Source organism: Populus alba, chromosome 5 (assembly GCF_005239225.2).
Source record: "Populus alba chromosome 5, ASM523922v2, whole genome shotgun sequence".
Taxonomy (NCBI): Eukaryota; Viridiplantae; Streptophyta; class Magnoliopsida; order Malpighiales; family Salicaceae; genus Populus; species Populus alba.
Genome location: NC_133288.1, coordinates 5,374,787 through 5,496,682, shown reverse-complemented (window position 1 = coordinate 5,496,682; position 121,896 = coordinate 5,374,787). Strand labels below are relative to the sequence as shown.

Genomic DNA, 121,896 nt, shown 5'->3' with positions numbered 1-121,896 from the left:
ATGACCTTACAAGATACATTAGATGATGGTAATTAATGATTAATTATTTAATGATAAATATTATTTAAAATAAAGTTTTGTTTAACACATAATATTTATTTCTTAATTGTGTTTGAAATGTAGATGTCATAAATGTTAATGATATTGAAGATGATTGTGACGATGAAGTTTCAAAGGAGCATGCTGATGATTTATTAGGTGTTGACGATATTGGCTCCATTCCATCGACATTTGATCCAGATTTTTCTTCCATGGAGACAAAATAACTTAATGTGTTAATTCAACATAAGTGAATGTGTTGTTGTTTTAAATTTTGATGTTTTGTTTTAAATATTTTAGAATTTATGTTGTTGGAATTTATGTGGTTGGATATTTTGTTTTAAATATTTTATAATTTATATTTGGTTTGTATTTTGGATATTGAATTAAATTTATGTTGTTAGTTTATAATTTAAATTTGGTTTAAGTAAGTGTTGTATTGTAATTAGTTATGTGTTTTTTTTTTTTATATAGGTTTTTTTGGGTTGACCCGGGTCAACCCACCTGACCCGTGACCCAGAAGGTCGACCGGGTCGGGTTTCAAAATTATGCTCATGGTTCTCGAACCATTTCAAGAGCTTAATTTGCCACAGATGGACTCGCACGTGTTATGTAGTGCTTGGTTATTGTTAAAAAAGAAAAAAAAAAATGGGGTGAGAGAGGCTCGAACTCTCGACCTCAGGATAACTCAGAAGCTATGAGACCTACGCGCTAGCCAACTGCGCCACCACCCCTTTGTTGATGCCTACGAACTAAATTATTTTAAAAGCAAAGAGTTAAAAACGAAGATCCCAATTTGTGTCAAAAGCTCAGGCTCAATTTTCAGGGCTGTTTATGTACACAGTGTGCAGGGTCGTTTCGGTATGTTGTTGGCAATGTCACAGTACATCAGAACACTTGCTCCCATGGATTTCTAAATCATAATTGCTCTAATAAAAAACTAATAAAACTAGATATATAGGAAAATGTTAATTAGAAAAACCTCTCATAAGTTTACAGGTTTCCTTGTACACGGAAAGATGACTCCATAATTATTTCGTTCCTATCAAAAATAAGGGAGCTAATGAAACAAACCGATATATATATATATATTGTTTCAGCTCTTTTATTAAAAAAAATTTCAAATTATTTTTTAAAAAACACCCGAGCTTGAAATTGTAGAAGATTTTAGGAGTATAAATACCAGACATTGAACCTTCCTATTTTAATCAATCATGTACTCCCCCCCGCCCGTTTGACAAGGGGAATATCTCTAATCAAATCAGCAAACAAAGTCGGATAAATAGTCTGAACCTTCTCAAAATCCCAGGAATGATCAGTAGAAATAACGTCAGGATCAATCTGATGCACTTATCTACTTAAGAGGATAATCACAAACCCCCTGGTTATATCGTAAGAAGATAGATCTACCATGCATCATAAACAAGAGCCCAACTCAGTTCTGTATGTGAATTATGGCAGCATGACAGTGGTGACAGACCAACAGTTCAGGGAATTTGCATAATGGAAAAATTCTGTGGACAAAAGGGAAGCCATGCTTGTCAGTGCCGGAAAATTGAGACAGAATACCACATTAGTCCTGACAGTCCCAAGCAGTCTTCAATTCATATAAAATGGAAACATACATGGTGAAGCATACAAGAAGTGAGATGACAGAAACAAACAGAAAAATATCACACCCATACAATACCATTTATTCTCTTGCACTCTTCTAGACATGGAAAAGAGCCTCCTTGATGAATTTGTCGAAGTCATTGTAAGATGATCCTCCAATGTTGGTAGCTGCTTCTGCTATATCTTTCCACTCCAGAGCCTTTTGCCTCATTCGCTTCCCACTGTCCCCTTCTATCATTTCCTTAACAAGACTTTCAATCTCGTTTCTCTTAACATCATGGTTGACCTCCACTCCAATCCCCCATTTGGTGCCTGCATACCGGCAGTTCGGCTGTTGATCGGCAAAAAAAGGCCAGCAGATTACTGGAACGCCGCAGGATATAGTTTCCATCATTGAATTCCACCCGCAATGTGTTAGGAAAACCCCAACTGATGGATGTGCAAGAACTTGATCCTGTGGACACCAGCTTGCTAATAATCCTCTACCATCAATTTGCTCAAGAAACTCTTCCGGCAAGATTGCAGAATCACCCATCACTACATCAGGCCTGATTATCCATAAAAACGGTAGCTTACTGTTTGCCAGGCCCCAAGCAAATTCTCTCAAGTGTGTGTCTGTCATTACGGTCACACTTCCATAATTAATGTACACAACAGAATTAAGTCCTCTTTTATCAAGCCAATCAAGACAGTTTGAGTCTTCTTTCCATAAACTTGAACCAAGTGATCTGGATTCGCTTTCATCTGGGATATGCTTTAATAGCAAGGGAAGAGGACCTATTGTATAAATGTTAGGGAACTTGGTAGCAATTATAGACTGCAACACCTCATTTTCGAATTCGTTGAATGTGTTGAAGATAATTGCAGGAGAGTTCAAACAGTTCTCTGCTTCTGATCCCAAAACATCAAACATTATTTCATCGTTTGTGGTTCTGGTAAAGGTTGGCATGTCTTTTAGCCGGATGTTACTCAAACCAGGGATCCAATCAATAGGTGTATCGCCATCTCGAAGTAAATTTTCTTCTGAAACAACCGAAGGATAAAGTTTTATGTCTTTGATAAACATTCTCTCAAACAATAGAGAAATATCCATGAGAGCATGCTGCGTGCCCTCTTTGATAGTACAAAACAGATAAACGAATTAGAAAAGCCAGGAAATACACACCTTTGTATGGAACGAAGCCTCTTCTGGTGAGTTCACTGAAATGCAAATATCCCATGAAGCTACAAGCTGAGGCTGTCCAAAACTGAACCTGGGGAATGCTAAGCTCTTCTGCAGCTTTTATGCCAAAGCTCATGACTCCATCTGAGATTACGCAAGTAACAGGAGGCACTTCAGATGATGAATTCAACTTTGTAAGGAGCTCTTTAAATGGGGCCAAACAATTTTTCCTTGTTGAATCACACAAGGACGGAACGTCTTGTGTTGCATCAAAATCAGACGGTGGCAAAGGCAAACCATCCGGTATGGTCTCAAACCCGAAATCAGGCAGGCCTTCAACAGAGTCCGGTCCTCTGGACCGGATTAATCGCCTGTGGTTGAACTCAGTGTTAACGAAGGTTATGTGAAAGCCTCTCGAGTGCAAAAGCTTGGCTAGGTGCATCATAGGGGTAACATGGCCCTGTGATGGATAGGGAACACATACTGCATGTGGTTTTCTGGCTCCGGTCGAACTCATGTTTTCTCTGAGGCACTGAAATGAAATGCTTTCCTGGTTTTTCTTTGCCTAAGAACAAAAGAGATGTACTAGTCAACGAGCATATTTTGATGATGAAATTATCAGACTGGGTCCCCTATATTTTCTAGTTGATGCATCACAACGTGATTGGCTTACGGCACTGAATTCCAATTAGATGGGAATATAACATTAATCTTCATGTCACAAGCTCCAAGGGGCTTCTGGAGTGGGTATGCTGAAGCTTTTCCGAATATTATTTTTATTCTTAAAAAATGGGAAGATTCACTCACGAGCGCTTTAGCAGCCACATGCATAGAAATCACTAGAGGACAATGTAGAACTCGATGATGTAATGACGTAGAAAATCATTATAAGACATCAAACGTTCAATGAATTCCTAGTAGCAGACGTGCGTGCTGTGGAATTGATTCCTATCTTCTTGTCCCCGTTTTTGTATGCTTGTGTGAGGTGGGGTACTGGAGCTTTTCTATTGGCCAGCTGATAGCAACTGAAGCGTATGACCAGCCAAAAACGAGGACAATGATTGGATGAGGTAGATGCGATAGAGCACATTTAACTTAACTAGAGTTAGGTGGCTGGCAGGTTAAATCATCACTTGATTGCTCCGCAAAATCAAGGTAAGATCAATCAAGTTAATTTGAAAGATTTTTTTTTTAAAAGAAAAACATTTATTATAACATCATTTTAGAAGTGGCTCGAGACTCGTAAATTGACCCATCTGTATACGTCATTTCTCAGTATTAAATGGAACTGAAAGATGGAAGCTATAGCTCTCTTCATGCAGGCGGGGGTGCTCGAAAAGCACAATTGATTTCTCCAATTTTCAAGTGCGTTTGTGCTAATTCTAAAACACCGTTTACCCAATTTCTTAAAATCAAAGGATTTTACAGCCTTGCTTTGAGAAAGGAAATGAGACGCATAAGGTTGCAAGAGCAGTTTTTGTTCCTCCAGTGCACAGCCAGGTAATTAAGGTTACAAAGTTCTCCAAAAAGCACCAAAATGTATCTAAACAAGAAGGAAAGCTGAAACATCAGTCTTGAAGAACAAATTAAGTGTATGATTGGATCATCGTAACATAAATTTGAAACTGGGTGTTCGTGGCATCATCTTTTCTAGCTAATGTTGAGCTTTCTTTTATCATTGTTCAGATTGGCAGTTCAATTTTTTTAGGTCATAGATTGTACTACTGATCATGTGCATATGTTATTCAAGGACTGCGCCACCAGGACCTTGTATGTGATTGCTTGTATTTTCAGGCTTATATCCCTAAAAGCTGTCTTTGTTTCTCGACTATTTCCAGCCAATTTCATCATTTAAAAAAAAAAAATAATTCTTGCCACCCTGCAATTAACTGGCAGTACATAGAAACATTAACTGCTTTAAACGTAAAAACATATTACCCATGAAAAGCCAAAATCCTTATTAAAAGCCTGGCTGCTGATCTCAAGTACTTGTCCCACTTATCGCTGCGACAAGTTAGCACCGGTCAACATGCACAGATGGCAAGCTCAGTGCATGGTGCAGTGTTTCTTGCCTTATCACAACCTCCCACTACACTATTTTCTAAGAAATTTTGTGCAGCAACCTTACCTTATGTGCTTGTATTTTGAGCTGTGAGGTTTGAACAACCTCATGATAAGCCTTTTGAAATAGAAAAGAATTCACTCTTTTCTTCTTTTTTCCATTAGTTTTGTTACTGTAACTCGTTTAGCATTTGATAGAGGGATTACTGTCTGCCTAATCCCCTTGCGCCCTTGTTTTCTTGGATGAAATGAAGGCATGCAAGCTTTCTGGGCAAGTTATATTTGTTTTCATAACCTCCAGGCAAATCTGGAGGCATTTCCACTCATTTGTATTTTGGGATGCCTCCCCTGATATGGTAATATAAATATAGAGTTGCAATCCACATCGCTTGTGGCTAGCCCGATCGATCTTAATAGTTTCTATTTCTTTGTAAAATTTTAATATCTAGATATTAGAAAATTCAAAAAAAATTTGGGGACTCTTTTGGATTTATTTATGAGCCCCTTAGATGTTTTTTTTTATGACTTTACTTAAATTGTAAACTTATAATGTGAAATATGAATTTAATATACAGTACATATTTTTTTTTCTATCTAAAAAATTAATAAAAATATGTGTTTTGCTTTTTAATTTAAAGTTTATAAGTTTATTCACTAATATCATAGTAAAAAAATATTCATATGTACTAATATCAAAATTAAAAATGTTAACAAAGATTGAGATTTAATTTGAATCTCTAATATTTATTTACATCAAAGTCAATAATACCATATTTTTTTTGTTAAGTAATATTTATAAACGTTATAATTGGAAGCATTTATATTTGAATATTTACTGACACCAGTATGAAGAATGTTATATAAAAACCATCAAAAATAGAATAAATAAATCTTTAATAATTTAAAACAAAGTTAATAATAAATCTTGTTTCAGTTTAAAAAATAATAATATTTTTTTTCTCATATAAACAGTTTTGTATCATAAAATTTTTATTTACTAGTTATGATTTATAACGCACATAATACTAGATTCTCATTTTTTTAATTAGTTTTCTTATTTTTGAAAGAACAAAATATTATATATTTATTCTTTTTTACTAGAAATCATTAAACATCATCGCCATGCTGGGTGCCATAGAAACGAATGAAACTTTTGTGGGATTTTAAAGAAAGGCCCAAAAATCATGAAAAATCAAAACAAACAGAAACAAAAGAAAGGAAGAGAGAGAGAGAGGGGTATAGAAGAAAGATTTGGTTGGACTCAAACCTCAACGTTGAGTAGGTGTTCGAGTTGCTGCATCCACCTTACTGGTGGTGGTCTGGTAGGGCTTGAACTCAAACACTGAGTTAGGAGACCGGAGATCTTTTCCTCTTGTGAGATGAAATTGTATGTATCTCTGCATTGCAGATTCACAGGCTCTAAAATGATGTTCCTATAAATTTTGCAGAAATTCTTCCATAACGGTGCGTATCAATCTCATGGTTCGCGAACCATTTCAAGAGCTTAATTTGCCACAGATGGACTCGCACGTGTTATGTAGTGCTTGGTTATTGTTAAAAATGAAAAGAAAAATAGTGGGGTGAGAGAGGCTCGAACTCTCGACCTCAGAATAACTCAGAAGCTATGAGACCTACGCGCTAGCCAACTGCGCCACCACCCCTTTGACGATTCCTCCCTACTAAACAGTTTTAAACTTTAAAAACTCAAAACGAAGATCCAAACTTGTGTCAAAAGCTCAGGCTCAATTTTCAGGGCCGTTTTTCTACACAATGTGCAGACTACATAGTCGTTTTTATATGTTGTTGGCAATGTCACAATACATCAGAACACTTGATCCCATGGATTTCTAAATCATAATTGGTCTAATAAATAACTAATAAAACTAGATCTAAAAAAAAAATGTTAATTAGAAAAACATCTCATTTATTAGAAAAAAAATGTTTACGATTTCCTTGTAGATAGAAATATTAGAAAATAATATAAATTATATCTTGAAATCTTATCTAATAGTTTAAGTTATTGAATTGAAATAATAATTTGACATGATATCAGAGTCTTGATGATCAAGAGATCACGGTTTCGAATCTCATCTTACCCATTTATTTAATAAAAACCAAGCATAAAAAAATATAAACTTGTGCAAATTTTAAGCTTAAATGACTTTCATTTAAGGGAGTGTATTAAAAAATAACATAAATAACATCTTGAAACCTTATCTAATAGTTTAAACTATTGCGTTGAAATGATAACCCGACAAGAAATACAACTCCATAATTATTTCGTTCCTGTCAAAAATAAAAATAAGGGAGCTAATGAAACAAAACTATATATATATTTTTAAAAACATACCTGTGCTACGAGAAATTGTAGAAGATTTTAGGATCTACCACGACGAGAAATTGTAAGACATTGAACCTTCCTATTTTAATCAATCATGAACTGCCGCCCATTTAACAAGGGGAATATCTCTAATCAAACCAGCAAATAAAGTCGGATAAATAGTCTGAACCTTCTCAAAATCCCAGGAATGATCAGTAGAAATAATGTCAGGATCAGTCCGATCCTCTAATCTACTGAAGAGGATAATCACAAATTAACCCCCTAGTTATATCGTAAGAAAATAGATCTACCATGCATGATAAACAAGAGCCCAACTCAGTTCTGTATGTGAATTATGGCTGCATGACAGTGGTGACAGACCAACAGTTCAAGGAAGTGACATGGGGGCTGGCAAATTGCAATCATCCATTTTTATATGTAATTACCTATATATGCGATGAGCAACCGATGAATCGCCAGTATTCTTACACTGTTTGCGGGGTTGGTATGGAGATTGACAATTATGCAAAGCGTGAGGAAATCGAAGCCCTCGATCGTTAAGCAAATGATGGAAGGGGAAGCAAATGAAAAACAAGGCTTTGCAGTGGAAGAAGGAAGCTGAAGCTGCTGCTGCCATTGCAGGCTCATCCGACAATAAATTCATTGAGACTGTTTTATGGTTGTCTTATTTTTTGAAAAAACAAATTATGTACTCCATTCTTCAAGAATAACCTTTCAAGTTCTTTAATTCCCTAACAGCATCATGTCGGACCACAAAGCCAATGAGACTGAATACCACATTAGTCCTGACAGTGCCAAGCAGTCTTCAATACATATAAAATGGAAACATGTGGTGGCCAGTGGTAAGAGCTTGGGACCAAGAGGTTTGCTTCCTCTGTGGTCTCAGGTTCGAACCCTGGGTTGCTCATATGATGGCCACTGGAGGCCTACATGGTCGTTAACTTCAGGGCCCGTGGAATTAGTCGTGGTGCGCGCAAGTTGGTCCGGACACTCACGTTAAACTATAAAAAAAATGGAAACATACATGGTGAAGCATACAAGAAGTGAGATGACAGAAACAAACAGAAAAATATCACACCCATACAATACCATTTATTCTCTTGCACTCTTCTAGACATGGAAAAGAGCCTCCTTGATGAATTTGTCGAAGTCATTGTAAGATGATCCTCCAATGTTGGTAGCTGCTTCTGCTATATCTTTCCACTCCAGAGCCTTTTGCCTCATTCGCTTCCCACTGTCCCCTTCTATCATTTCCTTAACAAGACTTTCAATCTCGTTTCTCTTAACATCATGGTTGACCTCCACTCCAATCCCCCATTTGGTGCCTGCATACCGGCAGTTCGGCTGTTGATCGGCAAAAAAAGGCCAGCAGATTACTGGAACGCCGCAGGATATAGTTTCCATCATTGAATTCCACCCGCAATGTGTTAGGAAAACCCCAACTGATGGATGTGCAAGAACTTGATCCTGTGGACACCAGCTTGCTAATAATCCTCTACCATCAATTTGCTCAAGAAACTCTTCCGGCAAGATTGCAGAATCACCCATCACTACATCAGGCCTGATTATCCATAAAAACGGTAGCTTACTGTTTGCCAGGCCCCAAGCAAATTCTCTCAAGTGTGTGTCTGTCATTACGGTCACACTTCCATAATTAATGTACACAACAGAATTAAGTCCTCTTTTATCAAGCCAATCAAGACAGTTTGAGTCTTCTTTCCATAAACTTGAACCAAGTGATCTGGATTCGCTTTCATCTGGGATATGCTTTAATAGCAAGGGAAGAGGACCTATTGTATAAATGTTAGGGAACTTGGTAGCAATTATAGACTGCAACACCTCATTTTCGAATTCGTTGAATGTGTTGAAGATAATTGCAGGAGAGTTCAAACAGTTCTCTGCTTCTGATCCCAAAACATCAAACATTATTTCATCGTTTGTGGTTCTGGTAAAGGTTGGCATGTCTTTTAGCCGGATGTTACTCAAACCAGGGATCCAATCAATAGGCGTATCTCCATCTCGAAGTAAATTTTCTTCTGAAACAACGGAAGGATAAAAGTTTTATGTCCTTGATAAACATTTTCTCAAACAATAGAGAAATATCCATGAGAGCATGCTGCGTGCCCTCTTTGATAGTACAAAACAGATAAACGAATTAGAAAAGCCAGGAATTACACACCTTTGTATGGAACGAAGCCTCTTCTGGTGAGTTCACTGAAATGCAAATATCCCATGAAGCTACAAGCTGAGGCTGTCCAAAACTGAACCTGGGGAATGCTAAACTCTTCTGCAGCTTTTATGCCAAAGCTCATGATTCCATCTGAGATGACGCAAGTAACAGGAGGCACTTCAGATGATGAATTCAACTTTGTAAGGAGCTCTTTAAATGGGGCCAAACAATTTTTCCTTGTTGAATCACACAAGGACGGAACGTCTTGTGTTGCATCAAAATCAGACGGTGGCAAAGGCAAACCATCCGGTATGGTCTCAAACCGGAAATCAGGCAGGCCTTCAACAGAGTCTGGTCCTCTGGACCGGATTAATCGCCTGTGGTTGAACTCCGTGTTAACGAAGGTTATGTGAAAGCCTCTTGAGTGCAAAAGCTTGGCTAGGTGCATCATAGGGGTAACATGGCCCTGTGATGGATAGGGAACACATACTGCATGTGGTTTTCTGGCTCCGGTCGAACTCATATTTTCTCTGAGGCACTGAAATGAAATGCTTTCCTGGTTTTTCTTAGCCTAAGAACAAAAGAGATGTACTAGTCCACGAGCATCTTTTGATGATGAAATTATCAGACTGGGTCCCCTATATTTTCTAGTTGATGCATCACAACGTGATTGGCCTGCGGCACTGAATCCCAATTAGATGGGACGATAACATTAATCTTCATGTCACAAGCTCAAGGGGCTTCTGGAGTGGGTTATGCTGAAGCTTTTCCGAATATTATTTTTATTCTTAAAAAATGGGAAGATTCACGAGTGCTTTAGCAACCACATGCCTAGAAATCACTCGAGGATGATTAATAATGTCGAACTCGATGTTGTGATGACGTAGAAAGTAATTATAAGACATCAAACGTTCAATGAATTCCTAGTAGCAGAAGTGCGTGCTGTGGAATTGATTCCTATCTTCTTGTCCCCGTTTTTGTATGCTTGTGTGAGGTGGGGTACTGGAGCTTTTCTAATGGCCAGCTGATAGCAACTGAAGCATATGACCAGCCAAAAACGACAATTATTGGATGAGGTAGATGCGTTAGAGCACATTTAACGGAAAGTTAAATGAATAGCTGCAATGATTTTTTTTATATATAAAAATAAATAAATTCCGTTCTTATATATTTATTAAAATAATCGAAACATTAAAATATATTATTTACTTTTATCAATTAATTTTTTTTAATATACACATGGGTTGTTGAAATGATTTTTTTTTCCCCGTGGAGTGTACAAAAAAAAAATAAATCATATTTATACTGTTCAAAAGCCTTAGAGCATCTCCAATGGAGAAGCTAAATGGATAGCTAAAAATAAAAAACTAATATTTTGACTTTTCTTTGCTTATTTTGCACACTCCAAGAGGAAAGCCAAACAAAATCCTAAAATGTCTTTTCTCTCCCACAAATGTTATTCCTACATATCTCTTAAAAGAGCCAAAATTAATCAAGTGGGGCCAACAAAAGAATAAACCAATTAAATCTAGCCATGTGGAAAAAAAATAACATCAAAATCATTAAAAAAAATAAAACACTTCTTTATTTTACTCTAATAGAATTGGCTTTTCAAATATATTTTTTTCCATTGAAATATACATGGTAAAAAAAAATTATATTTATACTATTCAAAATGCTATTTTATCAATTTATCCTTTTAAAATAATATTTTTCATTGAAGACTCTTATAAACAATTTGCCATTTCTAAAGCCATTGGAGAAGCTTTCTATAAAAAGTGGCATGTCCAGAACATACAACTCTTGCTTTGTATTAAAATAGCTCGACTGAAATCAGGCTTTATTTTCAACCATTTCGGACATTGTCTAAACTAAACTTAGATGGTTGAAAAAAAATCTAACCGACACCAAATCATATATAATCACCATACATGTGCTGTTAAAAAAAAAACATTAAAATGTATAAAATGACACAGCAAAATAAATTTTTAGCCACCAGAGCTAGCCACATGTGCCACTCGAAGTCGGCGGAGTGGGTGATGCCAACGTTTTATAAAACTCTTGGACTCCCAAATTTGAAGTATTCTATTTTCACGTAATTCACAGGGTTCAGCAAGCAATCGATATTTCACTATCAAGGGTGTAGTACTATTTGTAGTAGTGTAGTAGTGGTTCTTATATATTGTATATTAACAATCACAACTTCTTGTTTTTTTATTTTATTATTCTGTAACGAAAGACAACATCATACTTAGAACTAAATAGTTATGGCTAAAAACTATCTGAAAATGATGAATTCGCCTCGGCAATGGTACTTTAAAAATTTTCATTTCAAAATAATAGAATCGTTGCACTGTTCTTAAAACAAATAATGACCTTTAAGTGGAATTTTGTTTTTAAAGGTAACAAAGTAAATCCACCGAACACAAAGTTTATGAAAAGATAAAGATGTCACTCAACAATTATAAGACTATAAATAAATAATGTGAAAATACAAATTTATCCCAATAGGCTAGTTTAAATGATTTTTTTTAAGGGTAAAAATATAATTACACTGTTACAATCTAATCCACAGTAAATCATTACATCTGGTAATCAAATTTCCTTGCATTTTTACAATTGCTGTGAATGAATAAATAAATAGTGTACTATTCGTTGATGTTATGTTGTATTCCTACCTTACATCTGTTTTATATATATATATATATATATATATATATATATATATATATATATATATATATATATATATTTTTTTTTTTTTTTTTTTTTTTTTTGGTAACCCGGGGTGTCCGGGCCAGCTTACGCGCACCACGACTATTCCCCGGGCCCACTGAACATCCTGCAAGCCCAGTAGGCAGGTAAGGCACCACGGGGGTGACAGGCTGGTACTCTTGAGGATCGAACCCAGGACCTTCGCAAAGACAAGCTTTGCTGTTGACCAATGGGCTAGACCCTCAAGTGTACATCTGTTATATATTTGGAATAAACCAAAGGGGGTGATTTGTGACATGCAGCCAGAGCTTTGTATAACCTGCATGAGTTCTGCATATTCCAAACAAGCAAAATGCTAAATTTTCTAGTGATGTTAAAAAAAAAAAAAAAACCCCATCTTTTTAAAAATAATTATAAAGTGTCAGGTGATCATGTATTTTTTTATTATTAATATGATATTCAAATCAATTTATATATATATCGACTCATTATATATATCCTTGAAGTTAATAATTATATAAATTTATAATAATGTTAAGATATATAAAATTTAAATAGATATTTTTTTTTTAAAAAAAAAGCCTAGAACCGGAGCATAAGATACTTGTTTTTCTGCGCAACTAGGTAGTCGCTCTTTTTTTGTGCGACGGAATAGTCATCTTTTTTATGACCGGACTAATTTTCTTCGTCTTTTTATGATTTCTTTTCCTCTTCGCCTTTTTTTTCAACGTTTATATATTTATTTTATCTTCTTGTTACTTGTACTATCAATTTTAATATAACAAGTATAATTTGCATAAATTTTTTATAGATACGTATTAATTTCTATTATCAATAGCTATATTTTTATTACGTGACATTAAATAAATGAACTCCATCACACACCAGCTTCTTCTCCAATTTGTGCTGGCATCATACCTCTTTTTTTCATGAAGAAAAGTTCAAGCACGATAGGCCTAGAACACAGGGAACGAAAACCACACATATATTTATTGATTTGAGCATGGGAATTTCAACAGGGACCGGTTTACAGGAGCCACCTAGACCACCTCACCGTAGGCCTAGAACACAGCCAATAAAAACTCATTAGTTGTGGTGCACGTAAACTAGTCCGAATACCCACGTAAATCAAAAAAGAAAAAACCCATTTTTGTGTAAAGTTTTTTCACCTTGACTTCGTCACCTAGCTGGCAAAACAACATTTTGAAGCAACAACTCCATTTCTTTTGATCTGCACAGACGATGAGAAGAGCCATAGGATTGAAGAAAAGGGCAAATTGAAAATCCCATGAACTATATTTGTGGCCTACAAATTAACATTAAAAAAAATACATGCTGACTTTTGAAGCAACAACTCCATTTCTTCTTTTTTTTATTTTCCATGTCATCTTTTTTCTCTCTAAGCGTTAGATGTTTTGTTTTTCAAGTCATTGGATATTCATAAAAATACATGCTGACTTTTGAATGTATTAATTATATGAGAAAGGAATGTGCTACATGTACACCTATAAATTTTAATAAGTTGGCATGCGACTCCTATAGATGATGCATGTATTAAATACATTACCTATATGTTAATTATACATGTACACATGTACGAGTGACAATTATTTTCTCCAACTAACAAACTATAAGTATATTATACACAAGTTTCAAGTTGTATTTCTTATTTATGATTCATGAATAGAATAATTATATATATAAAAAACTTTTTCATAAAGTTCTGAGCGTATGACAAACCTAAACAAATTCAATAAAAAGAGGTTTAACTCAAAATTAAATACTGTTAGATCTGCAACGGGAGCAGGGCCTGATATTTGTTCTCCCTGTGCTATAACCATGCTTCCCGGTCCCCGGTCCCCGGTCCCCGGTCCCCTCTCTCCCTCTCTCTTCTCTTTCAACCGAACCGACATTTCCATACCTCAAAAGAGCCCTACCTAATATCATTTATTCTGGGTGTCTTCATCACCTGTGTTAAGAGTGTTAACCGCTTAACTTTCTAGGAGGTGTACAGTGACTAACATGATTATTAATTTTCAAGGCTGGTAAGATTTGTGAAGATGAAATGTTTGCTTTTGTGTTTAAAAATATTTTTTAAAAAATTTAAATTTTATTTTTTTTTTATTAATTTTAAATTAATATATTTTTAGTGTTTTTGAATCATTTTAATGTATTAATGTCAAAAATAATTTTTTAAAAATAAAAAATATCATTAACATGTATTTTAACATAAAAAAATTATTTAAAAAAGCAATCCCAACTACAACAACACTATCAAGCAAGCTACTCCCCTCCTATCTCTTGCTTGCAGAGAGTAAACTCCAATTTCCTTGAATTAATATGTGATTTTCTTTATGAATCATGCAGACACCGTTTGGCATTGCGTTCCAAACGATGTTTCATCAAATTTCAAATTTATTATTATTAATTTTTTTTTGCTAAAATTGAGTGTGGTTTGTACTTTTTAGATCGTTTTGATGTGCTGATGTCAAAAATAATTTTTAAAAAATGAAAAAAAAATCATTGGCATGTATTTCAACACAAAAAGTTATTTAAAAAGCAACTACTATCACACTGCCACGCTCGCAGTCGGTAACTAGTGGCTAGAATTAACCCAGAAAAAGAAAAGGTAGCAGGCAATAGAGGCAGTGAGCAGCGAACAGTTTAGCGAGAAAATGCTCAAGAAAAAAAAAAAAAAAAAAAAACTGCGGAACTGTTCATTCCCCCCCTCGAAAGTGAACCAGTCAAGTCAAAACGAGACCCTATAACTCGTCCTCAGAATCCAACCTCTTAAAAGTTAAAACATAAATCGATTTTTGAGTTCGGACTTCTGATGGACCTCAGTAACCGATATCGGAAGCTTGCAAACCAGAAGAAAACATACGAAAAGCTTAACATGTATGTAAAATTTAATTTTTTTTTTTTTTTTTTATGTTTTTGGATTTCAGTTATATTAATATAGAGAATAATTTTTAAATAATAAAAAAATATATTATTTTAATATTTAAAAAAACTTTGAAAAACCAACATTACTGTGCCGAAGTTTCAATGTAAGTCTACAGTCAATGCTGACACCTTCACATGTCTAGAGAATCTGAGGAACCTACTTTTAATCACCATTTCAAAACAGATTAGGAAGAATAATTACGATGATCATGATCACCATTTTGATTAAACTCTTATTAATTACTGAGAATACATATTAAGTTAAGGGATTGTAGAAATGGTCAGCACAGCGACATTTCCAACCAAGTGGCCTATAATCTGGGAACCTATTACCTGCAGGATACGAGTCGAAGAACTCATCAACACTCCTAGTTCTTTTAGCTGAACCCACTTGAACTGGCTGGTTTTGACTCGGTAGAGCTGGTACTTGAACTGCTATGCATGGGTGGCAACCATTGCATTTGCTGCGGCAACTTGGTGGGGTCGAACCTAGCCTTGCCTTCCCCTCAAAAGCTATACCCTACTCAAAAGATCATAACTTGTAGCATCAAAACAAACCAGGAGGAGGTAGGGAGGTGAGTTGAGTTGAGTTGAGGCTTACGCACCTTATGAGGAGAAGTTGGAGGTTGTAAGTGTTGATCAAAACAAGAGACCGGATAGAGCAGAAAATATATAGAAATTGCAGTAGTTAGCAGTGATCTAGAGGCAGGTAACAGGTGACAAGAACCCATTGTATATGTTCATCAAGCAAAGCCTTTCATGTATCGTGACCAAGAAGAAGCCATAGCAAACTAGCTACATATATCCCCAGCGAAGAAGTTGAATGAAAGGTCAAAGTAGTTTGAAGCCCAGATTTGCTTCTTGTAAGTCTCCCTATCACAGTAAGGAGCTCAAGAAGCAAACAAAGGAGGGGAAAGAATCTGGTTAATTTTTGTTCATGGACCTGTATGTAGAGAGAAGAGAAGCAAGAGGGCGTCAATTATAAAAGGAAAAGTTGAGTGGTGGGTGATGACCGAGAGAAAGGGAGAGTACGGACTGAACTTCAGTGTATTATTTTTTAAAAATTTATTTTTAATATTCATATATGAAAACAATAAAAATAGCAAAAGATTAATTTAAAACTTAAAAAATAAAAATATGATTGGATTGCAGATGCCAAAACAAGACCTACTAGGCGGTACCGATGAGGGTGTGGCAAACAGTGAAAGGAAAGATAGCTATCACATGCAGCACAGTGCAATTTAATGGATTATGGCATTATGCTTCTCCAACAGTACTACAGCCCCTTGACTGAAAAATTATAACGCAAATTCAAATATCTCTTCCTAACAGTTTTAAAATTTAAAAATTCTAATTTTTATTTACACAATAAATTACTTCACAAACCTCATGCCCAAACCTCAAACAAAAAGTTAAAGTTTTATTTTTAAATTATTTTGATATTTTAATATTAAAAATAATTTTTTTTTATTTTAATATATTTTTAAGTAAAAAAACACTTTAAATCATCATCACTAATATAATATCATACAGCCCTAAAATACGTTTTTAAATGCAAAGTTTATATTACTAGTAACAGCGTAATAAATAGATTACAGTGTTTTGAAAACCTTTATATTTAAAAAAAATAAAAAAATTGAGTAGCGATATTCTCAACAGTGCAACTTTTAGCCGAGATATTCTCTTAAATATTTTGTTTATTTATGATAGTTTATCAAATATTTTTTTAATACATGCTATTTAAAAAAATAAATCTGGAGAATCCACTTCAGAAGTGATGGGCCCTTTGCTAAAATTCTCTTGCCCAATAAATGAAAACGATAAAATAAAAAAAAATAAAAAAGAGTGAATCATATCAGCTGCATCACGAAGAACGCAGAAAAAGAATTCGTGCAGGTACACTTTAATTAATTAGACGGGTATTCTGTGTGTGCTTTCACTTTTTTCCATGTTTTTCCTGATTTGTTGCTCTGATTTCACAGATCATAGCAATAAGTGTCAAGCTGCTAGTGGTGAGTGAGTTTTAAAATAATTAATTAATATTATGTTACATGATTATTTTTTTTGAAAGTATTTTTTATATAAATTAAAAATTATAAAAGAATACTAAAAAAACCTTAATTTAATATCTTTTTTAAACATATATATATATATTTTAAAAGAACACTAACTAATATATGGTTAGAAGATATATTGATATGAAAATAGTTGTTGAAATGTTGAGTTCTAAAAAATTTCAATGTTTTCTGAATAAAATTAAGAAAAACGAGCTCCTACATGTTGTTTATCCCCGATGCGCATTGAAAAACTATATTAAATTAATATGTTTCTTAGGTTTTCAATTCGTTTTTTTAGAATGTCCCTGCTCAGCACCTGAACCAAGTCCCTTCTCATATAGATCGTAAGTGCACCCAAACCAAGTCCCTACTCCAAGCTCGGTAAGAGCAAGTTTTGTATAGTTATAGCATGTAGTTATTTTTAAAAAATACTTTTTATTTAAAAATATATTAAATTAGTTTAAATTAATAAAAAACACTCGAACAGACTTCATCAACCTTAGCCTTTCCGGTTTAAAATCAAACTTTCAAACTTGTTGATCTTTATAAAAAAATAAAAATAGTTGAAAGAATATTATTTTGATCCTTTTTGAAAAAATAATTAAAGAGTCAGGTTTTATATTTTTTTATAATATTTAATAAAAATTATATTGACCCATAAAAATATAGAAAGCTAGGATTGAGCATGGAACAACTACAAGCATAGTTATTAAATTCCTAGAAGTTGATCTGGCCTTTTGACCACATCCTGGATCACATGAGTTGATGTGAATCCATTAGAAAATTAAAAACAATATATTTAAAATTTTAATATCCTACATTAAAAAACAATCCATTTATATTATAAATAATAAAATTTAAAAATTTATTTCAACTTTTTTTTATTCCCCATTAAAAATATATCTTTTTATTTTAAGTTAAAGTATTTAGTAAAAAAAAAGTTATTATTTCACAAATATTTTTTATAAATATAGAATATATATTAATGAACTTCCAATTTCACATTAAAATAATATTTTCTTTTGAACTTTAATATGAACTGGTAATAAAAAAAATGTAAGAGGCCAAAAAATAAAAGATCTCACACGGGTTGCGCCAAGTCATTACAGGCTTGGGTTTTGTCTAGTTTAAACCCGGTCAAGGTCCTGGATTAACTGCTAGCCGGGCCGGGTTTGATAACATGATTAAAAGTAAGAACTCATGGCAGCTAAAGCTAGGCCCGGTTGCCTCATCTGCTGCCAGCAATAGCTCCACGGCCATACAGCCACTGGGCAACTTCCCGCACGCCAAACAAACAACTGTAAATTCTTTTTCTTGGCTATCTGAGGGTTTGAATCAAAATACAAAAACTCAACCATAAGTTTTTTGATGTGCGTGTGCGTGTGTATAAAGTTCGGTACACACAATTAGTGAAGACTTGAGAAATTGCATTGTCTTAATGAAGGCATACGCAAGCACTAAATTCAAATGAAGCATGTCATGTGAAAAGTGAAAACATCTTGGGACCAAAGGCTTCTAACGCTATTGAGTATTGCGGTGTAGGTTAGGCAGCGAGAGCATGTTACGTGTTTTGCATTTAAACCCACAAAGTCAACCAAGAGGTACCACTGATTCAGAATTTAACCAGTTTGATCGATATAATTCTTCATCTACAATCGCAGGCGGTATGTTCCATGTTCCAAGAGGATACCCAGACATCTTCCCACCTAATTGAATGGAGAACAAATCACATCAGCAGAAAAAGAGTCATAACTTCATAGGAGTTTTCACTTCAAAGCACACAAAGTACCTTCTTTGGTAGCTTCTTCACATCTCCTCTGGTAATTTGTGGACAGTTGCGGGTGCAGAGTTTTCAATAAACTGCCATACTTCTCTTCCGCTTCAGCAATGTATTTAGCCTGTAAAGGATCAATAAAAAACATTTTTCCCTTAAAAATTACCAGGTAATAGAGTATTTATAGATTGATATTTTAATCAAATTCAATAGATGAATGAATTGACATCAAGGGCTTTCCAAAGATTAAAGTAATATAAATCGTCTGTTTCACCAGTCCATGCCTCTAATATCATCATTATTGCCATAAAAAAAAAAATTGGTACTTTGGTATCAACTGGCATGATCATATCAAGTTCGTGTGCTGATAGAACACCAAGAACATTATGTCGCTGAAGTAATAAGGGCAACCGCTTAAATTTTTAAAATCTATCCAGTTACCCCAGCTGAAACTCATACAGACAACATTCACACTCCCACTACCCCTCACCAATACAAAACTCTCAAGCTCCCGCTCCAAAAGAGTACAAGCTTTCTCAATCAAAGAGAAAATTTATGCAGTCAATACCTTTCTATTAAATTTAACAAATAAAATGCTCAGATCACTCACCAGCATGGCTGGGGCCATTGACGGTCCATATATTCTGACAAACATGCGCAAGATATTGAAATTATTCTCTAGCACATCATCCTACATAAAAAACACATGCTTTTAAAATTAGAGTTGGGCAAATCAAAAGGAACAGCAATAAAATTCCTACCATGGATATGAACTTACCTCATAGTCAAACCTACAGCATTGCCATATGAACTCTTCATTTTGGGTAACTGATCATGCTTGGCACATAAATTATAGCAACAACCAAAAAAACCATTATCTCTGTAATAACATAATAAACAAAAGATAGCACAAAAGCAAGAAACAGTGATCACTCTGTACCACTCATGCAAGCCCATGAGAGGGATGGCAAATGCATATTTACACTTAGCCATGCACAAGCATCCAAAAGCTAAGATGCGACATTTCTATAGCATAAAATATGATTTTGTGTCAATTCTACACCATACAATTTTGCTAAAATTGTCATTTTCAAATAGTGAATGAGTTGGCATACTTTATAGCCCTAAAAATAAAAAAGCACCACTTAAATTTAAATACAGAATAAGGATAAATTGATAAAGAAAGAAAGAAAGAAGGAAAGAAAATAAGCACTTACAGATCGTCAGACACTTCCACTAGAAATTCTGAGATGGATAAGAATTCCATATGCACATCATTTACCTTCAGCAAAACTTCAAGAAAATACATTTAGCCTAATTACATACATCTAACCAAACAACAGGCTACATATTACTCAGTAACTAGCAGGATTGAGAGGTGGAAAAGAAAGGACTGGCCAAATTAATCAGAGTTTGACAGAATTCTCTAAATGAAAATGTGACAGAAATTTGTTATATGATCTTGAAAATGCCTGAAGAAAAAAGGTTAAATTCTTTTAAGATGTATTTTAAAAAGAAGAAGAATAAGATGAGTGAAATCACCAACAGATATGTACCTTTTCCCCTCTTAACTGGTACAGGAGAAGATTCAGAACTCGATAGTCAAAGGATTTCAAATGAATTGCCCTCATTACATCTTCAACTAAAATCTGAAAAGCAAGGTTATGATCAGACATAAACATACAAACCTTTAGTCAGCCTATGATTCACTGATAATAAATTAAACCCCTCAAACTCTCTGGAAGAATCTTAGTAAGCTATTTCAAGTGAACTAGTGACCCTTTTGTACTAGTTTCCTCCTATTTAATTCAAAAGGCATGGAACATGAGAGTGTGTCAAAAGAACCTAGATTGTGAGCAGTGCGATCCAGTGATATACAATATCTGATATAAAAAAATAAATCAGCCATGCTCAAATTTAACACGGATCCTACTTATGAATCCACAATTGGCCCTGGAGTCATTCATCAAACGTTAATATTACTGATGTTTATGCACTGATCAACTTGATTTCTTCTCTATCTATGAGGTGCTAAAACATAATTTGATGTTTAAAAAAGAAAAATTCTGCAGCACAGTATTTAAACATCTAAATGCTCATAGATCCATCCTATGACATTGTTTTCAAGGTGGACCAGCTGAGGTCAGACTGATAATTCATGTTTCTCTGACTACTTACAGTGCTACAGTGAGGATATTTTAGGAAATGACACCCGTAGATGAAAAACAAGCCAGCAAGAATATAATTAATTTAAGAAAAAATGAACCAGATGAATGTGTGTACCTCAGTTTGGTTCACGAGTGCAGAGCATAGCTTTCTTTCCAAATCCCAATACTCTTCTCCAAACCTGAGTTCTTCATTGATCCTTAACCGAATACGCAAAAATAAACAATACAGCTTATATTCAGATTTCGAGCTTCACCTCATTACCCCAACGCCAAAGACAATGATAATAAAAATAAAATGAAACAATACCTCTCTGTCAAAAGGCCATGATGTTGAAGCTGACCCACAAGGGGTCCAAATGGATCGGTTTTTAACATATCAATAAACTTACCAATCCAGCTTTCACTCACTTCCTGAATGTCAAATTGAAAGGCATTGAAACAAATGAAAGTCAACAATAAAACAGTCACAACATTTTCATCATATCTCTACCAAAGCTCACAGTTCTTACCATGTGAGGTTTTCTTTCTACAGCTCCAACTATATTGGTTTGCATATTGACTATCTTTTCATTTAAACTATCCATCTACATAAAAAAAAACACAGTTATCAAGGAAAAAAATTCGAGGAAAAAAACCCCTAGCCGCACAATACAAAAAAAATCCACTGCTGCAATTCCAATTCCTAACCTGATAAATGTAACTTTCAGTAAATGAAAGCAGAGGTAAATATTTGAATATCGATTGCGGCTCATTTATGTCCATTTCATGAAACATAAAGTACGATCTGCACTATTAATTCCCAAAAATAAAATAAATAAACAAAACCGCCAGTCAATGCATAAGTTTACAAATAACTAATAATAACAATAATTTAAAAAAAAAAAACAAATATCTCTGCTTACAAAATCCTCAAGAGTAGAATTTGCGCGTTGCATGGCATCCAAGCCAACCAATGCCATATCTTCCAAAACACTATTACTATTAGCAATAAGCTTGCTTTCGGTTTGCAGCACCGCTTCTTCCCGATTAAACAAGAGCGACGCTTCTTCGAGAAAAGAACCCGAAATCTTGCACACAAACAAAAACGATTAAAAAAAATCAGTATCATATAAAATGTTTACGTTGATGTGGCAATTGAAATCGAGTAAGAGAGTAATCACTTTTGGAAGGTGTTGGTTGATGAGAGTGAGTTTGTTTTTGAAATCTAGATCGCCGCACGGTTGTATCAGGAGGAGGAAGAGATTGGCGAGGAAGCGATTAGAGTGGTGGTTATTAGAAGAAGGAGAAGAAAGTAAGGCATGCGATTCCATCAGTGTTATCATTCTCTGAGCTTCTTCTAGTTTCTTCAGCTCTTCCATGCTTCACTCACTCCCTCGCTCCAGAGATATTTTCCAATTTGGGGAAAATGGAAAGGGACTGCGAATGTTCAAGTGGAAATTCAGCTTACCGGGATATATAGAAAAAACTGCACGACACCGTTTAAAGTCACATTACGGATCACGCTGCGGTTTTCAGTTTTCACTATTTCAAAGAAAAAAATTGAACTGTCCTTGAATAAATAAATTAATATGCCTGTCAATAACATGAGTTTTGCAAGACAGTGAATTTCTTTCATTAATTTCATATATATATATATATTTGGCATGTTCAAAGTTTAATTTTTTTCTCTATTTTTTTAAGGTTTTTAATGTTTGTGTAATCTAAGTTTTTTTTATGGATCTCAAATTTCTTTAAACTTTTAAAATTAAATTTTAATATTTTTAGGTTATTACAGTTTCTTTTATGGTTTGAGAGGTTGTCTAGAAAACGAAAAAAAAAAAAGCAGAAAATTTAAAATGTATAACGATTCTTAAAATGACATATTGAAGTAGAAAAAAAAGGAAGTAGGTAAATTAATTACTTATTTAACAATGTTTGTTTTTATGGTGCTGTTTTTAAAGTAATTTTTAAATTATTTTTCAAATAAAAAACAATAAACTAATATTTTTTTATTTTTTAAAATAATTTTAATGTGTTTACTTGAAAGAATATCTAAAAAAATCATCATGTTTTCAATTTAAAAAAACATTTTAAAAAAAAAATACTAAAACATGCAGTTACTTACCACATGAAACTTTCATGTTCTCTCTTTCGCGCTCTCTTCTCATTCCCATGAATTTGCAACTTTGCTCTTGAGTTCTAACCCTAATGTCGGAGGAACAGGAAACCAGAATTCAAACTATGTATATACATAGCGGCAAGAATATATGAACAATTTGCGCAATCATATAAGACACCTAATTCATAAAAAGATGTCAAGAATAAATAAAATCTTAATTATACTTTATAAATGAACTTTTTTAACAATAGACAATAAATACAGAATACAAATTGTTTAAAAACCCATTTGTCAGATATAAATAAAAAAATATATTTTAAAAATATTATTTATAATTTTACAAAAAAATATATTTATTTAAATTCTGTTTAGGAATGTCATGTTTTTTTAAATTTTTTTTATTTAAAATTAATTTTTTTATATTATAAGATCATTTTAATACACTAATATTAAAAAAATATAAAATATAAAAAAAATTATTTAAATATATTTTTAAATAAAAAATATCCAAACAGACTTTAAGGCCAACTGTATTTATATATTTTAAATTTTAAATTAAATAACTTTCCAAATTAAATATAATAATACTCATATCCAGTGCAAAAATCGATTTTGTCCCTTCAAATTTACCCAAACCTGAACGTATCCCCAAGATTTTCTACCTGTGCAGATCGGTTCGGGGCCTTCGGGCTGATGTGATATGAAGGAGGACAAAATAGTCACCTTGCTAAAAATGCTGCATTAGCCAGTAGCGCGCCAGTCGTTGAACTCATCGCCAGGCCGTTACAATCCTCTCTCTTCAACCAGAACAAAACCCCAATAATAACCAGAACCAGAAATACAAAAGACGGCACAATAATGTCTCTCGCCACCTATCACCACCACCTCTTCACTAACTCGCCGCCTCGCATCACCCTTCTCTTCAGCAGCAGCAGCAGCAGCAGCAGCCTCTCACTCAGAAACCTCAGTCTTTCACGCCACGTCACTACATCCTTACATTCCAGTAATTTCCACTTCAAACCCCAAACTCCCAGAAATTCTTTCAGTTTCACCCTCAAAGCATACCAATCAGACCCCACTATCCATACCCAAGTTTCCAATCAATTCAATCTCGATCAATTTCTCTCGATTGCCGAACTACTCTGCATCTTTTCATCGTCAATTATTACAATCAGTTACGCATTGAACTGTACCTTTTCGAAAACGGGAGCGTTGGGGGTCATAGGCATCAACACGGGATTTGCGTGGGGAATGGTGGTTATGGTGAGTGGAGTTGTAATTGGTGCGTGGATAAGGAGGCGGCAGTGGTGGCGGATTTGTAGGGAGACAGGTAGGGAAGGGAGTTTGAATTTGGTGGGGAGGATTGAGAAATTGGAACAAGATGTGAGGAGTTCTGCGACCATTATTAGGGTTTTGTCTAGGCAGCTTGAGAAGTTGGGGATTCGGTTTCGGGTTACTAGGAAAGCTTTGAAAGAGCCCATTGTTGAGGTACCCATTGTTGAGCTGAACATCTTACTTTTTGGTTGGTTGTTAGGATTGCCTGTTTTCTTAACCAAGTATCTTTGTTTTGATATTGAACTTCGCTGTGATATGTTTTTATTTCTTGCTATCTGCCGCCCATTTTGGCACTCCGAGGATTGAATTTTTTTAACTTTCTAGTTAAATTAAAGTTTTACTAACTTAATCACCAGTCATTGTTTATGCTGCTTTATAAGATCTTTCGTTTCCTGCTTTGTACCTCTAACAATTGTCTGCGATGTAACTGAAGTTAAGGAGAAAATTTGTAGAGTGCCGGGAGACTTCATGATAAAACTAGGAGAAGCGCTATTATAACTAGACAATTTGACTCGTGGGTTCTGGCTTAACTTGAGCGTTCTTAGGCTGGATGAGCTTGGAGCAATGCTTTGATAACAAGCTTCAAGCAAACCTGATAAAGATGCTAACTGCTGCTTCAAGATTTTGGAATTTTGTAGGGTTATTTTGGATTTTAAGACTAGCAGCTAAAACTGCAACATGATAGATTTATGCACTTTCAGTGGCAAAGGAATCACAGAAGTTGTTTACAGATAATAGAGGGAGTTTGAATTTTCTGGTTGTGAGTCCTCATGCATAGATTTTGTGCATGGGTTTCCTGATGATTGTCTGGAATGGTTGGTGGCTTTTGCTGCTTGCAATGCTCTGTTGTTTGAAAGAGTTTTGCAAAAGTCTTATTGATTCCAGTACTTAGAATTCTGGTACATGTGCTGAGTGCTGATATCAAAAGAATGGATGATAATAAATGACCGTAGTTTACAGTGGCAGCTCTCAATGGGCAGCATCATTTATGGGGCTTTTGCTATATGCTGAATTAAACTGTCCCCATTGCAGAAGAAATTATTGCCTCTTCTATTATTTGGCATCCTTAGAATCTTGAAACCTATTTTGATTTGGCATTTGGTTCTGTAAAAAAATGCTATATAGTTTGCAGCTTCAATTAAGAAGGTACTGTTTTATAGTTATGCAGCAGGTTTAATACCTCTGACCCTGAATAGATTGCTTAGTAATTAATATCTGCTGATAATTGGAGAAGTTTTTCATAAGTAGCTTCTGTTAATTACTCTGCTATTAACTTCTTTCAATCTGCATTGAAGACTGCAGCTTTGGCTCAAAAGAATTCTGAGGCCACTCGAGCATTAGCATTGCAAGAAAATATTCTGGAAAAGGAGCTTGGTGAAATGCAGAAGATATTGTTGGCAATGCAGGTAAGTTCAGCCACGTAGATTGATTATGCCAAAGAGTTTATATAAATATGAGTGAAACCAGCAATCACGTAGCGTTTCAAACGAATAGGGACACCAGCAGAAAAATAAAAAAAGTTCATAAAGTTGTATCTATAAACAATTATACCATGTTGCTTGTTGTGATCTGTTTCTGTTTCAAAGTTTCTTTTAAATAGGCACATCCCTGTAATTATATATTATGTAATCAAGTGACTGGTATGAATTGCAAAATTGGTTCTGTGGTTTTCTATGAAATGTGTCTGAAACCAATTCAGGTGTCATTTGAACATAATCAAAGAAATAGGCTGTGCACAGCTGCCAAAAAAGTAAATAAAAAGATAATATGATGTTTTCTAACACTACTGGCTTGAATTGAATAAAGAACTTCTCATGCTACGTGTTGAAGAATAACTATTTGTGCTGATAAAAACTGACATAGTGATTCTATGCTGGGAGAACATAATATATCTCTTGTGATTAGTTCCATGGCTTCTGGTGAATGGAGTGATACGGTTTTCAAATGCTACAAATTCGACTTTAATTTGTTGTCATCTTTGCAGGATCAGCAACAAAAGCAACTCGAGCTAATTCTTGCTATTGGAAAGAGTGGGAGGTCATTGGATAACAGGCGGGAATTTGTTCAAGAACAAGAATTGATTAAAACATCTGATTTAACTGAGGGGGTGAACCAATTGGAAACCCATGAAACTCAACCTTCAGTTACAAGCAAGGGAAGCAACAATAACAGACCATAAAAAAATATTAGTAAATACTCACCACCAGAGTTTTCTGTTTTTCTCACTGCACAAGGTTCTGTACTGTCCTCCAAATGTCACGATAACTAGACTGTTGGCCACCTAGGACAAGATCCCCAGTTTCTTGATCTGGATCTGCTACCTCGGCAGTGTGAAGGAAAATGAACAAAGGACTAATAAATCTTTATACAAGTTAGACGCAAATTGTTCTTTCTTGGTGCTCATACCTGTGTAATTTCTGAGTTGTATTTTGTATTCAATTTTCTTATTTGGTAATAAGAATTTCATTAGTATTCTTATCTTTTGAAGTTTGAACTCATGCCACAAGATGTAGTCTCGTTTTTTCAAGAATCAGGCAGCAGCAATGCTATTTTCTTATTCTTTGATTTTCCCCATAGAGCAGTCAGCAGAGTACTCACATAAAAACAAAAAGATGGCGATGTTGGAATATCAAATTACCATTATGCTATTTAGGACCTTGAAGTATATTGGTAGGGTGTGAGAGCTGCAATTGTACCTCTGTTGAAACTTACAGTCCTCGCTCTCTTTGGTTTAATCCTTGCTCACGCAAAAGTTCAATTTGGCCCCGATGCTACTTTCAAGCTTCTTAGCAAGCTTTTTTTTTCCTTGCTTAATTTTCACTCAGCTTGGTCCCTCCATTACTCTCAAGAACATTGTTCAGTGGTGGTTCATTCCTGTAAATGTAATCATTAGTGCTACAATTGGTTGCATATTGGATGCTTGGCGGTGATTTTATGCCGGCCACCAAGGGAGTTGTTTCGGTTCACAATCACCACGACTGCATTTGGCAACACTGGCAATATTCCACTTGCAGTGGTTGCATCAGTGTGTCACAGTTCCGACGCTCCTCTTGGTCCTGATTGTTGCGGGAATGGTATTGCTTATGTATGCTTTTCTCAATGGGTTTATGCTATTCTTGTTTGCCCTCTTGTTTACCACATGATGGAGCCTCCATAGGAGCAGTATGAGATTGTTGATGAAGAGTTTATATACATTTTGACTTGATATATAAAGTGTTATAAATTATATAAATAATTAAAAAAACAAAGATAAAGTGTTAGTGTGTTCAAATTAATGGGGACACCAGATCCACATCACAAAGTACACAAGTATATATAGATGAAAACGATGTACAATAACCTAGCTTATAACTCTTTGGTTGGGAAACTGGGTCTATTTGGATCTCTTTTATTATTTATTTTATTTATTTAAAATTATTTATGTCAAATAGTTTGATTTGATGAGTTGAGCTAAATAATAAACGTTTTAAGATTTTATTATTTATATGTTTTTTTATCATTTTATAAGATAATTTTTTATAATTAATTAAAAATATTACAAAGTTGCATATTTTCAATCCCTATTCTTTATTTCTTTACTTTAATTCTTATCTTCTTTCTTTAAAAACTTTTTATTATTATTATTTTTTATTGTCATTATTCCGCATCACAAATATTGGAAAGTTAGTGATTTTCCAGCAATTTATTTATAGCAGCAGTGTTGTATCTTTCAAAAGAAAAACTCCTCAAAACAGCTTTGCAGGTTTTGTTTTGCACACTTGTTCTCCTTATTGATGAGTGTGATACACACCCAGGAGAGCATCTCCTTGTAAGGGTTGTTACCTAGTCAAATCAATCTAATGAAGATTTACAGAACCCAACAATCACAGAGATGGTCCTTCATTATTTTTGGAGCCAATCAAAGAGGTTTCACGTGCCGCATATCAACTCGTGATCAATAATTTCTTCAAAAAATGTTGAAACCTCCTACTTGTTTTGATTAATTAGCTCTCAGAATCAATTACTATTAATTTAATAACGATGACGACGACGAGGGATTCTCCAGGCCATGCAGGTGGCAAGATTTGGCTGGGGAAGAGGGCCAGAAAGTGACATGATTGGAGGAACAGAGACAAGACTCTCCATGTTATGTGGGATAATTAATCCATGCTACAGCCTCGCACATGCATGACGCCCCACCTGCCCTCCAAAGGGGCGGTGATTTGCAGTGGAAAGAAAATAGATATGAGATGTTGAGCATTTGGCACCATACAACACAGAGCTACCATTTCACACACACGATTCGTTATCTGTCTTCTTCGTCTTCTTCCCCCCTCTTTCTCCATGAACTGAGCATCCACACATTCTGGGATCCTGTGGGTCCATTCTTGCAATAATTAGAGCATTCGTCTCCTCTTTTTTCACATGTGCTTAACCCAAAGCTATTAATTATGAGAGACTGAGGGCATGCAGTGGTATGGTGCAAGATTCATGTCTCCAAATAATTTGATTGAATACGACAAATCGTCTTAATATAATAATCTGCTGACTTGCACAACATCTCTATTCTCACAGAGCAAAAGGCCAGATTCAAATTCCAACTCCAGCTAGCTTTTTTGTGAAGTTGCCCAGGAAACCAAAAAAAGAAGAAGGGGGTTTGGTTTGTCTTTAAATAGGCAACTGTAGAACACATTATAAAATGAGAGAGAACTTGTGGAGCTACAGTTTAATGTATTTTATAGAAGTTGATTGTTACCTAAACATATTTCTTCTGTTTTCCGTTTTAGATATGATTAATTGAAGATATGCGATGACACCTTATAAACACCACCACTACTACAACAACAATAATAATATTAATTATAATAGTAGTAGTAGTGATGGTAATAAAAATAAAAATAAAATAATAATAATAATTAAACTTTTGTTATCTTGTGTTAACTTAACCCTAATTAGCATTGTTACATGGTTGTGGAGACTAATTTTTATGTCATTTTTAACCCTATTTTAATAAATGAACATTATTTTTTATACAAAAAAATAATCCAATCTCGTAGAGAAGCGAGGGGGCCAAGACTAGTTTACTTTGAAAATAATAGTTGCAATAATTATGATAATAGCAGTAATTAATAATTGTGATGGTAATACTACTAATAGTAATGGTAATAGAGATAGTGATAATAATAATAATAATAACAAAAAATAAAATTAGTGAGATAATAATGGTGATATAATAGTAGTGATAATAATAGTTTATTAAGATAATAATGATGACGATGATGATGATGATAATGATAATTTATTATGATAGTTATGGTGGTTATTATATAAGTAATTGTGGAAGATGATAGTGATAACAATAATAATTGTGATATTAATAATAATCAAAATAATAATAATGATATTATAGATAATGGTAATGATAACAATAACAATAATAATAGTATCGATACTACTAATAATAATAATGATGATGATGATAGTAGTAGTGATAACAATGATAATAATTATTATAATAATATTTTATAGTAGTGATAATAATGGATAATAATAATAATAATAAGGACCAACAACAACAACAACAATAATAATTTCAGCCTTCCTTTTATTTTACCTTTTTATAGAATTAGCATGATTTGTAGGTTTGTTAGAATAATTCATGTTGCCCCCAATTTACATTTGGTAGGTTGTCTTTTTTTCTTTTTCTTTTTTTAAACCAACTTGACTTATTTTTTTTGTTCATCCTTTTCTCACACAATAAAAAATATAGTTTTGGAGAAAAGTCATGTTATTAAACTTTATCAAGTTCATGGATATGTTCACAAGTTTGTTTGGTTGACCTTGTTCATAGGTTTAACAAGTTTAACCCTTTTTTAAAATTTTTTTTTTCAACATTTTAATATTGATTTGGTGTTTGATTTAATGATAATCTATTTTAGTTGTCATATAATTAAATAAAAAATAATTTCAAAAAACAATTATCATCTCGTTAGAGTTCCATAACCCGGTTCACTGGTTTGGCGTAATAGCTTAGGTTACCTAGTTCACAGGTTTGATGAGTTTACCCATTGGACAAATATATTTTTTTCCTTTTAATTTTTTTTTCTTAATTTTATCCTTTAATATTGGACTGACTGGGAAAAATAAATTGCATGATTTTTTTTTTTGCGCTTTCTATAAGGTTATTATTATTTTAAATAAATTTCTATTTTTAGATTGGTGCTCAATTTTATGAGAATATATTGTTATCATATAATTAAAAAAATTAGTTTATAAAACTTTTTATTAAACTCAATATAGTCCATGACACAGGTCACTTGGAGACTATAATTGATTCAATCTGTCATTGTCTCAATTTTTTATTTTAAAAATTGACATATTAAAGTTTTTTTTAAACCTATGCTATATTTTTACTGATTATCAAGATTGAATCTGAACCCATAAAATTAATTGATTTAATTTAGGTTAGTTTCCGCTTGGTTTAATTGAAAACTCAAGTTAGACAAATAACTAAATTATATGAGGTTTTAAAATTATTAATTTAATTAGGTTTAATAATACTATAAAAAAACTCTTGCACACTTAATATTTATTTTTATATTTAAAAAAAATTAATACGACCCGGATGGCAAATAAACTAGTACTCCTAGAATCCTTCAAAAGGAATATCCCATTGGAGAGAATATACCCGAGGAAGACAAGATGCTTTGGGTGCTTTACCTTTTATTCAGAGTTTAGTTTTTTTAGAAAATAGTACAATCAACAAAAACATTATTGTACAAATTAGCATGGGGAAATTTTATGAATATAGTATAATTTTGTTGGAGCAACCGTCTCTTTGATCCCATCAACGTGACATTGTAATCCTTCTAATATTTTTAACAGATTGCGTTGCTGGGATGACCAGAACTCTTTAATATTTTTTTATTATCATAAATATTTGGAATAATTTATATGTATTTTAATTAATTTTATAAATTTTAAATTAATAATTATGTAAATATCTAGTAATCATTATATTAACAATTAAATTACAAATAAAGTAAACTTTATAATTTATAATTTATTTTTTTGTTTTTACAGGTTATGTTACTCAGAGTAGTGTAGCCCACAAAATTATGCTCCATCTTAAAAACCTTTTTCAGTTGTATTTATTTGCAGAATATACTTGTTGAGTATGCTAAATGGGAACATCTCAGAACGTTTTACATGACTTTTTTAGTGACAAGAACATCTCCAGAGTTTAAACCAACTTTTGTAAGCAGAAATGTTCAAACTAATCATAGATTATATGGGAAACAAATTTGTTTATCAAGGCCGGCAAACCTCTAAAAATCAACCACTGTAAGATCACTTCCTAATCTGCTAAACCCATGATCTCTTCCAAGCTTACAAACCCTAACCCTACCTGTTAAATTGGATGAACTTCGGAGAAGAAAGAAGAAAAAACACAGAGGTTGTTACTTCGAATCACCAGATTCGTCCTGCAAGACCTCGATATAAATTAATCCAATTAGGGTTTGGAACTGGAGGGTTGTTGGTGATGGGTTCAGTGATCCTGCAGATCGTCTCAACTCTCACCTAATAATTTGATCTGGTCAATTAGCAGTGCTTGGTAAGCAAAGTATAAAATGGTAGGTGATGACCAATGAAGTAGACGGAGGCCGTCCACTGGGGTAGGTAGGGCTGTATTATATGCGATGTTCCTCCTCTGACCAACATAATAAAAAAATAAAATAGAAATATTCGTGCACCTAAAATCCACAGACATTAGACTTCCGTTTTTGGCCCTCATGTAAGAACATCATCGAGCCACGTTAAGTGCTTTGATACCTAAACCCGTCAAGCCAGTGTCGGTTTGGCTCTACAATATTTTTGTTTTTTTAGGGTGATTTTCAAAATATTTTTCAAGTCTTTTTTTTTATATATTTTAATTTTATGATATTAAAAAAAATTATTTAATACATTTTTAATTCAAAAACATATTACCAGATACACACTAGATTTAATCAGGGTTATGTTAATTTAATAACAATTTTGTTAATCTTACTACTTGAGTTTCTCAAAATTACTAATATACCTTTTTCATTAATATTTATTATTATTATTATTATTTTTTTATTAATGTGAATGTTTGTTCTAACTTACATGTACTTCGATTAATTTCACGGGCCATAAAGTTAATGACCGTGCAAGTCTCCAGTGACCCTGAGAAGACTCGAATTCATGATTATTGGAGAATCAAACTTAAAACCTAACTAATTAAATTACCCCTCAAGATAATATTTATTATATTCTAATTTCAATGTATCATATCCTCTTTAATAAAGATATAAAAAGGTTAAAATAATTATTTTTTAGAATAAAACTCTTGTAAAAATTTATTAATTATCAGTCATTCAATTATTTATATCAAAACTAATAATTTTTGTGACATAATATTTTTTAATAAAAAAAATTTTTATTTTTATTTATTTTAAATTAATATTTTTTATATTTTGATGTATTGTTATTAAAATTAATTTTAAAAATAAAAATATATTATTTTAATATATTTTTAAATTAAAAAACTTTAAAAAAAAACCTATAACAATACCAATGAGAATCAAACTCACTTACCTAAAACTCTTATATTGCACTTTTATTAACCAAAACACCCTTTCCCACACGTGGGTAAACACGTCCTTCCATGTCATTTTCCCAAAACACCCTTCCCTCCTCTTCTTCCCACCTTTGGAGCTACTACTTTTTGACTGTTTTTGAAGTCTACCAAACCTCTTTATGTCCGACTCACAAAACCCCTATAAAACTCCGTTTACACCCCCCTCTTCCCTTCCAAATCTCCCCCCTCTCTCTCTCTCTCTCTCTCTCTTTAAGTAAACCGTTTCAAGAAATATTTAGAGAGAAAGAAAGAGCGTTCAACCTGAAGCAAAAGCATGGCTCTTTCAACTCTCTCTTCCAAATCTCTCTACAGCAATGCCAACAATCTCTTTCAACAAAACCAACAACAACAATCATCCACTTTCTCTCTTGTCCCTGGAAGCAAAACTCTCAAGTCAAAATCCAACCTTTCAATCTCTGCCGTCCATGCCGCCGAGCCCACCAAGAATTCAGTTTCCGTGAAGGAATCCGCGGCCCCAGTTGCTGCCCCTGGGACTGGAAAATGGTCCTTGGAGAGCTGGAAAACCAAGAAAGCATTGCAGCTTCCCGATTACCCTGATGCTAATGAGCTCGAGTCAGTTTTGAAGACTATTGAGACGTTTCCGCCAATAGTTTTTGCTGGAGAAGCAAGGAGTTTAGAGGAGAAGCTTGCTGAGGCTGCAATGGGGAATGCTTTTTTATTGCAAGGTGGTGATTGTGCTGAGAGTTTCAAGGAGTTTAGTGCTAACAATATAAGGGATACTTTTAGGATTCTGCTTCAGATGGGTGTTGTACTTATGTTTGGAGGTCAAGTTCCTGTCATTAAGGTTAGATCTATATCTAAATTTTTTAACTTTAATTTTCTAGTGATGATTTAAATGTGCTTATCCTTAAGTAGGTCTATTGGTTGATAATAACTCCAATCATGTGTTTATTTTAGCTGATATGATTTCAAAAATAAATTTGAATGAATATAAGTTGATGGTTTAATGATATTATTTGGGGACATTTTAGATGGAATGCTTTATTTTGGATGGTATGCTTTGCTTTTATGATTTTGCATCAAGGGTATTGATTGTTTTGAAGGAGGATTTAGTTTAGAGGACTTAAGGTCAATTACAGAATCTGAATTGTGATAAATATTGAAGTCGGATGTTTTGTTACTTTTTAGTATTGCTATTAACTTAATTTATAAGCTACTGGATTGGGAAGATTAAGAATTTTGGGGTTGGTTATTTGTAGGTGGGAAGAATGGCAGGTCAATTTGCAAAGCCAAGATCAGATCCATTTGAGGAGAAGGATGGAGTGAAGCTGCCAAGTTACAAAGGGGACAATATTAATGGAGATGCTTTTAATGAGAAATCAAGAATTCCAGACCCGCAGAGATTGATAAGAGCTTATTGCCAGTCTGCTGCAACTCTCAATCTTCTCAGGGCATTTGCCACCGGAGGGTATGCTGCAATGCAGAGAGTTACACAGTGGAATCTTGACTTTGCACAACACAGCGAACAGGGAGATAGGTATGCAAAACTGAACTTTCCTTGGACACATTTGTTTGTAATTTCTTAAATTTATGAGTTTCATGAAAGAAGGAAGTGAATCCCATTGGAGGACTTCCGTTTCTTTTCAATGTATATTTCAATAAATTTATGGATTCACTTGTAGAAGTGGTCCTCTGAAGATTAAAGTTGAAGTTCATGAGCCATTTCACATATTTAACATGGCTGTCACCTGGATTGTTCTGCAGGTACCAAGAACTTGCTAACCGGGTTGATGAGGCCTTGGGATTCATGGCTGCAGCAGGACTCACTGTGGATCATCCAATCATGACAACTACTGAATTTTGGACATCCCACGAGTGCTTGCATCTTCCCTACGAGCAATCTCTCACAAGGCTTGATTCAACTTCTGGCCTCTATTATGATTGCTCTGCTCACATGCTTTGGTGTGGAGAGCGCACTCGCCAGCTGGATGGTGCCCACGTGGAGTTCCTTAGAGGAATTTCCAACCCTATTGGCATCAAGGTACTTTGAAAGCGAATTTCATGATGAAACTGTCTCTAACTTTATGATCTGTAGTTGCTGTTATTGTCTAACTTTTATGTCCGTGAAAGTACTTGATAATCATTATTTTTGTTCAGTTAATGACAATATGCTGACTGTTTTATGTTTTCATTTTGTAATGTTTTGGCAAAACATTTTTTCTGAGAACATGCAATCTCTTTGTGATGCTAGTGCTGATGAAATATTGTTATGCATGATTTTTTGCATATTGGAAATGAGAGGCTGAAAGTGCAAGTTGTGATGCAGGTGAGCAACAAAATGGATCCAAATGAGCTAGTTAAACTCATTGAAATCTTTAATTCTAATAACAAGCCAGGAAGGATTACAATCATTGTTAGAATGGGTGCTGAGAATATGAGAGTGAAGCTTCCCCACTTGATCAGAGCTGTTCGTAGGGCAGGACAAATCGTGACATGGGTCTGTGATCCAATGCATGGAAACACCATTAAGGCTCCTTGTGGACTGAAAACACGCCCCTTTGATGCTATTTTGGTACGACTTATCACACATTCTTACTATTATATCATCAAGTATTCAGTCACTCGTAGCATTTGATCACAATTTGTATTGCATGTTAAGTGGAGCATGTTCTTCATCATGAGATAGTATGTGTGAAAAGAATTCACAAATTAAAATTACATAATGCAGTGTAATATTGTTTTCATGAGACATCATCTGAATTCTTCCTTCGCATGCCAAATAGATTGATATTCACAGCACTTAAAATATCATATCAATAGGTGCCCCCTTAGGATCCTGGTTATTGTAGCATTTGTTGCCCGCCCTCTTGCCTTACAATGTGCCCCAGATATACTCTGGATTCTTAACGTTTATAATCATTTTCTTTTGCTCTGCCATCCCCCTTCTCCAACCCTTGCAATAATATTATTGTTGTTTGTAGGCTGAGGTGCGAGCATTCTTTGATGTCCATGAGCAAGAAGGAAGCCATCCTGGAGGAATTCACCTAGAGATGACTGGGCAGAATGTGACTGAGTGCATTGGAGGGTCTCGGACAGTAACATTTGACGATTTGAGCTCCCGCTATCACACACATTGTGACCCAAGGCTCAATGCTTCTCAATCGCTTGAGCTTGCATTTATCATTGCCGAGCGACTTAGAAAAAGAAGGATAGGAACTCAACGTCTGTTTTCCTTGGGCCAGTAGGCAGCTTCGAAATCCTGTGCTAATAAGTATCGTCAGTAGACTGAATTTATTTTGTGATCAATAAGTTTCCCATGGATCATCCATCAAACTTTGCTTCGTAGCCACTGCTTATTGCTGTTGCATTGGCATAGTGGTTTTGAACAATGAAAACAACTCGAAAAGTCACTTTTGCAAAGGAATTCCTTTATCATTTTCTCAAGCTGATCTTATCTGTGAAGGGGTTTTGTGTGTGCAGTGTTTTTGAGTGGAAGCTGCATATTGCAAAAGCAAGGTGTACCGGATAACTTGGTTAATTTGTTTTAACATTTATATTAAAGTCTTATTTATGTATTCATGGACCTTTAATCAAGTAAATATATATATTCTCTTTCCTTGAGATAGGTGGGTGCCTGTGTCTTTTCAAAATATCCCCTGCCTCGTTTTGGTTTTATTCATGGTTGTCTGACCTGGACCTAGCTTTCGGGGATTAACTTTGGAAAATAGCTTGGGTTACCGACTTGTGAGTTATCACTCAATTTAGGTTAATTATTTTTATTAAAATGATTATATTTTGTTTTTTTTCTAAAAAAAATTAAGATTGATCGTATTGAGTTTAATTTTAACCATTATAGTTTTATATGGAAATTACTTAAAAAAAAAAAAAGATTTTATAAATCAGAATTGATGGGCTGGTAATAACCTTCTTCAATCTCACAAAATCTCTTCAGCTCCATTGTCCCACTTAAAAGCCCCTTTCTCAAGTAGCTTTACTAATGGTCTTGCTAAGATTCCATGCTATCTAATGAATGTTCTATAATATTCTATCATCCCTAAAAATCCCTTTAATGACTTCAAATTAACAGGTCTAGGCTGACCATGAATTTAGTTTCACTGGGATATACCTTAACCTCATCTTTTATAACTATGTATATACTTAACTTCCCAACATAAAACTTACACTTAGCTAGGGTTTCTAGTACTACAGTTAAATGGACCAAAGTGTCTCTCCTCATTCTTAAGTGTATACTAGTATATCATAAAATAGAAAACTAGTATTAACTTTACAAGATAGGGTCGAAATACCTCATTTATTAGTAAATTTTTAACTGCAGACTTGTTGGCTTGGGCATAACAATTGATTTAAATTCATGTCATAACGACATGGTAGTCACACATGATAATATGAAAAAAGAAATCTGAAAATCTTGGATGATCATCCACCAGATATGAACTCCTTCGTCCGATGGAAATCCATCTTAGTAGTAAGGCATGTATCGCATTGACCTTCTGAATCTAGGCACCTTCCTGCCACCATTTAGAAGGTGAAATTAAGAAAAAGTATGGAAGAAAAGGCTATCAGAGCAACAAACACAGGAATGAGAGTACGAAGAAACACACCCATATCCATAAGGAGAGTAGAAATAAGGGGGCACATATGGCCTCCTGAACCGGTAACCCATGTAGGGATTGATACGTCTAGGTCGATACTGTTTCAGTCCAGGAACGTTGGTCCTTTTGGGTGAAACCTGAAACACAGATTAATTATCAACCAACAAAAACCACAAAATAGAACCAACATGATATCAACAGCAGCAATCACAAATTTAATCTACCATACATGGTGTGTAGTTAGAATTCATGTCCAGCTCCATATCAATAAACCAAGCTTTTACTTCTTTTTTGATAGAAGAATAATGGCTTACCTTCAATTGACGGCCATGTAGTTCAGATTCATTGAGAGCTAGAGCCTCTTGAACAGCTTCTACTTCAAGGAATTCCACATAAGCAAAACCCTTTGGCTGACCAAACTTATCTGTCAGAATCGTAACCCTGTTTACTGTACCACAGGACTGAAAATGCTGCTGCACTTCTTCAGGTGTGCATGCATAATCAACCTGCAATCGCAAATTTCACCGTTATGTTCCATTGTCAAATAAAGCTCAACTAGAAACAATAACTGTGGCTAATTTTTTTTCCAGAAGATGTTATTTCAATTCTAACAGCTAGATACAACCATGCATTTTAGAGTGTTCTTTATGCAAAACATATAATCAATCAAGCGATCACAAAGCAGGGCAAATTGATGCCAAAAAAGAAAAGAAAAGAAAAACATCAAATGGACTCTTCCTTTTCCTTTTATTTTTTCTATAGCATTCATTAACTACAATTTACCAATCCTATCAATGGCACATCAAGTTCGCCACATGCCATTATATTTTTTACTTGACAAGATCATTTTAAGTCAAAAAATCAATTTCCATAGTGCATACTAGTATAACAACAATAGTCCAGCTTTGCTGAAAAAGCTTGCCAATGTCCAGCAGTTGAGCCACTGGTTCAGTATTAAAAACCCTTCTCATCACTGCATCCATAGAGTCATACTAAATCATATTTCACCATCCCAACATCAACCTTCTAATGACACAACAAAACCATCCTACTAACCATCCTGTTTTTCCAATGAAGAGCTTGAAACAGTTTTTCCAGATGCCAGCTTCTAATTTGACTTCTTCCTAGCACCATCAACAATATTGATCTTTTATTTTATTTTTTTCAAACACTAACCAAACATTCTTGTGTTTACTGTGAATATATAATCTCAGCTCTATTAGATCAAGCGTTAATCCAAAATTATTTTACACTCATCCTTCTTCCATGTATGATCCTCTGGTGGATTTTTACACAGGTAGTTTCTTTCCTCACGTTTTTCACATGACCTTCAAGTGTTACATTGCTATTGTTCCTTGTCCACCTAGAAGCATGACAGTAAACAAAGGATCAAAATTGAAGTGCTATGAAATTTCAAAAGAGTTGAAAACCCTGAATGTTTGTTAGGACCGAAATAGCCTGAGCAGCTTACATAAGTAAGACTCTGATGCACCAGGTTGTGCACAGATGATTATATAAAGAGATAGGCCAAGTATATCCATGAACCAAGCCCATTAAAAATGATCATCATTCCAAGATGACAAGAAATATGTGTTTTTGTGCGTGTAGAGCAAATGATGGTTTCAAGTAAACGAAGATAGTTAAAATATATGAAATTTTGAAACTCAATCATCAAAGCAGATTAACAGAGACTCATAAAACAACATTAAGAAATAACTTCAGTCATAATGGAAAAAATAGAAAACAACCATAAGATATATTAAAGAATGTATAGAAAAAACATGTCTGGTATTTTTGGTGCTTAAACTCCTGATAGTGCACCTAAATGACTGGTTAATATATTTAAATCTCTTTAATTTTGTTAAATCTGAAAGAAGGGTGGTGTAAGACGAAAAATATCAACTAGAACACGGGATTTTACACTTTGTCCAATCTAGATTGTCCAGAGTGATCAAGCAACTGATCAGTGTATTTCAAACTAAGATTGTGAAGTTTCTTTCCCCAAAGCAAATAAAAATAAAGATGCACAAGCAGTCAGTAATGTACTGAGTTGGGCTTCATTCAAAAGAAACATCAGGTCTAAGATGCATCTTAAATAAACCATCAAATGACCAAATCAAAATGAGCTAATAGCATTCTTGACAAAAAGAGAAAATTGAGCAATGAGCAAACAGTCTTCAAAGAACTCATAGCAAGTTAACCTGGGAAGGAAAGAGCGCATATTTGTCAAATATTTCCAACACTTTAGATAAACTAACAGGAAAAAAAGTTAGTAATTCTGACCACAAAAAGCCGCAATATACACCCTTGTCCCATCTGCCACATGATCACACATTTCAGAAGAACCAAAGCCCATCATCAGCAGGGTTGAGGTTCTGCAACTTAGATTGCACATCCCAACTTGCCCATGCTCCTCGAAAGCAACAACTTTCTCCTCAAATATCATGGTTGAAGCATCACTATTCACATCCTACACGCATCTGTTCCAGCAATCTCCAATGAGCCTTTTGCCAAATTCCTTCACTCCATTTCTTTCTTTCAAATAGATTTCATTCATACACCACCTTTATTTTTTCTTTTTCTTTTTTTGCATTTTTCTTTCATGTTTCACTTTTTCCTCCATCTTTCTTTCTTCATTTCTCTTCTTTCTTTCTTCTTTCTCATCTTTTTTTTTCCTTCTTCTTCTTCTTCTTGTTTTTTTTTTTTTTTTTTTTTTCTGTTTGTTCTTTTTGGCTAGCATTCCCCCCTCAAATATTTCTTTTATTCCTTTTCTTCTTCTTTTTTCAAGTAAATTTGAACATAATTTCCTCAATTATTTGAACATAATTTCCTCAATTTACAGATCATTCTGTTTTTTCTCTGTTTTCTTTCAAATTCAAAACTGATAATTTAATCTCTTGTAAGACTATCCTATTTGCCATAAAAATGACTTTGGCCCACCCTCAAAATATATTGTTGCTATCCAGCAAATACATACAGGGAACTTGGAGAGTAAGAAGACCCCTGCGATCATAGTGAGACATAAAGTCAAACCTTGACTCTGAATTACAGTTATCCAAAAGTGAACCGAAAACCATGAAACTAACATTAACACATTTTTTTAACTACTAAAATTAATGTCACTTGGCAGAGCCTGAAGCCCAAAACCACTAGTAGTTGCAAAAGGGCTATCTAATTAGAAGTGTATTCATCTACATAGTTTATTTATCTCTTATGGAAATAGATTAAACCCTTAATGAGATGTTTTGGACAACTATTGGAAATTGCGCCATGTCATTAACATATCCATATAATATCTTCTTTCTTTCTTATATGTACACGCATACACATATAAACAGTATGCATAGAATGGTTCAAGCATTCTACTAAAGGCAGAAGGTCAAGGGTACAAGACATTATATTTCTCACATTGCCAACAAACACAGAACGAGAATCTGCTTCCTCCCTGTTTGCTTGATTAGCAGCTGCAGTAGCTGGATCTGTGGGAAAATGAAGCCATGCAAATACATACTATGAGCTCAAGTTTCAAGAAAAGAAAAACAGAGAGAAATTAAGAGACCAGCTGGGGATATGAAGAAAAATAAAATATGAATAGCAGGACATCTCACAGAAACTGGGTGCGGAAATTTTTTTTATCACTTTATAAACAGAACTCCCCATCCCAGAATATAGTTGGGATGCGTATTTCTAGAAACAATTTCTGTAAAGCACAACTAAATAGCACCCCAAATCTCAGATTAGCACAATGTTGTCTGCCAAAATTTCCAAACCACTTAGAAAAGTAAGCTTCACAAAAACTACAGAAGTACAAAGTCCTACTCGCTAATTTCATCATCCAAAAATCCCGAATTTCCGGCTACTCTTCTTTCTCTTAAAAATGTAAAATCACATTGTAGCAAAAACTGCCTTTTAATCTTATCAGAATATTCTCTTACAAGTTTTACTTAAACATCACAATTTAAACAAACAAATAACCTTAAAATATCCCCAGTAACCCCATTCCAAGACAACAAATTCCTAGATAACCAGATGTTTAAATTACACCCCAAAATATTTAAGAACAGCAGCAGACCAAATCCAGAACACCTGAAAATTTATTTAAGAAATAGATATGAATCACAGCGTATGTGCTAATATATCTATATTCCTCCTGACACAAAAAAATTAAAGAAATAAAAATCAGTAACAGAATTAGTTTTTTTATTAAAGAAAGAGGAAAAGTAAAATAAACCTTGAACAGCGCCCATTTCCTTCTCAACTTTAGCTTGCATCTCACGAAGAGCAGCCGCTTCCTCTTCCATCTCCTTCAATCTCTTCTTCATCTCATCCAACTCCTTCACCAATACAATATCATCCAAAAAACTAAAAATCAGTCACCGATTTCTCAATATTTAAATAACCGAAAGTCGAATTTAAATTTCTAGGGCTTCGGTTAACTATATAATTAAAAACTGAAATTGAATGGAAAAAAAGTTGAAGGACCTTGACGGCATCGTCATCGGCGGCGGACATTTCTACGTCGGCGTTGTGCGGATCCATATCCCCTTCCACATCAGGAATCTCTCCACCGTAAACCTCATGTTCTTCTTCCTCCATCTCTTCTTGTTTTTTTTCCTTCTTTTGTTTCCAGAAACTGGTGGCGGCTCTCTTTTCGGAGCTGGATATTCGGGTTTTTCTACTAGAAACATGAGACGTGGAAAATAGATGTTGTTTACACACTGTCGTTTGCTGATACTGACTTTAAGAAGATGACAGATCGTTTATCTTTAATTATAACGTTTTTAATTAATCCCATCATAATTCTTATTTGTTTTTATTATCCTCATTTCTTCTTTAACCCGATATTAACAATTATTTTTTTAAATATTTTTTATTTAAAAATATATTAAAATAATATTTTTTATTTTTTTTTTTTTTAAATTTATTTTTAATTTCAACACATCAAAATAATCTAAAAACATAAAAATATTAATTTAAAATAATAAAAAATATTTTTAAAACATAAAAATAAACTTTACTGTAAGTTTTTTCTATCATTTTATCTTCAATATGAAATGGTTGGAAGAAATGATACTATAAAGATACTATAATCCTCTGGAATTAAAAAAAATAAAATAAAAAAAATGGTGCAAGAAGTGATCAACAACTAACAGGTTACAGGTTTTTTCAAAGCACAACAAACTAAGCTTCTTGCAGCCGCTAATTAAAAGTAATATTTAACAATCAATATTTGCATAAACTATTATCTGCAATTCCCAGCTACACAGTTTAACTTGGTAAGAAGATAAAATTAAAGAAGATACTATAAAGTAGCAGGACATATCAAGCACGAGCTTCATCGGAAAGTGAGGAAGAGGGATTCTCTAGACATGTTTTGAATGTCTTGGAGCACCAGCAAAAGCAGCTCTGATGATTGGTTTAACCTTTTCAACAAGTTTTATGATTCCCAAAAACATGAGACGGTAAAGAATCACCATTCCTAAGAGGATGGCGATATCAATCCACTTAGAATAACCCATCTCTACTTGCCATGTGTTTTTCAGAATTTCTTCGCCGGTAATGGTAGGCGGCCCTCCGGCCAGATTATTAGGGAATGTCAATCCTTGGAATTCATTCTTGTAGAACCCTTGGTTTGCATACTTGTGGAATGCAATGTAGTACATCGGATATCTCCAGAAAGGCTTGGGAAGATCATCTGGCAACCGAAAAAATCCTCCGTTTAACATCATAACACCCTGAATTCCTGCACCTGTTATAATACCCATCAAGAAATCTGGCACAATACTTGCAACGATCATCATTAAGCTTTCGACCAGCATCATGCACGCGAAGAGTATCAGTGCGAAGCAGACAAAGTGTTCCAAGCTCTTTTGAAGGCCAACTAGGTAATAGGCCATTGCTCCAGGGATTAAAGATATCATGAGCAGGTAAGGAATGGAAGACAATGTGTTTCCAACAACAAATGCACCAACACCATAGTGCCCATTTAATCTTTCTCGTCCGAAAATCTGATGTGGATAAAGTAAAATCAGTCTCATTACTGTTCATAACTGTCGCGTGTTATCTCTTGCAAAGCATTAGAAATATTTTAGCAAGGAAAAACCTACCTTCATGTCCTCTACGAAAGAGGGGAATCCACCAATCGCCATGAAAGTCAAGAATGCAGCAACAAACATGAGCATTGAGCCTCTAGCCTGAGAATTCACAAGTAATAATGTCAAGGCAGTTTTCAGTAGCACCAATGCTGCGGAAAGTTTTTACTCTCGGATTCAATAATTTACCTGTATTGACCCAAAAGTTAAGCCAATATCATAGAAGATTGTCCCTACACATAGGCACAATGCTATGTAGATTGCAAGGCGAAGCCAGTAATAGCCTAGATCGCGGTACATGTTGACGAAAGATCTCCTTGTAAGAACATGGCACTGAGTGATGAAGCTTGCCTGGCTTCCTTTCTTCTCTAGAATTCCTCCTTTCTTCAAAGATAATAAGCTGATAAGGTTAAACTCTCTAATATCTACTTCGTAACTTAAATAGCGTTTCAACTATTTAAGACAATTCTGTTTACCTGCTCGCAAATGGAAGCTACTCGCTGGCGAACTTGCAGGAAAATCTCTGATGATTTGTAGGACTTGACAAGAACATTGATGGCTTCCTCTGTGCTGCCACCATTCCCTTGTTCAATGTCCTGGTCAAATAAGTAATAAGTCTTCAAAGGACAGGCAATCAACTCTCAAGAGAAAGGGTTTGTCCTGAGAAAATATTTACCATATCAAAATCCGCGTTTATGGTTCTAAGGTAGTGATCTGACGGGTTTCTCAAAGGAGCGCATGGAAAGCCATTTGAAGAAAAGAACTGCAGCAAAAAGAAAATAATATTTGGATAACTCATCAACTTCTCAATATAAATGAATCATGTCAACAAAATTTAAACTAGTTTTTAAAATTCAAATAGAGGAACTCAAAAACTGACAAGACAAAAGTGATGACAGTACCTGTTCTGCCATTGAAACAGGACCAAAATAGACGGTTCTTCCAGAAGAAAGAAGGCAGAGGTTGTGGAAGAGATCAAAAACCTCACCACTTGGCTGATGAATTGATGCAACAACTGTCCTTCCTTCTTGGCGAGCAAGCTTAACGATATGGTTCATGACATGGTAAGATGCTGCACTGTCCAGTCCACTAGTAGGCTCATCAAGGAAGAGCAGCCTGGGCTGGGTCAAGATTTCAATGCAAATACTAACTCTCCTCTTCTGTCCTCCGCTAATGCCCTTCATGCTCCACCCTCCTATTCTGGTGTCGGCAGAGCCTTGTAAACCCATCTCTCTTATTGTTATCTCAGCTCTTTCCTTCTTCTCCGATGTTGACATGGAGTCTGGAAGTTGGAGCTGTGCTGAGTAGTAGACGGCTTCCCTCACAGTTAATGTTGTCATCAGAGTATCATCTTGAGTAACGTAGGCCTAGGAGGATGATACGGTTGTTGATTATCAGTGCGCTAAGACCAAATTTAAAGAGGCAAAACAGAGAAGTTGGTTCTAAGGAAAGTGCAACCTTACACCTCCTAAGAAGAGAGAACATTAGAAGGACATGTTGTTGATTGACTCAATAGCACTCTACCTTTCCTTGTTTTTTCATTATAGAGAAACTAAGGTGAAATAAGCCTCCATGATGCACAGAAATCAGGTCATCCTTTCCTTGGATGATTGTTCAGGATTTAGTCAAGTACAAACAAGTTTAATTTCATTTGAGGCTTCTGGACCATATTTGGTAGGAAGTATATATATATAACGATGGAAAACATTTCAGCTAAGATTAAATTAACAAATGCATGAGATGTTTTTCGTTGTCGAGTATTTCTCACCGAAGTTCCAAATGCAAGTGTCTCCTTTCGACCATTGATTAGGATCTCTCCGGTTTGCTGTGTGTTTGAACTTAATCTTCCTGCAATTTTTCTTCATCAGTAGCTTTCAAGCATAATTAAAAAGACATTTTCTTCTCACTTATAATCTACTGTCATGTAGCTTACAAGCTGCATAATAGAGGTCAATGAAGTAAAAAAAACACAACTAGTCACACTGAAAAGGGTAATATTAATGAAACAAACACCTTCCCAATTTTAGAGTTCAAAACTTCTTTCTTCATACTGAATCAACAAATAAACAGCTTTGGTTCTGCTAAGTGGTAGGCCTGAATTGCAGAACAAGTCCTGACTAGAAGTTTGATGGTAGATGGAAAAATACCTGCCAGAGCATCTAGAAGAGTTGTCTTGCCGCTTCCCGAAGGACCCATTATAGCCAAAACCTCCCCTGGCTGAGCATAACCGGTGAGACCGTGCAGGATTGGTCGGCCCCCGTTCTTCCCATCAGGCACTGTAACCCACAGATCAACCCATGTCATGAGAAGGCCATTTCTGTTTCCCTTTGATGTCAAGCCTTCACCATCATAGTTCTTGCCTCCCTTCGGTAACGTCCCGAGCGGCTCCATCTCTGTCACCATAGATGATGCTTCATAGGTGCCTGAATAAGGAGGTGGATCAGGAACTGCTGTGGAGCCAGGGCTAAACGGGAACGTGTTGTCTCCCGTTGTAGGCTTGCCATCTTCCTCAGAAATTATGCTTTGCAACTCCAAGTTATCTACACCTGCTTCTCTTCTCGATGGTACAAAGTTAGCTTTTGTTTCAGGCTCTTTTAGAAGTGATCTAGTGGGGCTTGGACTTGGAATCCATCTAAGCACATTAACTTCATAATCCATTTGCTCAATTAGCAAAACCTGTTGAGCTCGTCAGAAAGGAGTTTGTATTTGATCAATTACAACGGTGCCGGTGATTAATGAATAAACAGCTTCTTTAATTTATAGGCTTGGATTTTGTCAAAATACTCTATTCAAATCAACCAGAGCGTGCCGAAGTAAACGTGTGATTCTTGAAGTGTTTTTTTTTTTTTAGCTTGAAAGTGATTTTTTTGAAATTTTTTAATTTTTGATATAAACATATTGAAATCTCAAACGCATAAACAAAGGTCCATAGGAAAAGGATAAAAAAGCAATCTCTTTCGAGTTTTCGCTATTCCGTTTTGACTGCTGTATACACTTGTTCAATGAACGCCGACGGGCTTCGAAGGTAGGCAATTTGCATGTTCATGAAAGCCGGCACTTTAATTTGGAAATTCAAACCTGATTAGCTATCGGTTACAATTTTTTTATTCATGGCATAACATGTATTTTCATGTACTGTTTTTTTTTTTATTATTATTATTAATGTGGGTATTTGAATTAGCTTACATGTATCTTAACTAATTTTATAATTTTGAAGTTAATGATAATATAAATTTTTAATAATTTTAAAATTTATAAAATTTCAATTGATAATTTTTAAAAAATAAATTTAGAATTTGATTATTTAATTCACACCCTTCAAGATTATACTGCCTTTTCTATTGCCTACATACGTGTGTCCTGGAGGATGAATTTGGACAAAGTATATAAAAAGAAACAATTATTCATTGCAGAATACAATTTTATAATAATATATCATATAAAAAATAATCAGAAAATACCATGTTGATAAAACAATACAAAATTCTTGGTATCTGGGAGAACGCGTTGATGATGTGTTCGATGCGTGGAAGATACGGCGGGCGCTGCGTTTTCTGGTAATATACATGGGGATCTGAGAGCATCTTCAATAGAATTGCTAAATGAATAGTTAAAAATAAAAAAATAATATTTTTATTTTTTAAAAAAATAATATTTTTATTTTTATTTTTTATACTTTGAAGGAAAGTCAAATAAAATATATATATTTTTTCACAAATATTATTCCTATATATTTCTCAAAAAAAACTAAAATTAACAAAATGAAACCAACAAAAAAATAAACCAATTAAATCTAGCCATGTGAAAAAAAATAACATTAAAATTATTAAAAAAAATTAAAACATTTATTTATTTCACTATAATAAAATTAATTTTTCAAATTTTTTTTATTAAAATACACAAAACGATATTTATATTATTTAAAATATTATTTTTATCGATTTATCGCTTTAAAAAAGTATTTTTCATTGAAATGCTCCAACATGAATTTATTCACTGAAAAGTACAAGAATCTGTTTTAGGAGATGTTGTTTGTTTATGCCGAATTATTTATTAATTTAATATTTAGAAAATGGGGCCCAGTTTCTGAGTTGGATTTGATTGCATGTTTTTAAAACGATGTAATGGAAGATTACAAAGTGCGCTTGTGTGTACATGACTTTCAGTCATTCAACGACAGCTAAACTTTATAGCTTTATGTGGTAAGATGATTTTTTTTAAGAATAGGATGGTTTTATTTTTAAAGTGTTTTTTTTAATATATATTAAAATAATTTTTTACTTTTAAAAAAACTATTATTATTTATATAAATACATCAAAAAAATTAATTTTAAATAAAAATGAAATATTTAAAATACAATTACAAGCAACCCTCGTATAGCGATCGGGCATGAGATGACGACATGGAGAAAGGAATAAAAGCGTCATTTTGGTGACATCAGTTTTCAACAAAATTCCTTGAAAAGAATAAAGACAGATCGACAGATACATCAATCACCATTAATGTACCCATTAATACGATGTCGCGTTCCCTTCCCAAATATATCTAGATGTGATAGATATGTATATATTTATCGATGCTTTGCAATCTAATTTCTGGCCTTCGATTCATAAAGGATTATACAATCCAAGGCAAAAGTCAATTGATATAAACATATCTTTATTGATGCGTTGCAAATCCATGGCAAAAATTAATGACCCCTTCAAGGCTTCAATGGTTGATGGCTGCTTTTCTCAATTAATGGGGCCCGTCATCTTGCCAGCAACTTGCTAGTGAGGAATTAAAAAAAGAAAAAAAATAGAAAGGCAAGGTTGCTTGCTGCGTTGATATTGATACAGACACATAAGTTATGTACAGGAATTATAATTTCACTGTAGAGTTTTGGGAAGATGATTTTAGTCGGCAAAATTATGGGAAAAATACTGTTTGTATTTTAAGCCTGTGACGGAGACATGATAACTTGTGCATGGTTAATTAAAAAATTTTTTTATTAACATGAGTGTTCGGGTTACTTTGCGTATATCTTGACTAATCTTATGAATTGTAAAGTTAACAATGATATAAACCTTTAATGACTCTAATAGTATTTAAACTCGTGATTATTAGAAAACAAATTTAAAATCTAACAAATTGAGTTATCACTCAGGATTAATTAAAATTATATAATTTTTAAGTTTTGGTGTGAAATATATCATATGGAAATAGAGAAGTTTTATACATTTAAACTATAATCCCTAACTGCCTAACATTTGCAACATAACAAAAAGAAAATAATTGTACAGTCTAGGGATAAGCCTCTCTTCTTCCAGCTATACAGCTTTTGCATCGACGTCATCTCCAAGCTTTTAAAACTTACAAGTAAACTAGGGTTATTGTTTCTATTATTATATAATAATAAAAAATAATAATTTTCAGACCACAATAAATCTATAATAAGGTAATTCATTTACGATGAATACGTCTCAATCAATACAAAAAAGAATTTATGACTACACAAAGCGTGCGTTAAGAGGAGTTCTAGATCTGGTCACCCACAAAACTCGGCATCTGCACATTTATAACATGTTCACGAAATAAAGTTGACATTGGCATTATTTAGCATATGACTTTTTATTTTTATTTTTCCAGATAAATGAATTAAAAAACAGAGAGAATCCTGTCGTGATTTGAAGTGAAACTCTCCATTAAACGATAGAAGGAAATACGTGCGTAAAAATACATAGAGAAGATCTGTTTTGAAAGCCTAAGATCTTGTAATTTATCCTCAACTTGCAATGAAATCATTTTGGAGTCATTTTATATCTGTTTTTTCTTCATCAAGAGCATATAATGTTATATTTATTTCATCAATATTCTCAGACAAATACATCTCAGTGTCCCGTGACAGCCTATCCCTAGGATTATTCTCTCTTTTTCATGTGAACTCCAAGTTGCCCAGCTAATTAAGATAAATAACATGGGTGCTTTATATAAAATATAAGTATTTTTTGTCTGGACCTACAAGTTAGGCTTCCCATGCCCATATGCATTATTTTTATAGGCAGAAGAGAAAAAGGATAATATAACAAGGCGAGAGTTTCCTTGTATAATACGTAAATATTAAAATAATAGATAATTAAGGAATTTAATTTCTATGAAACATATGAACTCAACAATCAGTTTTAATGGCATACGACATGTGGTTGGTTTAGTATAAAATATATGAGACTCACTCGTCCAGAGCATATGAGTAATTTGGGTAATGGCTGAAGCCCCTCATTTAATAATAATAATAATAAAAAAAAAGAATAAATAAGGTATGTTTATTAATTATACTTTATGAAATGAAAATTGTTTTCACTTAACAAAAACTCAAAATACAAAATGAAAATTGCTCAAGATCATATGTAAAAAATAATAATAATAAAATATTTCTTAAATATTTTAAAAAAATATCTTTTATAGTTTTGTTCACCGTCCCTATTCACCTTAAACCGGCTATAAATTCAATTGAGTACATGAAGATCTTTAAAAATAGAAAGCTTCTAAAATAAAGAAAACAAAAGTCCCACTTTTTAAAGGAATTATTTCCAAAGGAAAAAGTTACCAAAATAGAAGACAAAATTCTAAAAGCCTAAACTTTCATTTAAGTTTACATTTTGATATGGTGCTTATAGAATTGAAGAGTTTGGTGATTGATTGTTGAATGAAAGGTTTGTGGAGTTTATCACCAGGATGGAAAAGAAGTTAGAGCTATGAAGTGTATGCATAAATTCTATTTTTCTTGCATTATGACTAATAGAAGTCCAAGAATATAATCTATATGGATTTTTGAATTCTACTAAATATGTGGCTTATGCGACGTTGAAGGTTGGATAATTTATTTATCCAATGCTAAAAAAGAAATGTTGAAGTGATGATATTTCAAAACAGTCCAGATTAAATTAACTAAAACATGACCTAGATATGGACCGAAAGAATTTAAAAAAAACAAAAAACACTGTAAAGTTCAGGTTTAATAATTTAATGTAAAAAAATAAAAAAACTTTAAAAAATACAACGACAAATAAGAAAAGTCGAGTGAACTTGAGGTAACTTGATAAATCAACAACGTATGATATGAGATCAGGATAAACAAATTTTCAAAAAAATAACCTAGTAAAGAAACCAAAATTTAGTAAAAAAAAAACTTAAAAAAAACCCTGAGTCAATTTGAGTTAACTTTAGTACCAATATGCTCTTAGAATAAACAAACAATAAAAAAAAGTAAAACAATAAAAAATCTCAAGGGCAAATAATTTAATGCAAAATAATGAAATTGAAAAAAAAAAACAATCACAAAAATCAAGGAGAAAAATTAATGTGTTGATCCGAGTTACCTGATTCACGGGTTTAACAGGTTTACTCATGAAACTTGATATGTTTGTTTTTTAATTTTTAATTTTTTAATTTTTCTAATTATTTTTTTAATTTTATTTATTTTTTAATATTGAATTGATTAAAAATTTTAATTCATGAATTTTTTTTTTGGTAGCAGGCGGCCTAAGCAAAATACAAATCCAAAGTCTTAAATGAAATTATGTCTTCCATACATAATGAATTCCTCCAAGCACACAAAATATAAGAAAGCCCATCACAAGAAGATTCTCCATCGGAATGCAAAATAATCTTCATCAGAATGCACAGTTGAGGGGTGATTAAACACATATGGAGATTGGAGAGCAAAAAAATGCAGAAGCATAACAGCATCGTCTCTCTTACTTTAAGAAGGAAAGCTCAGAGCACCATTCTCAGACCACTGAGCTGTCAAAAGGCAATAAACCGATGGCGTTTCAAGCTACGGAAGAGATACCAATACACTCTCACTGGAACCCCATCTTTAATTTATCGTCGTCTTTTCTCAGAAACTGCGAAGGTATAAACATATGTTTTTTAAAAAATTAATTTTTTTTATTAATTTTTTTTTATATATATTTTTAAATTGTTTTAATATACTTATGTTAAAAATAAAAAAAATATCATTTTAATATATTTCTAAATAAAAAACATTTTAAAAATTAATCACAACCACACTTAAAATATTTATTTTATATTTATCAAATAAAAAAAATATTAAATGTCTTCGTATCAAAAACATTTATGTGGTGTATTAAAGATGTATTTTAAAATACACACTTTGATTAATCAACCTCTCAAACCTTTTATATATAAATTATTTAAGAAATGATTTTTTTCATTGAAAACACATAAAAATACTATACAAAATATAAGTATAAATACAGTAATGTAAAATATTATATAGCTCTTTTTAGTAAATAGAAGCAATAAATAATTTAGTAAGGATCCATACAAATTGACATCTAACATCCTTAAAATGAAATAAATAAGGTTTTAAAATATTTAAGGTTGTTTTTATTTTTCATGTAAAACAACTTAATTTTTTAATCTAAAAAATCACCCACTTCTCATGCTTTTTTAAATAGAAATAATATACCTTTAAATTACTTTTATAAAAATTAACTTCCATTCTGAAAAATAAAACAACTAATTTTAAAAATTCTAACTAAATACTTTTTTTAATAAATTATTTTGTTTTAAAAGTGAGGAAAACACGAGCCAAACAGGTGAAACCCATCAAAATCATACCAAACCTCTTACAAATAGATGGATCAGATTTCTTGATTGCACCAATATAAATTTGCTATGCTTTACACCAGATTATCAACTCTGATCATCTTTTTAGCTTGTTTGCCTTCAGTACAGCAACAGTAGCAAGCAAAGCATACACTCCTCCTAAGATCTAGTAGCTATAGAGCACAGCACGCATGACCCTCTCCTTTAGAAGAAGCAAAGGAAACCCATTTGGAGAGAGTTGAGGGGATGAGAAAATGGCTAGTGGGGGTGGATATGGAGATGCGAGCCAAAAGATAGACTATGTATTTAAGGTGGTGTTGATAGGGGACTCAGCAGTTGGGAAATCACAAATACTTGCTCGATTTGCTAGAAACGAGTTTAGTCTTGACTCTAAAGCTACTATTGGTGTTGAGTTTCAAACTCGGACTTTAGTTATTGATCATAAGAGTGTCAAGGCCCAGATCTGGGATACTGCTGGTCAAGAACGGTAACTATTCTTTCTTTCAGATATTCTCCCTGTTTTGTTTTGTTTTTTGCTTCAACGAGGAATGCTAAGAATAGTTTCGTCATTCCTATGTTTTTGCTTTTGGTTGGTCTAAAACTGTGGATGTGATATGGTTTTTTCGTCATTGATAATATGCTTGTATGCTTAGTTGTTTTTTTCTTGCTTTTCTTTGTTTTTCCGTCATTGATTGGATTGCAGCCTGTTTGTAGTTTTTGATTAGTGAATGTCAGACTTCAGGATGCGAATTGATCGGGTTTAAAGTTTGTGGTGTAAGTTTGGATATGTATATGAATAGATATAATGTGATCATGCTGGATATGAGGCTGTTCATGGGGATACATGTTAAGGTAGATCTTGATTCTCGACTCTGTCAAGCTGTAATGGGTGATGTGTCTTCAGGTCAGCACTCGCTATTTCTGGCCCTTAAAATTAACATTTTTCCTTGCATATAAAGTGCCGATTGAAAAGTTTTGCTACATTATTAGCTTTTCTATATCTTCTTTGGCCACCTCTATTGCCTTTTTTGGTGGTTTTGTTGGGTGACTGGTGAGGATTTAAATTCTAATGTTTACAGTGCTGATGTTGTGGCTGGAGAAAAGGTGGCCTTTTGTTTGATTCTTGATGAAAGAATAATTATTTATTTTTCTTAAAGCCGCTTTCGGCCTAGGAAGTGGATCCGGCTTATGTCACTATTCTTTTGTTCATCCTCAAAGAATAACATATCTATTGTGGGGTTTTGTCTTCCACTATATAGACTGTTCCAAACCTCAGTATTTTTCGTATTATTTGATATAAAGTTGTTAGAGCATCGAGAATTTAGGAGTTCCAAAGAACTTTGTGCAATTCCGAGGAATTTCATTACATTGTAAGGTTATGTTTAAATCTTCTTTTAGTGCTTAAAACTTTATTGTTGAACAAGAAAGATCGTTTATCTTATATTGTCTTTGGAGCTATGACATAGCTTGGAACAATTCTTGAAATATATTCTGTATATATCAAGGTGCGCAGAGATGGACATCATATTTAATGACTAGATACTATCGTTAAGAATCTTTGGGATCCAGGCTGGCAATAATTGTTTTTTGCTATGAGAAAAAGGGAACAACACAGGCGCCTTGTGAGATCTTACTCTATGTGCTTTAACACAAAATTCCATGTTGTTGTGTTCTTAATCTGGGAAGAAAAGGATACTGTATTTCATTGCATGGAATAGATATTACAATTTTATAATTCATGAATATTGATTTCTTGTCTGCTCACGTGGTTCAATGAACAGGTACAGAGCAGTCACAAGTGCATACTACAGGGGTGCTGTTGGGGCAATGCTGGTGTATGACATAACCAAACGCCAGACATTTGATCACATACCACGCTGGCTGGAAGAACTGCGTAGCCATGCCGACAAGAACATAGTTATCATTCTGATTGGGAACAAAAGTGATCTTGAGGACCAGCGGGCCGTACCCACTGAGGATGTCAATGAATTTGCTCAGAAGGAAGGATTATTCTTCCTGGAGACCTCAGCATTGCAAGCAACTAATGTTGAGAGCGCCTTTATGACTGTGTTGACAGAGATCTTCAACATTGTAAACAAGAAGAACCTGATTGCTGGTGAAAATCAAAGCAACGGTAACCCGGCATCCTTGTCCGGCAAGAAGATCATCATTCCAGGCCCTGCACAAGAAATTCCACCTAAGAGCAAGTGTTGTAGATAAAGTCAATTGTGATTTGATCAGTCCTGGCTTTGAAACTGCATGCTTCTCTTTAATGTGCTCCCAACAGCAATTTTGTTTTGAAAGGCGTGAAGTAGTTATTTGTAAATCTTAGCGTCTTATAGTTTAGTTTGCATTAGCAGCTGACTAGTTTCTTATTTTGAGGTGAATCTGAGTCGCATGTTATCCTCTCAATCGCATTCTCTAAAAAAAGGTCTTTATTGTCTCGGGCTGTTTTGAATACCTTGTGTACCCCTGCTTTGAATTTGTGTTATGCGGAAATGGCTTTGAAACTGCATGCTTCTCTTTAATTTCGCTTTAATTTGCCCCCGATAGCAATTTCTTTTTGAAAGGTGTGATGTATTTCTTTGTAAATTTAACCTTCTTATAGTTTAGTTTGCATGAGCAGCTGTTTGGTTTCTTCTTTTGAGGTGAAGCTGAGTCGCATATTCTCCTCTCAATCTCATTCTCGAAAAGAAAAGGTTCGTATTTTCATTGAATGTTTTGAATACCTTTTATACCCGTGCTTTGAATTTCTGTAGTGCAGTAATGGAGGGTGGAAGTGAAAAGGTTTATGGCAGTTCTCTGGTACTTGAGAGGCTTTTGAGCAGTGGTTCCCTATTCTGAACAAAAAGTTGCAACCACTGGTAGTGGATGTGTCTATTCTCAGCCCTCGGACTAGAGATGATAACGTTTTAGTATGCAGCCAAGTGGGTAAGTTTTACATCTTCCCCTCATCTTCCCCTCATCAGCTTTTTATCCCTTTTGTTTTGCTTTTCAGCTCTTCTTCTATGGTTTAGTCATACTTGGCAGTCAATTGCAGTGACCATCACGCTCAGATTGGATCTACCTTTCCAGCAGCCAATGGCTATCGTTGAAGCATCCGCTTTGGTAGGATCTGACATGGCTTTGCTGTCTGCAATCAAAACAATGCGTAAATAGTGAATACACATTTATCCACTAATAACCCAAACATGGTAGGTACTGAAAGCACATGGGGTAGAGGTACCTTCTCTTGAAGTTTGTCGCTCCTTTAAAAAAAAAAAAAAAGGAAAAGGTGTAAGCAATTAAGAAATGAACAATTCTCTGTTAAATCAACCTAGGCAACCACCTTTTTTGGGTGAAAAGAAACATATAGAAGAACTGCTCTCTATCAATGTAGGTCAGGGCACAGGGTTGTGATCTTTTAAGAAAGAAACTTTGGAGCCGGTCAATCAACATGAGACAGCACTAACAGGCCAGAGGAAGAGAGGGAATGGTGGAAATGCCAAGGCTGAGGCTGAGGCTTAGGCTGCGACCTTTGAAAGGAAAAGCAATGTAAAGAAAACAATACTGCCAAAATAGCATGAAGATGTACTTCCAAACATCTTCAGGCCGATAGATGCTATCTTAAGTTGCTGGCCAACACGAAACTTTAACTCAAGGACATCCTTAACCGACTTGGAGACAGATAATTCTCTTCACATGTTTCTTGTCACTATTTCATGAGATTAAGTGGCCATCAAAAGGAAATGAATCATCAATCCCATAGAACATCTTTATGCGATTGATAACAGCTTGATCTTTAAAGAGAATAACAGGGTCCCCCCCTTTTCATTTGCCTTGAATTTGCAACTTTCTCTTCCATACAGCCTTCCCTGAATCAGGTTCCCCTTTAACCAGAGTTTAGGCTTCCTCTGAATCATTTTGGTCAGATATATTAGAAAGATCAGGTTCCATCGCAGCTTCATCTGGCTCATTAACAACTAAATCTGCCTCTGAGGCTAATTCATAATTTTTTTCTACAGCAGCATCTATGGAGTCTGGCTCCATCCCACTATTTTCTGCAGTAACCTGATTCGATAATTTTTCCTGCAGTTTAGTGTTCTTGAACAAACTCTTTTTCTAAGTGGGTTTCTCCTGAATGGCGGCTGCAGGAAAATCTTGAATTTGATATAATACAATGAATGCCTAACATGCAAAGCAAAAGAAAAAAGTGACAGAAATCCTTCAAAATAGGTTGGAGTCATCATTTATTTCAAATACTGATTAAGCATTTTGCAAGTGGGAGATGAGAAGAAAGTGATATGAGCAAGGGAGCACCATCTTCAGAACACAGGAAACTGTGGGGATTTGGAGTAACCATTACTGGCTACAAGGTCCAACTAGCCTCCCATCATTCTCAACATTAACTGCTCAGATTCTTTATAATAATACGATGCATCAATGACTCTAAAATTCACCTGGTAAAGGAGAGAGTTTCTGGAGGACAGCAATGAAAAAGGCCCCGCTGTTCTGATCATGAGGCACTATCCTCACACAGCGTTCCAGGGGGAGATCAGAAACTTAATGCACACTGTTATGTGAGCCAGCAATACATATAAATGGTGGTGATTTTTGGCAGGACATTGTCAATAAGGGTCACCATACGCTTTCTGGGCCACAAGCTGATTGTTCCAAGGCAGGGAAGATGCAGCCATGGGATAAGAGAATTACTAGTTGTATCATGTAGGTTAATTTCAGTAACTCTCTGTTGTTCTTACGTGAGAACATTGCAACATGAAATAGAGGCATTTTTCTAGGTTGTGTCAGCCTTAATGTGTGGGTTAAAGTACTTAGTTTGAGATTTTATTTCTGGAAAAATGCACAAGCTCTTGAGCAGGAGAGCATCACAATTGCTGCAATTTTTTCAATTCCCTACAAAAAAGTGGGTATTAGGTAAATCTTCTAGACAATCTCGAGTTGAAGAATCTTATTCCTATTTTTCTAGAGTTCAAATTAGTTTGCAGCAGTCCTTACAAGGCAACAGAGAGTTCCTAGACTTTCTATTAGCATCTCATTAAACTTTGGGAAACGGGCTTGTGTTTTTTGGCTACTGCAGGGCATGTTGCCCTCTCCTTATCTCTTGTTTTTACACTTATTCTTCCATCTTTCTCTAAGGATATATACTGCAGCATCCAATCCACAGTGAAGAAAGGCACCAAATTTTGTCATCTCCTGTTATCATCAATCCCAAGTTTTACCCCATTATTACATTAGATACCAGCGTTATTCCCTTGTTGTTTTCTCTTCAACCCACAAAATGCTAGGAAACCTAATTCTGCAGCTACCATAAACTTCCAAGAAACCAAATTCTTCAAATCTAACCTTCATGTTGCCCTGAAATCTCACCCAATTCAAATGCTATTTACACTACAAGCCCCATGACAACTCTTTTCAAAGTCAAAGCCTTGAAATCCCTGATTGTCTCCAAATGCTAGGAATCCTAATTCTGCAGCTACCATAAACTTCCAACCAAATTCTTCAAATCTAACCTTTGTGTTGCCCTGAAATCTCAGACTATGGAGGTATTTCATTAAGGTACCTCGCAACGCTATCTGAATTTGCAGACTATGGAGCCCATTGCCCTTTCCTGGATTCCTGTATTAGAGGGGAAAACAAATATAATCCACTCTGCAAGCTAATGAAACATAAACATGAGAAACTATCCCCGCCATTTCCTCCACATATCTGGAGCCTTGCAGAGGGTACCCCCTCCACTATAGGGAACATCACACAACACTCGATCAAAGAGAAGCTGACTAATCTATGGTTCGAATTTCATTTCAGAAGCTTTAGGGCCATTTTTGTCTGAGCGACACCCAGGGAAGTGCTGGGCTTCATTATTTGTCACTATCAAGTTGGCAGTGCACATTCTTTTTGTCTGGTGGATGAGAAGATTACATCTCTGGACATCCAGATCATTAGCTATAACCTAGACAAGTAAATTAATATTAGTAATAAAGAATCAATTTCTCATTCTAACATTAAAACGAAGTGAATCAAATAGGAGTTTCCAAGAACTGATACAATTCAGATTCAGGGTAAAGAGATGATCAAGCAAAATGAAACAAGTAATACAATTGAGCAGAACGTGAAGAAAAAAAAAACAGATAAAAACAAACCATTCCATCAGGTAGGAAAATCATTATATAAACCCGAAAGTAGACTTGCCCACCATGCTGACAGCCTCCTGTCTGGTGATGTTTCCAATTTCATTTTCTAGCTTTAAGAACTCATGGAATCAGAAACAATTATATCAGAATCACCATTTGTTAAACAAAGAGAAAGAAACCAAAATCAACAGCTCACACATATTCACACATAATGTAAGCCCTAATTATGAAAACCAACAAATCATATGCAAGTAGGTAGTAGAAAACCTCTTCCATTTGCAATCTCCCTCTCTAATTTTTCTTTTCCATGGAAAACCAAAAAAAAAAATCATTAGTCAAAAATGGGAAAGCCATTTCTCCAAACAGTTACCATATAAAATTAGGCATGAAAATTTCAAAGAACATGAAGCATTTTTTCCCATAGGAGATTTTATATATTGAAAATGGTTGGAATATCATAATTCTAAATGAAAAAAATGGAAAACAACTAGATTGACTTTCAGAAATACATAAAAAAATGTTTGAGGTGTTTTCCAAGATCCAGAGAAATCTGTTAGCAATAATTCCATTTCTCTATAGGAAAATATAAATTAACTGAATATTATTGGTAGGAAATCGTTTATGGCACAGTATACTTCAGCAGTAGTAAGTATAATGAATTCATTGCTCAGGTCAATTGTAAGCAACTGAAGATAGAAGAAGATAAATTAGATGTAAAACCTTCTTTATAACAGTTGTCCAGATAAGAAAGGGAAGAGAAGAATTAAGCAAATGTCAGCATTATCAGATAATTGTATTAGTTCAATAGAAAAGATAACAAGTTCACAACAACACTTGAACAGCCAGTGATTTACAATCAGAAATTACATGATTTACCTCTCAAGGGTTTGGTTCTTCCTTAGCTGCATCCGGGAAAAATTTGAATGCCAAGCAAGATTATCAGGGTACCAAGGCAATGGTCTGATAGCCTCCACTTCATCACCATCAGTGGTCTGTAAAAAAATGACAAAAAATTAGGGGGAAAAAACAGTAGGCTATCATCTGTAACAACCAGCATTTGGCAACATAATCATCAAAGGTGTTATAGTTTCAATATAGATAAATACAGGTTAACTCTGCTTTTAGAGAATTCATAAAGTCATTCTCAAGCTGCGATTTGATATCTTCACAAAACTGGCTTCTGCAAAATTGAAGAAAAAGAAGAATCACAAGGTTGATAACTTTTTCCCATGCTGTAATATGCAGTTTCGAGGCTAAAGTTAAGAAAGAAGGTAGGAAGAACACAGGAGAACTTATAGATAAACCCTCCAGATGCAGTCCTTATGCTTGTAATTGCAGATGTCCAACATGCAGCATCTTAATTCAATCAAAAACTCGAGGGGAAAATGGACCTTATACCACAAATATCATTTCCCGCCATTTCATTCTTTTCCTAGTACTATATTTTTATTTCCCAATCACAGCCTACATCCCCCGTCTTCCTTCAATCCCTAAAGCAGCCTCCAATTGAAAATGATGTCTAGTTTGACTTACATTGCTAAAATCAGCATCTAAATTCTTCATCCACCTAATCACATCCAATTCATGCAAAACAGAACTGAATAGCAACCTTATATCGGGAGATTCATCTCATAAGCTTGTACAATTCTAACCTATCCTGGCTAGTCTGTTGCTGCTGACAACATCAACAAATGCAAAAGCCCAACCTCTTCCCCTAACTCCTAACTTCAAAGTTTTGCATCTTGAACTTCAAAAAACAAAATACTAACTGTACATCTTTTTACTGCTATAGCATGAAGTAACAACAATTACAAACACACCCAGAGCAACAGGCAAGGGTGTTCTAAGAACTTCCACAAAGGTATCCCATTCTTCTGGTGTCACTATCCCTTGCTCCTATTACAAATAGAAAATCACTTAAACTCCACGAAACCAAATCAAACATAGAACCGTTCTTTGTTAACCAGAAGAGAAGCAAGTATAACCTTGTAGTATTCATCAAAGCCAGGATTTTGAGTTGAAAAAGGCTGCCAATGAGTCTTATTGTCAGAGTTTCTGTTGCTGTTGGGATCAGAAGAGGCACTGTCAGATTTGTGGCGTTTCCAGACATTCTCTCTGCCATCACGAAAGTGCTTTCTTTGAGTTCGTGACCTGTTTCCTCTTCCTCTCCCTCCCATTTTCTTTTTTTTGTTGTTGTTGTTGTTGAGGATACTCTGCTGTTTATCTCCGTACACGACTGTGCCTGGGATTCTTGCTAATGGACTCGGTTTCTGTACAGGTTTAATGTTTTTCGGGACCGTTTGGAGGTTTCTGTACAAGTTGAAGGTTTTTCGGGACCGTTTGAAGGTTTCTGTACAGGTTTAAGGTTTTTCGGGACCGGTTGGCGCAGTAATTGAATTACTGTTTTGCTATTTTTGAAATGTTTTTGTTTTAAATTAATGTTTTATATTTTTAAATAATTTTAATATATTAATATAAAAATTTTCTTGAAAACAATTATATTTACTCCAGACAAACACGTGTAGTTTAGAATAAATCTCAGATTCAAACAAACGACCTTTCTTTTTTCTCTTCAAAGCTTTTGAGTTAGCCCAATGTACAAATGAACCCATTATAATAGCCCTTTTTAAATGCTTATGTCTCTATCTGAACCCATTTTCAACGCTTATGTCTCTTTCTGAACCCATTGTAGCCCGTTAACATATTTCTTTTCCGGGCCACAGTTGACGAGATTTGTAGAGCGTGTTTCTTATTACAATAATAATAGTTATTTTTTTAAGTATTTTTTTATTTAAAAATATATTTAAATAATATATATATATTTTTTAAAAAATAATTTAAAACATTAATACATCAAAAATATTTTAAAAAATTAATGGGAAACACGTGGATAGCATTTTATAATTGCCATCATGTTTTTACCTAGGGCTAGAAATCCAATTACAGTTCTGTTGTAAGCAGCGACCACAACAAAAATGTGCAAGGATTCTTCTGAATGTATTGAAAATATGTTAATATTTCCTCCTTGATGCGTGTTCAATTTTACAACACAAAATAATGGTAACCGGATTGTTCATGTTCGGATTGTAGATGAATTTATCTCACGCCCACAGTTATTTAAATGCATTAATTGGAAAGTGAATGGTTATGTTTAAAGTGATAAAAAAAAATATTAATTTAAAGTTTTTTTTTTAAAATAAAAAATTTAGAAAAGTGTGTCCAACGACGCTCTCAAAAGACGATTTAGGGATATTTGAGAGTATAATAATGATTTTTTTTTTAAAGTGTTTTTTTAATCGAAAATGCATCAAAATATTTTTTATTTTTTATTTTTTATATAAATACATCATAATAATCTGAAAATATAAAAAACTGACTTTAAATACAAAAATTTTAAAAATCATGAAAAACAGTTCTCCAAACAGACCTGGTCTTGATGCATCAAACTACTAAACCCCAAGATATATGATATCATTTACAAAGCTAAGTTTAACCCATAGCTTAGCATAAAAGGGTTGACTAAGCAGAGCATGAAAATGGGACATGACAGGGATTTAACTTCATGGCGTGTTAATACAGATGTAACAAGAAGTCGTCAACAATTATATGCGTATCAAAATAAAGTAATCCCAGAATGCCGTCTACTTGTAAGAAAAAAGAAACAAAATTGAACTTTACTAATAGCAAATGTTTTGCAACTTGTAAATTGGGAAATATTCAGTGAACCATGGCAAGTTGTTAGCTTTTCGAGAGACATTTGGGTGCAGAGTCAGAAGCATTTCGAATCCCATCACACAGACGAGCACCATTCCATGATTCAAGAGGAGGACCCCATGAACACTGCTGTCACATTACAGCAAATTCTCCAAGCTTTACTTGCTGTTGGATCATAAAATGAAGAAAATCTTGATAAACAATGATAATGGGTTTTGTTAATAGTTAAATCAGCTTCTAGACTATGCTAAACACTGCTCTAAAAGCATGTTTGATTCTGCCACAAAGTAAGAACAAAAAAAGAAGAAGAAGGGGAGGCTAAAGAGAATCAGTCCCCACAAGATATATGCTTCCTGCAAAGTGCACACCCCTACCCAGGTATGAACAGGATGAACAGTACTGAACTGTATCTAATTCCTTATTGTATGGGAAAGTCAAACCTCATTTACTGCAAACACTTTCGGTCATTAACGTGTTAATTGCTTTTTAATCGACATGACGTGTATTCCATTTCATTCGAGGATTCTAGCACAAGAGGAAAGAAGATTGGATTGTTCCTGCAGTCTTTTTCCTAGATTTTTTCTTTCTTTGTAAGATTCACGATGGACTGGCAATGGTGGAATTCAAATTGGAAACATCATCTCTTTTATATTGCTGCTTGCAAGAGTGTTTATGGAGGTAGACCGAATTCTGGTTTGGATTGAGTTTAATTTCTTCACTGCAGTTTCGGTGCTATGAAATTTTACGTTTTTTTAGTATGGTAAGCAATTGTTTTGATGCTTTTATGCTAAAATCATAAATAAATATATTATACATAAAAAAAAAAAAAACACTCAAACTACAATGCTTATCTTCTTTTCAAGTGGTTGCATAGTAAATTACACGAGGGCATACTTTAGGGCTAACGATTTATAAGATTTGATTTTATAGCTATAGCTTCCCTTTTTCACAGCGCATGCCAGTTTTAACGAAGGTAATTAAAAACAAAGATAACATAAAAATATATAATTTACAGCCAAAAGTAAAAAATTGTCGGTTTGGCTTCTACTCTGAAAGCTCCTAATTTACACAACCTCCTAAGAACTCTATAATCTCCAATGGAAAAAGAAATCAAACTAAGAGCATTGGATTCTCATAATTTCTCGTAATCTTCATTTGTAACCGATTTTTTGAAATAAATCAATAATATTAAGTTTGATTTTTCATCTGAAAAATTTTAATTTTATCATGAATCACTGACTTTGTATTGAATTTAGCATTTGAGTTTGAGTTTCATTTAAAAAATTGGAGAATATTGTTATGAATGACTTATTTTTTAGCATTTGAGTTTGAGTTTAATTTGTTTTTTATAGTTATGTATGACTCTAAAATACATCTTACTAGTCAAGTAAGCAGTATATGTTTATATAAGATTCTTCTTTCAAGTGCTTATTTGCCGATGTAGGATATTACAATTCGTCTCTTTTAAAAGAGCTCAACGACCTTGTTAGCATTATTGAGACAGCCAATGAGCCAAACTCTGATATTAAATGTAACATCCCACCCATTAGTAAAATATTATCTGTTTTAATCCATATGCCTCACAAATTTATTCTTAACAGCTACATATGATCTCAAAATATGTTTTATTAATCAAAGTGAGCATATTTCATATAAAACTTTCCTCCAAATCCTCAACCGATATAGAATATTATACCTTTTTATTTTATTTTATAAAACATAACAATAAAACATGGGAAGAAGAGGTAATAGCTGGGTTTCAAATCTCAAATTTCTAGCTAAAGAACAAAAATGACAGTAATATAAATTCAGTGGATTCCTGCAAGGAAAGCTTACTTTGGAGGGATGTTTACACGCGCGCGTCCACACACACCCCTTTCAAGATAGATGTGATGATATATGTATATAGAAGAATGTATATATATATATATATATATATATATTTTTTTTTTTTTTTTGTAATAATATGATAATACTTCAAGACAGGACATATGTCAACATCTCTCGGATGAATGGCCTCCATCTTGCTCCCCTGCCTTCGACACTTGGGGATGTCATGCAATAAAGACCGCTCCCCTGGCTAATCCAATCAAGAGCAACAACGTCGCTGGTGGCTTTCCGGGCCAATTATTTCACCATCTTCTTCTATTTCACAGAGAACATCTGCAGTCGATCGTCAGAGATCTCTCTCTATGTTTTCAGCATGTCCTCGGAAGGATAATTACTTTCGTTTTGCCTTGGTATCTTTGCAATTTTGTTATCTGTGGGCATATGTTCTTATCCAAGTTAAAGAAATGCATAAAAACCTCATCTTTTGACAAAAATCACGAATTGTCGTGTGATTTTTCTTGTAATTTATGCGGAGTGGGAGTTCCGGGACTGCACTTATTGATGCCACTTGCTTCCGGCCCCTGTTCCAGAGGACAATATGCCGGCCGCCATGAGAGATTTGATGGCTGGTAATTCAAAAACAAATGGGAGTCGAGCTTTATCTCCGGGCAAACCACATGCCCCAACTGCCCTAGGCCACATCCATGGGTAACTTTCATACGGGGGAATCATCAAGGGGAAAAAAACAAAAAACAGTCCCATCAAAGTGAAACTCCTGTGAGCAAGGTAACATGGGTGAAACTTGAAAGGGAACATGTTTTTTAAAATGTTTTTTTATAAGAAATATATTAAAATAATATATTTTTTAAAAATTACTGTTTTCTTTTTAACTTTTGAGGGTGACGAACAGTAATTGGGGGGCAACTTTACTTGGCATTTAAGCATGGAAATGCATAAATTTACCAGTGCCCATCCTTGTATTCCATGAAATTTTAGCATGCCATTAAAATCTTGTCCAGACGACAAATCCCGGGGCACAAGTGAGGCCATATCTTTGGGAAATCACATGGCCAAAGAAAAAGAAAAGAAAAGCTACACCCTGGATTTCAGGAAGCACTAAAATACGTACATATATAGCCTATATATTAAGTTGTATATCGAAAAAAGAACAAGAGAAAATGAAGTTTGTGGTAAAAAAGGACAAAAGGAAAGCATGCTGGACTTGAGCAACAGCTGAAAATAGGTATTTTACGATGGTTTGATCTTTTAGTGTTTCCAGTAGACATAATTTATATGTTGACTCAGAGGCAGAGGACACCATAATACTTTGTGATATTTGGTTCCACCATGAACTCCACTGCAATATATATACAGATAGTTGTTTACTTTCCAGGCTATGATCATGCGAGAGATTTTAATATAAAAATGCTCATATGATCCTCACATGATTTTGAGCACGCCGCTCTGGTTATTGGACGCTTCTGTTCTTGGAGAAACTGTTTTGAAGTGAGAAAAACGAAGTATAGAAACTCGATGAGCACTATACAATACAAAATGGGTTAAAATATATTCAATTCATCAATGGTGAAAAAGTGATCTAAACCCAAATTAATTATGATTTTTCATAAGAGGAAAGAAAGCCATTAAAAAAAGGGTGGCTGAGCCTGTTGATAACCTGATGTATATCCAGGAAGATAAAAACAGCAAATTCCTTGAAAGAAATGAATCCAAAGTCGGGAAGAAGGGCATCTAATTGGGTTGTCGCGATAGTTGACGCACCCACATCAACAAGCGTACACTTTCAGTTAGATATCCCTCTCAAGTCTCACCCCTAACTCAATACCCATTTTGCTTTTCTTGCATCCTCTTTTAATAACAAAAACATGTAATATCTAATCCTAATGCATAATTTAACTGATGAAATTTTAGATTTATTGATAATAATTTATGAATTTGAGTCTTTTTAAAATCACTAGAAACTTATATAATCATTAACTTTAGAATTTGTGAAAGTTGAAGTACATACAAGTTAACATGAACATCCATGTTAATCTAAAATAAAAACTAATAATATCTTCACATGAATCACACCCTCCCACAAAAAAATTGAAGCCTTTTTTTTTTTTTTGAACATCATGTAAATCATCACTCAACTGTTTTGTTAATACTATGTGTTTTGTGATGAAGAATAATGTATTAAAATAATTTTTCAAAATTTTTTTTTATTTTTTAATATTATATTATTAAAATTATCAAAAAATAGTAATTGTTTATTTGATTTTTTTTATATTAAATGTATTTTTAAAAACAAACTCAAATACATGTCAAAACATAATATTAAAAATAGTGTCATGATCTATTTGAAAGTGTGATATAAATTGTTTTTAAAATGTTTTTTTAACATAAATATATTAAAATAATAAAAATATATAAAAAATAATTAATTTCAAACTAAAAAAAATTTAAATTTTTTTTAAAGTACGTTAGAACACAGTAACAAACAGTATTTTAGTGTAAGACAACTCTGTTTTTTTATAGACGGTTTTAATAAAGGCAATAACTCGATGACAACAACATACCATACATAGATTCCCATACATGATACATTCATAAACACATATTTCCAACAAGTCTATAAGTCCATATGCTGAACAACAACAAAAGCCCATATCTCCCCCTCATAAACTGTCAACTAATACTATAGTGCTTGGAAGAAGAAGGAAAAAATGTCTCCTCCCCTCCCAGCCTTTCTCTTGCTCATATCCATCGCCTTTACCTCTGCCTCTGCTGTGCCACTCCAGCCTGGATTTTACGCCGAGACGTGCCCGGAAGCTGAATTCATAGTCAAGGATGTGATGAGGAGGAACATGATTAGAGAACCAAGAAGTGCTGCCTCCGTCATGCGTTTTCAATTCCATGATTGTTTTGTTAATGTAAACTTTGATATATACACCAAAAACTTTACACATGCTTCCATTTCAATCTTGCATTTTTTTTTTCTAACAAGGATCTTGATTCGGCTTTATTTGATGGGTTCTTCTTCTTCTTCTTCTTCTTCTTCTTCTTCTTACAGGGTTGTGATGCTTCTATGCTGCTCGATGACACACCAAACATGCTAGGAGAGAAGCTCTCTCTGTCCAACATAGATTCTTTAAGGTCTTATGAAGTTATTGATCAAATTAAGGAAGAGTTGGAGAGGGTTTGTCCAGGCACGGTTTCTTGTGCAGATATAATCATCATGGCCTCTAGAGATGCTGTTGTCCTGGTAATTAATTTCTTTCTGTGATGTAAAACTTCGGTCTTTTTTCTTCAATTCTTTATAGAACAAAATTCTAACCTAATGTACCACTATGGTACTCACAACTTGGCCGTAAGACAATTGGGTCTTGGGTAGCCTAGCCACCTAGGCAGTAAGCTTTTGCTCAGGATATTCTGCGAAATGGGTCCTCTGTGTCTGCCTTTTGTCCTTTATCATCCATACATTTGAAGAGGACAACGGCGTAGCTATAGATAGTCTTTAAAAAAGTTCATGCTTCGCCCCTTTTTTTCCTGGTTCATTATTGCAGTGACTAGCCAGGACTGTACTTCAAATTTGAGACCTACCTCTGATCCCCTTCTTAGGAGTAGAGCACTATTAGGCAAATATATATCCCCACTAGCTTGCTAATGTTGAACATCTGGTCACAACTCACAAGCAGTGTGTATGTGGAGGTGGGCTTTTCTCTCGTCTGCGAGAGAAAAATCATAGAGGGGCAATAATTGTAGCTTATGAAAGCTCACAGTTCGACAATAATTGTATTCTAGACCTCCCATTTGAATGTAGTGGGTCCCTGCGCTATTCCACAATGAAATCTAGTGGCTTAAGGTTTAATCGATAGTAACGTGTTGTAGATGCCGGTATCCTGATTCCACTCCAGAAGTAGTGAAGAGAAAAATCTCAGAAGAACAGACAAAACTTGGTCAGACAGAACACTTTGTTAATGAACTGATTTTTTTGCCCTTTTTTTATCTGAAACCTTGCTCTTCATTGTATCCTCTGTTTTGAATCAGAGCGGTGGACCTGATTGGGAAGTGAAGTTAGGGAGAGAAGACAGCTTAACAGCCAGCCAAGAGGATGCCAACAATATCATGCCTAGTCCAAGAGCTAATGCAAGCCTTCTCATGGACCTCTTTGAAAGTTACAATCTCTCTGTCAAGGATATGGTAGCCCTTTCAGGGTCACATTCTATAGGTCAGGCTCGGTGCTTCTCTATAGTCTTCAGGCTCTATAACCAATCAGGCTCTGGCAAGCCTGACCCAACAATTGAGGCGAGGTATAAAGAGAAGCTGAACAGGCTTTGCCCACTCGGTGGAGATGAAAATGTGACAGGAGACCTCGATGCAACGCCAACCATGTTTGATAACAGATATTTCAAGGACTTGGTTGCTGGGAGAGGGTTTCTTAATTCTGACCAAACACTTTACACATTTCCTGAAACAAGAAAGTATGTAGCCCTTTTCAGCCAAGACCAGCGGACATTTTTTAAAGCCTTCGTTGAGGGCATGATAAAGATGGGTGATCTGCAGTCTGGGCGGCCGGGAGAGATTAGAAGCAATTGCAGGATGGTCAACCGCCGGCCCGTTAATGCACTGTTGGAGTCTTGAGTGAGAGATTAGGCTTAGTATACAAATAGAATAAGATTAAATATAATTCATCTGGTGAAAAATGTCTTCTGGATAATGCTAGGAATGGTGATCAAATTCTTATATGGGATTGTTGTTTACTATCAATTTTATCCTTATGAAGGATGGATGCCCCTTGCTGGTATCCTTGGAAACTTAAATATTACTCCTAGAAGACTATTTTGTTGATTCTGCCTCCCTCCATTTCCTCCTTGTTTTTGTCTGTCTACGATTTTTCTCTCTCTTTCACACAATCAAATTGTTTATTAGGAGTCCTTCTTCCACTGATATAGTTCAGACAGCAACGAAGCTGAGATTACTCTGTAGTGATCTAGAAGATTGCTCACCAACTTATATAAAACTCGTCTTTTCAAACAATTATTACACATCAACTGTCAAATAATTTCTTCAAAAAAAAAAAAACATTTTATAAAATTTTGTTGACTCATGGTGCCTATAATGCCAATTGAGCACCTCCTAATACCAGTTTGATGTAAGATTCTTCACTAGATAAGGCTTGAGGACCTTCAGATAAGGAGAAGTACTCGTTTTTCGTATATCTCTCTTGGCCTTAATATTTAACTTCGTTTTTATTGGAGTCAATTTTCAATCCTTGATTTCTATCTTTCTCCAAAAAAAACCTCCGGTGAAAAAGGTTCGTATATATAATGTTTCTTATAATCAATTTCAATGTACCAAAGTATAGAATTTATTTAAAAAATAAGATATTTTGCCAATAAAATTATAAATAAATATACGGGGGTTACTTCGAGCCTGCCCTCATGGAAACGGGAACATTGTCATCTCCAGGACTTCCAATAAGAATCTGACAGCAAAAGAGTGTATGCATAGATCACACAAGCAGGGGACGCTTATGGGAACAGCTGGCCCACTTTAGAAGCAAGGGTGATGAAATCTTGTTTGACAATTCTTACCAGCAGAGAGGGATGCACAGAAACTGCGGTCCATTGCTTCATGCTATTGGCTAGTGGAGGAGACAATTATTACCTGTTTGAGATTGTTTAAAATATTTTATATTTAAAAATATATTAAAATAATATTTTTTATTTTTCAAAAAATTATTTTTAATATCAACACATTAAAAACCTGAAAACATAAAATAATAATTTTTAATAAATAAAAAATTTAAAATTTAAAAAAACATAATTATTTGCATCGTATTCTTAAACATACCCGAATTTTTACATTTTATCTTCTAGCACCATGCATGCTATCATTTTGTTTTAAGCATCTTAGTTCTATTGATGGGAAGTATGTATTTTTGAACCCACCAAGTAAAATAAATATTTATGTTCATACAGATTACATTTCACTTGACAAAGCCATTTACCTAAGATCTAAAAAATGTTTGAAAAAGATAGTTGTAAGCATGAATTAAGAGTCCACATCGTTTTCACCATCATAAATTCTCTCAACCCCTCCTAGCATGAAAATATAGTTGAAAGCCATAATTTTTTTTAAAAAATATTAACATATTAAAACTATTTTAAAAAAAATTAAAAATTTATATAAAAAAAACATAATTAACCATAAAAACAAATATTATTTTAATATTATCATCCATGTTGTATCATGTTTTGATATTTTTCATTTTGAAAAACACTTTTTACTATACTAGTATAACACCCTTAAATAATATTAAAAAAATATATTAACATTAATTAATTGATGTCAACTACTCCGAATCTGTCAAACCGCTAAAGCCACTAGCTTCAATATCCTGCAAATTAAGACGTGTGTGGGGATAGAACAATGAAGTCTCCGTAGCATGATTTTCAGGGCAATCAATTAATGCTTCCAGGACATTGAGCACCTCTCTCCTCATATATTTTTCAACTGCATATATTTGAACAAAACATCACGGCTTGAAACTCATCCTCCTTCCATGGAAAACCGGAACATTTCCACCGGGCCTTGTTACAAGCATGACGCATCTCTACCTCAAAGTAACACCAAGACCTAAGCTACCATGCATGCTTCATGAAATGCAATGCCTGAATTTAACCCATAGATTAGACCTTGAAGTGGAGAAGGGATGATTTAATGAGAAAGACCATGTTATTTTAACGGTGGCCATCAAACTGGCAATCAAATTCAGTAATTAACTAATTATTAGGCTACTAACGTTGTGCTAATCTTCAAAGCATCCCGGTATCATTAATGGAGTTGCGCTTTTCAGGTGACCGTGGCACGGTGAATGGAACGCAATGATGTGAGCTCTGGTACTCCATCCGGCAGGAGTATAGTATGATGCTCTGTCAAAAACATGGAATGGCAAATTAATTTGCTTTAATTTGTGATATTTTCGAAGTAATAAAGCCGCCAAACAAGCAAATCAACTTTGTTTGATAAAGGCCGACAAACCATTGATTAATGGATGAAAGAAATTCAAATTATCATCACCATTATCCTCTCTACCCACCAACATGAACCCGTTTTTGACACAAATTAATGGTGGCATGGGCTGGGACCTTCTGATCAATGTCTTACACAAAAGGGACGGTGGTGCTGAGACTTGCTTTTGAAAGACATTGCACCGAGACCAGAATCAAGCCCCACCGCCCTTGAACACCGCGAAGAATATTCACGAGAAGAGATATTTTGGCAACTTGTCTTTATTGCTTTAATAGGGGCAAAAATGGAGGGATGATGATTGATGGTACAGGAAAAAAAAAATCCTAGACATTTGGGCAGGCCCAGATGAGTAGGATGCTAATTCCGTAGTTCCCTCCACACCAAATCCCTCTCTTCCCCAGACCTCCTCTTCCAAAAATTCCAAAAATGCATCTTTACATGGTCATCTTAATTTTTGTACAAGGATCTACTGGCTAGGAGTAAATAAGCAAATATCCAACTGACAAGGAAAGAATAGGAGAAATAGGCCGGCACAAAAAACAAAGTAGGAGGGAGAAAAAAAAATTGTGAGGGAGAAAGAGACAAAAATTTTTAGCAAGATAACCTAACGCTGTTATAAAGATATTAACGAGAAGAATTCATAAATATTAAAAAATATAAGCACCATTCAAAGGTTATAATTGACTCACTTGTCTAGCACATGTACTATATATGCTAATAAAAAACCTATTAATCACTTGAGTCTAGCCTAAACAACTAGCAATCCTAGTTGTTCAAGTCAAGCCCAAACAACTTTGATTCTAGTACTATTTTGTCTTACATCATTACTGTTTAAGATACATTCTAGTTATGGTAGATCTCTATATAACACTTATGTCGTACCCGCATTAGGAACACATGTATTTCATCATGCTACAATTTAAATATGATCATATTTCACTTATCCAATTATACATGTTGAACCATGACTTTTATTTTAACCTATTTAAGTTATACAAGAAACCTCCATAATTGTTCACCTTTAATGATGTAGATATAATTGTTCGTGTATTAACAAACACACCCATTATTTTAGTTATTTATCATAACATATACATGTGTTCTTTCCTAACCACGAAGTTCATTTTCTTACTAAATCAGTTGTCACTATTGCCTTTATTTTACCAATATTCAGGATTACCCTAACAGCCCATCATCTTTCACTTTAAGGCTATTATATTGATCATCATCCCAATATACTTAAACTAAATTAACGGTTTTCAAAATGCATTGCATCACGCTATTGGTATAGTCCTCTGTTATATCACGAAAACAAAAATCAAATACAATAGGAATACATGATTGTAACAACTTTAAAATATACCACATTATGTCACAAAATAGCCCTCAAGTCCATATAATATGGTATAGACTCCTCTTAAGAGATGCTATAATCAGATTTGAATGGTTTGCAATTTGACCCAACAAAAACCTTCTTTGAAGAATCAAAATTATACAATGATCAGTCTCACTCTACATCTATAAAAAGATGCAAACGAGTAGTATAAAATCATAATGAAGTTTATCAATCACTTGAAAAGCTTGTAAGTTTAATTAAGAATTTATTGTGGAAATCACTCAACCACAAAAAAAATAGTTAGAATGTCGATTTCTTTATTAAAAATAATTTTCCTCTAAAAAAGAGTATTTATAATAGAGAGAATCATAAATCTAATATGATATCCCTAATGAATATAGATAAACCTAATAAAGTGATAATAATCCAATGAAAATAAATTTAAATAGAGGCTCTAAGTATCTTTAAATGTCTAAAAATAACTAAAAGATAAATAAAACAATAACCCAACTAATTTAAATAAGACTAAAGTTGTTTTTGTAATTTGCTTATATAATCAAAACACAACTTCAAAAACATGATTCTCTCTTGTTTTAATAAATTAGAGGGCTTGACATAAAGTTGTTTTAAGAATTTGGAGGGTAAAACACACAGAAATCAAAGAGGAAAGAGAAAGGGAAAAAAAGAAAAAAATTATTGATGCCAAACTGAATCTCCTTTTAATCACTTATACTACCCATGGTTGGAGGGGTCACTGAGACAACTTGAATGTCACTATTTGGCCATCAAAAGCCCCCCTCACATGTGTAATGCACACATTGATTATTTTTTTAAAATAATATTTATATTTATTAAATTAATAAATTACTTTTCGATTAACTTGATTACAATACAAAAAAAAAAAAATCCCCTGAGTAATTTAGTAATTTATAATTTTAAGTGTAATTTAATTATTTTACTATGTTTAAAAAAGTAAAATGATATATATATAAAAAAAAAAAAAAAAAAACACTTAGACACCAATTTAATATTTTTTTTTGCTTTTAAGGTAATTAAATTATTTTAATGTGCTAAAAATATGAGATTGATTCTACTGTTTGGATCCACGGTGATTTATGTTTTGATATACAATGAAGTGAAAGATTGAACTTTTTAATTTTTTTTTTTTTAATTTAACTTAAAAAGTGGATTATGACTATACCTGTGGTGTGGTGGTGGTTAAAGAAAAAAGTATAGTTAAAATAACGTAGGTTGTTAATATAAGAAATAAAGACGGTAAGATTCTATTTAACATGAATTAAAAAAATTTACTTTGATTTACAATTTAAGAGTATGTTTTTCAAAAATAGCTTATAATAAAAACAAACTAAATTTATTTTAAGATGAAAATATATTTGTAAAAATAATTTTAAAAAAACCATTTTAAACAAAAAAAAAATGCATTTAAAGTTAAACCAAAATTTCAACCTCAATTTTAAAAAAAATTTTAATTTTAATAAAAAATTATTTCTAACCAAACATAATTATCCCTTCAGCGATATCAATCTCCCATAGAAACCCCAGACAATCAAAATCTAGCAGCAAAAATATATTTATCCACTTGAACTTGCTAAATTCATTTATTAAAATTATTTTTTTATTCAATCAAATAATAATTAAAATAGACATGATGCGTTTTTCCAAGGTAACCCATAGATACCCCAGACAATCAAATTGATTTGTTTTATTTCAAGGACAAACTGACGGATGTGATCTAAAGAGAAACCCAAAAACAATTTAACATTCAGATGAGATTGCTTCATGACCAAGTAGACCTCGTAAATTTGAGGATTCAAGCATCCAAGTACACACCATGAATCCAGAATTGACTTGGCAAGCCAAAAATATCTGAAAGAAGACAGTTACACATTCCACAACATAATGGAAGCAAAACCAAAAAACTCAGATGCTTGAAATCATTGAATATCTAAAAATTAACGCCAACAATCCAAATAACAACCAAAATTACCTTGAGCTATTGAGAAATTCAGCACTGACATTACTCATGGACCAAGTTACAAAACACTTTAAGCCACAACTGAGGGCTTTGAGGCAACAGATAGTCTAGATCTCTTCTTTGCCAAGCTCTCACTGCGGCGCTCACGCTGCTCCTTCAGCCTGGTAGCGAGAAGCTTCTGATACTCTGCTGCCTCAGCCTTAGCCTTTGAGATTCTCTTCTTCTTGTCAGATATTCTTGCACGCTTCCTTTGCAAAGTCAGGGGAGTAACCAACCTTTGAATTTTGGGAGCTTTGCTAACCTTCTTGCCTGAAGATCCAGGAAAAAAAGTGCCTTGTTATTTTTGTTAAGGTAATGCTTAACTTTACCATATCATGATCTAGCAATTAACTTTCTGAGTCCTTATCAAATTCAAATAAAATAATAAATAAAGGAATAACGAGACAGCTACTGACCAGATTTGGTTGTAAATGTCCGGCGGTATGTGTTAACATACTTCCGAACATCATCCTCCTTAGAGAGGTTAAACAGTTTCCTGATCTTTGATGCCCTCTTTGGACCTCTCATCCTTGGCTTCTCAACATCTGTCAGGCCAGGAAGATCATTCTCACCCTTCTTCACGATGACCAAGTTCAAAACTGAGAGATCTTGACTAACAATGCATCCCCGAACAGACTTCCTTCTGCGCTCTCCATTTCTCCTGCCATATCCACGGAAGCAAGGGGTACCTGTTAATGAGCATTGTATATGAATTAGCTAAATCCTGCAAAAAAACAAATACCACACGCTTAGAAACACATGCCAAGGCACAAATCCACAAACCTCTGTACAGCAAAAGACGAACACGGCCTGGAGTTAGAACTCCTTGCTTCATTGGGAAACCCTGCTTGTCACACCCTCCCATAATCTTAAATACATAACCTTTGAATTCCTGTATAATACAACCAGATGTGTTGAGAAGAGAAAATAAAAAATACAACATAACTTTGAAACACTAGCTCAGCCAGTCAACTCCTGGCAAAAGCATACCTCACCCAGTGCATCTCCACTGACTTCTTGTGAGATCCTCTTGTCAAAGAATGCCCGCCTGCCATAAAAATAATAAAAGATTAAAAACTAAGAGGAAAGTTTTCCCATAAGTCCGCTAAGATGATGAAAGTGAATTGATAATTGCTAGGGGATACTTATGCACAGACACACCAAGTAGGACTTCTAATACTTTGTGAAAATGGCTAAATTGTAAGAACAAAATCACATTAGTGGTCAGAACTGCTAAATAATTGTTCAGTATTTTTCGTGGAATTGGAATTAGAAGGATAAAAATAGACTAAACTTACAGTTCCAGTGCATATTTATCCTCAAGGTCTAGAAAATACATATCGACATTAAGATACATTTTGGATTACACTATATTCATCGTATTTCAGGATGCATTATGCTAAACTAAACCGCAGTTTTCCCCTGAAAAGAAATCTACGCAAACCTATGAGATCTGACCCCAGATGGAGAATAATAAAACCCCAAAATTTCATAGGTTAAGTTCCTATCATTCACCTCATGAAAATCAACACTACTTTTTAGTTCCATGATGACCTAAAATGCAAACACACAATTAAGATAAACCGATGTGCCCATTTAAAATTAAGAAGAGAAGAAAAAAAAGGAATCATACTTTTTCATACACATACCAGCATCATATCTAAGAAGCTCAATTTCGATGACTTGAGCTCACAAATCACTTAAAATTCCAAAATCTCAAAACACACACCTAATCTACACAAGACAGCAAAACCAATGAAATGCTAAAAAGAGAGAACCGTACAATTTCTGGTCATCATCGATTTCAAGCTTCTTCTGGCACCCGGTAGTTGGGTTTGCAATGTTAAACTGCCCATAAAAAAAAAAAATGAAAACAAGTCAGAAAACAAATAAAGGTTTTGCCAAAGAAAGAAAGACAGTAAAAGAGATTAAAAATTGAACCTTCATTTTGAATGGAGTCTCTCACTACACGGCACACAGGTTGTGTTAAGGAGAGAGTGTCTCTTCCTGCTCTATTAGGGTTTCTCTGTGTTGTGGCGCATTAGGGTTTTGTCTTTTGTTTTTATATGGAGAGGGGGTTCTTGCGTGTGGCTTAAATCAATTGGTTAAATGTGTAGTTGGGTTTAGATGAAGACACGTGGAATATAGTTTTGGGTATTGCTTACTTCTGGGCTCTTGGGCTTGATATATTGTTGGGCTTTACTTAATAATATAACAAAATATGAATCCTACATGGTAGTTTGGTTACTATTTCAGTTTTTTTTTTTTTGATAAAAGAGAGACATTGATAACAGATATAGAAAGGATATATTTCTCAGCTTTAAAGTTTGAAAATATAAAAATTTATTTTAAAATTGAACTAGAAATATTTTTTTTTATTCATAATTTTTTTTTTTAACTAAATATATTTTTGTACTGTATTTGTTTTTTCTATTCCAAAATATTAATCAAATGTAATTTTACATAACTAGATGAAACAATAATATGGTACGATTATGGAATTTTATATAATTTTAAAGGTAATATATATAGACACATATTAAAACATCCAAATAAAGTTTTGCTCAGGGCTTTTGAGTTGTGGTTAATAATCCAAGAAGTTTAGGGCTTTGCTCCTTCTAAAATCTTAAGTTTGAATTCTAGTAATATCAAATTTGGTTATGGCGGCCAAAGATTAGAAAGTTATTCTATTTAGAAAAATTTTTTTTTTCATTATTGTGTTCTTTATCAATATTCTAATATCTTAGGATTTTAAGCATGTATTAGATTATTGGCATGTACTAAAGTATTGTTAACATGTTTTTTAGTACAAAAAAATTAATTTTATGAAAATTAATTCGATATGATCTAATCAACTCGAAAGATTTAAAGACAACTTCAGATATCAAGTAAAATTATAATCTCATTCAAAAAAAATTTAAAAAAACATTTTCTTTTTAAATATTGAGATAATAACATATTGAATTAATATGAGTTAACCTAATAATTTTGTGATATGAGATAATAAGACTGTATGTAATAACCCAATAAAAGAAATGAAAAAATTATTAAGCTAAATTCTTAATAAACTCAATATTAAAGAATAAAATTAAAAAAAAAATCAATTAAACCATTATTTTTTATTTTTTGTTTTATTTTCTATTTCATTTTTAAATATTTCATTTTTATTGAATTTTACTCTTTAATACTTACTTAATTGTAAATCAATTATTGTATTTTTATAATGTAATAAAATTAAAAAAACTAATTCAACCTAGTGGAGTTCATAACCCGAGTTATGAGTTTAACAAATTGACTAAGATTAATTGTTATGAATTTGTTTTTTCTTTGCTTCCATTTTTTTTCTTTAAACTTGTTCATTCAACTAGTTTATGTTATAATAATTTTTATATGATTTAATTAAAAATTCTTTATAAGACAACTTGTTTATTCAATTTGGATAAAAATAAGCTATCAATGCTTTCAATAAGAAATATAATAGTTTATTATGAAGCTTATTATTTTCTGTTTGTAAGAATTAAATCAGCTAAAAACATGATAAGTCAATTTTAAATACTACTATTTTTACAAATAATATCTTCACGACATATTACTCAATGATCAAAACATAATACAACATGGATGACAATAGTAAGATAATATTTGTTTTTTTGGCCCAATTGTTTTAATTTTTTTTAACGTTTTTAGATAATTTTATTAAGTTAATGTTAATAATAATTTTTTAAAAAAAAAAAATTATTATTTTAATATATTTTAAATAAAAAATACTTTAAAAAAACAATTTTAACTTCATCTTGCATGTTCAAAGTAAAATTATAGCACTTTTAATTATAGGAAAACGAAAGGAAAAAAACCAGACCTAGGGTGTTAAACAGCCACCCCACTGTACTGATCGTTTGATTCCCATAGCTAAGAAAAGAAAGACCTCATCCTCAACCTCCTTCTCGGTAATATCAGGATAGTAAAGCAAAGCTATGCGTGATTTGTAAAGCTGGCATTTCACAAAGCACAGACAAAATCACCACTTGTCTCGCTATCATCTATGTCTGCGTCAGCATCTATATCATCAGGATCCATGCTCCCACCAAAAACTTCTCCGCCTATTCTGTGCCCCTCTGCAGGTTTCCTAGCCTCTTGAATCATAGCTGATATCTCTTCAATACGTTGTGATTCCTCTTTTGCATCGTCAATTTGTAAGCTGCCACCCTCCTCTTCAGTTAACTCTACAGGCAAGTTCTTCAGAAACCAAGGGTGCCTTTTGATTTCTGGGATAGTAATTCTCTGCAAAATGATATAGAGAAAAGGAAACCCCCCACCCCCCCCAAAAAAAGAAAAAAGAAAAAGAACTACAGTAAGTACTACGTAATAGAGCGCTGAGCAGCAAATGAAAGTTCTCTCTGTTACCTTTTCAGGATTTGCTACAAAAATCAGAGACAGAAGATGCCTGCATTCCTTGGAAACTCGAACGTAGTCTGGAATTGAGTAGTGGACACTAAGAATCCGCTGTCGTTGGTCAAACAGTCTATTCTTACTAACACATCAAATCATGGTAGCAATGGGGTCATTCAATATTAAAGCTGTTAACTAACGTGAATTGTTTTTTTGAAGTTTCTTGGATCTTCAGGATCTTCAAATGGATAAGCCCCAACCAGCATCACATACAAGGTAACCCCGCAAGACCAAACATCTGCAATCTATAATTCGAAGAGTCAAATAGTAATGCTAGGGTTTAGGTGACCAAAGTGGTCCAAAACGAGATGAGCAAAAACAAGATTGAAAAGGTCTTAAATACCTTCCCATCGTACTCCTTTCTTGACAAGACTTCTGGAGCAATATAGGCCGGTGCTCCCACAGCAGACTTGGGTTGGGAATGCAGCACAGAAGACTGCACAAAGTGTGGGTAAAACATTGATTATCAAATGTCTGGTTTACAATCAAATGTCTTCTATGTAAGGCAAATCAGTAAGTTCATTGCCTTCGAATAGCCAAAGTCACAGATCTTAAGACGCGGCGCTGTGCTTCCATCTAAGAGGGTGTTTTCCAACTTAAGATCTCTATGGCAAATTTGCTACAGAAAAAGAGAGTGATTGATTAGTTATTGAAGAGGAAGTAATAGGCAGAGTCAAAATAAGCATGGACTGTGTCTGTACTAATCGATAATGAAGATTGATAGGAATTAGTACCATAGAATGGCAGTGACTGACTCCTGATATGAGTTGTTGAAAGAAAAATGTTGCCTGATAATATTTGAAGGAACCAAAAATTAAATGATTAAACTCCCACATAAACAAGACGTCAAAATATGAAAAATGTTCTGTTCTTTGCTATCCTTGCCTCATCCTCACTGAATCTACCATTATTGCATATTCTCTCAAAAAGTTCTCCACCAGCTGCATATTCCATGACTATGGCTAAATGAGTTGGTGTTAGCAGAACCTGCACAACGAATTCACCTGTCCTGAAACTTGCAGCATGCAAAGGCACATTGAAGAGCGAAGGCAAGGCTCTTGGTTTCGAATTTTGGTAACTAAATGTAATTTGGTGTTTGGACTTCAAAATCCTTTTCAAGATTCAAAATCTTCAAGTTCTTACAATTCTTGGCATCAAGAATGAGTGTCCTATTGACATGAGAAGCACATGGCTAAAAGCATTTTTTTATATATCAAAGCCTCCATTTTGAATGAAAGAAATTGCATAGATTATAACTGAAACTTCCATATCATTTCATATTCTTTCAAAATTATATGAGAGTTGAGAGAAATACTATATCCATCTTTACTTTGAGTTGAAGGACCAAGTCAAACAAAATTCTTTCACTTTTGTTAATCTAATAAGAAGAAAATACATGACACTTCGCGTACCTCTTTGAATCTAATTATATCGGGATGCTTCAACGACCTGTGGTTCATAATCTCTCTGTGAACATGCTCATCAATCTGCAGAAACCAAACAGCACTCCAGAATCACTATCATCAGATAAAATAGAACACCAAGTTGAAAGAAACTTCATAAAAAAAAGGGTCCCCCAGCCTAGATTAATATATGAAGAAACTAGCACAGCCCATACAAGACCATGAGAATAAAACACACAGGCACAGCATCTACTACGCAAAATCTTATCTTCAACAAACACTTAACACATCTTTATGAAATTCCACATGGAAAAATTCAGAGAGAAATCATGAAGCTAAACATAGATCACCTTTTGGCCTCTTTCAATATACTTTACAGCATAGAGTTCACCGGTCTTGATCTCTCTAGCTAGCTTGGCAAAACCAAAGTTCCCTGACCCAATATCTTTCAAAATCTCATAACGTTCCATTGGTAGCTAGCTAACTATATTAAGTTAAATAATGAAGGAAACTAGGAAACAATGAAGACCGACTACTCTGATGCCCTCTATATATATTCTATCCTTTTTCTCTAGCACTGCCTGCCTCATTATTTGTTTGCGTTGAGAATCTACATAGATTTTCATGGCCGCGAATGAAAAAGCTGCCCCCTGCGGACACTGTGCGCTAAGTGATTGTGTGAAGGTGCCCTGCTATTAATGGTCCGTCAAAGGAAAATGAAAGTAAAAGTCATTGGAAGCTGAGAACGGTGTCAGCAGACAAGGACAGGAAAGCTATTTAGAAAATGTTTTAGACAGAGATGGTGGAGATAAAAAAAAAAATTAAAAAAATATATCATGATAAAGTTATATTTGATAATAATATAATAAATAGTGATTATTTTGCATTTGATTTGGGTAAATATTTTTTAGGAATTATAAACACAACTAAAACATTAAAGTTCCTTATATTTTTACTATTTATATGAATAGTGAATTAACTTAATATATGACTTGAATTAGCTGTCATCAATTTTTCTTGTGGTTGTTTTTTTTTTTAATTTGACCCTCTTAGTTTTTTTTTTTTGTTGAGAATTGATTTAATGTTTTATTTTGGTTGTCTAGATATAAGAGTTTTGCAATATTAGGGAAAAGGTTTAGTGCTCGAATTATACTTGATTTGTCAAAACATATTTAAATTAAGAATCAAATTGTATTTTGAAACAATATGAGGGGTTGTAGTTAATAAGCAATGTAAGTTTGGGTAGCGTGTACACTACACATGCTAGAGAGTGAAGGAGGCCGCAATGCTCTAGTAGCATGCACAGCCTCCTCTAGCAATGGCATATCGTGATCTTTTTTATAGGGTGACTCGTGTTGTTTGTATCATGGTAGTTTATAATTAAAGGCTTTTTATTTTTTTATTCTTTTTTTTATATCTCATTTCCTCTAAACTCGCATTGGCGTATCAAAAATTATGAATTATCCTCCTATTTTATTGTTATTATTTTATATTTAATCTTTATTTTTTTTAATTGTTAATTTTTTGTAGTTTTTTTTTAATTTAAAAAAAAAATCAATTTCACCTTTCAATAAAATAAAAAAATCAAAGGTTGACCTCTTATTTTATTTTTCAAATTTAAAAAATAAGGGAAAATTAATCTAAGCTTTCCTATGGTTTACTCTTTTTTCACTTCACAAACAAGGTTTTAAATATTTCATTTTGCAACCTAGGTAAAATCAGATTTTAAAAATAAACAAAATGACTATAATGCCTTTTATATATATATATATATATATATTATTTTGCTACCTAGGTCATTCGTTTTTTTACCATAAAGTAAGAGAATTTCTTATGTTTTTTATCCATATCATTTTCAATCCAAAAAGACGATCACCGCAACATCATATAATACTTTTCCCAGTATTTTTTTTATCCTCTATCAACTCAACTACCCAGCAAGTGGACAAATCTTTGTTCGATACTGTATGCATCTCCTACACATTATTACAGTTGACCGAGCAAATGAACAATCTGGCAATTGCCAGATCTATGACCTCATTTCCATCTTTAAGGATAAGATAGAGGAACGAGTTTGAAGAGGTGTACCCACGGATCATTATAGTCCTATTTCGTACTTCGGCAGCAGCAAAGTCTGGCTTCTTCTTGCATCATTCCAGTTCAAAAAAAAAAAATTTACAATTGTTGGATCGTTATTCATGACCTAGTAAGCTGTTCTGTGCCCATTTACGTATATAATTAGGCATCTTTTCCTTGTGCTTGTAAAGTTATCTTTGCTTCTTCAGTAATTTTGATGATTTGAACCAATGTCAATCCAAATCAGCAAGCTTATGGAACTTGTGATGATAGTGACTTGGACCAAATCCAAAAACCATAAAAAAGCCCCCGGTTTTATGATTGAATCAAAGAATAGTTTAAATGAATCACTACTCCGTTGATAGGCAAAGTGTTTTTGGAACACATTACCAAACATTTTCCTCGAGTTATTCGACCGACCACAAAATCATACACGTGTGCTTTGCAGCTACCGTTAACCCTCTAAAAAATTGACCAGTCCAGTCCACCCCGCCACCCCCCGTCAGCATGATCATTCTCCGAGCACCACGGCTTCACTTTGACCCGTGAATAGTAGGGTGTGATGTTCATCTCACATCATTTGCGATACCCTTTGGATTTAGCAAGACGTCGACTAGATTAAAAGCATGTTCTTGCTACCGGAACTTCTGACTAATCAATGGCTTCTCCCAGCAGAAACAATTAACTCGAAGTATGTCCGTTCAGTATTGCAAATGATGTGATATCTGAGGTGCACGTCGACCTTTCACATCTGAAGTGTCGACTCATAGATAAGTGATGAGTGATCCATAAGACAAGAAGACTGTGTTGTTTGATTAGGAAGTTGAGTGGATTTGAGACCCAACACATCGAAGTCTAAACCGTATTCTTAAAAGGGTAAGTACAAAATCAATCAATGGAAGCATTGAGTTCTTGTTCTTCTACTTCACTATTGGATGAATTTCTGCAGTACAACCTACGCCAGCAGCTGTTCCAATAGTATGCCACCATGCATTCTTGGCACATGATCGCACACAGATGACTCCAATCAAGCATGTAGCATTATTGGTTTGTTCCAAATTAAGTGGAGTGAAGATGGCATTCCCACCAAATCATTTCAACTGACATCAAATTAGATAGAACCCAAGACACGCTCGTATAGAGCATGCAGGTAGATATATACACCAAGCCAAAGATGAGGATCTAAGGGAAATAGTTTGAAGAGCACATGAAGAAAAACCCAGAAAACCAGGATTATAGTGTTTGTAGTCATGTCTAATCTTGTCTATCAATTACAAGTTATCAGACACAAATTGTGTTCAAATCGTCGCTTCAACAGCTTGGCTCATCGGTATAACGTTCTTGCGTGGATGCTTAGTTTATTAAAAGACTCGATGCAAAAAGCAAGACATCACAGAGAAACCATTTAGAACCATGATGACGCATATCATTAGTAAATAAAACCTTGGAAAGATATCTATATCCGAGTTTTCTTCATATTTAGAATTATAGCGTTGAAGTTACACTCTTACTACATACATGTTAGCCTTAAATTCCACACGCATAATGTAGATTTCAGCTAAACTGTTTCACTTAAAGTTCATAACCTGGGAACCTGGAACTCTCAGGTTTGAGAATATCAAACCAAAGGCAAGCTGTTCCGGCTAGTCCTTGGAAAAGAGAAAAGGCATGATTAGCTCCACGAGCATCCCCTATTGTCACAAGTTCACTAGCATTATGATACAGGAAGCTTGCAAACGCATTTGCTCTCTCCTCATATATGCTCTCTCCAGTAAGACGATAAAGGGAAAGGAAGGCATAAGCGTTTCCTGCCGCACCATCGGCAAGGCCTACCTTCTTCACTAACCCACTCTTCCAAACAACTTCCCCTGCTTCTATGGCAGCATTTCGGAACTCTCTATCATTTGGAAACATCTGCAGAAACAGTAAGAGTTGTTAGCACCAACAATTAACCCTCAATGGTAGACTGATAAAATTCTTGGATTCAATATATGTGTTTCTCATTTTAATAGGTAATTGCTTCATTATACACCAGAACAGTTAAGACTCTGTACGTCCTCTTATATTTATAACTATCAGCAGTTATAATATAACTGCAATTTCCAACTATTCCTACTTTCAAATGCAATTCCTATTTGCATAATTTGCTACATGAATCACTGTTTAGGCTTAAGCAAAGTACAGTGTCAAGTCAGCAATTTTTGCAACTTTGATGCGCAATGTTTGAAATTAAACCAGTGTAATAATATGTGATAGAAGAAGCTGGGTTGAGCATGAGTAGTGTAGCTTTTTCCTTATGTAAAATTGTCACCATGGATGGATCCAAATGCACGAACACTATCAAATGAACTTGACTGAGTATCAATTGCCTACCTCAGATGCCTTGCAGAGGGTGATGGCCATGCCAGTTGCACCATGAGACCACTGCACCAATTTGTCCCTCGGGTTTCCTTCGCTTGAAGGGTAATTTCCACTATGAGGGAACCGGTTGCTCATCATGTACCTTAAAGTTGCCTTAACATCCTCGACATCCTCAATGGAGAGAGGAAAGTGAAGTAGCACTTGCAAGATTCCAGCAAGGCCATTGGCCGCACCCCAGTATCTGGTCCCATGCCATCTGTACATCAGTGGGCAAGCAGCATTATCAGATGCCCCTGCCCTTCCCCCAGCTAAAACAGCATCAACAACAGGCATAAGAAGATCACAAGGCAATGTCCCTTCGCCAAGATGCTTGTTGATGAACAAAGCAGCCCATAAAAACCCAGCTCTCCCATACATAAGCTCATACGACATCCCAAAACCACCTTCCTCAGGTCCAACGGGGAGGGCTCTCTCTTGTGCAACCTATAAATCAGTCAAACATATAGTAAGATTGTTGTTTTCCATTGGATTGAGTCAGTTGACAAAAACTGTCCCAGTTATAGATTAGGTGAAAAATCATCGTCATTTTGATGAGGTTAAGCAGATTAGGTTGGATGAAAAATCATAATTATTTTTAAACCTGATGGTTTAGAAAAGGACAAGGCATGTTGCCCCATCAATTATCCCCTGAGATACTGTACTTCTAGTTCTAGCATAAGAGCAGGAGTCCTGATAGGGAAAAAAAAGTTAACAGCTCATGAAACAGAAGGACCCCTTCAATTTGTGGAATTATATCATCATCTTATTTTGTTTGGAACTACTGCCGCTTCCAAATTAAGGGCCGGAAAGAAAGACGTATGAGAAGATTACTAAAACGTTAATTTAAAGTGTTCAATAATAAGATATAATAATCTGGCAATTAAAGCCATGCTACCAGGCACCGAAGTGAAGAGAAGGTAAATGTTTAGTGAAATCCAGAACAAGCGCAGATGTTCATGGTATAATGGACGGTGCATCTAACTCTTTGCCTTCCGAAGGGCAAAGGCAACCTAGCTAATAATTCAACGAACAGACAAACTGCAAGTGGGTACTGTATCAGATTGAACCACGGAGGCCAAAACTAATGTCTCATGACTCAAAGGTGTCCCCACCCACTACGGTGAGCTATAAGCTTGTATCATAGAATAGTACGAGTCATAGCAGTGTACCGGCACCAAACATTGGAGGCACCTATCATTTTCAACACGTGGAAAAAGGAAATTTGGAATTGACGAAGACACTATGCACAACACCAGTTGTTTGCTTGCATATATGGCAACGGACTGAGCATTTACGCTAAGTTCCCACAAGACTACTGGACCACATTCCCAAAAAGAAGGAATAAATTACCTACAGTAGACAAGAAGATAAGGTGTTGGGCCACATCTGGAAAGCAACAAATTGATCAGTTTCTAAGTTAAAATGATGCCTTCCCATTCTATAGGCATCCATAATAACAATTAAAGCAATCGTCTCATTAGTGTTAGGTCTGAGCTTGGCAGTAGAGTGATTATTAGCTCATATTGCTTGAAAGATCCAATTGTGATTGTCCAGATTCTTTTTTCTTTTTTATGAATGCCTCTAAGGTACCAATAAACTTCAAGAAAGTAATGTCGAGTAAGTGTTGCCAACCGCAGTGAAGGATTTTGGATGACGGACAAATATAAAATGTATAGAACTGGATCCACAGGGGAAGAAATTCAGTAAAAGCTCTTCTCTGAAGAAAAGGGTCATGTGCAAGTATATGTGAACAGCTAACTCATATAATTGGGTTTTATGAACGACATGCTTGGATCAAGCATCTTTCATGGCCCCAAAAGATATTCCTATATCTTAAATTTGTTTTCTTCTGGGTAGGCAAGATATTATGCTATATATATATTTGACAGAGGATATTAGGAATTGATAGAGATGAAAATGGATATATTTGATGGTACCTCAAGGAAAAGATTCAAAAAGAAGTCACGTCTTCTGCGGTCCCCCTTGTAGCTAGCAGCCACGGCTCCAAGTGCATATAAACCTCCTCTTCCACATAAGAAGGTGATGTGCCTATACATCCACCACTTCAACCATATCAGAGAGAGAGAGAGAGAGGGGACAAAAGAAAACAGAGCCAAAAGAAAAAATCATTGCTGTGCAATCAGGGTGGTCATTTCTCTAATTTCAAAAAAAAAAAAAAAATACTCATCCATCATTGCTTCATCTTATTCTATCATATCAACCTTCCTGCATCTGAGATTTCTTTGAGCTATTGATTTAATTTGCTTGTTACAACAACACACCCCGTGTGGATTTCACACAGAAGATTTGATAATCGGCAGTGTCAGTCCATAACCATTTTGGTTAATTTAGGAGACAAAAGTTGCTTGATTTAAACAAATTGGACCACCGAAGTTATTGAATTTGTTTCCACATGAACGATGTGGACATTCACTGAAATGGAACTGAAGCAAGACTTACTAATCATTCACGTGGAAACTCATTCAATGGGGAGGTTGATAACTTAGATTTATTTATAGCCCTTAATCAAGATACCTAACCAAAAGAAAGAAAGAAAGAAATATTTATTGCTCTTTTTTTATATATAATTTAATGAGTGACACTCTTAAAATATCTTTTACATACCCGGATTAAATCTTTTCATTCACTTAAAACAACTTATGTGTGCCATAATTAGAAGATTGATGCATATTTATTTTGCGAAAATGTTTTCTTTCTTATGTATATTTTTGCTATGAAAAAAATTACTTTTCAAACACAATCCAAAAATGATGGTAATAAAAGAATTACACTGTTTTTCATTAATTTATTTTCTAATGGTGGTTTCATACTAAAAAAAACATTTTCCACGGAATACAGAGACTCTTAACTAGGTAAGATTTGAAATCCAATGGTGAATAATTATTAGAACAATCCAGTTGTTTTAGAGCAACATTTTTCATTCTTTTAAATTCTCTAAAATGTTGTCTTTAAGATTTAACCTCATTTTTTACACAAATACCATAATTCATGTCGGCATAGTGAAGTACGAATACGTGAATATTCTGGGTCACAGCCCATAATTTACCTAGAGGAGGTCCGTGCGGAAACGGAACATGTGTCAACAATTTCGGAGCACAATAGCAAGTCCTGCTCGTCACCGGTAACTTCGTACGACCGCATGCAGGTGAAAGCTGTCCCGAGCAAACCCGTATACACTGTCGGGTCAATACCCGTACCTGTTTTACCATCTCTTTCCCACGTCACTTCAACTACCTGCATAGTACAACACAATAATTGACCTGCCTTAGATCGCCCAAACCACACGCTCACGAGACGCCCTGTAATTTTTTAATATAATTTCTTTTTTCTTAAAAGATACTTATTGTATATATTTTTTTTTTTTTGTAACCCGGGGTGTCCGGGCCAGCTTACGCGCACCACGACTATTCCCCGGGTCCACTGAACATCCTGCAAGCCCAGTAGACAGGTAAGGCACCGCAGGGGTGACAGGCTGGTACTCTTGAGGATCGAACCCAGGACCTTCGTAAAGACAAGTTTTGCTGTTGACCAATGGGCTAGACCCTCAAGTATGATACTTATTGTATATTTGTTATTTACCATGATGGTAAAAAAGTTGAAGAAAAATGGTGATGAAAATTCCTTTTAGATGTTCTGCATATAAAGTTGGGAAAAATACTAAATATGTAAACTTTTAATTTCATTGAAGAAAAAGATTCTTTTGTTACAAAAAAAAAAAAAGAGTTTCAAACTTAATATTTCTCGAAAGATAAAGAGTGCCAGATAAACTGTTAGCTCATCTACAAATGGACTAATCCGGCCAAAACAAAAGAAAATTATGGGTTATCGGACGGCAACATGCATTACAATTCATTTTTAATGTTTGTAGAAATTAAAATAAAATAGACATCTCTCTTGCTTAAGTCATCTTCTCAAGTTTTTTTTTTATTTTTTATGACAAGAACCCATGAACAGAGGACTACAAGGTCGACCTGTACAGAGGCAAAAACATAAGAAATGCATACCTGGTTCTTGAGAGAAATGGCAGCTCTGAGAAGAGTTTCATGAGGGAGTAGCATATCTGTGGACGTTGGATCCATGCGGTGAGTCAAATCTAGCCGTTCGTTGTTGTTCTCCTCGTGGTTCTCTTGAGAAGCTACCCCCACCACATATGACATGGTTAATTTCTCCTCTTGTTGTAGAAAGAAAAGAAGATCTCTCTCAATATCCCTTATCTATCCGAGCTCTCAACTTCACTTTCTGCGTCTAGCTTTGATTGTTAGAGGATTTCGGTTTCCCTTTTTCTTTTAGGGTAACCCAGGAAGGAAGGCAAAGAGGAGAAACGAAAATGCGATGTGACGGAGTGTGAGTGTGTGTGTGTGACTGTGTGTGTGTTTTGGTGTTAGGTTACGGTTTCGAATATTGGCGGTGTAGAAGTAGAAGAGGGGGATATTTTTACAATTGCCACGTACGTTGTCTGCTCAATGGATAAATATTGATAGCCTTTGTTAGGTATTTAATTACGGTGAATAGTTCAATTATTTGATACGATTGTAAAATTGGTTGAGTTCGGTTTAATAGTTATTATACTAGTTTTATGCTTACGTGCGGAACCAAGATTCTTCTAAATATAAAAATAAATATGCAAGTTTAAGGAAATTCCTTGATATTATTATTAAATCTAAAATATGTTTCAAATCTATTTAGAAATTCTAAAAAAAAAATCAATTTTTATGAATAATTTATTACTAGCATGATTATTTAATTTCATATCATTTATAAAATAATTGAAAAATAAATTATTGAAACTCAAATAAAAAATTTATAATAGTATTTAAGAACCATTCAAAACTGAAAAGTAAAGGAAACTAGTGAATTTTTTAGAAAAGTCAAAAAACCAAAAAAAAAAATAGAAAATGATAAAAAGGGGTCAAGCCTAACACTTGGCCCACCAATAATAGACCGTGCACACTTAACTTTTTATTTATTTATTTTAATTGTTGTTTGCATTTGTTTATTTTGTTTTTATTTCCTCTACCAGCTCTTTAACCCGCAACACCTACACTTATATATGCTTGTCAATCATCTAAATTACAGCAAAAAATTAAACAAGTATATTAATGTGTTTATTATTCATATAAATAATAAAAACATCTTCAATTAATTTTTCAAAGTGTTTAGGTAATTAATGGGTTCAAGTCGTATCCAATTTTGAAAGAGTTTCTAATGGTTTATTGGGAGAAATTTGGATTTAAATTTTAGATTAAATATGTTTGTGTCTAACGATTAGAGAAAGAGAGAGGGGATGAAAAGTCACGTGCAAAGCAGCTTAATTAAGGATTAGGCGAGAGATTTTCTTTTCATTAATTGGTCATGTGCATGTCACATAACATCATTCTGTGAGAATTGTTTGTCAATATTATATCCAATTAACATAACAATTGCATGACATTTAACTATTTACGCTAATTTAAATTATTTCTCAAATATAGAGTTTTATTGAATGAATTATTAACAAAAAAATAATTTTAAATTATTAAAATACACAATTATGAAATGATATAAACTAAATAAGTTTATCTATCTTTCTTTCTTTTCCGATCTTTATAAATCTTTATGGTCTTATGATAGTTTACACATTAATTAAAATAATTTTTTAAAAAAATTTGAAATATTATATTATGTATGAGACCAGTACATTAATAAAAATAAATTACTTTAAATGTTTTATATATATATTTGCGTGCATAGCCAGGTTGTTTTCATGTGTTTAGAGTTATAAAAAAATGTTTAAAATTATGATAATGATTTTTTTAAAAATATTTTTTAAAATAAAAAAGTATTAAAAAATATTTTTTTATTTTTAAAATTTTATTTTTAATATTAGTATATTAAAACAATACAAAAATATTTAAAAAATTATTTTTTAATAATTTAAAATAAAAACAGATTAAAAGTCACTTCCTAATAATACTATGGACGGAGAATGATGTGTAAATACCAGCCGCTGGTTAGATGTCATGATTATATGGAACATTGATTGAACTAGAAAAAGCATTTGTGTAGCCCATGTTGTTTTCAAGTGCTTGGAATTATGGAGAATGGTTAAGAGAATAATTTTGAAATCCGACCTCACTTGACCGGTTCCTCCCTGTTAACTTGATGTTGAAACTGAGTTGGATTTAAAAAAAAATAGAGAAAGTTATAATTGGAGGTGATTTTGGTGGTTAACTTTATAAAATCTGGTTGTAATTTGTTAATTTTTTTTTATTAAAATAATATCATTTTAATTCATAAAAAAAAAAAAAAATGACCTGGTTAAAATCCGGTGACCTAGAAAATCCCATGACCTAAGCCTTAGGCTAAGTTTGGTTTCAAAACTCAGTTTAAGAATCTGGTAATAATTGTTTTTCAAAATATTTTTCACTTGAAAAAAATATTAAAATAATATTATTTTTATTTTTAAAATTTTATTGTTATATCATCATATCAAAACTATTTAAAAATACTAAAAATATATAATTTTAAAAAAATTAACAAAAAAAAAAAAAACAGGATTAAAAATCACTTTCAAACAATACCATGGACGGAGAATGGTGTGTAAATACCAGCCGCTGGTTGGAAGTCATGATTATGGAACATTGATTGAACTAGGAACCACCAACGTCTTGTTGAAACATCAATCAATATCTTCTTTTTTTTTGTTTTGCGTACGTGGTGCTACCTTAATTTGTGGATAAAGCTATTAAATTAAAACATTACCTTAAATTGTCCATCATATACACATATATGCAAAACCGATAAATTAGCCAAAAATTAAATTACATTTTTAAATAGTATGTTCCCATCATGTGATGACAAGTGTGAAATACGTTAAAGAAATTAATTAAGATTATCTTTTCAGACAAAAACTTAAAAGTGAGAATATTTAAACCAAATCTTTTTATTTAAGTTAATTGAAAGCATATATCATAAAATGTGAAACCTAAAAAGAAAAACAACGAAAATGGATCTATATATCATGATTAAAGGTTGTTTAACTTTAAATCATTAAGAAGTTTATCTTACTATAAAAGATGATTTATATTTTATTTACACCTTCATTTCCTTTTAATTATAACAAGTTTATCTTGTTATAAAATATGTGTAAACTATAAGAGATGTATTTCAAATGGTCAGACCATAAGTTTGCTTTATAAAAATCACAAATTCGAGTTTCACAAATCTCAAGGCCATTAGAGGTTTATATTGTCGTTAACTTTAAGGCTTGTGAGATTAGTCAAGGTATACGCAAGCTGCCCAGACACTATCAGAAAATCGATAAATACAAACAAAAATACCGGGGAATTACGGTAGAAAAAAAATTAAAACAAAGTAAAAAAATAAATGATGATGTGTCATTTTTACTAATAGAATTACTGATGGAATAAATTCCATCGATAAATCCGTCAGTAAAATATGAACATTATTTATCATGTCAATTACAAAGGGAATCATCAACGGAATTTTCCGTCAGTATATTCCAAAGAGCTCCAGAACTGTTCACTTTCCAATTGCAATATTAATTGTTATTCTTTATAGACAAAATCACTAACATATTGAAAAGTCGTCGGTGTTATTTGACAGTTTTCTAAAAAAATTCAAGTAATTTTAAATTTTTATTTAAATATTACAGACGGAATCACCTACGGATTGAAAAATCATCGGTAATTGTTGGCGGTTTCTGAAAAATATTTTTACGAAATTAAAAATTTAAATTAAATATTACCGATGAAATAATTAAAAAATATTAATATTCAATTAGCGGTTTGTAAATCTGTCGCTAATGTGCCCCAATAAAAAGCCTGAATCCCCTTTATTTCACAAGAGACAGACTCATTTCTTATTATTATTATTATTCTTCTTCTTCTTCACTATATGTAAAAAAAATCAATATCTATTTCTTTCTTTCTTTTGTCTCCTCATCTCCTTTTCTTTTCCTCCATACTCGAGTATGTCTGCTTCTTTTATCCTCTTAGTTTTTTTTTTAATTAATATGCTTTACGGAAAAAAAATTTATCTCCTTAGCTTCACTTGCAACTACATTAAGGTAAGATTTTTTTTCTTCTTTTTTTTCATGATTTTTTTTCACTATATTTTTTTTTATTTTGTTTTTATTTGTGTTTGTTCTTAATAACTGTATAAATGTTGTTGTGAGATTTTTTTTTTTCATCTGAGATCAATTTTTAGTTGGTATATTTATAGGATTTTTAAATTTTTAGCAATTACAACTTTATTTTTTTCATATGAATTTTTTTATTTTAATTTATTTTTTCATTTTATTTATTTGTTGCAAATTTATTTGAGTTGATTTTCTTATTCTTTTTTCCAAGTATTTTGAGTATATATTATAGAGTGTTGATTTATGTTAATTTAATTATTTTATAATTTTATAAAATAAATTTTTTTAATGTTTTTAAATAATTACTGACAGTAATTCCGTCTGTAAATCCTGTTGGTAATAAAAAAATATTATTACCATGCGTTTGTTTCGTCAATAATACTATTTTTTTTTATTACTAATGCATTTACCAACAAGACAAAAAATTATCGATGAAAAGATTTACCAACGAAGCATTTTTATTGGTAACTTTGTTGGTAAAATAATTATCGATACAATATATGTTCTTACACTATAAAAAAAATTTTGTTAATAAAATTGTTAAATCTCGTAGTGGGACACCTATATACACACACACACTTCAGAAACAACTTCTTTGGGCGGTTTTCATGTCCTGTCTTCGTGTTTTATTTCTTTTTTATATTTCGGTTCAATCAATATCGTTCTTTGTTTGTAGCAGCCACTTTCTGTCCAATTTTTTCTTGTTCTTTGTTTGTGTTCCAGCTTTTTATCCCTTTTTATCCCTAAATTTGACTTTTTACCTCCATTATTTATTATGAGAAATGACATCCCACCCAAGTAACAATGAAAAAAGGCTATTTTCAAAAAATGAAAAAGAAAAAAATTAAAAATAGGGAGGCAAACACAGTACGAATCCTCACTAACAACTGAAGGAATTTCGTCTCCTGACCTGGCAAATGAAGAACACGATGGTACAACCAAAAACAAATAACAGTCGCTTAATCACTTTAGATAAGGAAGAAATTTACTGCCTTCCACTGCTATTAAATCCCATATTGGTATTTTTTAAGAACACATTTCTAAACTGAGAAATATCCGATTGCATTCATCCAAGTTAATTATAATTTACTTACTTCATTTCATAGGCGTATAGAACGCTATTCAATAGCAAAATATGACATTTATATAATGCCTTTGAAAGTGTCATCATGTTTTTTTAACTTATTATGTGGACGCGTAATGATATATGATGATTAGATTCTTATCAGTAGTTGTTTTTTTCTTTTTTTTTCTCTTCTGCTAGATAAAATATACAATTGTTCTCGGTGTTTTTTCTTTTTCAATTTCAATCTTTATTATTTTTATTTCTTATTTTCTTTATAAAAAATTTATTTGTTTTCAATTTTATCCTTCAATTACAATTTCTCACATGTTTTTTATTTATTTCAGTTCTTATTCTTTTAATTTTTAATTTATTTTCTTGACATTTTTGTTAAAAGTTTTATTGGCTTTGAATTTCATCTTTCAATCAAAGTTTATATTGTTTTTTTTTTCTAATTTAACTTTCATTCTTTTGATTTGTTTATTATTTTGTTAAAGATATTTTTCAATTCAATTTAACACTAGAATTAAAAGCTTTTGGTTTCCCTCTAATTAATTTTTATTTTATTTTCACCCTTATTCTTTTAATTAAAAAAATTTTCTTAGATTCTTTTTGTGTAATTGATTTTTTTTTTCTTTATTTTTTCTTTTGATATTTAATTTATTAAGTATTCAGCTTCATAGTTTTTTTTATTTATAGCATTTTTGATCTAATGACCCGGATCACGAGTTTAAAAAGTGAATGTTATTCGACATCTTTGTTTTTCAAATTTTCCTATACAATATTATTGTTCGGCATTAGTTTTTTTATATATTAGTTTGGTGATTATCTTTGATTTCTTTTTAATGGGTTTATCTCAATCTCATAATATAAGTCATGGGTTTTGTATTTTTTTTATAGAATTTTTTAAAAATTATTTTGTTTATGTTTGATTTTTTTAGGATATTATTCTAATTCATCTATTTTTTATTTTATATAAATAAATTTTTTTTATTTTCATTCTTTAGTATTTATTCAATTTGAGTAAGGGGTTCCATTTTTTTTTATTTATTTGCTTTATGTATAATTTCTCATTGGTCTTGAAAATGACCCAGATTATTTCAAGTCTTTTTATTTGTTGTTGTTTATTAGGTTTTTTTGGCTAATTATTTAAATTTTTTTTTTTCAATTTTATCCTTTATGTTTGAAATAATTTTATAAAAATAAAATTATTTTTCAATTTCACCCCCTTTAATTTTTTTAATCTTTTTGTATTATTTGAGATATTTTTTTAGTTTATATTTTTAAATAGCATCCTCCTTAATTTTTTATTTCAAATTTGATAATCGTTTTCTTTATTATTTTTTTTTGTTTTAGTAGATTTTTTAAATTAATATTTTTTTTTAATTCATCTTTCGATATTAGATTAATTGAAAATTAAGCTTCTTTACTTAGCTTGAGTATTGGTTTTAGATATTAACCCGGGTTTGAGAGGTTTACCCGGGTTTGCTTTTTTTTTTTCTACTTTCTTTAAACTTGTGTTTTTTAAATTTTATTTCTTCAACATTTATTTAGTTGGAGTATGAACTCTATTATTTTTTTTATCTTATATTTTTTATTTTCACAATTCAACATTTATATCATTAGCGATTAGATTCTATTTTTTCTCTATTTGCCTTTTATATGATTTTTTTTTTTTGAATTTTCAAAAATGACACTGATTATCTTTGATATTTCTATTTGTTATTTTTTTCTTTACTTTTATTATTTCATATTTAATTGATTAAAATTTTAATTTCATCACTTTTAATTTTTATTTACAGGATCCAATTCATTTTTTTCTAACGGTCGCCTTGTTTTTATTTTTAAAAAAAAAAAACTTTTTAAAACATACTTGCATCGTTAGGATGTCTTCTTTTTACTGATGAAAAAAACATATTCTAGCCGTAGCCTACATGGGAACATACATGGAACTGTGAAAATGACTTTAAGCAGCCTCAATCAAATTCAAAGTGTGAGAAACAAAATTGATGATCATGATCTAGGTTGGAAGCTATGTGAGACCTGAAACAATAATATTATAAAAAAATAAAAAAAGAATGCTTAGATTTAATATATATGGTTCGACAATTTCTCTATTAATATATGAACAGGGAGGTATATTTCACTTGTATATTAAATTAAGGTTAAATAATATATATTTATAAGAAAACCTAGCCGTACAAGCCTCACAAGAGATATCAATAATTTTCAATAATATTCCTTTACTTACAGCATAAGCTAAATCAAACTTGATCTTAGTCAGGAAATTCAGGAAATTTTCTTTTGAGTTTTCCGAAGTCGTTTCAAGTAAAAAAAAAAAAGATAGTAACAAGAAAGTAGGCTTGATGAAGTAGATTGCAACCTAAAGGAGACTCAACCTTGGAAAATTCACCGGATTTTCTTAGAAGTTTCATTTGGTGAAGTGATATATCATAACAAGTCTATGGCCAAAGCCATTAAGATTTGAATTGGTAAAAAAACTCAAAGTTTAAGAAAGAGCTTTGTGGACCATTTGATATTCAACCTTCCCAAGAATGGAGGAAGAAAAGTAGCAGAAGCTTCAACAGAAAAGTCCCTGCATTGTAACCAGAAAAAAAAAAAAAAAAAAAAAAAAAGAGATTCTATGCATGCGCAAGCATTCAGATTCAGAGAACAAATTCATAAAGTCTTGAATATGAATATAGCCCTTTCCCTAGAATGATTTGCTCAACTAGAAGGCAACATATAGAAGTAAGAGAATTAGTAAAAGCGTCGCATTGCATCATTAAATAAAATAGCATTCAAAACGCTATCTTTGATCCTTTGAAAAGGCATTAGAACCTCGAAGCCTCAAGTCTTTCAACTTTTTTCTGGTAATAATGTAATCCAAGTGGATAATGAGAAAAAATCACTCACATTGTGAGGTGATCAGGTGAACTTTTGCCTTGTGAAAAAAGATAAACTATGTACACCACTGGAACAAAATTAAATGCATGTAGACAACAAGTAAAAATGGTTATTCATCAACAACTGATTGTCCCCTTCTGTGTGATCCTCCTCTCCTCAGTAGAATATCACCAAATCTTCGTATATATGCTCTTTTTCTCGTAGAGTGTCTTTCACTCTCTGGATCATTGGTATGAACCCCGTCTATTTGGTCATAATCACCCGGTTTTGTTTCTTCTCCGACATTATTTGTGAATTTTTTCTTGCGAGGCACTGCTTCGGTTCGTGATTCTGCTTGCTTATCAAATATTGATCCCCTAAGTAGATCAGGATTTTCAGAGTCCTCATCCTCATCATTGGTTTTTTGTTTATCTGTAGTTTTGTTGTTCTCATCTACATCCCTGTGTTTGTTTGGAATTATTACCTCTTTAAGACTGAAACTGCACATACGGCCCAGTTTCTTGCCGTCTTTGTCCTGTTTCTCCTCTGCATTCTGTGGCTTTTCCTTGAGTTGGTTTATCTTATCTTCTACTTTAAGCTCCCTCACCGATGCTTCAGAGAGAAACTGCTTCAACTCTTTAATTTGCTCGAGAGTTGCAGCTTCATTGATCCTAAGGTTTTCGTTCTCCTGAGTAATGAAAACCAAAGCATTGTCTTTTTCAGCTAAGACGTCTTTGAGTTGGGAATTTTCATCCCTGGCAATTCCGGCAGCTTCTTTTGCAACATTAGCTTCATTCAGGGCCTGTTTAAGTATATCGCGCACCTGCTGGTTCTCTTGTTTAGCTATCTTGTTCATGTTCTCGGCTGTTCTAAGCAATTCAAGAAGTTTATTGTTCTCTTCACATGCGTATGACTTTTCCTCTTCAGCTCTTTTGATACAATCGACAAAGCCCGTCTCTTTCGCGTTCCATGCCAGAAGCGACTCTTCAGCCTCTATTTGCAACCTCTCTGCTGTTTTTCTATATCGATCCGCTTCTTTCCTTTCTTCATTCAAAAGAGTTGTATACTTGCCCTCGAAGCTTTTTATGTTCTCCTGCAAGATTTCTGCCTCCTTTTTGAAGCGCTCCAGCTCTTCCTGGGTTAACCTGAGCTTCTCCCTTGTTTGAGTGGATTCTGTTGCAACTTCTGTTAGCGCCATTGCCAAGCCATCCATTGCCTTCTTGCTGTTCTCTTCTGCTTCATTTGCTAGCTTCAGTTCACGTTTAAGCAATTCCATCTCCTCGAGTAGACTCTTGGTCTTCGATGGCGAATGTTTTTCGCCCTCCTGAGCGTGAGTCCGGTTCTGTCTTTCCAGGTGAAGTTCAGACTTGAGACTCTCTAATTCTTTTTGCAATGAACCTTGATCTCCATCATGTTTCTCCAACTCCTCTACCTGCTTGCGAAGGGAAGTAATCTCAAGCTTCGATTCTTCAAGCAGTATCTTGGTCTGCTCAAGCTGCTTCGTTTGGGCGGCAAATGAATCTAGCAACTTCGTTTCTGCTTCGTTCCCTTTCTGTACCTCAGCCTCAAGTTCTTGAATTCTTTTCTTGCTATGGGATAATAAATCCAATGTACGTGCCTCGGTTGATTTAACATTACTTAACTCTTTGTTCAGTTTTTCCAGAGAGTTATCTTTCTCTAGCAATCTGGCCTCCGCCTCTCGTAGCTTTCCTACTTCAGCTTTCAAGGATGTGATAGCCATGTCTTTGATCTTCAACTCTTGATTTGATTTTGACAATGATTCCACTACTGAATTGAGTTCCACAAATATATCAGCAACCTTCCCATTAGACATTGCTTCTTTTAACCTGGAATTTGACTCATCGGCCACCTTCTTCATCTCTTTAAGCTCATCACGTGCTCCATCTCTTTCCCTTTCTGCTACATCCAGCCTCTGCTTTAAATTCCTCAGCTCCCCTTCAACTTGCCCCTTATCTTGTTGCATCTTTGCAACTCTTAAAGATTCCGTTCTAGCCACGACAGAGAACAAAAACACATGATTATTATATGAACTACCTTGACTCAAATTCTGAACTATTGCGCGGTGATTGGAAAGGAGAATTTGATGTAGAACAGGAAAGAAATAGCAAGGGGGAAATAGAAAAAGGGAGGAAATCCAAGGAATAAAACTAAAAAGTGAGCAGCCAAAATCCATTGTCAATCATCAAATAGGAAACTCAAATGCTCAATGTGTACGTTTTAATACAGAAACTGAGCAAACAAAAAAAAGTAGGATCAGACTATACAACAAAGAGCTAAATTTTATAATAAAATACACATCAAAATTTTCTAAAAAGTTCTGGGAATAGCATGATTAACCAAATCAAAGAAATGATCAAACAAATAATATCCTGCAAGTCTTGTTTGGTTTCTATCAGAATTATGAGAATTTAAGCACAAAAATCTCTTTGCCCCGTATTAGACATTTGTGTACAGTCAATGGAGAAATCAATACAATCCTACATAGATATTGAATAACAACAAAGGCCGGAACACAGGAAATTGAAAAAAAAATGAAAAAGAAAACAGGATTGTTACCTCAGATGAGTATGTGATCTTTCAGGGCTGTTGTTGGAGGGACTTGATAGGTTTTAGATTGATTCGTATGTTTGCTCGTTCCCTTTGCTATGTTTCGAAGCAGAAATGGCCTAGATACAGTCAAGGAAGGGTTCTTAATTTAATAGAAATCTCCAGGGACTTTGAAACCACGCCAAATATATGCATGAAACCACAGAATAATATATTAAAAGTTCAAGAGGCAAAGAGAGGAAGAAACAAAAGAACCATTCAAAGCCAAAAAAAAAAAAATTCCAAAACAAGAAAAACATTCAAAGATATACGCATAATAAAGAGAAAATAACGCATGGAATCTTCAAGGAAATAAGGTGCAAGAAAGGAAACGAATTACCTAGGAAATAACCAGCTAATGCATAGGTTCTGTTTGGATGACAACGTTGTTGAATTGTTCCTTGTTAGTTATCATGCATCTTCTAGATTTGGAAACTTCAAGACAAGGATCTCTCAATTTACTAGATGATGTCAAGGATGCATTCTTAATATTATTTAGGAAGAAGATTAAATCTTAATTAATATATAAATCAATTTAAAAATATCTTTTATTGGCTCTCTGGTAAGAAATTGGTTGAGTTGTTGATATTGGCCCCGTCAGCTCGTGTTAAATTATAGTTCTTCATAGCCGGCATGACACGACCGGCGAAGAATTCCAAGAACTGAATCATTCTCTGTAAATGCTGCTTTCAAAAACAATAGTCGGTGTCAGGTAGGTACGTGGCCATAGCCCATAGGAGGAAGCCTCCTCTCGTGCTGTCACCAAAAAATCTTTTTTTTTTTAGTTTTGCCACTGGGCCTATGACCCACGCTTTCAAATTAATTTTTAAAACCTTTGTGTTATAAATGTGTTTGAGTCAATGAAGATTTTTTAAATTAAAAATCAAAAGATGATCTTTATACTCAATAAAATAATTTAAAAACATATATTAACCAATAAATAAATAAATAAAAAGTTGTTGACGCTAATTGCATACTAAAATGAAAAACTAATCTTTCTAATAAAAGCAAACGATGGATGTAAATATTTTATACTTACTATTCTTTTTATTCTATACTCTTTCTATCTTAAATATTAATTCTCATTGCTCATAACAAATGTTTTATACATGCAACTTGTTTATATGAAACAGAGTAGGGAGGGAATGATTGTGAATAAATTATAATAATTTTCTCGAAGCATTATGAAATTAAAATATAATAATTATAAAGATTAATTACTATTTAAAAAAAAAACTAAAACTACACATTTAAAAAAATAAAAAGATATTGATTAAGATTTATATATAAAAAATATATATATATATATATATATATATAAAAGTTAAATACTTTTAGGCCCGGCAAAAAAAGCAATGATTAGGGGGTTTTTTTAATAATAAAAAAAGTACGCAACACGTTCTCTACTTAAATCTTTTGATGTGATAGTTTTTAATCATCTCTTTAGTGATAAAAAAAAAATATATACAGGGTTCAAGTTGTTAAATCTTAAAAACACCCTAAGAACTTCAATAATCATCCAAAGACTAAAGCATGAAAAATAATGAAGTTTTTAACTAAAATATAAAATGGTAAAACAACATGAACCAAATAATAGATAAATTGAAGTTTTAGGGATTAAATTAAAGTTTTATATAATCTAAATGGATTCTATTTTGTTTTTGTTTTTTTAAATAAGTCTTCTTCTTTTAATTTTAATTTTTAACAGTAATTAAAGCTTTATTTCACAAAATCAATATTTAATTCAACATTCATATATTCATCGATATTATATGTATACGAGAGCATGTATATAAAAAGAAACCCCAACACATTATAAAATCATGCTAACTTGGGATAATGAAATTGCATAGAAAAAAAGATTTGATAACCACTAATAATATTAAGAAAAAACCATGCATTGTTGATGTAAACAGTGCAGTCTAGATGCCCATTACAGTCTATATAGTGATTCTCCCATCTCTTTTAGTATATTTGATAACTAGGTGGTGATTTTTTTTATTATACAAACCCCCGCCTATTGTGATTATATTTATAATTTTTTTAACTTTTATGACATAATCCCTTAATATTCATATATATAAAAGCTACTTACATTAAAGAGCCATTTCTCCATATCCAGGAGTGAGGGTTTTAAATGAGAAGATGAAGAGCATTTGTCAAGGAACCTCGGAAGAGATGCTCTTGTCACTGTTACTACCTCTCAACTTCTTGATGGCCACTGTGACTACTTCTTCCCCGTTGCACAGAATGACGTGAGCAATAAATGTAGGGAAAAATAATCAGCTTTAGATGCTAATTGATTCTTCTCCTCTTCAAATAAGCTATCTTTGGATAATTCATGAACTATAGAAGGAACTTGCCTTGTACAATCTCTGTTCGTAAACAAGTTATCTTCCCTGTAATCTTTAAGTGAAAGCGCTTCAAACATACAATATCCAGGAAATAACGTTCCTCTGAGCTCCTGCAGAGAGAAGTAGAAAAGGAAGGTTTCTGCTACACAATAAGCAAAGGAATGTTGCAATTCAATCCAATTAAAGCGAGTTAACTCTAGATTAAATGACACATGTTCTCCACAATATAAACAAGACACCACATGTGATTCAAGAGGATCAAAACCATTTTCTTATAACAGCTGCTGCAAGACTTTGGCTTTTTTGATAGACAAAAGACTAGAGCAGGCAGGAAAACCTGGAACAATGACTGGAAAAACTGTAGCGTAACCTTATAAATTATCTTAGAATGTGATAACATCAATGCTTCCAAATCAACCTCTTTCACGCATGCCCTGCCGAAGACTAAACATAGGCTAGAAACCAGCGTTTTTAGCAAATGACAGTTAGAGTAGTGAAAATGCGTTTTAACATTACATGTAAATTGTAATATTAAGCTTTTCAAATGCATCCCATCCGACCTTATGCATGTTAATTACCCCTCCCTATCCTAACATTACTCAAGGAGCTTAATTTAAATGTAAAACCTTTCTAATCTCTCATATCTCTGCATCCAAGTTACAGCACTCCACATGATCATTTATAAGCACACGAATAACCGATGCCCATGATACTACCGTCCTCTTAGGCTTTGATGCGAGAGCTCTTTTTTTTTTGTTTTTTTTTGGGGGGTGGGGGGCGGCAGGCAGCGCGTTCATGGATGCTACCTTTTCTCCAGTAGGCATTTGTGACAGGGTTCTAAGCTACCCAAGTCTTTTGTGGGCATTTGATCGAATAGTTGAACTACCTTAATCATTGGAAGCATTGACAAAGGGGGGGTTTAGCTAAACTTACCAGCTATTGCCTAACGGTAGCTATTATGTAAACCCTGATTGCGCAGCTCTTGGCTCAGCAAGCTCCCCTGCAATCACATGACTTGTATTTCTCAGGGATTCCATTCTTGACTTCCACGGCCTTAGTGTGTATGGCCGAGCGAAAGTATCACATTTTGCTATGTTCTTCGACATGCAAGAGCCGCCAGCCGGGATATCCAAAATCTCTTTTGAAACAAAGAAGTACATAGCTTATTAATCCTTTCAAGCTCCGAAACTCGGGAGTCTCAACAGCACAAACCACACCAACCCTTGCGATACCTTTGGCGGTTAAAATAATAAGTTTAAAATATTTTTAATTGTGATTTTAAAAAATAAATTTTGAAAATATGTTATAATGAGATTCATTTTTACAAAATAAATCATAACCAAGACTTAAAATATGCGATAAGATTAGAATATGATAATTTTTTGCATGCAAAATAAATCATAATACAGCCTAGCCTTTCATTACAGGCTACATAAATATTATGTTTGGTTACTGTTTTAGAATAAAAGAAATAAAATACAATATAAAAAAATTAAAATTAAAATTATATTTAATAATAATATACAAGATGAAGTGGTTGTTTTTTATATTAATTTTTTGTTATAATGAACAAAACATAATATAATATAATTTTTACTCTTAATATATATTGTTATCAAACTTATATATTTTAAAAAAACAGATATTATTTTTTTTCTTTGATTTATATATATTGAATATTAAAATAATTTTAATTATAAAATCAAAATCAACTTAAAGAATTAACCATTTCAACTAATAACTTAAATATTGTCTCGAATTGGCTTTTTAATTGAATTTTAAAATTATAATTATTTTTATTTTTATTTTTATATTAAAGTTAACCCTCCCACACATAATCCAGATCTTATTGACCTTATTGCGAGACGACCCTCAATCAAATCAAGTTTTAAAACCGTGATCAAATCTACAATCATATCTACTATTATTATTAGGCTAATCAGGTTAACAGTCAACTTCAATTGTTACGGACTTGCACCGAATCAACCCTTACATCATCAAGTGATGCTTTGTTCCATATCAACCCCCAGAAGATATTTTAAAATTATATTTAAGTGATTGAATCTCTTTAAATATTTTAATTGAATAATTTTAAAATAAAATTTTTAAAGGGATATAAAAACTCTAGTTTTAAAAATAAAAAAATTTACTCTTGATTATCTCTCTACCATCCCATCCCCCTCCTCCTGAGAAGATGCGTTGAGTAAACAGGGGCTATTTTAACTGTCGTGAATAAAAATGGCCAACCAGAACCACCGAAAATACCAATCACCAAACAGCCAATAATAGGCTGCCCAATCACCTAGACAAGACCCCGACAAGGCGGCACGCGTCCGAACGGGCGGCGCCTTTCGAGAATAACGCAAAGAGACAACGTACACACAATAGTAGCTCTCCCATATCCCAACATAACCACCCACCGCCAATTTTGACGCTGAGACCATAGTTGGCGTAAAACACCTACCGCAGGAAGGCCCGAAGCACACGCAAACCAAAAATTCGTTTCGCCAACATCTTCCCGGTAGACAACAAAAAACTGATCAAAACTCGAGATTTAACAGAACTAAACTACGAATTAGATCAAAAATATAGGCATTTGTTCATGCAACCACTTCCTTGTGGCCTCATGTCACGAAAGAAAAGACAATCGGTCAAACAGAGTTACAACGGAATAAAATATATCAAAGGTTCCCCACAAGATAAAACACCTTCTGCTAACCCCCACCACCATCACACAGCCTTCTACACACCCAACCATCACACGGCAGCCTTACACCACTACCACCAAACCTATCTATCAACTACCTAAACTTTGCTGCTACCGATACAAAGAAGAGTGTTCTCCCCTTTCAGCATGTGCCCCTTAAGCACGTTCACCCCTGATCCTCCTAGCCAGCTGGATATCCTTGGGCATGATGGTGACACGTTTGGCATGGATGGCACAAAGGTTGGTGTCTTCGAACAGCCCAACAAGGTATGCCTCAGCTGCCTCTTGCAATGCCAAGACAGCATGGCTTTGGAAACGCAGATCAGTCTGCACACCAAAAAAATAGAAAATGCACTATCATTAGCATCGAAACACCAAATCCACATCCATCAACACTATCAAGATAATAACTACCGAATCAATAAATCATACCTTAAAATCCTGGGCAATTTCACGAACAAGCCTCTGGAAAGGGAGTTTCCTGATCAGGAGCTCAGTACTCTTCTGATACTTACGGATTTCACTGCATTGCATAACATCAGCATATTAACATTTAGTTAATTAATAACAAAATACCTAATCAGAAACAATCGATGAACAAGTTCACAGCCCATTCTAAGGAACAGTTTTCTATAACTCACCGAAGAGCAACAGTTCCAGGGCGGTAACGGTGAGGCTTCTTCACTCCACCAGTGGTTGGGGCAGACTTACGAGCAGCCTATTAACACACAAAAGAGATTTCTAATTAACAGATTAACACATTTTAATGCAAGTTACGCCCGCCAAAACACAATTAATTAGACCTGATGGAATAAAAGAGAAAAAAGGTACCTTGGTAGCGAGCTGCTTCCTCGGTGCCTTTCCTCCAGTAGACTTACGAGCAGTTTGCTTGGTACGTGCCATCTATACACAACCAACTCATCAGAATCAATCATCCAAGTAACAAAAAATAGACAACATTTAACTTTCATTAACACAACTTCATGCAGATATTAACCACCTCGCTTTAGCCACCTGGGCAACATTTGAGAAACTAAAGAAAACATAATCAAACCACACGTCTTATGCAGAATTCATATGTTTGATCAAGCTCATGCTCATAATATAGGCCATGAACGAAACTGTGTTTTCCTTGCATTTTATCAGCAAACAAACATAACCACAATTCAACAAATGTTATCGAAATAGGAATGACCTTGAAATTATTACACAACTAGTGACATAAAAAAACAGTTCCATCGAAACTTGTACGTCTAAAAATCCTAAATTGGTTTTTAAGTTGATAAATAATCGCAATCATAACAACGCGAGAAAAAATAATTAATTGAAACGAAAACGATAAATAAACCGTAAACTTCAAAAAGGAACCAACAATTTCAAACACCGAATCAAGAACACACATATTCAATACCCAAAATCCCCCAAAGCAGACTTTAATTTCAAACAACAAGTAACCCTAATGATCGAAGAACCTAATCAGAAACCCTAATTAGGAACAAGAGAAAATAGAATAATCCAGAAATGGCACCTTTGAATCTCTTGAAGAATCTCTCGCTCCCTCCGCGTCGAATTTTTGTAAAGTTTGAAATCTAGAGAAGTCAAGGCTTACTTATAGAGATTTGGCGTTAGGAATCGGACGGGTAAGATTGGATATCTTTGTGCTTTCTCTCCTTGTTATCGAACGGTTTAAACATTGTTAATTTGTGTTTTCTCTACTTGATGTGAACGGCAAGGATGTGGTCTTAGCGAAGTGACGAGGATCGCGGAGGCTTGATTCTACAGTTCTATTGGCTGAGGGAAGTGACTCTTTTTTCTTCTGTACTTTTATGTATCGTGAATTTTGTAACGTGTAATTCGATCTTAATAAAGGTCGGCAAAATTTTAATATTTGTTTTTATTTAAAATTATTTTTTATATATTTTAATATGTTAGTATTAAAAATATATTATTTTTATATATTTATGGAAAAAACACTTTAAAAATTATTGACATACTTCCAAAAACCTTCTTAAAAGATTGTAAGGAAGGACTCATTTAAATTATGTAAATATATTTCTTATTAAGTGTATGCTTCCAATCTTATTTTGATTAATAAACCATTATAATTCACGGAGCCTCAACAAAAATCTTATTGCAGGTAAAAAAAAAGGAGCATAGGAGTTGTGAAATTACATTTATGCTCTAAGAGATCAATGGGCCAAAACTAATTGGTTGTATGTTATTGTAGTGTACAAAAATATACCCATGTCAGAACGCCTGTCAGCGCCTTGTACATTTCTATACGAGCGCTGCCTTGGTCGCCTTGTACATTACTAATTTTTTATTTTTTATTTTTTATATAAACATATCAAAATTATAAAAAAATACTAAAATTATCAATTTAATAATTTTTCAAATCAAACATACTTTCAAAATGTAATCAAACAAGCTTCAAACAAGAAAAAAAATATATGTCTTGAGTATTACAAATTTAAGGTTATGTTTATTAACTTGATGTGTCACACACCTCGTTAACAAATGTTTTTTTGTGTTACACAAATTTAATTAATAAAAACACTAGTTACAAGTATGGTTATTAGACTCGGTTTGCATGTTGATCAAGCCAAGGGGCTGGGTTGTGGATCACAGGTTGAATCGAATAAACATAGAAAAATTAAAAAAATAATATTTGAAGTTTTAATATTTCACATGGATAAATTATGAAACAATGCATGTAAATATGGATTATAAAAAAAACAAATATGAGTAATAAAGTGTAGTCTAGTTATCTTACATTAAAAAGTTAATAAACAATCCATGTGTATGTGGACTATAAAAAAAAAATGTGAAGTGCAGTATGTTTATTTCATATCAAAAATTTTAAAAATATGTTTAACCTTGCGTTACACAAACCAAACCTTGTTTAATAGTACATCTAAATAAGGAATGCTTGGAATTATGAGAGGCTGATTGCATAATTATCATGTTCACATCATGTGAGAAGCAATAAAAACTTGAGAACAAATAATTTATCATTAACAACAATAAACCATTACCTGATTTTAGTTCTAAGGTTTTCAATAAGTAAGTGCGTTAAACTTACCCAAGAGTTCCTTAAGACAAGACAAGATGAACCGTCAATTCTCTAATAAATGTCAACAAAAACATGTACTAGTTTATTTTTAATTATTTTTGCTTTGTATGTGCTAATGTGCGTACTAGGATTTTTTATGCTCAAACTATAATCCAATATACATGTGCACGCACGCATGCTAGATTGCTTTGATCTCTTTACTAGTTTAACTCGACCATAAAAAAATGCAAGCTATTTAGCCTAAACTTTTGTAATATTTAGTTACAATTACAATTGCAAAAAAAAAAAAAAAAACTAAAGAAAAATATTGTTGCTCAAGGCATAAAATTACTATGGATTGTGATGATATTTTTTCTGGCCACTCAAATTCTTTTTGGATATTCAATTTCATCCTTTTAAATTGGGTTGAATTGAGATTGAACTTGATATTTTGTTTTAGTTGGCTTCGAGTAGGGTTCTTGCAATGTCAATAAAAATATAGCATGAGGTAGATCCTTGTTTTGGCAAAATTAATAAGGTTGTATTGTTTTAAAACAATTTAAGCTACGGGGACTAAATTTAAACAATAGACAAATATTCAACCCCCTCTTCTTAAAAGAATTAAAGACTGAAGTGCACATGCAAGGAAAATATAAGCCCCAAGTTTTTTTTTATCACTCAATTTTTATGCTTTTCAACTTTATCCCTTAAAATGTAATTGTTTCGAAATTAGACTTAGCAATATTTTTTGTTTGTCTTGATATAAGGATTCCACTATGTCAAGGAAAACTTTTGACGCGTTGTTGATGCTCAGTTTTACAAAATAAAGCTTAAATTTATTTATCTAAAATAATTAAGGCTTGAGGGAACATATTTAAAAAAGAAAACAATTGGGGTTAAAGGGTAATGGTAAATGGGCAATGCACATGACAACGTGTAAAGGAAGTCGTCGAGTTTTAAAGGCACATGAAACTTCCTCTAATGTTAGAGTCCATTTAGAAGTGTGGTTGTAGTTGTTTATCAAAGTACTTTTCATGCCGAAATGCATCAAAATGATGTTTTTTTATTTTAAAAAAATTATTTTTGAGATCAGCACATCAAAACGATCTAAAACATATAATTTTTTTTTTTGAAACGTGGTTTGCACCGCGTTCCCAAACGTTCTCTTAAAATGTTGTTATCTTTTGTGGCGTTCCATGCGTTGTCGAGTGACCTTTCTGGCAGCGCAACGTGTGTGGTTGTTGGTTGCACGTGGAGGGTTATTTTTTTTCTCTATCTCCTCTCCTTATAATTCACACTACTCTATAAAAAATTCAAATTTGTCCTCTCATTTTGGTTTTATTTCAGATTGGATCCTTTTTCTTTTGATTTTTTTTTGTCTTTTTTACAATTGATTTTTTTTTTTCAATCTAATCTTTCAATATTTGATTAATTAGGAATTGAATTTCATGATTTTTCCCATTAAGGTAATTCCAATATCATAACTTGGGTTACGAGGTTGAAAAGTTAACTCGGCTTAACATTGTTTTTTTTTAGATCCTTTTTTACACCGATTTTCTTTTTCAAATTCATTGGTGTGAAATGAATTTGCTAGAGACCAAGTTTCATAATTTTCGTCGGTCTCACTTTTATGGGGCCATCTCAATTTCATGTTTTGGATCGCGGGTTTGATGATTTAACCTGGGTTAACTCAAATATATTTTTTACGGTGTTTTTTTATATAAAAAAAAGTTTAATGTTTTTTTAGTTTTATCCTTGAACATTAGATTTGTTTTAGAATTGAACTTTATAATTTTTATTGTTTTGCTTTTTATTAGGCTATCTCGTTCAGGCAGCCTGGCCACGAGGTTTGGCGAATTTACTCAGTTTTGCTAGTGTTTTTTTGTTATTGTTTGTTCTGTTGGTTGATTTTTTATTCAATTTCATTCTTCTATGCTAGGTTCGTTGGAAATTCAACTTCAAAACTTTTTTTAATCTATTTTCTATATGGTTATTTTAAAATCACTACTTGAGTTGTGGGTTTCGCATACTAACTTGGATTTTTTTTTCTTTTTAGTTTTTGTTTGTTATTCATTATTGTATTACATGAAAATTAAATTTCATTTTTTATTTTTTTAACAAGTATTTTTTTTGTGCAGATCATCATTATCAGTTTTTTTTTTAAAAAAAACCTTGGTCTCGTTGTTTTTTTTTTTTTTTTTTTATCATACAAGTAAATAAGACCAACAATTATTGGACCTAGAAATATCCATTACCCAAGCAGTGAGATTTTTCTTTCTTATTTAAAATACTATAACTGCATTTAAACATCTTTTTTTACATTTTTTTTTAATTGGCCTGCGGCATAAATCAAGCACTAATCTATAGCTTCTAAACAGCAAAAACTTCTTGAATACTTCATTTTCTTTTCTGTTTTTTATAAATAAACAATGACATAATAAACTCGTCTCACTTCGTAGTTTTTTTTTTTTTTTTTTTTACATGAAGCATCAACATGATTAGCCACAACCATATTCAAGCGTAGTCTCTCTGTTGATGTAGCTTTTGCTATTACATTGGTAGATAGATCATGGACAGATAGAAGATTGATCACGCTGATTATACATCAATTACATTGTCTCAAAATAAAAATTACATTTCGATTTTGTCATCTGACATAATTTGGATACATTTTATTGAGATGATTACGTTATTTATGAATTAGATTTAAATAATATGAAGATTAAACAAGTAAAACTAATTATTACATCCATTGCTGTGGGAGTAAAATCCCGAAAAGAAAGGCCGTGAGCACAACCGGAGCTCGAACAGGGACCACCCAAGAACACCAAACAATTGGGCCGAGTCGAATTTGTAAATTGCACAGCAATTTGAAAGGATTCCGGTGCTCATTTACATATGCCTGTCCCGCGGCTTCAGCAATAATGCATGAATCCGTGGCCACTATAAAATTAAAAAAAAAAAAAAAAAAAACATATATTCCCTTCGACTGACTAACCTGATTTTCTATTACAAGAACAAAAAAAATTAGCACTAGCTTGATAACAACTCTAAAGAAGTATAAACCAATTAGATTATACACCGACAAACACCTAAACAACTTAGCATCTATTTTCATTAATAACTGGAAATCATCAAGCACCATCCTAAGACAGCAAACCACAACGTGTAAGCTGGCATGTCAACCATTAAACAAGCAGAAACAACCATGCGCAGCTAATTTTCTCTTCTTGACCAGCAATTTGAAATGCCTTTGAAACCAACTGGTCTAATTCCAGGAGTTACTTACCTCATTAAATTAATTGAAGTTGATAGCCAGAAACCCGCACTTTTATCTTGCTTCCTTGTCATCAAATTGAAAACAATCTGCAACCTTAAGATGATTTGCGAGCTGGATTATAGCTGACCGCACAACTTCAGATCTTGCAGAGACAGAACTGGGAAGATGGGGTAGGCAAACGGGCAGATATTGCTCATCATCTTCAGGAGAGCAGAAGACCGAGAGCACGGATCTGCAGAATATGAATCTGGAGACACATTCCATAAACATATGTTGGAGGATTAGCTAAAACCCAATAATATATCCAAACTAAAAACAATCATTACATAGAAAGGAGCAAAGAATGAAAAGGGAAAGGGTCCTGCATCTACATGGCCAACCTATTGTTGTAAGAACCATTTCAGCCACAAGTCGAGAACCATCAAAATGTATAAAGGATATTGAATAACTTCACAGATTACTAAGACTTTGCTTCTATTTAGAGATAACTGTACCTCAGAATAAGCCTCCGTAGAAATGGATCAGATAAAACTTGTGCCCAAACCAGATCCAGGCCTTTTGATGTACTGAGAATAACCTCCCATTCAGAGAATGCAAGGGAAAGTATCTCCTCAGCATCATTATAAGAATCCTAAAAGAACAGTGTCATTAGCCATACAAGAGAAAATAGGAATATGAAAATTATCATACAAATTAAAGAACTTAGACCAACAACTTACCATATCAGAATCAGAAGTGAGGCCAACCATCTGGCAGAATGCCTGCAGAGGAGCAGTCAGGAAAAAGGTAAATTGACTTCCATTATGTGTTGCATCAACAGCAGATGGATTCTTGAATGCTGGCCTCAAAGGTGAAAGAAGCAAAGCAGCTGGCTCTCCCCTTTCTGCACCATGCAGGACCTGAAAATCATCCACAACTCAAAAAAACAACTTGACGGATAAACCAGAACAAAATAGGGCAAGATGAAATGCGGAGAATCCTAGGTATGATACACCCTGCAGATGAATGATAAGAAGCATTGATAATATTTGCCTCATAAATCCCTTTGCAGTTATGCCAGCAAGACAAATTGACATTGGTAGAAAGGAGTCAGATCTAAATGCAGGTCATAAGATGAGGCTATGCATGCCCAGCAGCTACCTCCACAGTACATTGAAGATTAAGGAATAAATGAATCCCATCAAACTCGCTACCAAAAGAGGTCAACAATGTATCTGCTTCCTCCACAGTACATTGAAGATTAAGGAATAAATAAATCAGCACTAGCATATTGATTAAGGGATTAAAATAAATCAGGCAAGCAGCTGCCATGTGCATCAGTTGAACATAAAACCTTGGCTTTTGCATCTACTGTGCACGTCAGTTGAACACACCAGGTATAGATTAAAAGTAGCAAATATTTTACTATTTTATTTTTATTTTGCTGAATAGAACACGACCATAGGAGTTGATACCATCACTGTACTATAGAAAGACATAGGGTGTGAGATGATAAGTCTATCTATATATATTCTAGATACTGGTGTTAAGTTTTATAGATCAATCACTTCAGTTTACCTAAATTTTTTTTTTTATATAGATACAGTTGCAGTTTTCAAGTACATCATACCAAGAGGTATTATGGTCTAAACAGACAGCTCTTCATGTTTAAAGAACAATTTTATTAATTACAACAAATGCAAGACAAATCAATAAACAATCAAGCTTGAAGTTGGCATTATTAATAGTAAGTTACATCCAACAGTTTGATTGATGAAAGCTAGTGCAGTTTTAAACTGCATATGCATGCAAACAGCTAGTTATTCCAATGCATGCACTAATGAAATATTTAATTTAGAAAGATCCTCTGCAACATGTTTTCCTTTCCATTCCTTTCTTTCTTTCTTTTTTGAACAATCTGCAACATATTCTCTCTCCCTCGCAAAACACAGACACCCACATCAATGGGCAAGCATGTAATGCAATCCATCATGTTCAATGATATTTGTAGACACAAAATTGTCATATGTTAAATTTAAATGCAGTTCCACCACAAGCCAGAAAAAATAATTCTAAACACTAGACTGTAGAATCAAATCCAATTTCTACGACAAGCTATTCACAGGTTATGACAAACCTGCCTTGAATGCATGGCTGTTGTCACTATCAATAATCAAGAAAAGAGGTCTTCGAGTGAAAGGAATTATATCGCCAGGGTATAGGGCATTTGACCCTGAAAATCCAAAAGCATCACACCTTAGAGTGGAACAGCAACGCAGGAAAGTGATAAAGTAAATTCAGTAAACTGAGGCTAAACACTAGAAAGAGAAAAAAAGAAGTGCAGTCACTCACCACCATTTCCCCGAGGACCTAACCAGAGACAGTTGTCATGGTAGTCACTTGACTCTCTCTTCCCGTTACAATGGGCTTCCAGTGCATGGATTTTCTGTTCACTGTATGCTCCAGAGACAACCCTGTCTTTGGAAGATTTCTTTGATTCTCCAGAGCTTTCTACTTGAAAAGCATTACTTTGAGCAGTCTTCCCTGAAGAAGTGATTCATGAAGACAATTAGTCTAGGATGATGAGACACAATCAGTTGACTTGTACTAGCTTATGGAGGATCATTAACCTGAGGCTGATAAATATATTAGCACAATGCTCTCTGGAGGCAGCTCTTCACAAATTGTTGCCATAACCTGTGAGTGAATAATTTAGTCAAACTGAAACCAGCATTTTGGAGTATATAGCATGCCAATGAAGGAATGAAAAATAAAAATATGCCCTCAAGGAATAAATGTGAAATGGTCAGAAACTTGTATATGAGCCTTACCTGCTGATTTCCAATGGGAAAACAAAGTCACAAGTATACTTGTACCATGGTTTTCAATAGTAAACTACATGTTACTGGTATAAGATTTTGTTAAATTGAGCCGTGTTCTACAGCTGATGTCATTGTGTCCTACAAAATTTACTTGCACAGAAAAATTCTGCCACAACATACACTGACTACGACTGTCTTCCATGCTAATGAAGTTATCACACAAATTTTTTGATGAGATGAAACAATTTCACATGAGGCCTGGTTGACAGGAAATCCTGATAATGCAAAAGCCTCACACAAATGACATCAATTGCTTCATTCTGAAAGCAGAGCAGCCTCAACTGAGGCATAAAAGACAGACCTGGGTAACTTAATAATGTAAGATCTTCAGAACTAACCGCAAGCAAATATGTCACTGAAGGACGATAAAGAACAGCTTTCCTTGGATTTGATGGTAAAGATGGATCGGTCAAATCTGCAGCCAAGTTCATATCTATCAATCCAGAAGCTCCAGAATGATCAATTACAGTGCCATTTTCACTCAATTCAACTGGACGCTTTTTGTAAACTGATTCAACTGGACGCTTCTGGTAGAAAGATTCACTAGGTTCCCATTCTAAACATTGCATCATCCTGTAAGTGTCCAAAGTAAGTTCCGCAAATTTAACCTGAAAATGACAAAAAACATAACTTGTTACAAAAAAATTCACTTAATTGGGCCAACTTGCTAATTCAAGCTCCATGTGAACTTATCAATAACCAGTCCTACAAAGTCTAAAAAATATTTTACCTCATTTCTATGATAGCTTGTCAAGAGAGCATCTCTGAATTTTACAATCTTCCTTGCATGGAAACGAGCCAAATAAGGACGAGAAGCTGCATGAGAATCAAATAGAGCACAGTACCGCAAAGGCCTGACATTTGTGAAGGCACTATCAACTTCCATAAAGCGGAAAATTTCTTGCACCACTAGCTTCCATTCTTTGAAGTTTGTTTCCTGAGGACAAATAATTCATTTGCTCTTGTTCATGCAAGTGTCGACAGAAAGTCATATGCAGCATTTCAACTTATAATGGTAACACAGAAAATCAATAATTTTCTCTAGTTAATTTGGACATATTAACCAAAAGCCTCCTAGTCCATGTCTCATATAGAAATGCATAGAAGTCGAATTTACACTGTAAATTATTCATTCTACCAAATAAGTAGCTATGCCTTGAATTGCATCCATTGCCTCACCCAACATAGCCTCACAAATTCTATTGCTTGAACTCTATTCTTGGCAATGATCTATCAATTATCACTTTGGAAGAACCAATGCAACTAGGCCACCTGAACTAACTACCAATGGTTATGAGCATTGTTGGTGCTCTTAACCATTTGGACATGATGCTCCTTAGATGCTCAATAGAGAAAGGACACACATAATAAACGATACCAATATGCACCCACTTCACCATTTTGCTCTGCACCAATCAAGTTTAAGGTATTAAAGATAACTTAAATAACTACCATTTTCTTTTAGTTTTTAAGTGTTCATTTTTTAAATGATCCATGCACCCACCATATTTTCTCCTTTCAGCCTTCAGCTTTCAATTTTAAAACTTGCTGCTTCATAAGTCAACTTCTGGACCACCACAATTTTTAATGGGATTGAAACCGGTTTTCTGTCTGTTTATTTCTCTCATTTTCCCCTTTCCAGTCTTTCTTTAGAACTGGAAGCCATTATTTTTATGTGTTCATTTTTTAAATGATCCATGCACCCACCATATTTTTGCCTTTCAGCCTTCAGCTTTCAATTTTAAAACTTGCTGCTTCAGAAGTCAACTTCTGGACCACCACAATTTTTAATGGGATTGAAACTGGTGTTCTGTCTGTTTATTTCTCTCATTTTCCCCTTTTCCAGTCTTTCTTTAGAACTGGAAGCCAATACTCATTTGAGTCTGTTAGTTGCCTTGCCACCCAGGCCATTCAACTGAAGTTACCACCACTAGACTCACCAATTCTTCTGCCAATGCCTTACCCCTACATTTAGAAAGACATCATTTTCACTCTTGCCTCTAACTTCACCGATTCTCATAACGGCAAATTAATTCAGCAACCACTACTTGAAATTGCAAGGCCACGCTTCCTTTCCATCAAAATAGGGTGTTTTTTATAAGATACGTATAATATATAATGCATAATGCCAGCTGCAATTACACAAAATTCATTCACCTGAAATGGCATAAAACCAGATGCCACATCTAGCTGGCATGTCCTGCGACAGTAACTTAAAAGTGTGGTAGCTTCTGCTTTTGGATGCGTTTTAAAATTGTGTTTCATTTGAAAAAATATCAAATTAATGTTTTTTCAATGCTTTTCGATGGTTTTGATGTGCTTATATCAAAAAATGAAAAAAAAAATCTGAAAAAAATCATTTCAATGCATTTTCAAGCAAAAAGCATTTTTGAAAAGCACTCTACACCACAATACCAAACATACAAACTCTAACCACAAAAACCTCCCATACCAGTGTGTCAACTTTATTTAAAGAACTGTTTAACGTAGATTAACATGTAAATCCTTGAAAATTCATAAAGAACTAAAAAGGTCTAAGCCTCTTTAGGATTGCTACCCCTTTATTTCCAACTTCCAAGGTCTTTATTTCCAGTAAACTGTAAATAGAAACCCAATCCAGTGTTTAGCAACGATCTCTCTATATTAAGTTTGAGAAACGCATCCCCGAGAATCAAAGCGCCAAATTAACTTAAAAATTAATTCTTTTCCTTAACAGATATCAAAAGCTTAATTTTCATTCTATCACGCCAAAACATAAGAATTCTTAAACCTTCACCAAACAAACGTAAAATAGATATCCATTTTTCACAAATTCAGCAATCTGACTTCTAACTAATCCGAAAAATTGCCTTTCTACATCAAAAGAGCCGATTAATTTTCTACAAAGTCACTTAATCACCGTTTCCTATTCCACAGTTTCCTTCCTAACCAAGTTCAATAAAAAAACAATTCTCCACAAGAAAAGACGAATCCACTTAAATAAAAAATTCAAAGTCAGTAAATAAATATAAAAGAAAAAAAACACAATAATCCACCAAAAAAACAAATAAAAAAAATACTAAAATGGAGACAAAACGTCTGCAGCCAAAATCACATAAATAATCAACAAAAACTAAACATTTTCTTCTCAAAAAAAAAAACAAAGCAAAATTAAAAAAATCAACTTACTCGAAAATTCGTCTTGCAATCATCAACAAGAGCTTTAAACCTCTCAGCAAGCAATCTCAACATATCCATCTTGCTCAAAATCAAAGCAACAAGCAAGAACCGAGCATAAAATCTCAACTCCTTAAACTTAACACCGACATCAACCTTCGCTTTACCACTTCCGCCGGCATCAAAATACTTCCTCTCCAAAATCGCTTCGTAAAACACGTACGCTTCAACTAAAAACCTGGCTTCATTACTCCTCATGTACTGATTAAAATACAACTGCCCGATCCGACTCGCGATCTCTCCGATTTCCCACCGGTTCAAACCGGAGCCAACTAGCTTTGACCGGTTGTCCTGCTGGTACTTCCATAACCTCATGTATGCCTTGAACACTTTCTGAAAGTAGTGATTCTGCGGGGCGCGTCCGTACAATGGCAGGTCGCGGACTCGAGCGAACTTCCGGTCTGCGCTTTCTACCAAGGTTTTTGATGGAAGGTTTTTGAGACGACGTCGTTTTCTTTCTTCGCCATGGGAAAACCGGGTTGGTAAGAAAAAACGACGTCGTTGCCAACTCACCGTGCTTAGCTGTGTTTGTTTTACGCTTTGCTGGTTCTCATGAGAAAATTTGTAGAGAGAGAGAGAGAGAGAGAGCGTTTGTGTTTTTCCTTTAGCTACATTTAAGATTGTTTTAAATCTGAGATTTGCTTCATAATAACCAAACATGGAAATGTATCTTTTTTTTACTTTTATTTTTGTCCAAAAGGAATTCATTGCAAACAAACGGAGCTTAGTAACAATGGAGCGAGTTTCATTGAAATAACAGAAGCTGATTCTCAATGATACCCGGGCATATGTTAGAGAGAGACAGAGAGAGAGGTGATGGTGTCAAAATGTCAATATTTATGGTTTAGTGATATTTCAATTATCATCCCTGTGCTAGTTTATTTTCTTATATTGATCCTTGAATAATAAATTATGCGACCGTGGAGTGCATTTCTTGAATCTATTTTCATGGCAATTCCCGTCCAATTTTGCCTTTTCTTTTTCGAATATTTACTCTTGAAAGCTGTCCAGATGTTAAGCAATTTAGCTCTGTATCAAGTGCAATTTATCATAACAAAGACAATGTGATGCCTCAATTTTAAGATTCTTATTAATAAATTTCAAATTCAAACCCTAAAAAATATAAAAATGTTGGACGAGGCTCAAAGATAATGAAAGATTTTTATTTATTTTATTTTATTTATATGAAATGTCTAAGTCAGCTTGTGCATCCCTCGATAAATCCCCACGTGTCATGAAATTAATGACCATATAAATTTTCAGTAGCCATCAATATTGATAATTATAAGGCTCGAACCCGAGATCACAGGATGAGCAAATTTTTTTATTTCAAACTCTTGTAATTGGATTACCTACTATATAATTTAATGGAAGATATTTTTTATTGAAGAATATCTAACTAAAAGCTATCAAGTTTAAATGCAAAAAAATGTTGGACGAGTAAAAATATTTTATCCGAAAATCCATTTAATAGAATAGTCTAAAGTTTTTATGTTAATGTTTACATTGTGAAAATGAAAAATGATATGTAATTCATATAATAAGCGTGCAAAATAATGTTTAAATCTTGAGTTTGACATGTAAATGGCAGTTTTTATGTTAACGTTTATATTGTGGAAATGAAGAATTCATACGATGAACATACAAAATAAAGTTTAAATCTTGAGTTTGACATATCATTTATGGCAGGGAATATTCACAGTCCACTTACGTTTGCTCATTTCCTGCGTTGCAGAGAAAAAAAACGTCCATTGGCAAGCAAGGCGCAATAATAATAATAATAATAGGGCAAAAATAATAATTAAAAAAATTAAAAAATCTGATAGCGCGTCAATTATTCGCTTCACATTTTTCAATTGGATTGCTAAGAATGCACCGAGTCTTTTCGGGTTTTTTTTTTAAATCAGGATAAATCATTTAACACTTCTAATAATTAACAATATGTTATCTCATTAATGATTTGCTGCGGTTCTACTATTTTTTCCAAATAAAAAACTAAACATATACACTTTTTTAATATATTTTTTAATAAAACTCATCTAATTAAATAAACTCAAAATCATTAAATGAAATAAAATCATTTAATGACTTGTTTGTCCTTTCTTCTTTTTTTCACGGACCAACCACGTGTTCTCTTTCCTTGACGGCCTGACCATGCTTCCTCCGATTAAGTTTGCCTCTCGGCTCTCCTCTCAATGGATTGGCCACGTGTCCCTCGAGGCTCGAGCAAGGCTTATTCCGGTATTCCCCCGAAATTCGAGGGCTACACCCTGAGCGTACTACCCATTAATCGAACTCGGTCTACTCGCCTTTGATATCACAGACAAAACATCTGCGTTTTCATCTTTCTACCGTAATGAGGCCATAGAAATGGCGTTGGCATGCCTATACAAAGGAGATGACTCTTGTGAAGTCAATTTCTTTCCACTCCGAAGTTAACTACTAGCCTTATTTCTATTCAAATCTAGTGAATAAACCTCGTCAAGTTCTGGAAATTTGTTTCTTTATTAGCCATCCATCCACCAACTCTTTACCTAGACTCAACCTTCGAATAAAATGTGAGCAGTTATGTCCTAAAAAGAGAGAAACGGTATGGGATTGGTCTCTCGAGGAAAGTGTACTTACCCCAAGAATAAATTGATAGAAATCAGTAGGTGAACGGGATGACCATACAGACAACACAGGGATAACGTTGGAAATAATCAAAGCTAGTTCCTTTTATAGTTTGATCATCCAAGGTTGACAAGTGAATTTGACAATCGAAGGGAATCCAACGTGATAAAGCTTTGAGCAATGGCATCTCGGACAGTTACGAGGCATTACTTAAGAACTAATTAAGTTGATAAAGCTAGTGATTCAGTTAATTTTCACGAAGTTAGATAAAAATATGCTGCGAGTGCTTTATACTGTGATTTGTCCGGTGCTTTATAAAAATGATTTGATCGGTGGTCGGTTGATAATGGCTGGCAAATCCATGAGGATTTCGGGGTGCAAGGAACCTTTGTCAAAGGCTTTTATTTTTTAGATGCAATATCATCGTTTTCTTTTCGGTTGGTGTGTTTTATTTTAATTTTTTTTCTTTAATTCTAGCAGATCTAAGCTTTTCTATACATATTTATCGGTACAAATTAGCTTGTATATATCTCATGAAATTGAATTCACCTCTTCATCGATGGTGTCCATGTATGCTAGAAAAAGCGTGGGTAGAAAATGTACTCATATGACATTTTGCGCAGAAAAATGAGTGCAATTTGCATGAGGTGGACACCGTGAGAACAATTCACGTCAGGGGGTATAAAGTATTAACGATGCGATATTACATGTGGCAATAGCTAGGAGCCTAGGATTAGACATGAGCCTATATGGGCCAGATTTTTTTCCATAAAAAATAATATTTAAATATCATAAGCACTTATTAAAGAAGAGAAAAGATTATAAGTATGTGAGTTAAATAAATTGGTTTTATTTTAACAAAAATAAAAAATAATAATAAATGGATTAAATTAAAAAATAATCACAATAATTTAAAAAATAATTTTATAAAAAGAATGATATAGATTTAATTCTTAACTAGTTAAACATGAAACAATGACATTGAGCAAAGAAATAAGTTCGGGTTAACCTGAATTAACATGATAAATTTTATAACTTAAATAATAAAAAATAAATCAACTCGAGTTAATATATCAAACTCATGATTCAAATTATATATATATTAAAAAAACCTAGTAAAAAATAAAATCATAAAGCCTCTTTTTTAAAAAAATAAAAAACATTGAATGATGAAATAAAAAAATAATATCAACTTGCATTAACTTTTTAAATTCATGATCCGGATCATTCGATTCGAAGTACCATATTTAAAAAAATCATAAAATTCAATTCTTGACAATCAAATATTAAATGATAAAATTAAAAAAAAAATCAATTATATAAAAGAATCCAAAACTAATAATAGTAGTTTAAAAAATGAAGATACAAATTCAAATAAAAAAATAAATTAGATGATAATTACTTTTTTTTATTAAATGATAAAATTAAAAGAAAAATCAATCCAATAAAAAAGATAAAAATAACAATTAAAAAATAATGTTTTAAATTAGAAAAATAATATATCATAAATTAAAATTGAATAATTTTTTTATATAAAAAAAATAAAAAATATAAATTAAAAAATCAGAAAGATAATGATTAGAGTTAAAATATTAATAATTGAGATCACAACTTTAAAATTTTAAATGGTTTATGCGGAGTTTTAGAAATTAAAAAAAAAAATAAAAGAGAAAAAAAAAAGTCATGTCAGTATCAGACCGTGTCACTACCGTCGCCCATGCCAGGAAGAAGATACCACAATAATTCCAAAACACAACAAAAAGTAGTCTTTTATTGCTGAGAGGATTTGCATGCAACGCCAAAAGATTATAGACACCTCCCACATACTTTTTTATTTAAATAGTATTTTTATAATTATTAAAATATTAAATTACCATCATTGAACTTGTTGACAATAAAAAAAAACAAGGAAGAGACTAAAAAGGTCATGCACACAAGTTTTAAAATTTTGAGTAATTTATTCATTTTTCTATATTAAAAAAAATTAAAAAGACTAGAAAACCTCTAAACTGTAGTTTTAAATATCTTAATTCTAAAAACAATTGAGTTATTTTTTCTGTACTTAAAAAAATAAAAAATAAAAAATGATTCCACCCCATACCCCAAATCAATTGGGGTAAAAAACTAATAGACACTGGAAAAAAAACTAACATACTCCCCAGCATCAAGACCATTAATTTTCCTTGAAAATGAAAAAAAAAAAATAACTACACTATTACGGTAAATAGTAAACTGAGGCTATCATCATAGTGTTTTGGCCTTGGGTTTATATATATATATGGC

At 33.5% G+C, this 121,896-nt stretch overlaps 14 protein-coding genes, 2 long non-coding RNA genes, 2 other non-coding genes and 1 pseudogene across 25 annotated transcripts; 4 read left to right on the top strand and 15 right to left on the bottom strand.

The window, feature by feature from the left end:
- Window positions 1-688: 688 nt before the first annotated feature.
- Window positions 689-773, bottom strand: TRNAM-CAU (transfer RNA methionine (anticodon CAU)). The gene is given in 2 exon segments: window positions 689-724; window positions 736-773. It is a non-coding gene; the product is annotated as a tRNA-Met (tRNA).
- An 839-nt stretch (window positions 774-1,612) lies between these two features.
- On the bottom strand, window positions 1,613-3,625 carry LOC118031382 (linamarin synthase 2-like). The gene is made up of 2 exons (XM_035035775.2): window positions 2,819-3,625; window positions 1,613-2,676 (listed from the first exon to the last, which is right to left on the bottom strand). The coding sequence occupies exons 1-2, from the start codon at window positions 3,330-3,332 to the stop codon at window positions 1,751-1,753; spliced, it is 1,440 nt and encodes a 479-aa protein (XP_034891666.1). The 5' UTR covers window positions 3,333-3,625; the 3' UTR covers window positions 1,613-1,750.
- A 2,827-nt stretch (window positions 3,626-6,452) lies between these two features.
- On the bottom strand, window positions 6,453-6,537 carry TRNAM-CAU (transfer RNA methionine (anticodon CAU)). The gene is given in 2 exon segments: window positions 6,453-6,488; window positions 6,500-6,537. It is a non-coding gene; the product is annotated as a tRNA-Met (tRNA).
- Window positions 6,538-7,913: 1,376 nt separating this feature from the next.
- On the bottom strand, window positions 7,914-10,213 carry LOC118031391 (linamarin synthase 2-like). Of its 2 annotated transcripts, XM_035035796.2 has the most exons (3): window positions 9,397-10,213; window positions 8,307-9,253; window positions 7,914-8,218 (listed from the first exon to the last, which is right to left on the bottom strand). In XM_035035796.2, exons 1-2 carry the CDS (start codon window positions 9,908-9,910, stop codon window positions 8,328-8,330), a joined length of 1,440 nt encoding a protein of 479 aa, XP_034891687.1. In that variant the 5' UTR covers window positions 9,911-10,213; the 3' UTR covers window positions 7,914-8,218; window positions 8,307-8,327. The 2 variants fall into 2 exon arrangements, with proteins under 2 accessions (XP_034891687.1, XP_034891677.1); XM_035035786.2 differs by lacking the exon at window positions 7,914-8,218 and having other exon boundaries at window positions 8,246-9,253.
- Window positions 10,214-15,233: 5,020 nt separating this feature from the next.
- On the bottom strand, window positions 15,234-16,080 carry LOC118031377 (uncharacterized). Its single transcript, XR_004684523.2, has 2 exons — window positions 15,654-16,080; window positions 15,234-15,568 (listed from the first exon to the last, which is right to left on the bottom strand). It is a non-coding gene; the product is annotated as an uncharacterized lncRNA (long non-coding RNA).
- A 2,354-nt stretch (window positions 16,081-18,434) lies between these two features.
- Window positions 18,435-22,483, bottom strand: LOC118031369 (uncharacterized). The gene is made up of 12 exons (XM_035035755.2): window positions 22,208-22,483; window positions 21,950-22,114; window positions 21,735-21,836; window positions 21,557-21,631; window positions 21,355-21,458; window positions 21,163-21,244; window positions 20,436-20,528; window positions 20,097-20,161; window positions 19,658-19,670; window positions 19,490-19,570; window positions 18,895-19,003; window positions 18,435-18,811 (listed from the first exon to the last, which is right to left on the bottom strand). The coding sequence occupies exons 1-12, from the start codon at window positions 22,403-22,405 to the stop codon at window positions 18,696-18,698; spliced, it is 1,203 nt and encodes a 400-aa protein (XP_034891646.1). The 5' UTR covers window positions 22,406-22,483; the 3' UTR covers window positions 18,435-18,695.
- Window positions 22,484-23,881: 1,398 nt separating this feature from the next.
- LOC118031359 (uncharacterized) lies at window positions 23,882-26,960 on the top strand. Its single transcript, XM_035035743.2, has 3 exons — window positions 23,882-24,633; window positions 25,776-25,886; window positions 26,465-26,960. The coding sequence occupies exons 1-3, from the start codon at window positions 24,004-24,006 to the stop codon at window positions 26,657-26,659; spliced, it is 936 nt and encodes a 311-aa protein (XP_034891634.1). The 5' UTR covers window positions 23,882-24,003; the 3' UTR covers window positions 26,660-26,960.
- Window positions 26,961-33,289: 6,329 nt separating this feature from the next.
- Window positions 33,290-36,526, top strand: LOC118031335 (phospho-2-dehydro-3-deoxyheptonate aldolase 1, chloroplastic). The gene is made up of 5 exons (XM_035035714.2): window positions 33,290-33,926; window positions 34,342-34,619; window positions 34,847-35,123; window positions 35,409-35,654; window positions 36,064-36,526. The coding sequence occupies exons 1-5, from the start codon at window positions 33,396-33,398 to the stop codon at window positions 36,325-36,327; spliced, it is 1,596 nt and encodes a 531-aa protein (XP_034891605.1). The 5' UTR covers window positions 33,290-33,395; the 3' UTR covers window positions 36,328-36,526.
- Window positions 36,527-37,375: 849 nt separating this feature from the next.
- Window positions 37,376-42,416, bottom strand: LOC118031343 (polyadenylate-binding protein 2). Of its 2 annotated transcripts, none has more exons than XM_035035725.2 (6): window positions 42,178-42,416; window positions 41,927-42,029; window positions 41,104-41,174; window positions 38,010-38,201; window positions 37,705-37,832; window positions 37,376-37,611 (listed from the first exon to the last, which is right to left on the bottom strand). In XM_035035725.2, exons 1-6 carry the CDS (start codon window positions 42,289-42,291, stop codon window positions 37,563-37,565), a joined length of 657 nt encoding a protein of 218 aa, XP_034891616.1. In that variant the 5' UTR covers window positions 42,292-42,416; the 3' UTR covers window positions 37,376-37,562. The 2 variants fall into 2 exon arrangements, with proteins under 2 accessions (XP_034891616.1, XP_034891624.1); XM_035035733.2 differs by lacking the exon at window positions 42,178-42,416 and adding an exon at window positions 39,979-40,698 and having other exon boundaries at window positions 41,927-41,995.
- A 350-nt stretch (window positions 42,417-42,766) lies between these two features.
- LOC118031328 (ABC transporter G family member 1) lies at window positions 42,767-46,591 on the bottom strand. Its single transcript, XM_035035702.2, has 8 exons — window positions 45,935-46,591; window positions 45,556-45,635; window positions 44,690-45,154; window positions 44,464-44,550; window positions 44,264-44,383; window positions 43,977-44,171; window positions 43,803-43,889; window positions 42,767-43,703 (listed from the first exon to the last, which is right to left on the bottom strand). The coding sequence occupies exons 1-8, from the start codon at window positions 46,443-46,445 to the stop codon at window positions 43,059-43,061; spliced, it is 2,190 nt and encodes a 729-aa protein (XP_034891593.1). The 5' UTR covers window positions 46,446-46,591; the 3' UTR covers window positions 42,767-43,058.
- Window positions 46,592-52,449: 5,858 nt separating this feature from the next.
- LOC118031307 (ras-related protein Rab11D) lies at window positions 52,450-54,912 on the top strand. The gene is made up of 2 exons (XM_035035673.2): window positions 52,450-52,888; window positions 54,183-54,912. Exons 1-2 carry the CDS (start codon window positions 52,656-52,658, stop codon window positions 54,619-54,621), a joined length of 672 nt encoding a protein of 223 aa, XP_034891564.1. The 5' UTR covers window positions 52,450-52,655; the 3' UTR covers window positions 54,622-54,912.
- A 135-nt stretch (window positions 54,913-55,047) lies between these two features.
- On the bottom strand, window positions 55,048-60,936 carry LOC118031316 (uncharacterized). Of its 3 annotated transcripts, none has more exons than XR_012169786.1 (5): window positions 60,518-60,936; window positions 59,639-60,428; window positions 57,962-59,524; window positions 55,628-57,294; window positions 55,048-55,534 (listed from the first exon to the last, which is right to left on the bottom strand). It is a non-coding gene; the product is annotated as an uncharacterized lncRNA (long non-coding RNA). The 3 variants fall into 3 exon arrangements; XR_012169785.1 differs by having other exon boundaries at window positions 55,628-58,351; window positions 58,542-59,524; XR_012169784.1 differs by having other exon boundaries at window positions 55,628-59,524.
- A 5,786-nt stretch (window positions 60,937-66,722) lies between these two features.
- On the top strand, window positions 66,723-68,930 carry LOC118031295 (peroxidase 17). The gene is made up of 3 exons (XM_035035663.2): window positions 66,723-67,009; window positions 67,150-67,341; window positions 68,127-68,930. The coding sequence occupies exons 1-3, from the start codon at window positions 66,803-66,805 to the stop codon at window positions 68,718-68,720; spliced, it is 993 nt and encodes a 330-aa protein (XP_034891554.1). The 5' UTR covers window positions 66,723-66,802; the 3' UTR covers window positions 68,721-68,930.
- Window positions 68,931-74,251: 5,321 nt separating this feature from the next.
- Window positions 74,252-76,582, bottom strand: LOC118031288 (small ribosomal subunit protein eS6). Of its 2 annotated transcripts, XR_012169819.1 has the most exons (7): window positions 76,427-76,582; window positions 76,269-76,333; window positions 75,476-75,533; window positions 75,269-75,377; window positions 74,902-75,174; window positions 74,459-74,755; window positions 74,252-74,337 (listed from the first exon to the last, which is right to left on the bottom strand). XR_012169819.1 is itself a non-coding variant. In XM_035035652.2 (6 exons), exons 1-6 carry the CDS (start codon window positions 76,430-76,432, stop codon window positions 74,517-74,519), a joined length of 750 nt encoding a protein of 249 aa, XP_034891543.1. In that variant the 5' UTR covers window positions 76,433-76,582; the 3' UTR covers window positions 74,252-74,516. The 2 variants fall into 2 exon arrangements, 1 of the variants encoding a protein (XP_034891543.1); XM_035035652.2 differs by having other exon boundaries at window positions 74,252-74,755.
- A 1,702-nt stretch (window positions 76,583-78,284) lies between these two features.
- On the bottom strand, window positions 78,285-81,051 carry LOC118031277 (serine/threonine-protein kinase SAPK2). Its single transcript, XM_035035633.2, has 9 exons — window positions 80,688-81,051; window positions 80,347-80,421; window positions 79,820-79,921; window positions 79,669-79,722; window positions 79,461-79,553; window positions 79,278-79,370; window positions 79,075-79,179; window positions 78,890-78,988; window positions 78,285-78,766 (listed from the first exon to the last, which is right to left on the bottom strand). The coding sequence occupies exons 1-9, from the start codon at window positions 80,805-80,807 to the stop codon at window positions 78,485-78,487; spliced, it is 1,023 nt and encodes a 340-aa protein (XP_034891524.1). The 5' UTR covers window positions 80,808-81,051; the 3' UTR covers window positions 78,285-78,484.
- A 2,791-nt stretch (window positions 81,052-83,842) lies between these two features.
- On the bottom strand, window positions 83,843-89,263 carry LOC118031267 (lanC-like protein GCL1). Its single transcript, XM_035035623.2, has 5 exons — window positions 88,839-89,263; window positions 87,881-88,068; window positions 86,751-86,862; window positions 84,787-85,257; window positions 83,843-84,327 (listed from the first exon to the last, which is right to left on the bottom strand). The coding sequence occupies exons 1-5, from the start codon at window positions 88,989-88,991 to the stop codon at window positions 83,986-83,988; spliced, it is 1,266 nt and encodes a 421-aa protein (XP_034891514.1). The 5' UTR covers window positions 88,992-89,263; the 3' UTR covers window positions 83,843-83,985.
- Window positions 89,264-96,822: 7,559 nt separating this feature from the next.
- Window positions 96,823-103,107, bottom strand: LOC118031247 (uncharacterized). 3 transcript variants are annotated; one of them, XM_035035615.2, is made up of 4 exons: window positions 102,818-103,107; window positions 101,626-101,994; window positions 99,501-99,610; window positions 96,823-98,932 (listed from the first exon to the last, which is right to left on the bottom strand). In XM_035035615.2, the coding sequence occupies exon 4, from the start codon at window positions 98,905-98,907 to the stop codon at window positions 97,054-97,056; it is 1,854 nt and encodes a 617-aa protein (XP_034891506.1). In that variant the 5' UTR covers window positions 98,908-98,932; window positions 99,501-99,610; window positions 101,626-101,994; window positions 102,818-103,107; the 3' UTR covers window positions 96,823-97,053. The 3 variants fall into 3 exon arrangements, with proteins under 3 accessions (XP_034891506.1, XP_034891494.1, XP_073265315.1); XM_035035603.2 differs by lacking the exons at window positions 101,626-101,994; window positions 102,818-103,107 and adding an exon at window positions 99,871-100,147; XM_073409214.1 differs by lacking the exons at window positions 101,626-101,994; window positions 102,818-103,107 and having other exon boundaries at window positions 99,501-99,758.
- A 1,330-nt stretch (window positions 103,108-104,437) lies between these two features.
- Window positions 104,438-106,208, bottom strand: LOC118031237 (histone H3.3). Its single transcript, XM_035035594.1, has 5 exons — window positions 106,120-106,208; window positions 105,423-105,494; window positions 105,233-105,309; window positions 105,024-105,114; window positions 104,438-104,918 (listed from the first exon to the last, which is right to left on the bottom strand). The coding sequence occupies exons 2-5, from the start codon at window positions 105,492-105,494 to the stop codon at window positions 104,748-104,750; spliced, it is 411 nt and encodes a 136-aa protein (XP_034891485.1). The 5' UTR covers window positions 106,120-106,208; the 3' UTR covers window positions 104,438-104,747.
- A 4,011-nt stretch (window positions 106,209-110,219) lies between these two features.
- Window positions 110,220-117,499, bottom strand: LOC118031221 (uncharacterized; annotated as a pseudogene).
- Between the last annotated feature and the right edge of the window lie 4,397 nt (window positions 117,500-121,896).

What these genes read in the sequence shown, in the direction of transcription:
- LOC118031369 (XM_035035755.2), bottom strand. Translation starts at nt 22,405, where the DNA reads ATGGAAGAGCTGAAGAAACTAGAAGAAGCTCAGAGAATGATAACACTG. An exon ending in ATTCTACTCTTGAGGATTTT is followed by an intron (nt 21,837 to 21,949) that starts GTAAGCAGAGAT and finishes GGGAATTAATAG; the next exon opens with TGCAGATCGTACTTTATGTT. An exon ending in TGAAGAAGCTACCAAAGAAG is followed by an intron (nt 18,812 to 18,894) that starts GTACTTTGTGTG and finishes CCATTCAATTAG; the next exon opens with GTGGGAAGATGTCTGGGTAT.
- LOC118031247 (XM_035035615.2), bottom strand. Translation starts at nt 98,907, where the DNA reads ATGCAACAAGATAAGGGGCAAGTTGAAGGGGAGCTGAGGAATTTAAAG.
- LOC118031328 (XM_035035702.2), bottom strand. Translation starts at nt 46,445, where the DNA reads ATGGATTATGAAGTTAATGTGCTTAGATGGATTCCAAGTCCAAGCCCC. An exon ending in TAAACGCGGATTTTGATATG is followed by an intron (nt 44,384 to 44,463) that starts GTAAATATTTTC and finishes TTATTTGACCAG; the next exon opens with GACATTGAACAAGGGAATGG. An exon ending in TAACTTTTGGGTCAATACAG is followed by an intron (nt 43,890 to 43,976) that starts GTAAATTATTGA and finishes GTGAATTCTCAG; the next exon opens with GCTAGAGGCTCAATGCTCAT.
- LOC118031391 (XM_035035796.2), bottom strand. Translation starts at nt 9,910, where the DNA reads ATGAGTTCGACCGGAGCCAGAAAACCACATGCAGTATGTGTTCCCTAT. An exon ending in AGGCTTCGTTCCATACAAAG is followed by an intron (nt 9,254 to 9,396) that starts GTGTGTAATTCC and finishes CCGTTGTTTCAG; the next exon opens with AAGAAAATTTACTTCGAGAT.
- LOC118031359 (XM_035035743.2), top strand. Translation starts at nt 24,004, where the DNA reads ATGTCTCTCGCCACCTATCACCACCACCTCTTCACTAACTCGCCGCCT. An exon ending in TGAAAGAGCCCATTGTTGAG is followed by an intron (nt 24,634 to 25,775) that starts GTACCCATTGTT and finishes TCTGCATTGAAG; the next exon opens with ACTGCAGCTTTGGCTCAAAA. An exon ending in AGATATTGTTGGCAATGCAG is followed by an intron (nt 25,887 to 26,464) that starts GTAAGTTCAGCC and finishes TCATCTTTGCAG; the next exon opens with GATCAGCAACAAAAGCAACT.
- LOC118031277 (XM_035035633.2), bottom strand. Translation starts at nt 80,807, where the DNA reads ATGGAACGTTATGAGATTTTGAAAGATATTGGGTCAGGGAACTTTGGT. An exon ending in ATATAATTAGATTCAAAGAG is followed by an intron (nt 79,922 to 80,346) that starts GTACGCGAAGTG and finishes TTCGTTGTGCAG; the next exon opens with GTTCTGCTAACACCAACTCA. An exon ending in ACTTCAAAAAAACAATTCAC is followed by an intron (nt 78,989 to 79,074) that starts GTTAGTTAACAG and finishes GACCAACGACAG; the next exon opens with CGGATTCTTAGTGTCCACTA.
- LOC118031335 (XM_035035714.2), top strand. Translation starts at nt 33,396, where the DNA reads ATGGCTCTTTCAACTCTCTCTTCCAAATCTCTCTACAGCAATGCCAAC. An exon ending in CCAACCCTATTGGCATCAAG is followed by an intron (nt 35,124 to 35,408) that starts GTACTTTGAAAG and finishes GTTGTGATGCAG; the next exon opens with GTGAGCAACAAAATGGATCC. An exon ending in GCCCCTTTGATGCTATTTTG is followed by an intron (nt 35,655 to 36,063) that starts GTACGACTTATC and finishes TGTTGTTTGTAG; the next exon opens with GCTGAGGTGCGAGCATTCTT.
- LOC118031382 (XM_035035775.2), bottom strand. Translation starts at nt 3,332, where the DNA reads ATGAGTTCGACCGGAGCCAGAAAACCACATGCAGTATGTGTTCCCTAT. An exon ending in AGGCTTCGTTCCATACAAAG is followed by an intron (nt 2,677 to 2,818) that starts GTGTGTATTTCC and finishes CGGTTGTTTCAG; the next exon opens with AAGAAAATTTACTTCGAGAT.
- LOC118031267 (XM_035035623.2), bottom strand. Translation starts at nt 88,991, where the DNA reads ATGTCATATGTGGTGGGGGTAGCTTCTCAAGAGAACCACGAGGAGAAC. An exon ending in TCCGCACGGACCTCCTCTAG is followed by an intron (nt 86,863 to 87,880) that starts GTAAATTATGGG and finishes GTGGATGTATAG; the next exon opens with GCACATCACCTTCTTATGTG. An exon ending in TTTTGAATCTTTTCCTTGAG is followed by an intron (nt 85,258 to 86,750) that starts GTACCATCAAAT and finishes ACTGATTTATAG; the next exon opens with GTTGCACAAGAGAGAGCCCT.
- LOC118031288 (XM_035035652.2), bottom strand. An exon ending in ATCGATGATGACCAGAAATT is followed by an intron (nt 75,534 to 76,268) that starts GTACGGTTCTCT and finishes TTTTTATGGCAG; the next exon opens with GCGGGCATTCTTTGACAAGA. An exon ending in GACATTTACAACCAAATCTG is followed by an intron (nt 74,756 to 74,901) that starts GTCAGTAGCTGT and finishes CTGGATCTTCAG; the next exon opens with GCAAGAAGGTTAGCAAAGCT.
- LOC118031237 (XM_035035594.1), bottom strand. Translation starts at nt 105,494, where the DNA reads ATGGCACGTACCAAGCAAACTGCTCGTAAGTCTACTGGAGGAAAGGCA. An exon ending in GGAAGCAGCTCGCTACCAAG is followed by an intron (nt 105,310 to 105,422) that starts GTACCTTTTTTC and finishes GTGTGTTAATAG; the next exon opens with GCTGCTCGTAAGTCTGCCCC. An exon ending in AAATTGCCCAGGATTTTAAG is followed by an intron (nt 104,919 to 105,023) that starts GTATGATTTATT and finishes TTTGGTGTGCAG; the next exon opens with ACTGATCTGCGTTTCCAAAG.
- LOC118031307 (XM_035035673.2), top strand. Translation starts at nt 52,656, where the DNA reads ATGGCTAGTGGGGGTGGATATGGAGATGCGAGCCAAAAGATAGACTAT. An exon ending in GATACTGCTGGTCAAGAACG is followed by an intron (nt 52,889 to 54,182) that starts GTAACTATTCTT and finishes TTCAATGAACAG; the next exon opens with GTACAGAGCAGTCACAAGTG.
- LOC118031343 (XM_035035725.2), bottom strand. Translation starts at nt 42,291, where the DNA reads ATGGAGGAAGAAGAACATGAGGTTTACGGTGGAGAGATTCCTGATGTG. An exon ending in GTTCTGTGTTTGTTGGCAAT is followed by an intron (nt 38,202 to 41,103) that starts GTGAGAAATATA and finishes TTGCGATTGCAG; the next exon opens with GTTGATTATGCATGCACACC. An exon ending in TACTCTCCTTATGGATATGG is followed by an intron (nt 37,612 to 37,704) that starts GTGTGTTTCTTC and finishes AAATGGTGGCAG; the next exon opens with GAAGGTGCCTAGATTCAGAA.
- LOC118031295 (XM_035035663.2), top strand. Translation starts at nt 66,803, where the DNA reads ATGTCTCCTCCCCTCCCAGCCTTTCTCTTGCTCATATCCATCGCCTTT. An exon ending in TCCATGATTGTTTTGTTAAT is followed by an intron (nt 67,010 to 67,149) that starts GTAAACTTTGAT and finishes TTCTTCTTACAG; the next exon opens with GGTTGTGATGCTTCTATGCT. An exon ending in CTAGAGATGCTGTTGTCCTG is followed by an intron (nt 67,342 to 68,126) that starts GTAATTAATTTC and finishes GTTTTGAATCAG; the next exon opens with AGCGGTGGACCTGATTGGGA.